The following is a 144,179-nucleotide window of genomic DNA, read 5'->3' on the forward strand; positions in this document are numbered from 1 at the left end:
AATCTGATTATTTCTGGAAATCCTGGAGATCTCTAGGCAGAAAAACCGTCCCACAGCTTCTCTGCAACCCCCTAACTCTCTTTTCCTACAGAGGAAGAGAAACGCTAGAAACTGAATTGCATTGGGCTTTTTTTTTTTTTTCCCTGAAGACTTACTTTCTCCTGTGTAGATTTCTACAGAAGCATACAAAGTGGCCAAGACAGTACTTTGCAAAGCCATCTATACCATTTTCCAATACAGATGTCAACCCACGTGGGCCTTCACTGCTTTTCCACACATTGACACAGAGCCCATAGTGCACGGATACTGACACAGTTGTTTGGGTGCTTACAGCAAAAGGAATAAAGAATAAATAAAGCATCTGAGCTTTCAAAAATCTTTCATCCTAGCTGATGTAGGACTCCTCTCACCTTCTGAGGATTTCTGTCCTTGGTATGCTTGTTAGAGCTTTGAAGCTTCTTTTAACTCAATCAGCCAGGATTTAGTGACCTAAATGAACTGAGATCTTTTTCTGTGATCTTATCCTGTGATAAAATATAGAGCCTGTTCCAAGGTATTTCGAAAAAAAAAAAAAAAAAAAAAAAACACAAAGCTTTATTTCCTCAGTTTTTCGAAGAAAAGTCTACTATCTGTTTTGGAAATGATTTAGCTTCTCCCACAAAACGTATGTAATTTCAAAACTGTTTTTGTATCATTAAAATAGAAGTTATTTTCCTTGTGCTACTTTCCTTGCCAAATTTTATTTCTCTTTTCTTGGTACTGATCATCAGCAGAAGTTTACGAGCATGCACAGCACTGCTGTTGATGATATTCGATATTACATCAACTTCTGTCCATAACAAATGGGGCTCAGAATAGTTTCTGTTCATTTTCTTACAAAACAAACTGTTCTCTCCTTTCTGTTTTTCTCCTGATGATTCTTAGAATGTCAGATATCATTTCCACCTGGCTGCAATGTAGTTTTCAGAGATAGAAATAAGACGTATGAAGTGAAGTCCTCCCCCCAGCACGCACAAACACACACAAAGCAGCCTGGGAGAGAAACGCTGTTCTGTTCGCTGTGCGGAGAGACGAAGGACTCGGCAGGTCCCCTTGGCTCTGGGGTGAGGCTCAGTGGGAGTCTGCAGCAGCAGGGATTTTGTGAGACACTTTGTAGCTTGAGTAACTCGCCTGAAATCCCAAATTTCCTGTCCAGCTTTGTGCCCTTCAAGGCTATGGGGATGGGCTGAGATTCTGTGCTGAAGAGATCATTTGATCATATTTTAATGACTTATTCCATCTTCCTCATAGTCCTTTGCACAGACACTGATAAAAGCCTAAGATAGCTGCAACTGTTCTCCTTCTGAAATTTGTGTCAACAGCCTGCATCAACGGGGTTCCCAAAGTCACCATGCTGTTTAGCATTCAAACGCAGCAATAAACTCTGGAACTGAAGTTTGCTTACTTGATTATTTGAATAAGAGAAATTAATTTAGGCTATTTTGTCTGGCCTGGTAGAATTTACAATATAAGCCACTTCTCTAGGGTAATTACAACAGCACTGTATGAAGACATCTGAAAAATACAGATCTTCTGACACCACCTCTCAAAGCTACAGAAATGCCTGATGAAGCCATTGCTGAAGCCTCGCCTCTCACAACTCTGAAGTTGAGAAACTGAAGCGATTCAAAGTCGTGAAAGAACATCCCAGCTGCCAAAGTGCTCAGCCACATCTCATGCTCCAGCAACTCCTGCCCATTGAGCTAACCACTTAGCACTGCCCATGACAAGATCACATCAAATAGTGTCCTTTATCACTTCTCTGCTTCTCTGTTATCAATTAATTTTATTTTCAAAGGGTATGCTCTTCATCCAAAATGATAATTAATCTTCTTGTTTTGCAAATACGACAAACTGTATTTATACTGTTTTCTTTGTAGGATCTTTTCTCTAAGTACTTAGAAATAACACAAAATAGTAACACTATTAATAACAACACTAAGAGTAACACTCAGTAAAGGCTGCAATATTGTAGACACTTGCCCCAGCCTCTGAAAAAGGAACTACCACAGAACTGTCCACACCAATGTATCACAGAGCTCTTCCTTCTGTTCATATAACACTTTTATGGACATTTTGAAATATATGGATTTACTGGATACATTGGATATCCTGGAACAAAAAAGCCTGTGCCAAGGAAGTTACCTGGAGTGTAAAATCTCCACTCTGACCCTACTACAAACATTTCACCCTAAATGGTAGCTTTCTTCTTAAAATAAACTCTTCTAGGCCTCCCGTAAAGCCACGGTTCTCCTTATGCAAGTAGGTGTAGGTGCAACAATCAACACAAGGAAAACTAACCTCTTAAAATAGACTAGTCCATTATCTCACTTATCCAAATGTATTACTCAGATTGCTCTTTGCAGACACCTACACCTCTCTGAAAAAAGATCAGAGATAAATATCCTATTTGCTGTTCCTCCCACTCATGTTGAGCCCATCCCTCCATGGCTGCTCTCTGAGCAACTTCCAGGCTAGGGCAGGCATCGGCTACTTCTCCGGTGTGCTCAGAGGCTGGGGGAGCGGGGAGCTCCTTCTGACTGGCCCTCAGACATTACAATAACAACTCTGATTAATAATTTTCTGATCAGTGGTTCATCCTTTTCCCTGTTGTCTAAAGCAGTAGCGTGGCATGAGATGCTGACATTGCTGCCTGTCACTTCTCTGTCCTGCTCACCAGAGAGAGGCCACCAGGTTCCGTGAGATGAGCAGCTGTGCGCTCTCACGGAAGTGGCCAGCAGCAATTAGTATAATAGTATAAATTACTATAATTTGCAAACAATGCAAACAATGTAATCAGCCCACTTGAGTTAACACACACAGAGTTTTTTTTAAAATGGATTACGATACAGTGCTGTGCTGTGGGAGCCAGTGTCTCCAGCAGTGGGGTGTCACAGATAGATGAACATCTTCACCCAGCCAGCCTCTAGCTGAACCAATTTCTCTGCGCAGCCTCATGCCTCTTCTGCACTTGTTCTGTTTTTTTCTTTCTTGTTTTCCTCCTGTTTCAGTCACCCAACGTCCTGATACTGAGCCTGAGACTGAATGCTCTTACCAGCAGTTCTGCACACAACTGTCTTGTCTCCTGTGCACTGCCCATGCCCATGGTAACAACCCTCACTTTCCCTTTCTGTGAGGAATGAATTTGGTTTGATTCCAGTAAATATATTCCATTGCTGTCAGACCAATTAACATTTTCTTAAAAATGGAGTTTCAAATGCAATAAAGCAGTTTTCTTAACTTCCTCATTCATGGGAAAGGGCTCAACTTAAATGACTGTCAAGTGCTGAAAGAAAAATGAATTTTTGTTCAGATCTGCACAACTCTTGAACAGCATCAAAATGCAGTCATCAAAACAGACCTGACCCAAAAAGTCCAAATATCAGTGCTGGAACATTCACATCCCAATAAAATTGGAAGCACCTCACATTATCTGAGCAAGCTTTAAGAAAGTGTAAACGTATTAAAATAGTAAGTCAACTGTCAGACACGACTGAAGGAGTAAGAAGTTTTCCAACGTTGTATGAACAGGGTGACTGACTTAGTATTCCCTTTTGAAACTGCTTTCAGTATAATTTAGTAACACATTTTTCTATCTCAATGGCTAGATTCAAACCAGATAGCAATTATACTTCTTTCTGTAGCAGAAACTCAGTTTCTAAGAACAGTGTTTAAATGGATAATTCTCAATTATAAAGGGGAAACCTCTTAAATGGCTGATGGAAGAAGAAATTAAAGGAACAGAAATCAAGATAGAAAAAATCACATTCAAGCTCTCTCCCCCTTGAGATATAAGCACCTTGCTTACTTGTGCTGTAGCAGCATCCTGAAATGGTCCCATGGGCCAATACCTGAGCATGCCTGTGTGTCCAGGGCCAGACATAGCAATGGAGTGAGATCTAGCCTGGGAAGCCACCTTCCAGGAAAAGGAGGACATATAACCAGACAAACCTCAGGAAGGTCAGCCCCCCCTTCCTCAGATTTTGTGCCCTGAAAATATCTGGGTTCCCATCTCTAATGCAGGTTCAACGCTGTCAGCTTAGCACAGCCCCAGTAACAATGAGCAGCAGAACAAAGGCAAAGCTGAGCAGCTAATTGAACCAAGAGTTATAGCTTGAAGTAGTCACCATAAGCGCCTGTCCAGGCACACCTTACAACACACAGATATTCTCATGAGCATCCTCTAGGCATCCACTGAGAACTGGAGCCTGCTTGTGCTCTGCCTCCATTTTGGTGCATGACTGGCCCATCTGGATGCTTTCATAAAATCCTGGTGAAGTAATTTAACATTATTGTTGGCTGGCTAACTTGCAAAATACTTCACTTTGAAGGCTAATGTTCTCTCCCACCTTTAGCAAGTCTCAGTGTAATGATCTTTCTGCTTCATTTCCTTACATACAGTCGTGTTTTGCAAAAACTTCAGGATTCGCGTTTGCCTTTGATGCATGAGCTATCTTGCTAGAAATAAAACTCCTGATTTTCTGCTTTTTTATGATAGTGATCCTACAAGATCTATAAACTATTTAGCTGTTGTCCAACAGTTTTATGTAGGCAGAATAGTTTTTCCACTGTTTGCATTGATTTTTTTGCTAGCATATTTGACTATACAAAGTAAAGGCTTAATAACATAAGTTTGAAAAGATATATCAAAAGGTACTGTTACAGTTACTTAGTTCTGTAGATATAGTGACATAAGGATATGCATTCTCTGAATTCAGAAATGTAATTCAGAGGAGAAGAATAAAAAGAAACCAAAATTCTTTGTTTTGGCAAGTCATTAAGCCTGCCAAAGTAGAAAGGTTCCTACTATAAAAAATAAAATAGAGGAAAATGGATCGTAGAAACAATTTTGGAATTCTGATTGTCTTTGGCCCAAAAGGATCTTTTGAATTGAATGAAAATGGTTATTGTTCTATTACTCGGTTACAAACAATTAGACTTTTGCACACTGCACTTAATATCAATATCATAAACCACTGGCAATCCCAGCTACTCACTGTGGTATTCCAGATGAGTTAATAATGGATAAATAGAGCTCAGTCTGGGAGTGACTCATCCCAAAGATTCTCTTTGAAACACGCATTCACTAAGGCCTATTGGAAAATGCAGCAGTTCTGCACACAATTTTGTCATACTAACGGGTCCCTTCTAGCTGTAGGAAATGAGAGACTGTCATCGGCTGACAGCTAAACACTGCTTGCAGTATTATATATCCTCTAAGCTCCTCCGTTCTAATGGACACAGCACACTCAAAACTAAAAGTAATTTAATCGGAATGCAAAATGGTATGTTTTCTATAGGTGCACGAAGGCTGATAAATATCACAAGGAAGGAACCTGTCAGTACAGTAGTACAGCATTAAAATGTGTTGATACAAAGTTGAAACTATGTGAATGGGTTATCTGAATGTATCCCTGGCTGTCTAGGTTAAACAAACAAACAAACAAACAAAACACACTAGGTATATCACCAGATGTCTAAAAAAGGAAAGTCAGGAAAGTAGCAGAAAGTACGTGATTTTGACCTCTTGTGTTACCAGCCAACCTAGAGATAGCCTGGGATTGCTTTTGCAATTTTGGAACTCCTTCCCAAAATAAATGATAATTGTTCAAAATTCTCTGGAGAAAAGTTTTAATTCAGTTATTTACAGAAGAAAATTCCCATCATGGAAAAGGCGAACACATTACAATCTCTGACCTTGGAAAACAGGGTGTTTGTTGCATGTGAGACATTTTGTTAATATTTTTGGTTCTGAGGAAAAGCTTAATGTGCCAAAAAGCTCACCTGTTTTTCTAGCTGTGTATATATAACACAGACACTGTTTCTCCACAAAAGCTTGTTTTGCTTGTACCTTATATGACTCCACAATGCCAACACTATTTCTGAGGAAAGTGACAGCTTTCTTGAATAACTTTAGAGACATAAAGCTTCTGCACTCTGAGAAGGATGCTGCTGAACATGGTAACTTACACAACTTCTTAAATTCTTGCAATTCATTCTTAAAGAATAAATCTGTATGTTCAACATTCATGCACTATAAAACACTGAAATTCAGAACCATAGCAATATAAAACTACACATAAAGAAGCAGTCACGAGCATCAAACTCCAAAGATAACTCCATAAAGATATATAAAACAGTTTTTCATCTCACTCATTTTAATCATTTTTAGCAGTTGGCCATAAATGTATATATTTTATATGGTATTACATATACATAGAGAAAACCTATGCAGCAGGCTAAGAGAGCCCACATAGCAGGTTTTAACAGAATAAAATAAAATAACCAGAATAAATCAGATCGGTCCTAGATCTGCCTTTGTTATTGTGTGCCTGCTTTACATCCTCTGGCTATATAACTCTGAGTAGACATTGCATTTAAAATTCTGAGTGAACATCCCCAAATTCCAATAAATGATTAATAGCAAAAATTTTGTCTATAGAAGAGATTGATTATTCTTTTTGTGGGGAATTTAAAAGCCAGACAAACATCCAGGAACTAAGAAGCAGAAACATCAAGTAAGTGCATGTGTGTGACTAGTTACTCTTTACTTCATCTCAAGAGCTGTTTTCTGTTTACTTCATCTCCTATTACTGCTAAAACAGAGTAGTGTGGATGTCCAGTGCATTGCCTGTTTGCTACAGCTGACCCTCAGGTAAAACAGCCAAAAGGACAACAAACAGGGCAAGTCTCTGTGTGAGTAACAGCTTTAAGGATGAACTAAAATCACATCCCAACCTCCTACAGCAAGAAGATTCCTGACCAGAAATCACTTAAGCTGATATCCAAAATCTTTAATAAATCACAGAAAGGCTTAAAACTATGTGAGTTAAAAGCACTGAGCACCTCATCCTATACTTAATGTGCAAGTCTGCTGCTGGCCTGTGGAAAACTACAACAGAAACAACAGGGGGACAAGTCACATTGAAAATTTTAGTCCGAGGTAGTCTGGAAAGATTTGCCTCTGCTGCTCCAAGGCATTGTCCCTCCATCAACAGAAAGCTGTCCTAGTAAAATCCACAACTTTTATCATTCCACCTCGCAGCTCCCCCCAGCCCCAACCCACCAGAATTCCCCATTTCCACTTAAATGGTCACCTCAGCACAGCAAAGAACAAGCACACCCGAGAGCATCCGTGTGCCGGGCACTGGGGTAGCAATGAGGAGTGCGTGACTGATGGTAGCTGCTGCCCTAGCACCAGCGGTGCCCCTGTGTGCCGTTTCCTCCTGCTGCTTACGGCTGGGGTGCAGCCTTGATGACATCCTTGTTTTGATTGTACAGGCAGTCACACCACTATCTCATATTGCCTTTTTTGGAGGAGTGAAGGAAAAGGCTCTCCCCACACTTTCAGTTTTTCAGGATAACAAGTCAGAATGAAGCAAACTTTCTTCTAAGGGAATACTTTTTAATGACTTTGAGACAGATTAACAAATAAAATATCATTGTTTCCACCATGAGGAAACTATGTCACATTACCTGAGCCATCGCTTCTCCAGCATGTTACAACCTTTTAAAAGAACCTGGATCAGTAGTTTACAGAAAAGGATTAAGAATTGACTTGAGTTCAGTTTTAATCTTCTCTGCAGACATCACAGAACTTCACAGAATCATTAAGGCTGGCAAAAACCTCCATGATCATCTGGTCCAACCGTTCCCCTACCACCAATATTACCCACTAAACCATGTCCCTAACATTGCATATCCTGATAAAATTTTGGAGAAATGTTGGTTGAAAAATGGTTTAGCTGCCACTGATTTAACGTTAGAGTCACAGAAAAATGAATGACAGTAAAGAAGAGAATACAAATAAAGCCTTTCTCACCTCCTATGATGCTCATTGTGTTCTCAGTGAGGAGAACATTTGTGCCTGCAATGCGAGACTGTTAAAAAGCACCATATGCATTGAGGGGACAGATCACACAGTACCTCTCTCTACCAAGAACTGAATGCAAACTGGAAAGGAGGCTGCTCCATTAGGTAGGTGACAAAAGTGTCACGGCCTGTGTAGTCAGCTAAGATTGTAAGCTATAAATACGACCTTTCAATAACAGGTGCAAATCCCCTCTGACTCAGAAGCAGCAGGAAAACAAGTCAAGGGAGAGTGACAAAAATAACTTTTCTCTCAAACCTCACAGGAGACACAAATCCCAGTCTTCTAACATTCTACTTCTCATCTTATTTCTCTCATTTTCATTACTCTAGGTAACATGAAGTAATGCTTATATTTTAGAGGATTTGCTTTTAGGGTACTTTTGAATTTCAGATACTTAATACTTAAGTAAACCTCAACTCCTGTACAAGGGATAACTCTAACCTTGGGGAAAAAATAGAGAAGAAGTTAAACAATTTGGACTACATTATTTTCCTCACGTCAAATGGAAGAAAATGCATTGAAGACTTAGTCTTTCTTATACCTATGTATTATATCCTCATTTTTCCATTACAGCAGAATATTTGATACTAAGAAAATAACATTGAATCAACCCCAAATCAAACAAACAAACAAACAAAAAAATAAAAATAAAATAAAATTAAAAAAAAAAAAACAACCAAACAACTAGTACTGCAGAACAAAGAAGAAGGAACTGATGGTAAACAGACAATTTACTCCAGGAAAACACCATGTAATAACACTAGTGAAGATTAGAGTTCTGCTATTTCTCAGCTTATATCAATACAGTGAAGTAAGGATATGAGGACATTAAGTATGTCTATATACCTTGTGAGGATATTAAGTATGTCTGTATACCTTGAAATGAATCTACTCTGAATTTTTCCATATATACCACCTTTAAAATAAATAAATAAATAAAAAGCTTCTGGTTCTGTATTTTAAGAGAGCTGCTACTCTGAAAAAATGCATACAGGACTTCCATGGAGATTACACCTCCTTAGTCACTGACGTTGTTGTATGCTAAAGTAAAACAAAGACTTTCAAACTGAAATTATCTCCATTTATAGAAGAAAAAGATTGCCAAGGAGCAAACCAGCCACCTACACAGAATTGCCACATGGAGACACAGCTACAGCATGTGTTTTGTCATAGGATTATTTCATTAGCAAAGTAAGAAAAGTAAAACAGTCAGATGTTCTGCACTGGTCTGCAAATGCAATGCTCCTATCATCTGTAAAGCTTTCTGAATTGTCTGCAGTAGGATCTGGTCAGCTGTTTCGTGGCTTTTGGCAAATCTCTCCAACCCTGGCGCCAGCCCAGTGGAGTGCTTGTTTCAGCACCAGGATGGATGAGCACCAGTGGATCATAATGGACGCCCAGTCATTTGCCTTTTGCAGGCCCTCCTTGATTTGACATTCCTGCAATATCCTTGATCATACATAGTCTGGAAGACTACATATTAAACATCATGTTGCTAGCTTGCTTCTGCGCAAAGAAAATGACAAAGGAAGCTTCTCATAGTGCAGTAGCCTTTTCCATGAGAATTTTTTCAAACATCGATGCAATCTGGAGACATGCAATAGTTTCTTTTGACCCAAGGACTCTACTATCCAAAACTAATGAAGTATTACAGCAATTGTGAAAACTATTTAATTGAATGAATAGAGAGCTGGATTTCACATCTGAGATATATTCCCATTTAAAAACTACTGACTCACAATCCGAGTGGGTGCTTAGCAGGAACATCATAGAAGTCAGGCAAATGCCCTGAAACATTAAACAGTGCAGTGTGTTTTGAAAGTCAAGGACTTTCTTCAAACAGATCATGTACTGCAAAAAAAAACAGCACCCAGGAAAACTTCACACACTGATATTACAAATGCACAAAAAAAAGTTTGATTTTTTTGTTCCAACAGCTTTCTAAGTCAGCATTGAATAAATCCATGAGATTCTGAAATATACACCCACAACCTGAACGCTAGCAGACAGAGTTCACACCCAGAGCTTTACAATCAACATAAAATATTAGAAAAACATCTTATGATTTGTTTCTCTCATTCCTTAGGTAATTTGAAACTACTAAGATACACATTTCAGCCTACAGGCAAGCCACAAATGATGATGGGAAATTTTGAAGTTGTTAGGCCTGTATTATTTCACTGGTTAAATATGCACAAAAGGTCAGTAACACTACATATGATAAATAATAATAAATATGTGTTTATAACTATCAGCATTAAAACAACAACAAAACTGGACTGTCCTCCCTTTAAAAAAATCATGATTCGGCATCATTTCTATAAAAAGTTGTTGCAATTTAGAAAGCACAGGAGAGTTCCTCTAATAGACACTGCAATAGACTAAACAAAAGCATTTGTAAGCACAAGATTCGCTGAAGTCATTTCCATTTGCTCTAAGCACTGAGTAAATGATATGCCTAATCTGGGCAAATAGCAAGTTGGAGGGCAAGCAAGAGTCTAGGTGCAGCTGGTTCAGATTTGAACTATTATTAGCAGAATCCTTTCACTGCACAATTGTTTCTCTGCCCTACATTGGGTCATAGAAGTAGTTTGATTGCTGACCTTTTATAAATCAGACCATAAAAAAATAAAAACACGTATCACATAGCACCCGTGTTCTTTGGACTTCTCAAGGCTGGACTGAGCTCTTTATTAACATGTGGTGATTTTTTTAATATCTGTTAATTTTTACCTGAGTATGTCAAACTAACTTGTTATAGAAAACTAAATCAAGCTTAATTTAATCAGTTGCATTGTAAAATGGGGTATTAGGAACACTGGTTTACTTGGAATCAGAGAAGCATAGCATAATAAAGGATGGAAGTCTCCTGGCCCAGCACACTGCTCAAAGTGGGACTAATTTAGAGCAGGTTACAGCAATTTACAGCGTATTTGAGCTAATTCTTTTAATTCAGTTAATAGAAATAATTAAAAAAAAAAAAAGGAGGGGAAAAAAAAGTAAGTTTGAAAGTAAAGAGAGCTCTTTGAAGCACTCATCAGATTACTCACAATGGCTACCTACATTATAGGAAATAATTGGCAACAGAAGAGATTTTTCAGTGCAGCTGGACTTGATCTTTGTAGGTCCGTTCCAACTGAACTATTTTAGTGTACTCTATCATTCTTAGACACTATTATACAGAGTTGACAAATAAAAGATTTAGGCAAAGTTCTAAGCAAAACAATAAATGCCATTATTAGTTCTCAGATGTAGCTGGTGATATTGCGATATCAACCCCTTTCATTTCAACCAATTGTACTTCACTATGAAGTACATATATTCAGACAGATGCTCATGGAACAAGCCCAGAAAAGACTAAATTATTTCTGAGCACAGGCATATTTGTACCATTCACAGAGGGTCCTCATTCAGAAATCTGAAGAAAGAATTCAACCATCAACCTTTTAAAACAGTTTTCATTAACTTATTTATATTCATTCTCAGAATCTGGGAGAAGTTTCCTCTCATTCATAATCTACATTTTATAAAAACCCTAGGGGAAGTTATCTTCTGTAAATGATTTTTAATTAAAGGGGTAGCACAACGCTGCAAGAACGAAATGCAAGAAAATAAGAATTTTTCAAAATTTCAAGAAGGAATTGTTTTTCTCTGCTATTACCCCTTTTTTTGGGGGTGTGGGGGGGCTTTATTCTTAGATATATATCCTTGGCACATGGCTTTCAAGAAGGCCACAAAGCTCCTTGCAAACTTGGTTTTGGTTACTGTATGCCTGCCACAGGCGGTGTAGATGAATAATGGAGAAACATACTTTTTAAGGCCATAAAAAGATACAGACATTAATAATAATGGTAAATGCTTGAAAAAATGTCAGAAAACTCAGAGATTCAGTTTCAATAAGAACACAGCATGGAAGTAATGATGCAAAAAATACCCAGCGACCACAACTATTATGTTTTGGAAGCTTTTTTTCATTATTCTTCATTTAAATGTCTAATGCAATAATCAAGACCTCATTCCTATAATATGCAGAAATAACAAATTACTTTAAAAAGAGATGTTTCTTGCTAATTGTCTGCACAGTAATCTTCAAGCCAAATAAATCATTATTATGTAAGATGTTGTTAAAACAACACTACTAGAAAATACTTGCTTTGCATGGAACTTAAGGCAGTATGAAAAAGTGCATTCTCTGAAAGCAACATTTTTACTATTGTTTTTTTAAAGTAAATGCATAAATCTAGTTTCTACCCTTGGTATAGCTAGTATCCAAAACGAAATCCTTCCGTGTAAAGAATTTGCCACACTCATGGTGATTGGTCCAAGTAAGATTACTGAGGGCAGAACTTATCGCTGACCATTAAGAGCATTAAGCGTTTTGGCAAACTCAACTACAGTACGAATAAGTCTGAAAATAATTTGGCATAAAGCCAGCTCACCAATTTTACATGCCTTTTCTTCTAGAAGTTAAAATTAGTCTAATTTTCAGGAACAACTTCTAAACTCTACATTAGCTGAAGTACAGAAAACCACAGGAAAGAGATGGTCGACAACCGGGTTATGCAGGATGCTTCTTCTTTCTCAGGCTTTCCTGCCACATGCTGTTGCACAAATAATCAAAGTTCATGCCAGTGGATCTGTTCTTATTGTAACAGGAACTCTCTGGCTCACAGAATACCCTAACAGCCATCCCCTATTTAGCCTGGGTAAACTGAAGCCTGTCTGTGACCTAAATATCATTATTTACTTACAGCAAACATCCAAAGCTTTGGTCTATTCAATCTTTAAAATCCATAAGAAAAAAGCAACAGCAACAACAACAAACAAACAAACAAAAAACAAATAAAGTTCTGATAAAGTCAGGAAATAACCTGCTTCAAAAAATATTTATTTATACATATATATGTACACACAAACACTGTGCCTCTGATTTCTACTCAGAAGTTAAAGCAGTCCCCCTCAAGAGATTCCTACGTTATTAGAGATTACATCAATCCATGATAGTTTTAAACAGAAATTAAATATAAAGTTACTTCCAACTCAACAACAAATACTTTAGACTGTCTTATAATCCACTCCGATAAATAAGACCTCTTCCAATAAAGGGGGAGGAATTTTAGAATAGGGTACAATGAATACCCTCTTCCAGGTAGGTATTCAAGGTGGTTATAAAGAGGTTTCAATGATTTAAGTTCCCATATTCTTTTCTGAGGGATATATTTACAGGAACAAATGCATGGCAATCTTACCCTTATAAAAACAGGCAACATGATCATTTTAAAAGCTCTTTTTTTTGCCCATATCAACCATCTTTCTAATTTCTTTTCCCTAGCTTCTGGAGAAGTAACGTGGAGAAGTTATAATGCCATTGGCATTCTGCTCTCATCTGCTGTAAGGTGGAGCCCCAATAACGTGGTCCCAAATTGCTTAATGATCTGAGTCCACTTCTGCCAGATCAGCAGATCTGAAGGCATTTGTGGCCATCAAGCAGAGGAAGCAAAACTGTCCCTGGGTGGATTTGAGAAAATTAGTATATATTAACATAATTCCAGAAATGTCACATCTGAGTTGGGAGACAACTAGATTAGACAGAATGACAAATACAGAGGAATCAAACAGGGACCTAAAATTAGCAGTGACTTCTGGAATAAAAATCATATTTGTTGTGAGAAAACAATTAGAAGTGCTTGTCATAATTCTCATAACAACTGAACAAACCAGCTGGGTGAAAGGTAAGAAGAAATATGTAAATGACAATTGAAAAGTAGAAACTAAGTTTGTACACTTTCCCTACCCACCCAGCCACCCATCTCCAATAAACAGTAGCTTAAAAAACTCCTTTTGGAAAATTGTCCTCAAATTTTTCCCTGTTTATCTTCCTAAGTAAGAATAGTGCAAAGGAAATACAAAGAAAATCTATCAGGAATCTCTACCATGGTAATATTTGAAAAAAGTAATAGACCGGGAATAGAAAAGAGGTTAATGGGATTCCACTTAAAATCTATGCCTATGTCTTGATAATTGGAATATGATTTTCTAAGGGGCAGATAAAAGGATGCCAGCAGTGAATAAACAGCCTACCAAATTTCATCCTGCCATGAGAATTGGTTTTATTCAGAATGGGTTTAGAATCACAGATTAAGGCAGTAGCTAAGCATAGAATATAGGTTTATGCCATAGATTTTCTATTTATTCTATACATACGGGCACATTCTTTTTTAGAAGAGTCATAAATATCTACTGTATTATACATTATTTGCATGAGTGACGTTCTTTCAGACAGGAGAGGGTACATACAGCCCTATGTACCCTACTTCCATTCTCCCTCTGGAACTCAAAATCTTCTTCTGCCTCCAAATCAGCTACTCATTCCCATGAAACTTGGATTTATCCAAAGAAAATTGCAATTCACTTCAGTTCTTCACATGCAAACAAGAAAAATAAAACCTTCGTGGTTATCTCACGCAGTGGTAAAGCATGCAAACTCAATACAAAAGTCATCAGTATTTTATCAAAAGACACTTCCTTGGGGAAAAGATGGTAAATGTATTTTTTTACGAAAGAATCGGATACTGTTTACAAGTTTTGGGCAAAACAAACCAAAGAATCAGAAGAACAAACAAAACAAAAATCAACGTTAGCAAAATGAAGACTAAGAGGAACATGGAAAGGTCAAAGAAGCAGTGGATTGGGGTAAGGTGATGAGAATTACCATTAGCTGCTGGGTGACAGATTTCTAGATAGGATGAATGAATTGAGCTGATTCATAAGACTGATTTTTTGCTATGTTTACATAGCTGCCACTGCAACCATAGATCTGTTACTAGTACACAATTCCTTTGAAGAATGCCTACGACATTTTTTTTCCCGGTTATATTGAGTCCTACAGAACTTGGGAGAAGGAAAGGAATATTAGGGACAAGCACAAGTCAAGCAGCAGAGCAGCATGCTCTCTCAAAGAGCAGTCAGTACCAGCTGACACACACTCAATTATTTTTCCTCCTAATGCCTAAATGCTTTGTTGTTCCTACAGGAAGCCCACTGGGACAACCTGCTGATAAGCAGGCTCTGGTCCCAGCTCTGAGGATTTTGCCCAGGAGCTGTCTCTATGCCTTAAGACACCAAAACGTGCAGTGGTGGTGCTTTTCTTAAGCATTTGCAATGCTCTCTGCATTGAGACACTTCCTGCACTGACATTTAACTATCTTTAAATGTAATAAGGTTGTTATTTTTAGTTACAATTTGTAGAATCCTGTGACATGTTTCTGCAGTAATTTAATCTTTCATTAGTCATGGAGATGAAAGCATTCAATTAGCTGTTTTGACACTTATGACTGCACTAAATAAAATCTTCAAGTATTTCCCAAAGATAACGCCTCCTAGCTAATGGATTTCCCTCACGTAATACACATAGTGAAGAGCAATGGAACCATAATCAGATATATGGACAGTCCACCATATGAAAGGAGAAAGCCAGCAAGAACCTCTATAGAAAATGAACAGTTGCTTGTTAATTCATGTCAGAGTGCTCCAGATTCTCAGTTCTGCAAAGATACTTTCTACAAAGAAAAACACATGCAATAACCAGTGTGGACAGAGTCCTAAGAAATACACTTGGGCATCTACAGCACATTATAAAACACATTTTGATCACAAAAAAGAAAAAGAAAAAGAAAAAAAGACAACTTCCTCTCCTAGGGGAAATTATTATATGACACAAAACAGCCTCTTTCCATCCTGGCCAGACTGATTCAGATAAAGATAGTATCCTTCTTTCACTGGTAGCACCCATGAACCGGACCAAAGAAAATACAGAAACCCCTATAGAAGGTCCCAACAGGACTAACTTGGAAGCTGCTTCTTGACTACATGCACCAGAGGCATCAAATATCATGAAGCCAGTGGAGCTATGACTGTCCATGAGGAATATATGAAACCGTATGTTCGTGGAAGGTCTCCAAATCCATGTGGCTGTGGCTTTAAAGACAGAGAAGAGACCTATTCAACCAAAGCGCTTCATACAGCTCTGCTGCTATTCCAGGATCGGAAGAGCTTCTCCAGAGCTTGATTTAATCAATTTTAGTATAATTAAAATACTGAGACTACCCAGTAATATTTCATATCAAAAGAAGGGCAAGAGTCACCAAGATTAGCGTGGATTGCTGATATGGGGAAGCTGTGTTTGACTCTGCTCCCATCCTCGCACCATCACGCTGGAACGCCTCACAGGCTTTGCAGAGACAGGCTCCACTGCACACAAAACAAGAAAGTTTTTACCTGGTAGATGCAGAAACACAAGGGATAACACTTTCACTGCATGATGAACTGCAGGGGTCTTTAACTGGAAATTCTCCAAGAGAGGAATTGTCATTTTTGTTTTGTGTAGAGATTTTAGCTCAGAGATACCAATCTCTGGTTTGATACTTGCCTTAAAATAATCCATCTGCTTCTGAGCAGGAGTTTGGCTCCTCTGATAAAGGCTTGGTTTTGATGTGGATCTTTTGTGTTGTTTGTTTCTACAGTTGACTTTCTCTTTCTTTACGTTCAAGGAACCTTTGGGTCCTACTGACATCTGGTAGGCAGGTAAGGGCAACTATAGGTCAGAAAAGTTCTTTAGAAAGTCTTACGTTGCCTTTCTTTGAGATTTTTAACAATAGCAAAAATGCGGAATATTTGAAAACAGAAAAAAATAATTAACATATTTTTATTTTAGATTTTGTTTTGCTTTTCTTTTTGATGTCCACATTTACTAAGCTTCCTTAGGTTCAAAATCTAAGCCAGCACAGCTTAAGCTGAAGAGATTTCTGGCTGAAAAAATAATATTTCAATGCAAAAGATGAAATAAGTTGATTCTTCAAGGATCTAACCCCGCTGCCCAGGCTGATGCACTGAAATCAACAGGTCACAAGGTAGGAATGGATATTCACTTGCAGGATAATTGTCTAGCTGGTGCTAGCTTAATTTGTGGAAAGTTTTTTTTTTTTTTTTTTTTTTTGCCAAAAGAGGCAGAGGATTCCTCTGCGTCATTTTTTATTCTTTTTCTTTTTTTTTTTTTTGAAAGGAACATAGTGAAAGTGGAAGTCAGTAATATCTCTAATAACAATGAATATTTAAATGTCAAAAATGTATCCTATCAAGACATCAGTAGTGCACTGAATGGAAAAAACGTCAATATCAAGATTATCCAACCATCATCTAAGCCAGAGCCATCCCTGCTGAGCCCTGTGTGTGTCTACAGGTGGAAGATTTTCAATATTCAGTATATGAACACATAATTATTTTAACATTAGGAAAACAAAATCCCATAAATCTGAAAATTATTAATAAATCTTAAGGTAACTTCACCTTTTGAGGTCAAATCATTTTTGGCTTGACTTCCTCGATCCCTTGTTACACTACTCTCAAAACATACTTGTCTAAATTTCAATTGCTTTGTTCACATGAAAGCTCTTCTCTTTCTCCACACTCATGAAAGTTTAGGCCACTTTTACCTCGCTAGGGACTTGTTTGGTTTTGCTTATCAACACAGCTACCTTTCTACCTTATATGCCTTCCCATACCTTCTGTACATTCAGCTAGCATCCCTATGACCCCCATTATCTATATTAGACTTTGGAGACAAAAAAAAAATCATTTTGCCCTTGGAACTGCATAACCAGCTAGAGAAGCTAATCACACTAATTTTCGAAGATAATTTAAATAAAATAAAATAACATAAAATAAAGAAATCAGGAAGTGTTCTTTCTGTATCAAAATTACAGCGATCTAGGTGATGATCGCTTTTTAAATCTAACAGTAGGCGTAGGAAGATAACCAGTGACTTTTTTTTTTTATTGCAAATATCATATATAACTAGCAATGATTTAGTCTTGTATTTTTTTCTTAAGCTAACCTTTTCTTCTCCCAAAGAGTACACATGCTCTAACTTTCCATGAGAGACAGATATCACAGGCTAAAATAGTCTTGACTGTCAGATACACATAAAAATGTTCACATAAAAGTCTGAGTCAAAGACTGTCTAAGTCCTTGGGCATTTTCTACTCAACAGGTTTTGGTTAAAGACCACATTGACTGTAATCACACACTATATTAAAACAGACTTTCTTGATCAGTAATGTTAGCTGTAGTTGAATGTACTCATGAAATATTAATTCTGCCCTTTGAGAATATTTTATAATACCGATGCAAAAAAAGTATTTGATGAGAAAATGAAATGCAAACACAAGGGCCACAAATTTAGCAACTGTGTTGAATTTTGCATAAGGAACCACAAACAAGGTCTAGAGACTGAATAATACAGATAAATCAAAGACATGAGTAAGCATGTTTTTGAAAGTGGCAGAGTTATGTCAGATCTAAAATGAGACTAGAAAATAATTCTGTGTTCTAAGTCACGTTTCTTTCCCAAGTCTCTCACACTGCATAGCCTGTAATAGTAATATACATCCTTCACCATAGTGGGTTGATTTCAGAGAGTCTGCATCTGTGTGCGGGCATTCATTTTCTTGAATGCAATTGCAGGATTGCACCTACAGAGGAAAACTCCCCTATCTCTTGAAATAGGATACCAATGCACAGAGATTGTTCAAGGGATGAAGATACATATAGTTCTTGGTTTGTCTCTTATCTGGTGAGTGAGCACAATAGGGCACAGTTTCCTTTACAATAACTTCAGGTTCTTTGTTATGAAACAAAGAATGAGATTCAAAGTACCAAGGGCTCAACTTCACCTGCTAGAGTCACTCTTTTAACCTGCTTCTTCTTTCCCAATGGAAGACCAACACTCACATAATTTCCCCAGGTTGCCAAAGTGATAACAAGTAGAGAGGAGATAACTGGGATAAGCATGCCAAATGCTAGTGCTATCATCTTCGGTCTGTGAAACCTGTGTGGCTGATAAGATGAAGGTACAGTGAGAACTCCTTAAGATATTTGATTTTATAAAAACTTCTGACAACGTAGAGCTCTAAGTCACCAAGAAAGAGGAAGCATCCTCTTGGGTACATTTGCATTTTCTAACAACTTTATCAATCAAATGAATGAGATGAATGGGTGAGAGGAGAGTGATCATGACAGACGTACTGATCTCTTTTCCCAAAATTGCACTTCTGTTAAATATGTGATCAGGAAGGAAGACTTGTAAGGAATGTAAGAGTTGGGAGGGGCATCCCGCCTTCAATGCCAGGAACAAAGAAGGGAGCAAGCATATGGTGAGAAAGATATCGCATCTTTAAGAGATGGTATGTGCCAAGGAATCTTTTTTTTTCATCCAGTATACGTCTAACAATACAATAACGTTTTACTGTTTAAATAAGGTTTATTATTATGTATTTTTTTTCAAAATGATAAAAGGAAGAAAGATTGTACTGAATGAAAGGTGTAAGTCACACTAGCTGACAATGCAAGGGTTCATATGAGCTACAGGAAGGTAGGCTGGATAGAGTCTGTGCCTGAAGGAGCTCTTTCACATATTGATGTCACTGTTTACCAGTTAGATGTAGCAAAATCTACAGAACACTGTTTGCCAGTGGAAGAATGAGTAGTATGTTGTCCCAGATACAGAGCACTGATGATAAGGAAAGGTTGGTTGTTATTAAAAATAAGCACACTCCCTGAGCGGTATGTAGCAATTTCATACCTGAGCGAGCACGGAAACACAGAGGAACAGGACGTACAAGGTAGCTGTTTGCACAAATTCAAAGCCAAATTATATCATCAGTGGGAACGCATATTCAATCAGGTGCACACTTGTGCAAGGCTCACCATAGGGTATTTGCAGTCTGAGACAGACACTTCAATACAAAGGATCTGGCTGCATTCCTGGATGGAAAGCAGAGCATTTTTGAGAAGCACTGTCTGAACATATGGAGGTAGGGACCTGGGCCAGGACACCCCACCACATAACTGACCTCTGGTTATACAAGCAATTGTTACAGATTTGTAAGAAATTGTTCTAACACATAAGAATCTATTATTAAAAACTGCAAAATTATGTTTATATACTTACATATTTTATACATTTTTATGTGTATATATATGTATATAAATTCAGGCTAATGGAGCAGCCAGTTTGAGGCTAGTTTGAGTTAGTCTACAGAGACTGCAAATTGACAAGTTAAAAAGCATAGACATTGAGGTGTGTTTCCATCATACTATGCCATATGCCATAGTTGCATAAGGGAAATAATTCCATTGTCTAGGGATAAGTTAAGTTCTAGTCTCCTTATGTTCCCTAGATAATCAATGAACAGACAAGCATATTCAGGCAACTGCTTGGATCAATAGCCTATGCAGCCCCAGTGGAGGAGCCATGAATGATAGATAGCTAGAGAGCCCAGGATATCAGCCTTGTCAGTGATTTAGGTGCCTAGCACTCAGCATCTCAGCCAAACCTTTGACACTGAGGATGCAATACCTGCCTCACCCTCGTGTTTCCAAGACTCAGCGCAGGTGAAGAGACATGCTGGGATGAAATAATCATCAGCACAGATTTACAGTAGGTCAAACAACAGGAATGTGTTCTCTATTCTTCCATGTGGTCATGGTGGGTTTAGGCAAGAAACAACTGATCAAAAGCATAAAATATGATTCAGGGATTTAGAAATAACTGGATGCCTAAGAATCGCAGATGCGGTGCAGGAATGGCTTTCAGCTTCCTGGAGACAGGAGAAATGCTCTTTGCACAACTTAGTGAGTACACAGCCAAAGTTTGATAATCTCTGTGAAAAAAAAAAAAAAAAAAAGCTGGCCCGAGAGCCCTTCTTTTCCTAACAAAATTCAAGGTAGCAACAGAAATGACAGCATATTTTTAAAATTGTAAAAATGTTGAGTAACTCTGTATAGGCACAGCTCCTCTGCATAGTTGCAGAGTTGACCCTCTCAGTGAAAGCATTTGCTCACCAGCTGTCTGGAACACAGAGGAAGAAACTTGGGTAAGGTGAATAATTCCAAATGCTTTAATTTTTGTGTATTTACAAAAATGACACAGCTTTTCAAAGTCTTTAATAGCTGTCTAATTTCTTTTAACCAGGACCACAGTTTCTTGCCACTATTTTGTGGATTTATGTCAGTATATTAATTTATCTTTTTGATTTATCATATTCAACTTCAACTTTTAGATACATCCAGAAAGCCATGACTGACAATACCAATATGTAGGCAACATCTAGGACAATCTTCAGTATTAAGACAAACAGCACACAACACAAAGACTCATATCCAAGAGCTCCTAGTTCCTATCTAGGGATATTAGAATGAAAACTTTTGATTGACTCCCTAGATACACTTATGGAATAATTTAAGAAACATGTAGTCTTGATGCCATTTGGGTATTTTATGTCCTCATTCAGAATTAAGATAGATCCTTGTTAATGCCATGCCAGTTTTAGGAAGTTTGCTGGTATTTTTGGCACGGATTTTTATGTGCTCTGCTGATAAATGTACATAATGCTTCACTGAGGTGCTTTGAGGCATAACATTTATTCTTTCAATGGTCACTGAATGCAAACCAGCTTTAATATCAATTAGACTCTTCCCATAATTTTTCAGTTTGTGCATTCATTCGATACTCTTCCATGTTAGGAAGCATGAGATTCATTCAAGGGGTTGCCAAGGATTTTACAGAGTCTTTGGAGAAGAGAAACAGATGGTCCCAGAAAGGCGAGCACTTTGAACATCGCAGTAGATTTGGGAAACAGAACTACAGCTGCCTGGGGATATACTTCAGAATTTTAAAAGGTTATTAACTGAACTACCACAAGCTGAGAAAATAACTCAAAAACAGATGCAATCACTAATTGCTCACTTGAACTTTGCCTATGAAGTTTTTTCAGCAGGAAGAATGTTTTTATGCTGACTGACTCTAAACAAAAGTTAGAAAAGGACATCATTCTGTAAGATTAACAAGGCAATTAGAGCTGGTGCTGCTTGAAATTCTCTGTGAATGCTTTACATTTGAATTCATTAGGTGACAGTAACTGCACAGATCCATCATAAATGGAACACCTTTGTCCTGGAGTCAACTGTGACAAACTAAACTGTTTATTTTTATTTTTTCACACACAGTTAGGAGAAACAAAACAAATCCATAAATACCAAAACAGATTTCAAATATTCCAAAGAAGTTCTCACAATGGGCAAAAAGATTCTGCATGCACACTGAACCTATACACATAGCATACAAACTATAAGCTACCTCCGTTAAGACTGCATCTTAACAAGGTAAAGACGTCTCGTCTGTATCTTCAAATTAAAACAGATAAATAAAGCAAAACAGTGTCATCGCTGAGTTCTCACAGATGAACAAACCAAACCTTTAGTTTTTAAAAGATTTTAAGTATTTGAAGTGGAAAAGTAACCAAACAGAACAGGGTGGAAGGTCACTGATGCCAGCTGAGAGTACACAAGAGTGGCAAAAAAAATAGTGTGTTCAGCTGCAATGTAAAATTCAACCAAATAGACTTCAAATTTATTCTGCTGTAAGATTCAAAGAAAAAAAAATGAATAAGAAAAGAGCAGAGAACTTTGTATTTGGTACTACTGCAAGAACTATGGGACTAGAAGAAATCTGTTACTGTGAGACAACATCAGCACTTATAAAGTATTACTTATCCCTCCAAGATGATGCACAAGAACATACAGAGTAAACATTTTGTAGACTGCCAGTGGTGTCAAAATACAAAGTAGATAAGTGTCAGACTGCTTAAGCAAAACCGTGTTTTGGCTGTAAAGAGGAGTATACATACACATGCTTCTTTGCAGCCAACACACAGCTGCTCAGAAACACCAACAAAAGAAGAATGGGTTTGTTGCCAGTTGGTTCTGAAGTAAACCATAACTGGAGATGTGAAGAGGTAGCTTAACGGGATAAAAAGAGAACCACGATTTTTTTTTCTCCTGACTGAAGCCCTCGTGTTGTGCAACTGTTATACGGAGGTAGGATTTCTTCATGAGAAATATTTAAGGAAAAAAAAAATGCCCACAGGTTCACAGGAATGCCACCTTATCATTCAGGCTAGAAATGAAATGCTCGCTATCACATTTCGTTACTCTACTGCCTAGAAGTTTCAAGGATTCAAGCCTCCCAATAAGAGGCTATCAAACAATGTAAGTGACAATTCCTAGTATCCAGATGTAAACTGACAAATGTGTTCAAAACTGATTTTGTAAATGAGTAAGAATAGCAGCAAATATTCCCATAGAAAACCAGGACATCCCCTACAAGAGAGCTGAAAATAGAGACAAGTTGGTATTTGTTATTAAAATTGAATAATCCAGCTGTCTGTCTCAGTCATTGTACTGAGGCTCCAGGGTGGGATTTCAGGGTGGAGATCAGAGCATTCCCAACACGAGGGAATCTGCTACATTCCTGTTAGCATATGCAAGAATGCATGCATGTAGAAGCTCCAGGAGCACACTGTCCTTACTCAGGTCTCTAAATACACTCTAAAATCTGCACGTTAATGCTACTAATTTAAATATGTGGAGCTTTCACCACTGTGATCGTTAAAATGTTTACTGTTTCCATCAACCTCCTTCTCAGCTAGAGCATAAGCGATCGCAGTCACTGTTGCAACAGCACTTTCCTGGGCTCCCAGGCCTTACTGAGGAATGATTTCAAAAGTTCCAGTGTTTCTCTAATTTTCTATTCAGAAGGTCCATTTGTGTCTATGTGGAATTGCAGCTGTGTATTCATGCTGTCCAATTACAATGATAATTTTACTATGCCACCCAACATTCTAGTCAACCCCAAAAGTTTTTTCCCCCCTACCCCCTCCATTTTTACATGCTAGACCGATTTATCTGAATTTCAAGCAGTTATGTTTTCCATTAAGTCACCCCAGCCAGATTATTCCCGTGTTTACAGTGGGTAATACATATAAACAGTTGTACTTTGGTTTGTACTAAGGCTTTACAAAACAATATTTTTCGTTCTATTAAGCCCTGTGTTTCTGATGTCATTCCAACTGGTTTTCTGCTCTCTACCTGGATTACACACTCCCTTCCTGCAGTACATATATCGAACTCTGTGCATGTGCATCTCATAAGCCGTTTACATGTCCCAGAAGTAAAAGCATTTTCCTTTTCTGTAGCGGCTTTGTTCCTTCTTTCAATGTGATCCAAGGATCTTTAACACCTTTAACAGGAAAATCTACCAAAAGAAAAAGAAACCCTCCAGTATCTCTGCTTTTGATAAGGCAGCCAAGACTCCGGGCTGGTGCTGGCACAGATGTAATCCCTGACTGAGCATTAAAAATACACTAAGCTTCTGAGCAATTTTTCCTCCAGGGTCACATGAGTCAACTGCTGCTTGGCCTGATAGGAGCTCAGCATTGGCAGATTCATAAAGAACTGCATGAACACACTCTTCAGCACAATTTATATTCCAGACGGAAATGTAAATACACCAGCAAACCCCAATAGACTTTTTGTCCTTCATAAAATCATTTTATCTTTGGTGATGAGATTCTGCATTAAATCTGAGTGCCATATCTTGCAGACTCTTGCTCACCAAGGGAGGTTTTTTGAGATGCATATTGCCATTGCTCAGAGGTGATGTGCCACTGGGGGTTCACCAAAGCACAGTACCATATTATAAAACACTGTATGGTAATATGTATTTATTATTGCCCCTTGATAACGATAATTTACATTTTTAGAAGAAAAGACATATATGGTATGCAATGACTCCCTCTGTTATTCAACTTCACTTACTTTTGAAAAAAGAAAGAGGAAAAAAATAGAAGAGAAAAACAGATGAAATCCTAGGTGCTGCTGTGATACTAACTAGATATGCTGCATTTATGAAAATGTTTATTTTCTGGAGTTTTGGAGCCACTAGGACTCCCCTGTTATATATCTTCCAAAAGAGCTCTCCAGAGTGTCAGACTGGGGTCTGCCCAGTGTGATCAGCAGCTATTTTTTGCTTTCTGCACCATCAGATCACAATGAAAAAAGAATCAAACTTCCCATATCAAAATTTAAACAAACACATGAAGTTTAGTTTTTTTCTAACTCTACCCAGCACTTCCTTCTTTATAACACGTACTTTTCCTTCTTTATAACACATACTTAATACTGTGGTTTAAAACTTGAGCACACCAGAATCCGTAATAAGCACACCAAAGATATATACTACAAAAAAGTCCACTCACGCTTAAGAAATTGATGATTTGTATTCAGAACTGCATACCTCATGCGAACTAAATTCTGCTTACTAGATTTTGTTTTAAAGCACTCTTCAAAGCAAAACCATTTTTCACAGTCAAATCCAGTTAACTAAACAGATAAGAGGACAGGAAACTTGTGTATTATTGAATCTGTTCAAGGCAGGGTTAGCTCACTGGGCTTCCTTTAAAATATATGTTTTAAAATGTCACATTACTAGTAATGCAAAGATTTATGTACTATTTATGCTACATCTTTTATCAGACTGAAGATCTGTTACCAATATTTTGCTTAACCAACCTACTGCCAATTTATTTTCGATCTGTGCGTTTTCTTTTTTTTACTGAAATGGCAAGGAGGATGTAACAAGTGTATCCACCACCTGACTATAATTCCTTCCCACACCACTGCCAGTATCATATCTCTCCAAATCTCTCTTTACACATGCAGCTGGAGCACAGGTCAAGATGAGCACAACAATTAAAAAGAAAAAAGAAAAAAACATAACCCTTGCTGAAATTGTTGACAATTCCTGTCCCTCAGTTTTCCAGCCATCACTAATGAGATGACAGCAATAGCTTTAATTATTATAATATTAAAAGTCAGCATTGCCAACTATACTACACGCCAATATTTTGTTTCACATTTTAATATCTAGATAATCAACCACCATGAACCTACCATAATAAAATAAGGTTCCGTGCAGTATGCTTTGACGGAAACTGCAAAACATAATAAAACTTACTTCCAGAAATACCCACACACCTGCAATATCCCAGGAGCTGGTGGCAACAGGGAGGACAAGAAAAGCTTATAGTTGTCTTTCTCCGAAAGGAGACTTGGGACAGAAACGGCAGCTGGTCACAGTCTGGCCTCAAATTCTACTTTTCTCTGGAAATAAGTTGCCAACACTAGGCCTACGATAGGTGTAGACTGCTCCAGCTTCATCTTCTCTGCCTTCTGACAGTGGCCATTTCCTTAGGTCTCTCAGACTCTGAACATCTCCTTCCTCAAAACACCCTTCACAACAGTAGGCCAGCACTGGCCACTCTGCTTCTCAGCCAGGACTTTACTGATCAAAATGAAGTTGGCATTTAAAGGTAATTCCATTTAAGAGGTATTTTGTTTTGAGAAGAAAACTCTAGATGATTAAACAGATTTTGACAATACATGTTTAATTTCTGGGAGCTGAATTATTTTCCAAGACAACTTAAGGTTGTTTGGTTTGCTGTGCTAGCCAAGTAAAAGAGGCCAAGTATTAGATTCTGCATCTTCAAATGAACACGAATGATGGACAACAGGCTGTAGTACCAATTTAGTGATAATGTCAGAAGCAAGTTACCAACAGATAAATAACGATGCTTGTGTAACAGCCAGGCAGCTGAAATATGTCCTGCTCGATGCACCACAAAGACAGATTTTCTGTACTGTCCCATTCAATTATTCTCTTCTTGCTTCTTGTTTCCCAGCAGATAATTGGATTTTAAGAGAAGGCGTCTACAATTTCCAGGGCTTCATTTCTCTTCTGTTTTTCTTCTGATTTCATAAACACACTCATCCCTGAGTCCTACACAGAATCAGCCAAAGCCTTTCTAAACTCTCTTGAAGCCAAATAAAAAAACTCTTCAAAAGTTAAGAGTTTGTTCCTGCTCAGTGCTGAGATATGTCCCTAATGTGCTGAGGGCATCACTGCAGGAACTCAGGCTCCACAGAATCAGTCTCTTAATGAGAATCTAATATAATTTAACTGACAAAAACCAACTTCAGATAATGACTTAAATACATGTTCAAAATGAGAGTAATAACTAGTGAATGTTTCTATCCTAATATTAAGACTAATATTAATCCTAATATTCAGAACCTTCCTTCCAGAACAAAAGGAGATATTATCACACACAGTGGGACAGTATAGACATTTTATTAAAAAGTGCTGAAGAAATTTCTCTGCTCAAGATTAATAATATACATATAGTTTGCCTGTTTTCAGTGACTTTCTGATGCTGTTTGTTCAGGCTTTTTTCTTCTCAGCAGAAAGTGCTTGTAGCAGCTTGCAGAAAGATCCGAGTTGACTGAGATGTTCTAGGTTACCATCCCTTGCATGGACAAGAGATATTCATTTAACTACGTGCTGTGAAAATCTGAATTACCAATTATTTCTCATCTGAGGACAGAGCCTTGCTTTCAGTGCAGGAATACAATGGTCTCATAAAACTGTGCACGCAATTTCTTCCCCAGTAACTGCCTCCTCCCATCACCAACAACAAGCACATGCTGGTTATATATGGATTTGTGTCTTCCCCTTCCACATCAAGCAAGGTCACAATATTGTCTACGTTTTGCTGATTCTGAGAGTGGCATGCCTAAAAATGCCCAGGAATTCATGCTGGGAATGGAGCCATAAACTGAAGAGCACCTACCCAATACTAGCAGCGCAGCAGCATCTGTGATAAGCTGCACATCAGCAAGTGCTCTGGTACAGCATTACAGCACTGTAAGTCCATTCGAATGACCTTTGAAAAGCAGTGTCTACAGTCTGGCCAAGCTGTAAAGTTGTAGACTCTGTTGTAGAGTCTGTGAGAATGACTTCAGAAAAAGCACTGGATGATACTCTACACACAAGGCTTGCTACCTCTAGAACTGAATAGGACCAGACTGCCTATGGACGGATCGGAATGGTTTTCACCTCATTCTTCCCCTGAAGAGCTCATCAGATCTCTCTGTTCAGAAGCAGCCAGGGAGCCTCAGGCTGCTGAAGTAATTCCCAGGAGCTTCTCTGGACCTGCTCAAGTGTGAAGCAAGAAACCATAAACATCAGCCTGTCTCTTCAGTTTATGTCTGCAGATCGTTTGCCTTTCTGTAACACTGGCAAAGGAGCTCCAGTGCCTATTTCTACTGAAGGCTTATGTGGCGTGTCCAGGCACAACACAACTTGTGTCTTGTTTTCATCTCTTTATTCTATGTTCTGTTAGAACAGTGCACAAGTGCATACTACATAAAATCCTAAATCTGGTCAGTAGCTGCTACATTACATTACAGCCTTGCCATAAAGCTTAAATAACTAGATAGTCCAGAAGAAAACCGCATGGCGAGTATCTCATCTGATCTAGTTTTTCACATGAAATCACCCTTATATATTTTGACAGGTTCAAAGCCAACCCAGGACATGTAGCCATCTGGCAACAGGACAGCAACAAATGTGGCTTCTGTTCCTGAAGACGACGCCACCTTCAAGCCGGGAGTAAACGCATGTAAGCCAAGGCACCCCAGGAGAATTCAGATATTTTGAAATCACCCTCATTCTTCAACCATCTCTCTTTGTAGCTTTGGGAAGCGTCTTTCTCAACAAAGATATTCTTGTTGTCTTTGCACTGTCTCTTATTTCCTACAAAACTGCTCAACTCCCTTTCTTAATGGCACTGTAGTGACCAAAAAGGAAAAAAAGACCACATTTTCTACAAGTGACTAAAGTCACATTTTCCCCTGAAGAGCAATTTTTACAAAGGTTATTGCACTGCTTTTCTTACTGTCTAAAGGTATCTGTAATTCTGGTTATGTCCTTTGCTAGCGTTATGCAGTTGCCAAAATGTAGCCTGAAAGAATTAAAAATAGAAATATATCATCATGTGCTCACATGGTCATGATTGATCTTTAATCCTTTATCAAGCTTTCATGGCTGTGTAGAAAAAGTACTGCTAACAATAAGGATTACTTAATAACTTAGGGGATGCACCTTAATTCGGCGATTTATTACAACAGTTATTAGTTATTAAGTATCAGAAACCTACATTTTTTCCAATTTAAAATCTAAGGTTGTTTTATTAACTATATAATCTGATTAATGGCTATTCAGAGAAGTAAAAGGGTTAATACTGGAATAGGTCTGCACCCAAAATGGAGACCATGGACGCTAAAATCACATTTCCATCTTAGATTGGCAGAAATGACCAATTAAAAAAATTAAAAATGACCAGTTAAAAAAAAAAATCCCCATGGCAGGAAAAAATCTACAATCCTCTTCCACAACAGCAGAGACTCTCAGGTAAAAGTTGTTGTTTGTCCCCACTGACAAGGAGCATAATTGGAAGCGTTAATATGATTGACACAGACAATGAATAACATTCTTTCAAACCACCAAAATTACTTCAAAGAGCTCCTGATGCATTGACTTTTCTTTTTCTGACATTAAGATGAAAGCAGAAAGAATCCTACTGTAGTCTTTGTATGAATACACCAGACTGCTAAAACTAAAAATGAGCCTCCAGGAGACAGATCAGTAGGGAAGCCTGCATTCATCTGGCCACAAATGAGATTATTTCAGACTGCCATTGTAAAACTTCTGTTTAAAAATCAGTCAGGACACGATGCTGTTCAATTCCAGATTCTGATGTAGCAAAATGCACAGAGCAATTCCACTCACCCACGATGTGGATGCCATTTCAACCAACAAAGAATTTGGTTATCTACATAAACACTTTAGGTTGTTTTTTATGATTATTATTATTTTTATTTATATCTTAGGACATTCTTTAAGTATCCCATAGCATTGCTGACATCAATGCAGTCTGAATATATTAGAAAAAATAGCTGGTGTTTTGGGTGCACTGAATTTATCTCTTCATGCTTTTTTGGGGGGAATTTTCAAACATCTTTCCTCAATCTTTAGTCTGCTGAATGATGGGCAAATTGTACCATTATTTTCATGCATACCAAATGAGGTTGTTATCACATGCTAATGCAGATAAGAAGAAATGACATTGCTATATCCCAGAGGTACTCACTGAGAATGAGCTAAATATAAAAGGTCTAATTGTCTACTTACGTAAGCTAAAAAACTTAAGCTTTTGCCAATGCTTTGAATGGAAGTCAAGAACTCTCATCACAAGAAAACTTTGCTGCAGTCATTGGCACACAACCACCTAGGCTTTCTCTACCTTGCCCACATCTATTGCAGAGGAGTTCTACAACATCGGTTCCTAGCATGAACAAGGAGGTTTTCTGAGTTTTGATCAATACCTGATTTTCTAGTTTTACATCAGTTCTGCTTTGTTCTGCAGCTAATATGTTGTATCCAAGTGGATCTGCTTTGCAGTCATTTTTTCTGTGTTTGCTCACACATCATGTGTGTTCAACCCATCTGTAAGATTCCTAAAGGAACCAATTAGCCAGTATCGCTGTCACTCTAACGTAGCATGGCTGTGGACCCTTCCTGCAGTTCTCACCTTTACCTTAGAACTAATGATACATAAATATCCCCACGTCAACTTTCACAGCTCAAGAAAACCAAAGCATCCTGAAGGCAAATATAGGTATAAAGGAAAGCCATTTATGCCTGCAGTCTGATGAACTCATATAATAGGACTATGCCTCAGGCATTTTATCTGTCATTTCAATCTGTCAAGCAAATGGGTTATTGGCTTATTTCATAGAGCAAACTGTCTCATTGTGTGGGGACATCTTGACTTTTATATGACCTGACTTTCCTCCTGGATAGCCAGACTTTGACTTATTTGAACGCAAATATCTTCAGGGCAGCTTTCAACATCATCAGTGTGTAAAAACCATCAATAAAAGGAAAAAAAATGACTAAAAATAATAAATGCCAAGCATGTGAGACGTCCATTAGTTGCTTCCTGACCTACTTCCACAAAACAGAAAGCAAACAGCAGCAGGTGTCTGGTAAATTGATCTTCAGGAGTGCTTAGAAAGCTTAACCTTCTTGCACTTAGCCATTTAAGTTTCTCCACTGCATGTTTAACCCACTGAATAGTTCCAGCTCTGTGGACGTTTCACCTTACTTTTCATTTGTGAAAAAAGAGTATATCATTGATCTAACACTGCTCTATGATTCCCATTACTCCAGCTCTGTTTGTCAGGAGAAGGATGTAGGAAAACAGGAAACTAGGCAGGACATTTATTTAATCTTCTGCAACTCTTCTGGTTGAAGAAAAAAAAATTCAGGCAAGTCCCTACTATAAAATCTTGAAAAGGTGTCTGTGGTGTGAGAATTCCAGGTGGGAGCTGAAATCCTTGGCCTGAACCTTGCATAGAGCATCTCAGATTTTCTAGGGACGCTGTGCATCCACAGTCTCTTTCCCTTAAGGATTTCAAAGTTATAAATAATTCTCAGGGTGGACTGTACATAAAGAGAGGCTGCACTGACCAGCACGCAGCCTCCACTTCCCTTCCTGTTTTAGGGAAAAGATTAAAGCTCTACTAGCTTCTAATCCCTATGCAAAAACATAGTAAATCAGTACAATATTTTTGCTGAAGATGATATAGGAAGACTACATAAAATCCATTCTTTTTGAAGGATGTTAAAAAGATGGATAAGAAGAAAAAAAAAGTCAAAGACATAATCCAAGGATTATAGCAAATACCTCACAAGTGCTAAGCAGAAAATGTTAATCAGAAGAATATAATCAAGTAACACAACAATGAAGAGTGCACACTCACGAAGAGAATATTAGGCGTGAAAGGGGGCTTCTACTCTGGCAGGCTTCGTCATAGTGACAAGCAGTGTCTGGAAGTTAAAGTCAAACCATAGATCAGATGCAAATTTTAAGCAACTGAGACAAATAAGAAAAAGATTCCTCTCATCTGTTGATAGAGGCACAAAAACTCTAAGTCCTTGAAGATAAAAGGTACATCTACCTTGTCATAACAACTCTCTTCATTTCATTCCATGCCCTGATCTTCTTTGATCATGTACATTTTATGTATATTAGTTTGTGTTTAGACTCTATTTTTGGGCTGGTTGAACCAGTTTCCTTTCAGTGCTGTAGTTCACCTAAGGATAGCTCGTTCAAGGACCATTGTGCATAGACAGTATACATAAGTTGCTCTGTCAGACTGAACACCACCTTCTCTACACAGTAGTTCATCACCATCCCAGCAATTCCTGCACCCTCAAACACTCCTTGCACTCCCTCAGGCCATGTCCTGGTCCATTGGACTCCCAAACCCTTCTGTACCAGTTCCAAGGCTGAGAAGAACCAAAAGTTATGACGACTCATCTCTCTCCTGACACATGACCAGGCAGGCTCCTGTGATGATAGATATAATATCAGAGTACATAGAGCATAAGCACATCCTGCATATTGACTGGTATATATAGCGTTAACAACAAATCATAGAATCATAAAGGTTGGAAAAGACCTCCAAGACCATCTGGTCCAACCCTCACCCTACCACCAATGTCACTCACTAGACCATGTCCCTAAGCACCACATCCAACCTTTCCTTAAACACCCCAGGGATGGTGACTCCATCACTTCCCTGGGTAACACGTTCCAATGCCTAAATAATAAAAGATACTATGAACATATGGCAGGAAGACAGAGAAAATGAGAACAGAAAACACCCAGCCCCGCAGCCTACCAGTGACATTACAAGACAGCATGTTCTAATGGCTAAAACTGCAGCCTCCATACTCCACTCCACTGGCTTCTGTCATAAACCCTACAAGAATATCAAGCAGCATTGTTTGTTAACAAAATAAGGGCTGTTAATAAACTCTTTAAACACGGTCCTTTGGGGAGACAAAGGAAAACAGACACCGAAGTTCAGCCTAGAGAGTATGCCAGAAGTACAGGCATCCAGTGTAAACAAACAGTACAACATGTCTTAAGATAGTTGCACTGAGATCTCTCACTAAAGGTCTTCTGTAAAGGTTAAGAAGAGAGGGATGCAGATACATTGTTCTAACATTGGCAGCAAGTGTATTTCTCCTTAAGTATTTTTGTTTCCTACGTTACACTCAGGGATTTTCACACATGATCAGCATTCAGCTACATCTGCCACCACTTACGTTCAAGACATGACGTGTGGTTTAGGTGCACAGTAGATGTGCCTAAAAGTAAGTAGTTCTTATAGTTCATTTATCTGTAGGAAAAAAAAAAATATTGGCGTATGCTCACAATTCCAGTTTTGCTTTGCTGCAGATAGGACTTGCTAACCTTTGAGTAATTATGAAATAGATAAAATATTAACTTTGCAAGGTGTACCTATAAGGAATGGATTGCAGATGCACAGAATTCTCAATGAAATATCCAATTATAAAGCAATGAATGAAAAATGCACATTAATGCATATTGCCAAGGGCATTGCAAAGCTAAATGTGAAGATTAAGATCAAAGTTTATTTCCTCAGGAGAATATTTATTCAAGCAATCAAGATTTTTTGCATAAATCCATTAACGTTCCATAGCAAAAACAAAACACCCAAATATAACTTCATAACCAAATTATCATCTTGGCTCTTGAACAGAGAAATGAGCATTATCACTGAAAAGGAGTGACAGGTTTATGGGTGCAAAATATTGTTCAGAAAGTTGTGTGAAGCAGCATCATTTTTTAAGGCAGTCATCCTTCTTGATCTGAACCAAATTAATATTTTAAGCCACCTTTCATACCATACGTTGATCAAACTTGCCCTCTGAACACAGCAGTGAGAAAAGTCTAAAAGGCAATATTCATCTGGCAGCATATCCCAAGGGCACATCCTCCAACATCACAGCCTGTCCTGGAATTGAAAAAGTGTGAATGACCTATGGTTAATGAGAACCGCTGTGTTTGGAATAATACTATTAAAATTTTATTTATTTTTTATTATTATTTTTAAATGGTAGAATTGTAGAATAGTAGAATATAGCATTTCTATAATAATGAATACTACATTCCAAAGTTGATTTCGTAATGGTAAAGCAGAGGATTTATGCACATGCCTGAACTGGTGGGTTACAGTTCAGGATGGTGAGAGTTAGCATCAGTTCTTTGATATTCAGTTAATTAAAGGCTGGACAACAGGGAAGTGCAGCTGATGGGGTATATGGGAAACCTTACAGTTTGCTTGCACTTGTGTCAATACAATACAGATGACGTTAATCAAGAAGTGATGTTAATCAAGAAGTGCTTATCTAAAAACATCTATATCATTTTGAAATGACAACAAAAAATTCCAGCTTTTAAGGAAACTCCCTTTTTGACTTGAAAAACTGTCAAATGAAGAAAATACGTTCGCTTTTACTGAATAAGGTGGTGAGTACTTTTGACCAGGTACTTGCATTGACATTAATTCCTCTGAATAGCATTTCTATAGACTACTTACAGCCTTGAGGATACCTCATAATCTTTGTACAACTCATTTCCCACAATGACGTACCTACCGGCATATGTGACCCAGTTACACAGTCACGCACAAAGGTCTTAGACTGAACTAAATCATTTGAAGTGAACGAACCATCTCTCAGGATGGGATAGCATCAGAACTGGCTCCGTGCTGCCTCCTAGCACTCAACAAGCCTTTCCTTAGCGACTCTGCCAGAAGCCTACAGTCTGGGAGCAGAAGCTGGCTTCTGTACCGTAACAGGTTAATTACCAATGCAAAGTTTGTCAGTGACTAGCTCCCAATCCTGCCCATTCTGCAAACTGCTTTCAGATTAAATGGTGTAGTTATTATTCAGACCATAATAAGCAAAGTAAGATTTCCTTTAATAATACTTAATTCTGGCTGTCACCAGAGGAGGAAAAAAAATTTAAAAAAATGAAAAAGAAAACAACCTTCTTAATGTATAAGTTTTGATATTTTGTCCCTATTGGAGGGAGGAGGCTCATATACAAGAGCCTGGGGAGTTTCCAGGAGAGAAGATCATTAGGCACCATTTACCTCCAAGTTTTTGAATGATTTTAAGGAGATACCGAAAACGTGTTTTCATTTCCATCTGAACTTCAAAGTACACGAGAAGTTAGCCTTTAAGCAATATTAAATAAAAATACATAAATAAATACGAAAAGAAGAAATAGCTTGCTGGAAAAATATCCACTAATGGAAATGTCTCAGCCCCTGCAAAAGGTCATTTTCATGGGGAAGAAGTGAATATATCAGTTGCTTCAGTCCTATCTTCAAAGGCTATTTGAAGGACTTTCATGTATGTCTGATCAGCAAAGGTGGAATACAACACTGGAGGCACTAATAGGAATTTCTACCTTCCTATTTCTTTACAGGTTCTTTTAAATCAAAGTAGAAATTCAAGCTGCTGCTTCACTTCTAATAATTCAGGGAACAACTGAAAAAGTTCCAGACCAACAAACTGAAATTAATTTGAGTATTATTATTGTAACAGATTCTTATCAGTTTGGGATATTCACTTTCCAAAAACATCCTAGTCACAAACAGGAAAATAGAACTAGTTCCTTGTACATACAGGAATTAAAAAACTACAGAGAGTGGGAGCTAGCAGCGGGAGATGCAGAAAGCAAGGAATATGCAAAGGTTGGCATTCTTTGAACTGCTTCACTGCACTCTGCTGAACTTTCCCATAGCACCTGCAGCTCTTAAGGTGATCAGGCATAACTACAAGATATAAGGACAAGGAAGATGAGAAAGAAAAACAGAATCAGAGACTCTTTCTGTCTCCCTGTTAAATTCTTCTTTTTGCAGGCAGCTCAGTGAGTAACTTTCTCAGAGCAGATTCAGACTGAATCAAGTCCTTCCATCAGTTTCAGTTAGATTTGATGAAGATCAATAATGATAATTTTTAATGGCACTGAAAGAAAATACCCTGGAGTAGGATATAGCCGGATTTCTTTATGAACAGATGGGAGCAAATGTGTTGTATTTCCTTTCTTGACACTAGATTTATGCTCTAATTATATTATCTTATCTGATATGAAGTTCACTAAGGTTTTTACCTGTCTGGTATGGATGGACCAGCTGTTTAGACTGGAACCCAGCAAGATTATGATTTTCACATAGCTCAAATGAAAATCCAATATGTATTAAAATCAAACAAACAACAAACACCTTTTCTATCTAATAATAGCTGTAGTACTAGTTCTTAGAGTAGATGAATTCTGAGCTATACAGGTGTAGTCAAGAACACTGAAACAGGAGTGAAATTTTATTTTTGTAAAATACGAGCTGTAGACAGTAATTATGTTTTGGGCCCCAAGCACACGTAACACTCCAATAAATTTGAGTGAATTCAGTGGGGGGCCAACCAAGATGTTCAAGACTGGAGCATTTGCCCTACAAGGAGAGGCTGAAGAAACTTGGCTTACTTGAGCTGGAGAAGAGAACACTTTGGCAGGACCTAACAGCATCCTTCCAGGTAACATTATCGGGACAGAGCCAGGCTTTTCACAGTGGTGCATGGTGAGAGACAAACTAAAACAGACCTTTTATGAAAGGAGAAGCTTCTTCACTTCAAGGACACTCAAGCAGTGGAACAGCTGGCCCAGGGAAGCTGTGTGGTCTCCATATTGGTTTACAAGACCAGGCTGAATAAAGCCCTCAGTAACCTGGTCTGGTCTCATAGCTGACTGAGGAGGAGAAAATAGAGAACACCTGAGTCCCCTTTCAATTTGAATTATCCTGTGATGGCAGGTTATAATCTTAAAAATGATAGTATAGAAAGAAAGAAAGAAAGATAGCATAGAAGGAAAGATAGTGTAGAAGGAAAAATAGTATAGACAGATCCATAGGTTCATCAGCCACTTTAGCTGAAGTACCTATAACAAATGAAATTATATATAACGGGGTAGCGTTAAAAAGCAAATGACACCTCCTAGAAAAGTTAGAAAAAAGGTTTCATTTAGATGCTAATTCACTAACTAGCATGTTTATTTTCAAGAGAAGGGCTGTTATCTTAGCTTATTAGTAGTATATTTGCATGAAAATGTGATCTATGCTTCTTTACTGCTCATCTGCTCTTCCTGCTTATGCCTCATTTGACAACACAGTTGGTTTCTGCAAATGACTGTTATGTTACAGAGAGGATGTTGAGTTCAAGTGGGGAAGAGTTACAGGAGCAGAGAGAACACTTAGAAAGAAATATTCTGTTTTATGAACATCTGTTGATCCATAAAAACCTGAAAGGAAAAAGTAAAGTAGAATACTACAGAGAATAAACAAATCCTGCACAGTCAATTAAAAACCTTTCTATGAGAAATAAGCAGCTCAACCAAGCTACTTCCAACCAAGAAGCTATGAGAGAACAGTCACATCCAAAGAGAACTTTAAAAAAAAAAAAAACTTAGCTCAAAAATGCATCTCTAAATTATACTTGGGATTAGAATTAATCCTTTCTCCCCAAAAAGAAATCTCTTTGCAAACAAATTTGCATTGTGCCCATTGGCATGGGTTTGTCTAAAGCAAAATATTTGTTTGGATGAAAGAAAATTCTAACCTCAAGGAAAAGGATGTTCTTTATTGAGACAACACCCAATCTTACCTGATTTGAATAAATACAACTATTACTGAAGTAGTTTTGGTTCCTTTAAATCAGTTGGTAGAATTTGGTTTACTGAACAATGCAGCTCCTCCTGATCTGCAAAGCTTTTGGAGCACTCAGCAAGTCTTACAGCAACTTTGGCTAATGCTTTGACAAAATAGGTTTTTCCTTTTTCTTACTGTTCCTTTTATTGTAGGTCATATATGGTAGGAGTAAGGAAAAGTGAAAGATGATAATTCCGTGAATATTGTGATATGTAAAGTCTTTTCTCTCTTCCACAGATTGTTTGCATTTACAGCCATAAATTCCTTGAGAGTCTGGTCTTTCCAATTGTCCTCTTCACTGGCTCAATTCTTTCATAGAAGTAAATTCCTCTGGAAACATTATTTTCAATATTTTATGATATAAAAATAAAATTCTAAAAGCTTTCAGAAGTTTCTAATCCAGAAATAAAACTGGTATCACCAGACTGAAAAAGGCAATGTCTTTATCATCTGTAAGACTGACACCTTCTAGTCTTACAGCATATCCTTCTTATCAGTTTGCCAAGCAAGCTGACCTAGATTTTGAAACAAACAGGATCTAAAAATAGAATGCTAAAATAAGTATTGCACAGAGACCTCTGCAGTCAGCAATACTATAAATCTGGTAAGGAGGACATTCTGCTATAAAAACACAGCATTTTATTTATGTGCCAAATTTCAGCTCAATGCCTTCAAAGTAAGAATAAGTATTATCTATTTCAGCATGGTAAAGTGAATAAGGTCCCAACATACACCAATATCAACGTGACATTTATATTAAAGATTTACCAGAAAATCTGGGGTGAAAATTTAGCTCTGCTGAAAGTCATAGAAATATTGCTGTTGACATCAACAGGGCAAAGTTTTCAAGTTTTCAAATCCTTAATTCATACAGATTCTGGAAGCTGGCCCTAAAAGCCAGAACTGACCCCTGGCTTCTGTCTTTTTTGAACTGGGCTCTAATTCCTTCAGTCCCCTTTTTTCTAACCTCTCTTTTAAAAACCTTTGGACCTGGTGACTTCATTTTTCCTTCACTTCATCTTCAGAAATGGTTAACATTGAAGTCAACAAAAGCTTTACCAACTGGCCTGATGCCATGGTATATTCTTGCCTCCAATCATACACACAGCCACATCTTGCACTGGTGGTATCCTTGAAAGAATCAATGCTGTACTTATGTACAACTCAATGAGCATAGCCACTATGAGAGAAAAGACTAATACTTATTTTTTCAGATGCTTGGAATTCTTTTTAAAAATCTTACTAAATGAATGAGAACCACAGTTTGCACAAATTAATGTGGCTCCACTGAACTTACTGGAGGATCACCAGCCTGATCCAGCAGAAAATTTGTTCTGACTGTTTTACTTGTTTGCCTCCCATTTGCATTTAGCTGAGTATTAACCTGACTATGGCTGATACTTGCTGCTTCTGTCCATCAGACCCGGTTTCCCTGCTGTGAGAAATATTAGATGCACACCGGTGGCTTTAAATGAAAGTGTCCTCTGTAACCGTAGGTGTAATGGAGCCAACATTGGAGGCTGTCTGCTGATACAACTAGAGCACACCTGAGCCCTTCTGCCAATTTGCTTTGACGCCCCCAACTACCATGTCTGCTGCACTCAGAGTCACCAAAAAAAGGTCATGACATAACAATGTTTGCATCTTACCTGTGTAAGGTTTCTATTTGTTCCCACATTAACATAAGGCTGTCCAAATGTTTAACTGCATTAGGTCTGGAGACCCCCCAGGCAATTCAGCTGAGTCTGGAGACCCTGAGGGAAGTGAGCTGAGCCTCCTGCATGGCCACTTACATCTAGGGATAGAAGGCAGGGTTTGACCCAGTGTTCCTTTCTGTCAGACGGAAATGCAGTGCGCTGAGCTAAAGCATGCAAGCAATTTAACTATGTCAGTTCCTTGACCACCAATGCAATTTCACGGGAATTTCTAATAGCTAAATGATGTCTCATTAATCTAGCAGGAATTTAAAATGGGTACTTTTTTCTACCAACTAATACTGCCATTCAAGAAACAGAAGAGCCCAGACCTATAGCCCAGGCAGACTGATACAAAACCCAAATTATTCCATACTAGCTGGATGCCTGAGCCAAACTGCATTTTCAGACATTTCAGATTAGAACATTGCACAAAATGCTACACAGCCTCCAAACAGTGTGGTGAAAGACATGCACAAAAGATATACGCATGTACTCTTTACTCACACATACATAAATACATACGCATGGACTCTCTAAGCACAGATGACTGTAAGTGAAGGGACACAGCACTGAACAGTCCACAGACCGTGAACAAATAATGAAGGATTCAGCTGGGGCCCAAGTGAATCTACTCTTTGCATTTCTCCCCTAGATAGCAGTAAGTTTTCCCTACTGGGCCGGAAGAGCACAGGAAAAAATAAGCACTGTCACAACAAGATTTAAAAAAATGAACTACTCTGAGTTTCAGTCAGTCCCCTAATGTGAACCTACAGCCCTACCTCACTAGCAGTACAGACACCCAGTTCTTTGCAACTCTTCATGATTTTCCCAGGTGCAAGTACAGACTCTGTGGGGAACAGCAATGCTGATAAGAATCTTGTCATCCACAGCCCAGCTGCCAGGGAACTTTGTGGGCATTGCAGAGAGGATATGCAAGGGCCCAGCACTAGCCAAAAGCTAAGATGACCCGATAAATTGCACCCAGAGAAGAGCCATAGCATCTTTAACCATTTGTCAGCTGTGATGATGAAAAGGTTGAGCCTTGACTTCTGGTTTCTGAGATCCTATTCAATGACTTGAGGGATTAATTTTACTTGAATATTAATCCTAAGCATTGGTTTGTGCTTTTTGAGATTTTCCACAATTTCAGTTCTTGGCTAGACCTATTTTGAGCAGACCAGTAGATGGTAGCCAGATATAACAAATTGTTGAAGCCGATTCTGTAAAAGTAGGGGTCCAGAAGATCTGACAAAGGACAGCAGTATCATGGGGGGATGAGCAGATTCATAAGTCCAGAATTCCAACAAATGTGAATAATCAGGGCAAAAAAGGGAGTAGAGATTCACCTATGGAGGTGAGGAGCCTCTTGACTACCATTTGTGACCCAGACCATACAATGACATTTGCTAAGAGAGCAAGGGTCTGAGCCTATTAAATCAATAGAAAGACTTTATCGATGATCTGGATGAGGGCGTCCAGTGCACCCTCAGTAAGTTTGCAGATGACACCAAGCTAAGTGCGTGTGTCGATCTGCTCGAGGGCAGGAAGGCTCTGCAGGAGGATCTGGATAGGCTGGAGCGATGGGCTGAGGTCAACTGTATGAAGTTCAACAAGGCCAAGTGCCGGGTCCTGCACCTGGGGCACAACAACCCCAAGCAGAGCTACAGGCTGGGAGATGAGTGGCTGGAAAGCTGCCTGGCCGAGAAGGACCTGGGAGTATTGGTTGATAGTTGGCTGAATATGAGCCAGCAGTGTGCCCAGGTGGCCAAGAAGGCCAACAGCATCCTGGCCTGTATAAGAAGCAGTGTGGCCAGCAGGTCTAGGGAAGTGATTGTGCCCCTGTACTCGGCTCTGGTGAGGCCGCACCTCCAGTACTGTGTTCAGTTTTGGGCCCCTCGCTACAGGAAGGACATGGACGTGCTCGAGCGAGTCCAGAGAAGGGCGACCAAGCTGGTGAGGGGTCTGGAGAACAAGTCTTACGAGGAGCGGCTGAGGGAGCTGGGCTTGTTCAGCCTGGAGAAGAGGAGGCTCAGGGGCGACCTTATCGCTCTCTACAGTTACCTTAAAGGAGGCTGTAAAGAGGTGGGGTTGGTCTATTCTCCCACGTGCCTGGTGACAGGACGAGGGGGAATGGGCGAAAGTTGCGACAGGGGAGGTTTAGGTTGGATGTTAGGAAGTACTTCTTTACCGAAAGGGTTATTAAGCATTGGAACGGGCTGCCCAGGGAGGTGGTGGAGTCACCATCCCTGGAGGTCTTTAAAAGACGTTTAGATGTAGAGCTTAGCGATATGGTTTAGTGGAGTACTTAGTGTTAGGTCGGAGGTTGGACTCGATGATCTTGAGGTCTCTTCCAACCTAGAAATCTGTGATACTGTGATACTGTGATACTTCAAAGAGTATCAGATTGGATGTTAACAGCAGGTAGGGAAAAAAAAAAAAAAAGAAAAAAAAAAAAGATCTCACCAGTTTTACATTTAAACCAATTTTTAAATGATGTGTTCCCTGGGAGACAGTAATCCCATATTCTGTTTAGGGACATAACTGCCTTAGCCGGTACAGTTTCAGAAAGCAAAATCTTTTCTTTTTGCGTCTTCCTTGACAATCTATCACTTTAATGAACACAATTAGGATGAGAGAAGATGGAGTAGTTTCTAGATTTAGTTTCAAAACAAGCTCTAAGTAGGCCATCTGAATCAGAGTGCCTGCCAAAAGGTCAAGTTAGTATGATTTAATCAAATGTGTCCAGTGGGGACAGTTTGCAGAAGTCACACACAAGCACTTCACAGACTCAGCACATAAATAGGCAGCAAAAAGCTTACTCAAAAAATATGCAACCTCTATTTGACAAGTTTAAAAAAAATCAAGAAAACAATATGAATTTTAAAAGATTTAAACACTACTTGCTACATGGTCCTACTGGCCATTTAATAAAATATATAAATCCACCCCATACATCTACATTAGCAAGTTGATACTGACAAAAGAGCAGAACCAACAATAAAGGAAGCAGCACTATAAAAGCACATTATCTGAGATATCACATAATCATTTATTTTAAGGTATTTTAAATAACCTGTTTTCTTTTAGAATAATATACACAGTATAGGTTTTTTCATTAGGTATTTAAAAAATCTAAAAGACAAAACAAATGAAGATTCAATATATACAGCTAAATATTGTATTTTTGCATACTTTTCCCTCATGGATAGTAAAATTAATGCTTTGCAAACATGCTAATTTAGACGAAATAATTATCTGAAAGTGTTTCACAAATTATACCTTAAATTAATTTACAGTATGATATGCCAGCTGCAGTGCTCATTTAGTTTCTATAGGGAAAATGCTCTAAGCAGCATCAATATGCAGTATGCTTTATAGTCATATGCAAGTTTTTCCTACCATAATTAATCTGGCATTAGAATTATATTCAACATATGTAGCTGTACTTGCCAGTTCCTTGCCTGCTATCAAATTAGCTGTGTACCTAAAACAAGCAAAGCAGCTGATATAAGAAACCAAAAAAATCTTAAATTCACCCTCTTGATGGCAATAGCCATCACAATGACACATTCATCTACTTCAGTAAAAAATAAAAATCAAGTTTCAAGTAGCTGATAAAGCCATATCTTTAAACTCATGTTTGAAGTCTTTTTTTTTCTTTTCTTTTTTTTCTCCAAATCAGTTCAGAGGTGGAAGGTGGAGAAGGCTGCCATACAATCATAATCTCCAACTAAGGTCAAAGGATTTATTCTGCTTCACCATGTGGGTTTGTTGTAGAAATACTAAATGTCTACCAATAGACATTCCAAAAATCAATAGTTAAAATAACCTTAAAATGGAAGACCTTGTTGTCCTGTGGAATCTAAGAAGAAATCTAATAAATAAACCCCAGATGAGAGCCCCAACATGTATTCTTAAATGGGAGATGTAGTAAATGAGTGGATTGTGATCCAGGACCTCAACAAGACAGACTGACAGACTGATTCTGAGATGCCCCAATAATATTCTCCTGCAGAAAGACTGGTTTCTATGAAGTGAGATCAAGCAAAAACTTCTTTTTCGTGGAACTGAATATACTTCTATTCTAGGAATTTGAGGCTGAACCACGTGAAACACATCTTGTGTTTGCAATGTTCCAGCTCTCCTGAAACTCACTGCATTATTTTGAGGTCATTACAATCACAACATTACCAGTTTGAAAATATATACGATTAAATCCTCCGGGCTTGCTTTAGAGGCTGGATCCAGTAATACATTCTTTGCATCAGTTAAAAAAAGCTCAATTTAGGGAACACTAATTTAAGAACTCACAGTACAGACAGCACTTTTTTTAATAATTAAGAAGCCCGGCATCCAATTCAGTGCTTGTGGGAAGGTAACTATTTTGAAGACAATTGACATAAATTCTGCATTCACTTCCATATATTTCTTCATCGTACACTCAAATTCAAGCTGCACTGTAAGTACCTAGAGGACATGTTATGCACAAACAATTGGAACTGTAATTCAAATCAGGATCTGGAGGGGAAAATATATGAAGATTTTCTGACCTTGATATTATCGTGAGTTAGTAGCCAAGAAGAGAGATATTTATCTTTAGTTTTATATATTCACTAAAGCAGTTTTGATTCAGATAAAAGACAGATCTCCCAAATGATGTCGCATTTAAACAATAAATATAATGCACATATAATGAAGACATCTGTTTTATTCGACAGAGAAAAACAGAATTGAAAATGCATTAAAAACCAGTAGCAACAAATGCGTCCCACATACAAGTCTCAGCACAGTGTGCAAACCTGTAACCGCCTCATATATATGAATTTTTTCTATTAGTTCCATTTCAACTTTATATATAGGCAATAGCTTACCAAAGTTTAAAAATCTGTCAGTAAACACAAGGAAACCTTTCTATTCAGCGTCACTGCCAAGAGAGCATCAGTACCAGGGTTTTATATGATCCTTATCACAACATGGGATAAAAGAGTAGGCTGACTATCTTTGTAGTAAACAAAAACAAATCTTTTGCATGGTTTATATCCTACTGTCAGAAGAGGTATTTCAAGGTATTGCAATAAAATGCTCCAAGGATCAATGAAGGTCCCCCCAAAACCTGCACAATCAGATCCTAAACGTAGTATTTTTGCAGCATGACATCCGGATTGCCACTTAACTGGTAGATGAGTTGACAAAGCCCATTGGAGAGATACACAGGAGACTGACTGCACTGGTATGCACTAGAATCCTGGTAGCAATGGTTGGGGACAAACATTGCCCAGTACAAAAAAAAAAAAAAAAAAAAAAGTGACACAGCATCTGCCCTTCTAAATCTGCATCCCGTTAAGCTTTCCAGTTAACAGTGTGGTTAGAGTTTGCATCAATTTTGCCCCCTCACTTCTGTACACACAACCATACCCATGCTCTATAGCAGATACCAGTTTTCTGCCCTGGAGAATTTTGTAGCATTGATTAAGCATGGAATTTGAAGCATGTACATTTGTTTTGCTTCATTTTTGTATGGGATGGATGATATCAATAATTTAGTTATGCAATAAACCTATTTCTGGTGAAAAATGGAGTTTGGTATTGTTAACTTCAGTGGCTACACACTGTAGAGTGCACAGACTTCAAGATAACTGAGAACTTCCAGGCCACATACAGTAGCTCTAGCTCAGCATTACTTTGCTGCTAACATACAGGCTAACATTACGGGCTTGCATCCTGCCCAAAATCAATCTTAACAGCTGTGCAGAGAGGTTTCAAGAAAAATTCAAAACAATGTTATGTACGTAAGAGTGAACAGTGCTTACAGGTGTTATCAAGAGGCTAATGCTAAAGTCTATAAAGTACTCTCTGTGTGACAGTTTCCATTTGTCAAAACCCCACTTTGAACAATTTTAGCAATAAAATGAAATCTAAAGAGGCATTTTTAACCTCCCCCCCAAGATACGCAACACGATTTACATATGAAGTAAACAGCATCTTTGACTGTTTGTAAAATTGCTCCCAGAGTATCTGATCAGCTTTGAAGCAATTCAGATTACCAGGGAAATCTCAGGTTGTATTTATATATGTGTGTGTGTATATATATAATTATTTTTAAAAGTGTATTGCTATAAAGCCTTGATCTTATAATTACTCTGGCTTGGACTTCATCTTAAACACAAATATTTGCACTGAAGCTAATGACATTTGTCATATGTTTATCACTAAATACAGCTGGCAATGGCTGCAGGACTGGAAATTAAAATGGAACAGTATTTTCATCAATGTTGGGCAACAATCCATTTATAACCCTGAGATGCTTTCTCAAAGCTCTCTGCAATGGAGGAACTGCTGAGCGTCCCAGCTTTTGACCAGTCTAGGCAGACATTACAGATTATCCAGGTGTGTAGCAGGTGTGTAGACCTGACCTTTGTGTCTTCACGACTCCAGATTTCACTGTACTTACTAAAGAAGCTGTAGAAATAGTGAGAAGAAAAATTAAAAATATAAGTGCCAGGACTCTCTGCCTCTTCTCTTAATTTACATGACTTGAGATTGCTCATCTAGCCTCATAAGACCTAGCTGGTTGGTAGACAAGCTACATAATACTTTTGTTCTCAGGCTAGAGGACATAAAACTATTTCTAAATTCTAAGACTAAGTTTAAAAAAAATATTAATATTCCATTTCACCACACTGAACCTTTCTGAAACTCTTCTGAATTACTCACTTGACACTGTACATTATTTTTTTCATTAGAAGCTTTAAAATCTAACAGATAGGACTACAAGAGAACAGCTATCAAAAGAAGCAATACAGAGCATTCTGCAGAACCGGGTGAAGTCAGACTGCAACTCACGATGCTTGTAGCAGCAATAATCAAACACAAATGCAGTTTCTGTAGACTTGCGTACATGTATATTGGACTCAATTTTCAACAGTTCTGCTGTTTTATTGTTCTAAGCCAAGATTATTGTTAGTTATTTTTTTTCAGAACAACCTTTTTTGCTTTGCAGAGCCTATAGATAATTAATTCCATTTTGTTTAGGAAGAAAACCATTACAGTCTCAGACATTACTTTCCAGAGCAACTTGATACAGAACACTATAATTATTAGGGCCTGAGGTGATGCCTTCTTTCTAAAAATAATATTGTTTTTGCATACCTGAGTAATTATTTCATTTGTTTAGTGACATTTGCATGTCACTATGCCTTGCAGTATTATAGCATAATTTAGAACATTATGAACTTTGTAGTTAATTGTTTCCAGCTCAGTTGATGATGTATTCTGGACCATTGACTGTTGCACTGATACAAAAAATTATTTCCCCTTCACGGCTACCAGTGGTAGTCATTGTCAGTTTGGGATTTTTGTTTGCCTTTTATATTTTTAATGCCAAAGATCATCAGAGAAGTTTACAAGATAACCATTTCTTAAGTAAGCATGTTTAGAAATGCTTATTCTTTAAAGCATTTAAAGCATCTTTCAATTTTCACCATACTGTGCTTGGATTATTTTTTTTTTTGTAAAAAATGCCCTCATCATAAGTTGATAAGCATATAAATCCTTATATATGCAGCTATTAATTAATGTTATTCACAGAAAAATGTCAAGTGACTGATGTAGGATGTCCTTACAGAATTTCTGGAGTGAAATACTGGTTCTCTTGACCAATCTGATTCATGACTAGAAAGAATGATGTGATATTAAATCAGTGATAATCTTTACTTACAGCTTATTTTTAGAACACAAGAGTGGCTAAGTATTTACTGTGAACAGACATGAAAAACTACTGTGAAGTCAGGTAGATGGCAAAAGCTCAGGAATGTCTGTTTAGGCGACACAGATTTTATCTCCTTTCAAATACATTTTATTCTAATTTTTCCACTATATTAAGGTTTACCACATAGTTTTGTTTTACTAAGCAGATTTAGAGACAGTTGACAGGATTCTGTTTTGTCATCAATTAAAAGCATAAAAAAAAAGCCATTATCACATGTACATTCAAATTTCATATAAAAACTAACATAAACAACCCTACTTTTCCAGTGACATCATTCATCAAACATAAGCAGGGAGGATATCAGTATATACACTGTACTTTTTATAAAGAAGAAAAGCGCATCCTACCATGAAAAACTGAAAATAAGAATGCCTTCAAAGTACAGTAGACCCTTTGTCAGCACATCAGTAAACATGAACAGCAACAGCTCTGCGCTAGATCTGGCAAGAAAGTGGAAACATTTGCTGTGTTGAAAAAGTTGCAGCGGTCTCTGTTTGAGGCGTATTATTACAAAGCCTTAACTCTCAATAAGGCCAAAAAAGAACACTGCAGCGCAGCTAGCAGGTGTTATGCTTCTGAAATATTCCTACAATCAAAATGCTTGCAAAGCTACTGAGGAATGACAGCACAACATTTTGATCTATTTTCCCTTGTAGTCACTCTGTGAGGTAGCAAAAGACAATTATTTCTATTGCCAGGCAACAAGAAATAGAATGGGCAACCAAGTGAGCAAGGGCCTGACTTGCAGAGATGCAGAGGTGTATAAATGCTGTGTAACCAGCTAAGCAGTTCAGGTATCTTGCAACCATCAAAATTATAGGTGTATGGTAATCCTTAGTAGTTTTATACTTAAGGGTTTTGTTTGGTTGTTGTTGTCATTTTCTTTTTAATGTAAATAGTTCTGCATCTGCAACTGAAGGCAACTGCGTACATGGGAGGAAGTGCCTTGTCCCAAACCATATTTATTTTATATGACTGGTAGGAAAGAATTCCTAAGCCCCTGGTGCTGAGGTTTGTCTGCCTGGATGATCCAATGTATTCCTTCATTACCAAGGAAATAACATTCTGTGACAGTCCTGAACCCTTCCTGATGCCTGCCAGGCTGCAGACTGCAGTCTTGCTGTTAAAATGGATGGGACATTCTGAGTGACATTCTCCGTGAACACAGGAGCTCTTTGCATATGGTTGCAAGGTTTATCTGCATAGTAAGCCATGTCTTTCTCACTCAGATTCCTAGGTTTTGTAATGGATGCAGCAACATGACTTCCAGTGGACCTGTCCCATGAATGTACGGTAACCATACCTTCATGTCTTCTCAGCCCCCCTCACATATGTAGCGCACAGAATAGACTCTGGGTATCAACATCAATAAAATGTGACTTCTAAATATCAAAAAGACAGACCTTTCTAAAAGGAAAGAAAAAGGAAAAGGCTATTTTACAGAAGCATGTCATTATTCTCCTGGCTAAACCTGCACTAGTCAGATAAGGGAGTTATACTTCACTGTGCATAAACAGAGTTGAGGATTTCCACAGCATAAGGCAGGTCAGTGCCAATAACTTGACACAACTGAGCATCTGTTATCAGAAAAAAACAGCCCATTTATTTACCCATAAGGTTCTGGTTACAAATTACCTGCAAGACAATACTACACCAAAACTGTACAAAAATGTCAGTATATACAGAGGAGGGGTATTAATGACATTAACACATATAGTACCACAGAAGTTAAGGTAACATATACCCATATCACTTAGGGATCCAAACCATTTCCATGGGAAGTCATAATCTCCTTTTCTTTTTCCATATCCATTCAAGAAATTTAGTACTAAAAGGCTGTCAAAGAAGATTTGTTTCTACAACCTCTTCCCAACAATCTTTCGTAATGGATTTTAATCAAAAAGAGAATTCTTTGGTTGCAAGTTGCTATCCAGAGATTAACACCTGACTTACCAATCAGAATAATGCCCCAAACCCACAAAAAGTTTAAACACAGCCAACCTGAGTCAGAATTTCTAAATTCTATCCCTGGTTCTGTCACTCTCTTAATGTTCAGTCATTATTAAGCCACTAAATTTCCCCGCTCTACTGTATCTATATTTGTTCAGCGCTCTCATCAAAGTCTGCAAATACCTTCCAGAAACACAATAAATGTTTGATTGCCAACTGCAACACACACTTCCTCTCCTTGCTCTAATTTCAGCCTACAGTAATAAAACAGGAATACTAATCCCTTGTTAACAGTTTCGGGGTTATGGAGTTTAATTGATTAATGCCCATGAGGTTGCCTGAGATAGTCAAATAGAGAGAATGGAGAAACGCAAATATATTAGATCAGCAGGGTTACTTAAATAAACTACAGTCCCAATACCTAACTGAATAAATCTAATCAAAAAACTACTTAGCAGGAAAATGGTACAGCAGCCAAAGAACATTTACAAAAGCTTTTATTTTCACGTCATTTTAGAAAAAGAATTGCATTGGCACTTACCTGTGCATATACAATGACAGTTATTTTCTTAATAATACTGCATACCCATGTTGCTGAATTCCTTTGTGTATTTTTAAACTTACTTTCACCTATCTAAATCAATCTGAAATACCTGAGATGATGAACTTTATTTTTTCAGTACTCAGCACAAATTTTATTGCATTTTAAAAAGTCGTTAAGAGATGTTGCTAACTTAGATCAGCCAACTCTGATTTTGAGGGTATTGGCAGGGCTGCTCATAAATACAGAAAGGTTGTTGTAACATCTGTCTGTATTTACCTATAAGAAAAGGATGGAGAAGATTGCAGCATCCCACAGTCATTGAAATTAATGATTGCTAGGTAGCTAGTTATATCACAAATACCTCAAAAACATGGCAGAAGAAAAGTTATAAAATAATAATAGAGTGCTTTCTAAACTGATGCTTCTTCATTAAAAAACACACACAACACAGAAACAGTGGGAAGACAGTTACAGGTACAGAAACTATACAGTGAGATACCCACATTCTTAAAAAAAAAAAAAATCTTGAGAAGCATATGTGATAGAAAATATGAATCCTTTGTTAGTTCAAATGCTGTATACAAAATCAGCTGTGTGGTGGACAATGAATTCCCACCCTTCTCTCCACATGTTGTAATTGTAGTGACGTTTGACTTGTTTAAGTAGCAACAGTAATTAAGGCTCAGCCTACCCTTCCACACACACAGCTGAGTTTTGGGTACACCACCAGATACACTGGGATGTACTTTAACTGACGAACACCTCCAGGAACAACAGGGGACTCTCTCGTGGCCAGGCCCTGACCCCGGCCTCGGCCGCCTCCTCCAGCCCCCAGCCGCTGCTGGTGCTCCGGGCTGCAGGCCCACACTGGGGCCGGTGAGGCCGGCAGGGGGGCTCCACTCCAGGTTAGGGACGTTCTTCCTCACTCTTCTTTGTGTTTGGAAAATATCCCATCAGTCATCTCTTTAAAAAGCATTTACAGAACTAGTTAAGTGGAAGCCACTACCAACCTTTGAATCCTAATTATTTGTGACAGCGTTCTAGAAACTTTTAACCAGAAAGACTGGAGAAGGGGGCTATTAACAGAAACAGCCACAGTGCACTCCAGCGTTGCTTGCACCATGGGTGTCTCTCATGCCCACAACAGACCCAGGAATCTCTGTGCGGTGAAGATTCACCATGGTGCTTTCTCCTCCTGCCACCTCCTCATTGCTCAGCCCAGGAAACAAGTTCAGGGGCCCTCTGCCCTGCTGACAGCCCTGCTGCAAGTAACGCTCCAACTGGGTTGTGCATCACACCAAGGACAGGCTGATCTTGCAACAGGAGCACCAAACAGCTAGATTTCCTCTCTGCTTTGGAGAACAAGTTATTCCAGCAGCATCCCCATCCTACCAACCACAGCATCCAGCCTGCTGTACGGCTGCATCAGGGAAATGAGTTCTAGAGCTGAGCAATCCAACAAAGCAGTGAAACCTCATTTTTGTAATTATGTACAGCGATTACACAGGAACCAAAATTTCTTTATGTCAGTGGACTGAGTAAAAGGCAGAAGGCTCCCTTATTCGTTACTGCTTTCCAGTCATTTCATACTTTGTCAAACAACTTGAAAGCTTTGAAAGAACAAACAACTGCAATTTCACTTTGAAAGGCTAAGCCCAAAGGGAACTGATGGCTGAGGCAAGAACTTTATTGTCTGAAAAATATACATTCTGTGAACTGTAATTAGAGCTGTGGGAATAATTGATTTGTCGGCCCACTAGCCAAAAGAAAAGAAGGGAAAAGAAATCATTTTTGGTCATCGTTTCCTTTCTGTAACAGCATGTCAGCGCAGAAATGACCAGAGTCAGGGACAACAGCTCCATTTGCACGGGGGGGCATTGCGAGACCTGCAGCACCAGCTCACAGAAATGTTCTACATGTGCCAAGCAAGGTGCAGAGAGGTGGCTTGGTTCTCATTGTTGACAGGCATTTGCAACTGAATTGAAGCCTAATCCGCCTCATGCTCAGTTACTAACAGTTTCTCAAGCAGTGTTAATGCACAGAGATCTGCATGTCCCAAGTCTTCACCTGCCCTTATTCCCCATGCTTCCCCCTGCACTGCCTGACTGGGGCTAGGATATTGCGTGCTGCAGTCGATCAGAAGACAGTGGGCACCTCTACAGATCAAACTGCACCTCCCTCAGAAGAGAGGCAAAAAAAGCTTATGAAATGAAAATACCAGATATCATAGAAAAAGAAGAAATGCAAGTGGCCATGACTTCTGTACATGTCGGTATCATCCCCAAATGTTCTCACTCTGCTCTCAATGCAACCAATTTCTTTCCAATGTTTAAATGTCACACACAGCCACAAGACGTGACAGAATACTTTCCTCAGTATGAAGGAGGAGACTTTCAGGATAGTAACTAAATAAATACAAAGATCTCGGTCCTTCTCTCATTGCTTTTGTTATCAATATAACTTGTAAACAGCAGACTATATAATCTTATAGATACTCTATACTAAACAATATTGATAATATAGACTACTAAAGCATATACTACAAATTGCAGTTAAATATCATAATAACAAAACACTCTATGCTGAATGACATCAGAAGCAGGAGTTCTGGCTCCCCTTCAGCCTTCCATAAAATTCTCTGCTCATCTTTTGACGCCACCAGACACAGAAAGTCTTCCGGCTTAGCTTACATATAGTTTTAACTGTGCTTTACAGAAGTGCAGAGGGAAAGAATCTGCAAATAAGTTCATGTACTGTACAAGAAATAAAAGCGTCTTTCTTAAATGCATTAGTACAATCCCTACAGTTATGTGCTTGTAAATGGCAATGGTATCAGTACCCACACCAACACGTTTTCAGGCAGGAAAATCGGTTATTCTTGCAAGTCAGTGGACAGGTTGGGATGCAATAAAAGCAAAACACACATCTACACAAAAAAAAAAAAAAAGAAAAGAAAAAAAACTGTCACCAGCAAGCTCTGCAGAGGGCCAAACAAAAAGATTGTACAAAATGTTTTAGCACAACATTCAGTTATATGCTCTTTATCTTCCACATGGATTAAAAGTTGATAATGGATTTTTTGAGGTTGGGATGATTATTGCCAGGGTCACTTAAAGCAAGGTAGGTAATTTATCCTCATCTTGCAGAAGCCTGATGCTCAAAGTAGTCTGAATTAGACATGGAAAATTTAAGTTTACCACCTAAATGTATTTTTCTAGTAGTTCTAGTCATTAAAGCATAAATATTATTGAAGCTTATGAAGTTTTGTGGTCATATTAAAGGAAAGGATATCCAGGTATTTTGCAGAAATAATACAAAATTCTATTGTTTTTTGTTTGCTTGCTTTCTAATAAGAAGCTGGGGATTCACCCAGACCTGTAACAGGAATACAGGTAATAAGTTATGAAATGGCAAAACACTAGAAATAACACAAAGTGGGAAATTCCTGAGACAAATGTAAGGGTTTGCCCAAAATATATGAATTTTATCATAGCCTTTTCTGATCTCATTATATGCTTCACTGATTTTTCTTTATCTTGTGGAGGGAAGAGACTTTACAGGCAGCATCAAATCTAGAAAATATTTGGTAAAGATTTCTAGCATACAGTCATTGGCAAAAAGGCAGCTTGTCCTAATCATGACAGATATGAAGGCACTTATTCATTAACCATGAGGTAAAAACACAGTAAAAAAAAAAAAAAAATCCCTTAATTGAGTTCTTTATGCAAACACATTCATTTTTAAGTCATTTTATATTTTTAATTACATATAGCCCATGAATATAAAGAAATTCAATACTATTGTGAGTCTCTTACACCCAAAAATAACTCACCAAATTGCCCAAATAAGTTTTTACTAAGTAAAATGTTACTAGGGTATACTAACATATGCAACTGCACTGATACACATACTGCATCTGAACACAACCTGTGTCTATTTAATCCTACAGTTCACACACAGAATCTGTTGAGATTAAAAAATGAATGGCATCTAAAATTTCGCGTGAACTCTTCTTGCAGTATGAAGGTAATATTTCCCCTGATCGGTCTGGAAGGACCCCATTAATCTCACACAACCATTTAATGGCACAGGAGGCTGCAGGGAGTTTGGCCCAAACAATGATGAATTGCTCTGATCCAGGGGGTCTAAGCTCCCTGCCCACAACACAGTAAAACAGTTCTCACTACTACATTGGCCCTTGGGTTTTAATAGTAGTTGTGCTGATCCCCCCGTACTTCATGGGAAGGAGCATGCCTCCTCATCCAAGGACTATTTACTCTATTTTTGAGCACAGGGACTCTGGAGACTGCCCACAGAGCTACAGACTGGGTAACTCTTACATGGAACAGGAAATAATGTCAGTCTTCAGTCAGGCGCTGTGTTAAACCATCGCGTGCACTAGATTCCCACCTAGCAGTATTAAAAAAAAAAAAAAAAAAAAAAAAGTGACTGAATCTATCTGCAGACCCTAATAATAGTAGGTGGCTAGGAAATACTATAAATATAGGAAAGATCTCCTAAATTGTGAATTAAAGACATTGTTTTTAGGTGTGACAAGTCAGGACAGGAAAGTATCGAGAAGTGTCCTAGAAAAAATAGCCTGTATTTGATGCCATTCAAAGGAGGGAAAGTGAAGGGGGAAAGAGTTACAGAAGGGGTGACTTGTTGAAGAAGATGCCTCTTACTGCTTTGTCTGTCATGGGTCGCTACTGGCTGAGGATGGAGAGGAAAGAGAAGACTGTGGGAGGGTTAAACAATGAAGATTTGCACTACCCTGGTAGAGTTTAGTGTTTCCCAAGCTTTTCTCATGCTAATGTATGTTGCAGACAAAAGTCTAAGTAGTATTCTAACATGTTCCGACTGTCTCCCTAGAGCTCAAGCTCTCACCAAGCCTCACCCCAAGGAGAAGAGGTTGCACAGTGGGAAAGACAGGTGCAATATCGCCTTTGCTCTTGGCGTTCAAACAGCGCCATGCTGACCTTCATACTACAATTACTTTGACAATACTCACTGTGCATACATACACTGGGTCTCCCTCCTCTTATGACACGAAGCGTAAGTTGCTTGTTTTACCCTTATACTGCAATACCACTGCAAGACTACCCTGCATCCAACTCCATTTACGTTTGAAGGACTGACTCCTCTTCTGTGATGCCATCTCCATTCCCACTTTGTTTTCAAGGAAGGATAAAAACAAAGCTTGTAAATATGCAGATTTGTTCACAGAAATGTATGCTCTCCTGCACAGTGAACCTGTCCTATATGGCACCATAACTTCAGATGAGTGGCTGAACGTATTGCCATACCTGTGAATGACATTGATTCATGCAAGTCCATAATCACGTGGTGACTGAGAGTAAAAATGCAATGTGTTTTGAACTACAAAGATCTTTTACTACTTCTACCTTACAATATCCATCTATTAGCATGGAAGTGTACAGGGAATTCAAGATGTTTTAAGAAGTCTCTGACACTAGTATAAAAATAAATAAAATCAATCAGACCTGTCTCAGATAACTTTTCATTTCTAACTTCAGTGACTTGTGTATTTAAATGCAGCTGGGTTGGTTTTTAGCCCAAGCTCATGGTGACCAAAAGATTGAACACAGTGGGTGTCTTTTGATTTTGTTTCACAGAAAGGCAACAATATTTAAAGATTGGGATGCAGACTGGCTAAAAAATAATTAAGCTGTTTCTTAGGGGAAACAATGGCAATGGTATGGAAAATTCAATAGAGTTGAAAATGGCCTAGTAAAATACTACATTTTATAATTCAGCACAGGAGACTTTCTGAGATCTAGTTTTTGTCAGTTGATCCATCATTTTCTTGCTGTTCAGAAAACACACAGGTTCTTGAGAACCGTGACTAAAAATACTAAAAAAATTCATACATTTTTTTCCACTTCACTATTCATTTGCTGTCTTCTGATTTCTCCAAGCTTTCTTCTTAAAACAGCAGCTGCTCGCCAGTCAACTGATTGGGTTTCATGCAGCTTACCTTCTATTGCAGCTTGAAAGATGGTCTGAGATGCACACTCTTCAGTGTGCTGAACATACGCAAAGAGACATTGATAGAAAAAGCACTTGGGCCAATAACTTCCACAGTGTTTAAAAATATAAAATGGCCATTATGATTAATTGATTTTATTTCACTTCAAGGTTTCTGCTTTTGCTTCTGTCTTGCTGCTGATCCAGCACGTTTATCTCATTTTATTATTTTTAACAGAAGATCAGTCTCAAAACTTTCCTGAGTGTCAATATCTGTACCATTAAACAGAACATCTGTTTTTTCCCCAAGCATTCAGTTCTACTGCTTAAATGACAGTATAATCCAAAGCCTGCAACAGGGTGGAAAGAGTGCACAAGAAAATTTCCAAGAACTGGGTTTATACATGGGCACTGTCCAAAACTGTGGACTCTTTTTCACTTACCTGTTTCTTCACTTAATCCAAACAGTTGTTACTGGAAAAGTCCCTGAAACCCTGTCTTTAAATATTGCACTAGGTCTTCTAAAATATTTGAAGTTTTGTCTTGCTTGTGACATACATTTTCTGTTTCCCTCCCTCCACTAGGCCACAATACAGGTGCCATTCATTCTGTACACTTGCTTTTCTATTGTGAGGAAATGTTCTACTGAAAAGATTTAGCCTGATCAGTATTTGAGCAGAATGAGAGAGATAAACATTGAAGAGTCATGTAATTCATGGTGGGAACACCGTCCCTAAGTTAAGAACCAGGTTTGCTTATCTACAGAAAAAACAGTAGAAATTTGATCAGTGGAGTACTACAGGTATGAAACAATTTCATACAGACATCTGAAATTTGAAACTCATTACATTTTGGTTCCCTTTCAAGTTCTGACCTGTTTTAATGCTGTTTTTTCTTCCTTTTTTTTTTTTTTTACCCAAAGTCTGTAGAGCCAAGTGTCATTTCTATACGCTGCAATATCCTCTCAGACACCATTAGTTCTTTAGCCTCCAGCACTCTGAAGGGTGGATGACCTCCTCCGTAATATAAAGATAGCTTCTGCAAGCCATTACTTATTAGTAGAGAATAAAGTTACTTGGTGGTTGAGAAAGAATTACTGTCTGCCATGGAGATGGCTGCTGAGCGGCTGAAGTTCTTTGACACTAAAGAACATACGTTTTAAATAGACTTCACTATGCAGTAAGTAATTTGTGGATATTTGATCAGGCTTTTAGAGAAAATACTTTATAAAATACTCTTCTGTTCTTGTGATATAGACTGACTGTTGTACACCTTTCAATCAATTTTGCATAATGCTAATCTTAAGGGTAGCTCAGTATGAACCAAGCATGGCAATTTTACTCCAAACCCCTGATCTCTATGATTCTAAGAAGCTGAAAAATCAAAAGTGCCAAGAAGTATTTGTCTTGTTGTGAAGTATTCCATTTATGCACTGACACCATTTGCTTACTGAGATAAGAAAACATTGCTGATCTCCAACAGCTTTCCATTTGCTCACAGGTTAAAGATTAAACAGTAAATGTGTTTGAACAAATGTGTTATATGGTTTCCTTAAACACATGTATCCATGAGTAGAAAGCTCTTGCACCGTTTACTTCAATTATAGCAAACTCTTGAATGTACTTCTAGAGCAAAATCAAGGGGGATACAGGGACAACAATCAAACATTCAGTTGTTGCAACATACAGATCAGTAATCTTTAGAGGTTTATTTATATATGTTTATAAATTTATGTTTATGTATATGTATATATATGAGTGATTGCTTCAGGAATTTTAGCAGGCCTTACTTTCTTTGCAACTGATATATTTTCATGACATATTTTGTTATAAATAAAGTTTCAGTACGAGATACGCTAACTTGTTTGTATTTTAAATTTCCCCTCCAAAGTAGCTCAAATTATCTTGGATAGCAAGATGGATACCCCTGGCAGCAGGCTCCTGTAGCTTGGACAAATTGCAGAAAACTGCAATCAAGTCCTGGAATTATTTACACCAATATTCCTGAGTACAGTGACTTGTCTATCCAAGTTAAGCCCTTAATCCTGGTAGGCATTCTGAGGAACAAACACAATTGCCACACCTCATCTGATCTGAGGGGTCGTATTCTCATCAGAAAAAATGCCACAAATCAGTGCTATGTGTAAATCGGAACACTGTGCAGGATTACCTCACAACAAGAGGCAGCAATTCCCCGTGGGGGAAGTCTTTAAAAGTTCTAAATTTATCTAAGCAGCAAAAGATGACAAAAAAAGATAATAGGTGTGAGATGGAAATGACATGATCAAAACTCAAACACAGCAATAAAGTTTATCTATGGTATGGAGACATATTAAAGCAGCATGTGATGAATCCTGTATGGTCTCTTGCTGTGATTCAGTAATGACTGCATAAACTACTAATAATGGATTATTTTAATTTAAAAGATAATTAAGCAAGCAAACAGTTTCAAAAGAAAAAAAATAATTATGTTTTGAAGAGAAAAGTACTTTGATGTTACGTGTTCTCCTAGCACATCTCACAAAACCTCTAAAACCTTAAACTAAATAAGAAAAATATACTTATTTCAACAAGGAAGTAAAATGTCTTTTCTCCAGCCTCATCCAAAAAAATCCCCTGCATTTCAATCAGACAACTTTTTCACCTCTATGACAAAGACAAAAACCACTATAGCTTCCACTGTCCTTTAATATAGCTGAAATAGAAACAAAATTTTGTCCCTGATGAAATTTTATCAAATTTAGGAACTGTGATTTTGGTTCAAACCTAGACTATAATACATGATTACAAGCAATTACCCTGATATGAAGAGGAAAACAGCAAGTATCCCAAAGTGATGGGATTTCCTTCTTTAATCTTTGAGAGTAGTGATGCAAGAAAAATTCCATCCTGCAGTGCCTCCAGGTATAACAATCCCCCTGCTAAATCTTCTAAACCTGTCACAGCCAGAACTAATCTCACATTTTCCTGCTGATAATTTACTATGATTTCAATCTAGTAGACATTTTAACACTTTCAGTTAAAGGAATGAAAAGTTAGGAGAGTTAAAAAAAATGTAAAAGGTGATGAAAACAAATTAAACACTAAAAATTCATAAAAACTTTGGTTATTTATCATTAGCCTGAATTAAGTTTTTAGTTTTTGTTTTTTGTTGTGTTTTTTTTTTTCAAAATTATTTTACTTGATTAACTTACTTCAACTTTGACACAAACAGAACACTTCTTGCTGCCTGAAAATACATTAGGAATAGCTGGCTGAAAGATTTTGAGCCCTGTCAGCCCAGACAGTCATTCTGCTACTGAGAAAAGTACTGCAGGCCGTCACAGGTATGGAACAAAATCTTCTGAGATGTCATGTATCTTATGAACAGTTTTAATTCACTTTAACGCGACAATAAACACAGTTGAAATACATGCATATGTAAATATTCTTACTAACAAGGCCTTGACTTTGCATTTTTACCTCAGGTTCTGCCTGATAAACTCTGAAAGCTGATTTGCATAAACTCACTGTTGGAATGCTTGAACATCCTTTTTTCTTTTTTTATTCTTATTTGCTGACAACCCATCTTATTTTATGGACAAAAAATTTATGCAAAACATAACCTCAAAAGAGGTAAGCATAATTAATGAAGCACTTGGTTATTTGGGAGTTGGTTTGTAAGCATAAGGTTCAACATTAAAGTAGATCTGCAACGTTGCATGTGATCGAAACAGCAATGGCTTACCTTGTTTGGGCTTGAGTTTCACGTCTGCTCTGCCTTGGCTGAAGCACAGTGCACGTAGCCTCGTGGGCACCTGCAATATCCATTTAACAGATTCAGTTAGCGGAACAGAGAATGAACATGGCCCTAGATTTTTTAAATATTTTGCTGAAATGTGAATTTATTATCACATTTGCAGAAGTTCAAAGTCACATACATAAGTTATGGAGTAAAATTCTGCGTTTAACCATATGTGCCCAACTGAACAGCCCTTCTTATTCTCAGATGTGAGGACAGGCAATAGTGTGCTAGCAGCTTACATAAATACCAAAATCACATGCAGAGTTTCCTAGGCAGTGGAGGTTAGTCACTTCCCAGGAAGAATAGATGAGCTGGTACTCATTGCTGTCTCAGGCACTGAAGAGCAAGCACAGAGACAAGAGGAGGCAAACTCCCATTTCTTTGCTCGGAGGAAAAGCGTCAGGAGCAGGCAGCAAACAGCTCTCTCTGGGCATAAACTGAGACCTGTGATGAGTTGGGGCAGCAGCAGGTTGCTCAGCATTTCGTTACTTGGCAGCACAACTGGCCTCTCCTGCCTCAAGGATGCTCTGCAGAACAGGCTCTGATGGGGAGCAGTGGGAGGCCTGGAAAGACCAGCAGCACCTCAGAACAAATAACACTACTGGGAAACACGGAAGGGCAGCAGAGCACTCCAGGGGTAGAAGGGGTGTCTTGCTTTCTTTCTTTCCCTTTCCCTTCCCAGGGCTGACCTCTCTACTGCTGTCATTTTTGTTCCCCTTTAAAAGAACCAGGGCATCCACTGTCACATCGAGCTCCTGCAAAAAAACTCATCCTCATTCCTTCCCTCTTATCTTCTGTCCCTCTTTACACCTACCATTTCTCCTATGCCTGTGTCTTTCTGATCATATAAACTAGAGATAGATCAGGGTCTTGGGACCCTGCAGTGAAATTCATGGCGTGCACCTTTCCTCTGCTATTATTGCCCTTCTGAGGTAGATTTAAGCTGAAGGCTATTTAGTACTGTCATTTCCTTTTTCATGCATTTACAGATGAACAGTATAGTGGTAAACACTAGGAAGCTTAAATTTCATATGTACCTCCCTCTAGCTGCTATTTAAAAAAATACTTCCTGAATCTAGCAGGAGCTTAATTTTTAAAGTAGTATGATGAGAAAACTCTTTGCTTGTCTTCAACGTTTTTAATGGCAAAATTCTTCAATAGACAAATATTGCATGCCCTGGGTGTCATAGACAGTATGTTACAAGAGATGAATGTAACAATGCTTCCCGCTTCTAGATATATTAGTAATATTTTTTAACCAAAATCAAAACATTTACAAGCCAGACTCTCCATCAACATAGCTGAGTACAGAAATATTTCTAAAAGTTGTACAAGTTTGTCTTTGAGATGCCACAGCTTGGCCTTCAGAGAGAACACCAGGCCATGTACCTTCTCTGTAGCTACTGTTGTTTGAAGACTATCTCAAGTCCTAATTATTCCCTCCCATACTGCCTGTTTTTGGTCTTTTTTGATTCATTTTTTTTCTTTTGTTGTTTGTTTGGGTATTTATTTGTTTGTTTTGTCATCTGCCTTTCTCCTATCCTACTGTAACTGGTTGGAGTTTTTTATTTATTTGTTTGGTTTAAAAAAAAAAGAAAGAAGTGAACCCAAGTTGCATACCATATCCCTCCCTTCAGCTCTGGGACAGCTTTGGATGTTGATGATAGGAGGGGCTTTTCTTGTATGCTCATACAAGAGCATACTGCAGCTGCAGGTGTTGTCATTCAGCTACTTAAGTTTAGGTTGCCCTGGATCCTGCAAATGCCCTGCAAATTGGAGGTTTAAACAGCTGAGTTACCAAATTGACCCTGCAATTAACAAATGAGAAAGTGGAGGTCTAATTAACGCTAGGATAATCAGTTGGTCTTATGCATGTTCATTAGCAAACTCTGTTCAGGACCTCACGTAGCATGTTGTAAAACCTGCAACACTGTACTCCATCAGGAAAGAAAGCAAAACAAAACAAAACACAAGAAAATCCACCCATGCAGGCATTTTTATTTTTCCCATAGAGCTACACAGTGGTAGCTAAAAGCACTAATGTATGTGCACGACTAACATTGCAGAGAAGCAAAATGGTGATTGGAAGAACTGGCACCAGTTAATGCCACTTGGTTAGCCTCTCACAGCAGGTGTGATACTGCACAAACATCAGACCTGCTTGCTGCAGCTTCGGAGGAAGAGTAACGCCAGAAGGGGCTGCTGTTCAGTTCACGCACACAAACAGGATCCCTGTGACCTGCCTTAATTTTACAAATACAGTTTAACTTTTCACTACCATTTTATGTGCTATAAAAGCTAACAAAAATGTAGATATGCTGGCTTCAGACACCCAAAACCACTTTTCCTAGAAAAGATCACTTGAACTACTGCCCGTTGCAGTGCTACCACCAGTATGCCAAACACACCCTGGATCTTCTTAAAGAAGCCCCGGCCCAGCAGGCAGCATCTCAGTTGTTCTGAGCTGATTTATCTGATCGGGTGACAAAAAGGTGAATATCAGACCTAGGCTTCTTCCCCAGCTAACTGGGATGACAGCATTGCTCGTTCCTCTAGCCAAAACACTGAGGCATCACTGGGCAAACAAGCATTCAGAGCATGCTAGTCCCAGAGCATGGAAAGGATGTTTTCATAGCTGGAAATGACCAAGTCCTAATGAGGAGCAGAACAATTCCCAGGGAATACATATATTGGCAGGATCAGAAAGCCAAATTCACGTTGCAGGGTGTAAGGATAGCTGTAGCGACCCATTACTTTCTCCCTTAGTCCCTGGGTGATTTATCAGTCAGAATATGACAAAGCCCTGTGCTAGGATTCTGCCACAGTCCTGTGGAATCACAGGCCTTGTTTCAATGAAGGGGTGAAAATAAAACAAGTGAATTAATGGCATATATTCCTTGAGTATCTTAATTGTCTGTTATTTTTTGATTACACAAAACTAAAAGGGAAAACGGCAGTGCCCTAGTGTGCCTCTGTTCTGGAGTTGCATCAGCCCCTTCCTCCTCGGCAATTACCACACTTTCGGGAATTGCCTGGTTTACAGGGATAGAGAGCACTCCTTTAGTACTGGAAGTGTAATGAGTTGGGAGGTAATTGTAATACCTAGTCATCTATTGCTTCTGCTTTGAATGTTCTTTAATGCAACAATCAGGAGAAACTAGACAAACACTTGGTGGTTTTGTTTGTTTGTTTTTAATACACATCTCTCTGAAACTAAAGGAATCTTTTAGTGACAGTGGACGAGAGAAGAAGGTGAACATCTTCCTGAGCACTGCCAATCATCTGAGGTAAAGAAACAGGGAGAGAAATCAAGCAATCAAGAGGTGTCACAAGTAAAGGCAGAGTAAGAGCCAAGCTCTCCACCAGCACAGCCCCTTTGAGTGACTGCTGCTCCTAGATCAGCAGCCAGCAATGGGAGTATTGAATATCAAGGGGGGTAGGAGAAATGAAGTATCAGTGTCTGAAGCAAGGAAGGACCTTTGATAAAACAGGCATATTCTACATAAAGTCTGAAAATATTTTAAATGATCAAGACTGCCAAAAATCAGTGGCCTTAACCAGGGTTATAAAAATCCCAGGAAAGCTAAGTGAGTATAGAAAGGCTTTGTCCTCTCGTTCACCTGCACAATACAGCTAAATTGTAATGAATAGTTAAAAAGGATTAAAAGGGCATCTATTTTCTCCAAAGACTAAGATAGCTGAAAGGTGATGTTGAAGTTTCCCTTTCTACATGTCAGCTTTCCACACAACATATGCAAACCATCCCTGTAGCAACAGGACTCATGAAAGCTGAATGCCAGCCTCCCAGCTAAAAACAAACCTTGCTGGGAAATTAGCTATGAGGGACACCACAGTTGCTACCGCTGTCTTTATCATGTGCCACTCTATTAATTTGTTAGAGGAGAGCTGCCATACTGAAGCAGAGCAATGTTAGAAGTATGTGTTTGTATATATCTGCAATGAAAACAAACACATATGTTAAAACCTTTTGTTTTAATAGACACAGACAACTGATAGCTTGGAAGATGCCATCCGACAGCACTTTTTCTTTAGAGCGGACCCTTTCAAATCCTAGTGAAATATCATCTTGCATGTACAGGGCAGGGACAGCACAGACAGCAATACTTCAGCCTTCCAAATACCAGCCGATATTAAGATATAAAGAAATTACCTAAAATGTTTCTCAGAAATCTCTCTCCTTAACCTCCCCAACAGAAAAAGACAGAACATCTCCTTAGCTGAAATGCCTGCTATGCAAGTTAAGCCATTGAAGCTGGACATATTTACATCCTATTTGACAGCAAAGCTGGGACCCTTGTGGAGATGCTGTGGCCTGCACCGTCACAGCACCAGTCTCCAGGCCTTATGGTGAGAGCTTAGTGACAGCACAAATCAGAGTGAAACAATAACCCATCCTTCTGATCTTCGGAAAAGTATTGTACAGTTTTCATTTTTGCATTCCTATTTAGAATTGCAAAGAAAATAATAGCAAGCTATTCAGACATGCTGTGCTGAATTTTAGCTTTCCACGTGAGGAACAAACCAAACATTCTCCTGCACCCCTTTATTTCTGTAAGCTTATAAACCATCCAATTCTCAGCTGGGAGATTCCCAGTAAACACGCAAATTGTTCCATAAGGACTCCTCTATTTTCCTTGATGGCAACTAAAAATCTATCAGGAGTATATGATGCATTACAAACATGTTAACTGCAAGCAGCTTTCTTGATTCTTAACAGAGTTTACTAAAAAAAAGTAAAAAACAAACACAAACAAACAAAAAATAACAACAAAAAGAAACTTTTGCAGCTAACAGAACTCCTCTCAGATCTGTAAGCCAGCCAAGAGTGACTGTGCAGCATGCTGCTAACAGAACGATAATGTCACTTGACGCCAGGCATTCTCGTCTATTCTAATGCTACTCCATTTCATGCCTTTTGAGCTTGGTACACAATGTCCCTTTTGGTAAAATTCATTGCACTGTTCCTCTAAACGTTAAAAATACAGTGAAAGCTGCTGTGCAATTTATTGGAAAATACAATAAAATAAAATCGTCTACTATTTTTATATTTAAATGACATGTAACATTGAATTTAACCATTCACTTGTTAAACAATTTTTAGAATTGCGTTTATGATATAAGTTTGGGCCTTTAATTTTGTTCTAAATTTAGCTATTGCTAGGTATAAGAATATGCAGGAAATCTGGACTTTTTCCTTTGTTAAGTTAGATCAGATGACAGAAAAATTTGTTTTGTTTTCTTTTATGAAATTGAAGGACTATTTTCACTTTCTCGCGTGAGAGGAAGATCCTCTGGGTTTATTTAATCACACACCAATTTCATGTTTGTTAAAGCCAAATAAAGCCTACAAATTTGAATTAAAATATCACCAGGCTTCAGGCTTCACCAACTTTTTCTTCTTATAAGAATAATATTCATTCTTAACAGCTAGACTTAACCCAATTTATTCCTTTGCTTACACTTGTGGGTTAGCTTATGCAGTTTGTATATAATGAGAAAGATTTAAGCATACATGGAACAAACTTAAAATACTATATACTCCTAAGATACAGCATTACAACTAAGAACACAAATACGCATAATCATTTAGTACATCTGCATTTACTATCTAAGCTAAAGACACATGACTTGCAGTGTTGCTGCAGTGTTGTTATCATGTTCAGACACATACCTACACATCGCAAATGACCCTTTCTTTCTGCCAATGTTTTTTTTTTCCCGTTCTCAGGAACTCGGCCAGTTGGTCTGGATAAGTTGCTTTCTAGTCCATCTTAAAACACGGATATCCAATTAAACAATAGAGAATTGAAGCAAGTCAGCTTTCCTAAAAGTGAACCTGATGTCCTTGCAAAAGATGTAAAAAATGCAAGGAGGCAGAAGGGGAAAGAAATGGCTGCCTATTAGCCAATGAACAGTAGAAATAAATGTAATTGCAACTTTGCTGTTACAGATGGTGGAAGGATTTTCTCAGTGTTACATCCTCCACTGTGTAAAAGTCAGAAGTAAATATTTCAAGGACCCTACACAGCATTCACATTTCTTGTTTAGCCCACTCACTTTTCATCCTGGCCTCTGTGTTAGGGAAAAATGATGCATGCACAGAACTGCAATCAACTGTAGGGTCTATGTAGCCATCATTTCATCAATCAAACAAACAAACAAAAATCACACTTATCAGAGCTGTGTAAAATATTTATCTCCAACCTAATGACTTATAAACTGACCCTTTTAAAAGTTACTGTTGACCTTTTTTTTTTTTTCCCTCTCCCCAGAAAATAAATAAATAAAAAAAAAAAGATGTGCGAAGCATTCTGTAACTAGCATCAGATCAGCAGATTTCCACCCTGTTCATGGGGTTTGGGATGGGGGTGGTCTGGGGGCTGGGATGGTTTTTGCTTGGTGGTTTTTGCAGGAGCCAAGGTACCAGGCTGAGGAAAGGCAATGAAAGCTGCGGAATGCTCTTTCCATAGGGTACCTCTGCATGACAGAGAAACTCTTTCCTAATTTCCATATTGTTTCCGTTCCTGCCTTTTACTTGTATAAGTGACAGCATACACAGGACCAGTCTGTGTTGCACTTTTCATAAATATTCAAGATATATCCAAGATATTGAAGAAGCTTTTCTTTCAATGTACTATATCATGGCACATGAGACCATAATCACAGTTGTCAGAGAAAGATGTGAGCTTTCTCCAGAGCTGCATCCAGCAAGGCGCTCTTTGAGAAAAGGAACGCTTGCACTGCCATGTAAGCCCTCTCCCAGTGTAACCCACCACTCACATTTCAGTTTAAGATAAAAAAGTAAACAATCCTGCCTCTTCTAGCAAATATAAATGTCTGTTTAGAGGAAGTGGCTTCCATGCATAATGTCAGGAAGCATCAAAAGGAATAAAGGGACCAGAGCAGACCAAACATCCAGCTCTGTCTTGCTGAGAGTTATATATACTTCAGAGAGGGGTATGACTTAACAGGGCCAGTCAGGGGAGCAACAGAAGGCAACACAGGGTAGGTCAGGACACAGGTTAGGCTTTTCAGCATGTGGCCTAAAGACTTCTCTGAGCAACTGAGCCAGAGTACATCTCTGGCAGCCTCTAGAAAGCAGTTCCTACTAACCTGTTCAATAGGCAAAATAATAAAACTGAGTAAATAAAACGATTATGGGAGTTTTAATTCTTTATCCTGACCTTGTGCAAGGTGTAACTTGGGAGTTACAGCTTCCACCTTGCACAGTGCTCTCTATTCCCTCCCCACACCATTTTTAAAGCACAGATGCTCTCCCAGCAGTGTGTTGTTCTGCTGCCAGCCCGTTTCTCTTTCTTGTGTTGTCACCAACTGTAATCTTTTGGGGGTAGCTTTTCCTGCTGCTAACAAGATGTGTTTCACAAATCCACAATAAAAGCACTGTAACAAGTCAGCTGGCATGCATTGGAAAAATTTTTGCTAGACTATAAGCAGAAAGGTGGAAGATGGACTTAATTTAGGTTAGCTTCACTTTGGAAACACACTATTCCAATTTCAGGAAGAAACTGTCATTTTCACAATTTGTTTTACAGGAAACACTAAAAGCGTCTTGAAAAGATTTTGGTCTTGTCTTCATTTCTGGATTTTTCTAGTGAAATATTTTGAAAATATCTGCCTTTTGACACTCATTAAAAAATACCTTTAGCCACTGACGAACTCCAAGAAAAGGCTCATGCATTCTTCTCTCTATTTTGTCTGAGCCCTTTGGCACCCCTTTTCTTTCTTTGGCAGCAGTGGGCAGTAAAGGCCAGGCTAGCCAAGTGTTCAGCTTTGCAGACACTGAGGGTCTGCAGCGGGCAGGGAATAAATGCTGCTTCATGTCACTGTGCAACCAGATGGATCTCTAAGCTGGCTCTGGCCAGCTTTATCACAATAATTTGGAACGCTTAGAAGTCACATACAAAGCCCCAGATCAGCGTAGGAAATAGGTGACATTGCAAAATGTTCGTATTTTCAGATAATTTTATCTTTCAGAAAATTTAACATCTGCTCCTACTAAGAGAGATGGCCTCATTTCACTTATTTTGCCCTCTTCTACAAATAAGTGGTCACAAGTTTAAAACACCCCAGATTCCTGTTAAATGGGAATTACTTTTCCAAGCATTCAAGCTACTCTTGAAAATGAGATTGACATATTCCCACCTAAGGTGTTAACACCAAATTAACCTCCAGATAGAGTATTTTTAAATGACTCAGTTTATTGAATGTAAATCTAAAAGAACCATGGTGTTCATATTTATTCAAGGCAAATAATATTTTGAAACATGCATGTTGGGATTATGTTAACTCTTCAAACCATATTGTGACAGTTATCCTGGATTCCTTATTAGCATATTTAAGTGAAGCATTATTACCTTTCATCAGAAGATCCTTTTCCATGACACTGTTTCCAATATGATATAAAGTTTGCCATTCATAAATATTCATATACCTAGAAAAACACTGCAAGACCAAAGCCAAAAGAAAACAAAACTGAAAAAATTAAATTCATTAAAATTCCTCTTAGGAAGAGAACAAGAGGATAAACAGAGCTAGTTCTACAACAATATTAGTTTAAGCACGTGATAATTAACAATACAATGTCTCTGATTTCATGTTGTACAATCATTTATTGTTGTTAGAGAAGTAATTGAAGAAGCTTTGTTAATATAATTGCACACAGACATGCAGTGCTATAGATGAACATTTGTTAACTGCCTGAGATAAGTCAACCTATGAGGGCACACTCAGGGTTGCTGAGAACTGTCTGGGGCCCATCGGTGAAGCAAAAACAACTTACACATATATATATGCAACAATTTTTTTAGCACCGCTACCATTACCAGATCCCCTAATTGGCTCAGTTACTCTTGATGGCACTTAATGTCCTTGAATATAACTTTCTGCAGATAATAGCAGTTCCTTTCAGATTCCCTAATACAGACTTCTCTCAATATTAAGAACTTGAGCTAATAGACACACTCCTTGCACTTTCTAATGCTATGTTCTGACTATCATCAGTAGTGATTAAGCACCCAGAAATATCTGTATACGGCTATTTTATCTAAAACGTGGGACACAGGCATTCTGTGGGACCCAGCCATGTCTTCCCAGTCTTTTGGAAACACCATCTTTCTGAACAAATTCTGACAGCCCCTGATACTGATAGTCCCCATTTCAGTCTTGGGGAGAAGCAGAGGTGTTGTTCCCGGTTTTGAGTATGAGTTAGATTGTTCTGTTCTGTTGCTGATACTCTCGTGACAGTTGTGACAAGATAGGACATTTCCTCTCATTTTTAATCCTCAGCTTGTTGCATGCAACACACTGGCACTATTGTTTTAATACAGGCAGGATGGCCTTTATAGGTGAGGTTCCATAAATTACATTATTCAAATAATTTCATATTTACAATATACACTGATAAATTTAACTAGTTTTAAGATTTACCAGTACTGTCTGTCTCCCAATTTGCTTTTCTATCTCTTTCTACTTCATTTCTACATGTGCATGTGACACTGTATTTTAATTGTTTTATAATATAAATATCAGGAGGGAAGAGGTCTGTTCCATATCTCAGCTAAATGAGATCCATTTCTTCATAGATTTTCTTTCTTTAATACTATTTAAGACAAGTCCAGTGAAAGCACGTTTAATTAAACACAGACCTTCTTCATAAGACTTGGATTTCTCAGTTTCATCCCTCTTGGAAAAATTCACTTACTGTCTCCATATCTGATGTGTGCATTTTTTCCAGCTATATTTTGAGTTTTCTTGATGACAGTGCAACAGACACCAGTGGTACTACACAGATTTATTTAAAGCCTAACTGAATGATAGAAGCAAAGAGTATTCCCTAAAATTAGTGTGGCTGTTTCCATGGAAACATGAGAGTGCAAACAGAATTGTAATATCTTTACTTCATAAAAAGTCAGAAGAAAGGACATTTTTGTATATTTTGTTGACCAAGGGACAGGGTCTAGCAGTTTTCTATTTATGGAATTTCACCTTTGGGCTTGTCTCTGAACCTTATTTTGTTCAGACAGAAATAAGATGCTGGTTTGAAGACAGAGGGAAGGCTCACGTTAATATAAAAAGTAGAGGGTACCACTATTGATGCATAGGTTGTTTTTCCAAATAATACAAATCAGAGTTTGAGTATAGAAACATGGTTTGAAGACAGTTAGGCTAATGTTCAAACAGAATTTAATTTTCAACTACAGGAAAAACACCCACCCACCCACTGGTCCTGAGTTCAAGACTGCTAGTGGTGGAAGATCAACCTCAACCCACACATTGTTCCAGTTATACATTATCTTCTCTATTAAAGGACACAAAACAAACAAACAAACAAACAAAAAAACTGTTAGGAAAAAGTTTACAAGTGATTTGCTAAACTAAATACTCAATTTCCTGAAACCACTCTTAAGACCTATTTTCTAATCCTCTGTCCCCATTAAATGAACGTTCCCTATTAAGATTCTCCTGGAATTATTGCCCCAGGATTTGACACAGTGCCTCAGGAACAAGGAGACCACTGCTAACCATGAGGGCCAACCTCTGCTGGAAGGGCCCTCAGTTTCTACAGCTAATGATCTTATTAGTCCTTCTCATCACTGCAGCCTACTAAGAACTTTTCAGTCCTTAAAATATGACTTCACGTTGTCTGATTGCTCACTTGCCTGTTGCATGCAAGTTTTAACAGTTATTTTCTATTAACTGCTTCGAAATAACACCTATGACAAAAGTCACTGACTGCAAGAACCGACAAGGTACCTCCCTGAAAGTCATTGTTACTTGACAGTGACAGTTTAAAATCACTTCATTACATACCAGGTGGATTTTATATCATTCTAATATCATAATTAAAATTCTGACTAGTATCAGCTCAGATTTTCTATAAAAATATCAACAGCATTGTTTTCATTGGCCAAACTTGTAACTTTACTAGAAAAGACAGATCCTTTCAACTAACTAGTTTCTGGTTGTTTAGCAATATAAATTATTTCTTCTTTTACTGTGATCTTTTTTTAATACTTTATTATTGAATCTTGTACCAGCTATTCAAAAACTGTGTCAGGAAATGACGACTGATTGCTCCTCTCTACCTTTAACTACCACACAAACAGCATAGCTTTAGCTTTCCTCACTTTTAGGCAATTCTGTCAGTGTTCTAAAATGAGCTAAACTAATCAAGACTCAGTAGGCTTCATAGTTCCTCAGGCAGCCTTCAAAAACTTTTTGATGCAAGTTTGTTATTGAACTCTAACTCATTATACAATGTGAATTCTTGTACTTTTAGGATCTATATTGATGAAATACTTTTTATGTTTGTTTGTTTGTTTAGCCCCAGACAAGGAAAAAAAAAAATCAACACACCTTCCTTTAGAACAAGCTGAAAGCACAGCTAGAATTCTTTTTGTTCCCATATACTTACATTCCCTATCATCTTCTACTCTTTGGCCATATGTTTATTCTTATGACTTTTGGCATATATAACCACTTGTCTACTTTTCTGAGATTCTAATTTTAGTTTTGATTGCCTGCTTTCTTCTTTCCATTTATCTTATATTCTTATATATTTTTATAGCTGCCTTTACTCTTTCCTTAAGTGAAATTGCACAGTTGCAAGCTAGTGGCTTATGGAGCATCTAATAAAATATTCTGATTTCTCAATTTGATTTCACATCTGGTTAATTTCTTTTCCAGAAAATTCACTTCTATCTCTCTGAAAATATTATTGTTGTGTGTCCTTCTGTGATGTGTATATATGCACTGTAACTCATGTGAACTGCTGATTTGGATTTCTGTGCACAAAAAGAATAAATTCATAATTATCTGTCCTTTTCAAAGATGAGGCATAAATATAATTTTTCCTACATTTGAGGCAATCCATGGCATATATTGCAAGGATACTATAATTTCAGCACATAAGAATTCTTTCACCCTTCTCTCATTTGACTTACCCCGGATGACAGCTTTTTATTCTTCAGCCCATATTACAAAGGCACTTGATAAGCCTGTTATTCAAACTTCACGTGTGATTTGATAACCTGTAACAATATCAAAGTACACGTTGATCTATTTGGATATCAAGTCACAGGCATCCAAAATTTGATGACTTGGATAAAGTAGATTTAACATTTATTCAAGTGCCATTCCTTCCACCCCATTCCCCAGCACCCGTCTCCTCTAAGGCTATAACCACTTAATAGTTCAGTCATACTATCTCCATCAGGTATCAGTAATGTAAAAAATAAAACTTTTGCTGATACATAAAGTTAGTTTTTCTCAGCATCACCATACAGGCAAAAGAAAGCTTTTCTCTTGGGGGAGTTTCTCAACCTTAATTTGGAGAAAGAAAAAAAAAAGAAAAAAAGAAAAAAGCACTTCTTTTGAACACTTAAAAATGAGATCATATGCAGGTCTTGGAAGGGTAAATTTGACCTATTGATAGTATACAGGCTGCAATTCTCAGCCCGGAAAGAATAGCCGCTATTACCTTCACTCGTTAAAGAAAAGAGATGTGGCCTGGGACAACAGCAATTTTCTTACTTCAAGTAAGGCTGTCCCAAGTAAAGGGGCTCTGAATAATGCCTGTTTGGACTCATCTCCCTTATCTCTAGGACCCAACACCAGCACAGAAACAGGCTAAATGGAAGCACCAACATCAAGAATTCCTGATAGCTTTGCTTTCGCTGTATCTGGATTTTCCACAGGAAAAGGGAAAAACACTCCTGATTGGGCAGCTACTAAATATTTTACTTTCAAATTCTAGAGAAGTCTGAAATGAAAGACACTAGCTTTAACACAGAAAAGTGGCATTAACTTGATTGTAGCATTGGAAGGATACTAACACAAGATAAAACATAAAAAGAATAAAGCAAAATCCCTGAAAATTCTCTCAGCTCATTTCCCATAGAGTATAACTGTAAACTTATGCATGATTTCTTAACAACTCATAAACCACATAATGGAAAAATATTTCCTGTATAACATTTTTATTTTATCAGTATTCACATTACTTAGTTCATTCTCTGCTACAGCTACTCATCAGTCAACACTACACAAGACTGGCTGGACTGGGGGGAGTCCATCTATCTTTTGTTTGTTTTAGAAGTTCAACTTATTACACCAGAGTATATCCAGAGAAGAAGTATAGAAAGCTGAGCAACAAATTGGTTCTTATAGAATCTCAAAAGCACTTCAGCTCAAATTGCCTAAGAATACTGTTTGTCACGCTTTGAAAATTGTCTACAATGACAAAGCACTGAAGTAACGAAGACCAAGAGTTTAGGTTAAAAAAAAAAAAAAAACACAGATGGAAAGACAAAGACCAACTAAATAACCAGAGTAAGATACCATATATCTGTAATACTCAATAGTCTATTGTGCTTCACATCTTCACTAAAGGTTACCAACATAAATTTCCACAGTACTCCTGCCTGATAGTAATGCAGTTGTGGTAATTTATAGAAAGAACTAGGAAGCAGAGGAATCGCGTGATTTTTGAAGATCATACAAAAATAGAGCAGCAGAGCCAGTATTAGGACAGGCATATACTTACCACACCAGTATAATAGCAGTGATTTTCAGTTCTCCTACTTGGAAGAGGATGGAATAAATCCAGCTGTTAGCTAACATTTGCTAGCTAACTACAGGGGACAGGGAGGTTGGAAACCAGCACCTTGGAATCTTGAGTAGACAGCAACATTAGAAACAAGTTACTCTAAAATCCCCTTGTGCCTTCTTTCAAGATCTATTCTCATTTCACATTTGGCAAAGTGCAACTGCCCCATGGCCCACATTTTTGTCTGTTTTCAGCAGGTTTGATAATGCTGCTAACACAAGCTCCAGCCTGTCACTGTCATGGCTGCTTCTGTGCTGGGCCATGCTCTGGACCTGGGCTCCCCTCCCTTGCATGTCAGAGAGGTTTTCAGAGGCATCTTGTGGTCTGTGGTACAAACACAGTCCAGAATTAGCAGTACAAAACATGTTCTGTGCATAAAGCACAGCATATATATAAGAAGAGATGAAGTAGCCACAGGTCACCAGCAAAGAGTGATAAACTGGAATAGAGCAACCAATACAGGGTAGTGGTTTCGCTGGACACAAACACTTCCAGCAATCCCCAGCTAATTTCAGCCTTCCTTTTTCAGAACAACTCTGAAAGCTACTATACGAATTTTGAGGGAAGACATCTGAACTCAGAAAACCAGCAATATTCAGGAACAGAATGCATTATTGAAATAATTGTTCTGAATGTTTAAGTTACTAACAAGCTGCCAAACACCTGTTATTTTGGATGTACATGCATGCATAGACACATACACAAGTTCTACTCCCACCTTTTTCTCTCTCACAGAACTTATAAATTCTTCCTCTGAACTGAAAGGGAAGCACACCGTCTTGTCACTGGCTTCCCACTGCATTCTGTTCATGCCTTTTCCACCTCAACTGAAACCTGCTTCCAACAATGCATTTCCATGTTACATGGAACATATTTATTCCAGGGTGCATTTGGAATCAAGATGGTTTTATAACAAAAGGCATATACTGTGAGATAAAAAGCAGCCAGGTTTTTAAGAGTCCTTACATTGCGTTAACTAGGTTTTGTATTTTTCAGAGCATAAATATTCAATGTTCCATCACTCTAAGAGTGGCCTGATCGATTCAATGGACTTTCTCACAGAAGAATTCTTCAAATATATAATGCTTGAATATAGAGTGCTGACAGAAAGCACAGCATGGGGAAAAGCAATGTCAGAGAGACCATATGAATAAGGGGGGTTGTACTGGTGAACAGATGTAACAATTCAAAATGAAATACTTTTATCCATGCAAAGAAAATATTGGGGTTGCAAGGCTTCTACTGGGATTTCCGTGTGTATGAGCTTGTGGTACTTTATATGCCTTCCAGATAAATCAGCTTGTTCCTCCAGACGTCAGTATCCTTCATGCAGAGAGGTCAATTGCATTGAATCCTGGGCTGATAGACTGGCATAAATTTGTTGAAGTCATCTGAAACACTGCAGCTATTTAAGGTTGCCATAGAGTTGTTTCAACCTGATTAAGTTATATAGCAGTTTTATTTACTTTGAAAAGCCAGATTCTTAGTCTGCTTTATTATTTGTTTGTTCTTAACTGGGGAGGTAAATTCTTCTGTAAATTAATCCATAAATATATTGGCAGCTAGTGGTACTGATACAAGAATTTGTACAGTAGCTTCTCCCTATAAAATCCCATCTGCCATGACATTTCCATTTTAAGTTTGTCATTAAACTTTACAGCTGTATAAACAAAACCCGTACATTTAATTCCTTTCCATACTTTCCTGTAGACTATCCAAATAGACCAATAAATTAACACCTTTCGAATGAGCACTTTAAGGCCTACTTTCTGTTAGGATTGATTTTTCTCTTTCCCATTATAACTGTCTTAGTACTTCATGGGTTTTCAATGCTATTTTCACTGGCAAAGATTATACTCTGTGACATGGATCAGGAAAGGAACCAAAAAGAAAAAATAACTGTGAAACTAAAGCTGTGAAAAGGAAGAATTTAACATAGATCTACTAATATCAGAGTGAGAATATTGAAATGCAAAGCAGGTGCCTGCTGCTCTTCCATGCAATGTGCAACAGCAAGGAACATAAGAGTTGGAGACGTTTAACTGAGGCAGTCTTCAGAGAAAGCCACAGTTCAGGACACAAGATTACAAGACACAAGATTAGAGATCTTTCACAAGACACAGGATGGGGCCTTGGGCATAGTTTCCTTGTGGGTATCTAAGAATCTAATGTCACAGCAAAATTGCAATACTACCTATTACAGGGCTTTAAATACCTTCCTCTCAATATCTGGTGTTTTTAACTTTGCTTAGCAATACACAGCATTTTCATATGTGGTCAAACATACTTCTGCGACAATCCTGCACGCTCCTAGAAGACTAAAAATATCATAAAATGTTTTTTAGTCTCACATAGCACAAGTAGTATAAGAAATGTGACCTGAGCAAATATACAATACCTGAATTTAGAGAGAGAGAGAGAGATTTCTAATGATTCCATAAAGGTTTGCACGTCTGTTAATACATAAATACAACTAAAAGATGAAGATTACTGTTATCTGTAACAAATGATTAATAGACTTCGAATTATGGATTTAGGCCATGAAGTCTTATAATTCCCTAGCTTTTGTCACCGTGTCCTAGTAAGCCTGCTGGCACAGGCTGTTAAGTCAAGAAGCATGGTACAGAGCCTGCAAACATCCCTCCTACTTCAGGGCTCCCAGATAATGGGATCAGGCAGCACTGGAATTAGAGATGACGCAGGGATGCTCTTTTACAAATGTAGATGTGAATTTGCCATTCCGTTTTGTGGTCTGCAGGGAACCAGGGGAACCGAATGTGACAGAGCACTGCAGAAGGGTAATTTTACTTCACAGTATTTTAAAGGAAGAGAAGCGGATAATGCTGAGGCTTTACAAATGTAGACACATTTTTCCACAAATAAGCTCTATATAATAAGTAGTCAAATGTACTTAGACTTCATTTCAGGATGGGAGAAGCAGAATGAAGCACGTAGTACAGAAATACACTCCTACCTGTTCTTCTTCAACAGAAAGAAATACCTTTGCACGTCTTAGTCTTCAACATTGACCTTACCATTAATATACCTAATTATATACCTAATACGGCAGATTTCTCCTAGCAGTTCAGGTTTGCCACATCTTGCAGAACACCAGCCCTTCCACCTACACATTCTGACATTTTGAGAAAATGAAATGACTGTGTCTTACATTAGTAGGAAGGTTTTTCTTGCAACTGTCCATATCAAAATTTGCTGTAAAACCAGACCTCCACTTCGCACATTTTTGACATTTGTATTTCATTTGCATCAAAACAAAACTACTCTTCCACATTTCTTTCCCCCAAAGATCAAAGGATTCCAGCACTTTTCAGGGATATGGAAAATGGTTTTGAATTCAAAATGCAAAGTGAAAACTGCAAATTCTAGAGCAATATAGAGAGTATTCAGGGATCAGGAAGAGGGAGAAATGGGTAGGAATTCCACATTAAAAGATATTTTTGATAAAAGCTTAGCCAAAACAGACCAATTGCCACACAAAGATTTGTTTGAATTTGTCTGTATTTGATTGGAGGGGAAACATGCTGAAAACTCACAAAGCCACTGCCCACCTTACAACAATAATACAGAAAGGCTCATGGATTCTCTTTCACTAGCACTGTATACTGTGGGAAAAGAGAGTTAAAGGTAAAGCATAAACTCAAATGCCAATAGTTTTGAATTTATTACAACTTGGCTATTAAATGCAAGATCCTGTGATTTTTTGTACAGGGACAGTTTCTGTCCTGGGGATAGGCCACTTCAAAAAGAAAAGCATATTTTGTGTTCTCCCTGGGAGAGCTTCCTTGGGTTTGGGTTGGTTTTTTGTTGTTTTTTAATATAGAAGTAATAGCAACTGGAAGCCTAATCTTCCTTGTGTACTAAAACCAAGCATTTGAGAGGCTATTATCAGACAGAGATATTATCAGACAAAGATATTATCAGTCTAACTTGAAAGTTACAGTGATAAGAGGGAATAAACTAGAAAACAAAAACTTTTCTCTCAGGATGTTTTGCAGGCATAAATGCCTGTCACCTATAACGGTTTCCAAGGTGTATTTAGCATAACCTCATTAGCAATGAGATTTAAGTTTGCTGCCTTATGTCTGTGGTTTCCAGGAGGCAAAAGTAAGGAGTTAAACTAATTTCAGGAAGGTGGAAAGTAGAAACTGCTATATTCCATAACATAAATACTCACAAATAGCCAGGAATATGCCACCCAATGTTAGAATAATTATGCTCCAATATTTCTGACCAGCAGAAACCCTTTAACAACATCTGTGTACACTGAAGCAGCAGCAACTAAATCAAGCCAGGAAGATGGCTCTCTACCGTCCTTATGTGCAAGAGAAAAACTGCATAATTCACCAGCTAGTTGTTGTTCTGTTTACAATTCAAGCAATGCAATATGACAAGCAAATTAATTATGCTAGCACTATATGCTCATTCCCAGTGTTCATTTGCTGTGCACATTTCCCTTTACACTTCGTGAGGTGCATGTCAGCATTGCCCAGACAAAGTGAAAAATGGATTGGCAGGAAAATCCCATCCCACAGCCTTGCTGCAGGTAAGAAAGCAAATCAATCACCCAGAACCAATTTTCTTCCCTCCACCTCCTTGCTTGCTTTTCTCCCACACCTGTAAGCCTCAGCTATCATTCCCTGGAAAAATGCCTCAATGTCCTCAAATCTGACTACATACTGTCAGGATAAAGCAGTCACGATATCACAGCCAGGAGCCCTCAGGCTCTCATTCTGCTATACTGTCCTCCATCCCAAAACACTTTTTGTGTCTGGGCCCGCTTGCAGCACTGTTGTGACCTGCCAGGCATCACACAGAAAAGCCCCTAGGTCCCTAGCATAGCTTGTGACAAAAAGCTGTTAACCGGAGTCTCTGCAATTCAATTAATCCCATCCCTGGCCTAAGAAGCCCCAGTGAGCTTGGGAATGCAGAATAGTAAAGATGTCAGCACAGCATTTCTCCATGTTTAGTTTTAAGCCGCCCGACGGGCCTCAGGAAAACTATTCACATGTTGAAAGTGAAAAGGAGATTTAAATGTTTTCTTCAGCTAGAGCACAGCTCCCCAGTACATTACAACCAGCATTAAGAACCAGGCAGATTAGCATAGTCCAAATCCTCTAGAGATGCGAACTGCTGAAAGCATTGTGCATTTTGTTGTTTTATCATTTTTAAAGCAAGGACAGAAGCCCTTAAGTGCCAGTTTACTCATCCCAGAGCTGGAATTGCTTCATTTCCTCTTTTACTGAATTATTTTGGAGCACTTTGTGACATTGATATTGTGATGCACAGGCTCACATCACCGAGCCTGGGTACCACTGTTAATCAGCAGGACTCAAATACTTCAAAGCAATCAAAATGATGCCAACAGAAGACCAAGCCAGAATTTCTGTACTGACCTCCTTGCCCCAGAAGGGGCTGGGTTGGTATGTACAAAGGGGGCAGGGCACTCTGGGATTCATGGATTTGTTTGTGTGTGATGTTTACAAACAATACTAATTTCAGAACTTGTTGGAGGCACAAGCTAAAATTAAATTCTTAAATTAGTGTTATAAATTAACACCACGCTGGCTGTCTCTCATTTTGGGCAGTGTTGCCACACATTTTGGTTGATAGCCCAATATGACACTTGATCCACAAGACAGCTGAACAAGTTGTGGGAGATGCAGGGAGAGGAGCACCGAATGTTGGCAGACACTCCCTTCTTTCTCCCTCAAAGCCCCTCCTCCCATAGCAGACTTCTCTTTACTACCAGAGGACTCTCTCTGTAGCAGAATTACAAATGAGAAAAGTCGGATGATGGAAAAAACAAGCTGCATCTTACAAACCATTTTTGCATTATTTTCCTCATGCATTTCCATCCCTCATACTCACCTGTTAACAAACAGTCTTAGTTCTGCCTTCACTCATACCCGTGTCGTACAGCATCTTGCCTCATGGAGATCTGTGTGGAATTCGTTACTGCTTTATAAAAATAAGAGGAGTTTAGTGAGCTCTCCTAATACATACATTTTGAAATACTTGCAAGTTTTATCCAGTTGTTACTACATAAACCTTAATTTTAAACTGTCATAAGAAATGTTTTGTTTTGGGGGTATTTTTTATTACAGTTATTTTATATAAGTTTGACAAGTCAAATGTGTCTTTTTTCCACTTGTCATATATATTATTTTTTTCACAAGCCAATGCTTTCACTGTTGGTTCTCTATCAAAAATATTTTTAATGAGATAATTTGCAGTCTAATAGTTTCACATCTAACACCTTACCAAAAAGCGGAAGAAAACGGCAGTTAAACAATAACCCATGTACACAAAAGACATATGATATTTTATTTTCTGATACTTTGCAATCAGCCACAGATAAAGCATATGCCCAGCTTGCTCACAGATTGTTCACCAACATGAAAATCATCCTGCAACCTCAGCTTCCATCAGAAATCTAAGGAAGAAAAGAGTCGAAATTTTCCAAATGGAAAAGCATCACATCACCAGAGGGGCAAGAAGTTATAATTTCAAGCTTCTGAAAGGATACAGCAGAGAAGCAATTTTCTAGAATTCGCAGCTTGCAAAAGCTTCAATTACTTGTTGAGTCAATAGCATTTGTTTTAATTTTCCCCCTTTGAGGTCCTGTTCCTAGTCCTACTGCGGTCAGTAACAGCACCGCTAATGACCTCGGCGAGTACGGGTTCAGAGCTGAACTGCAGTTATAGTCAGAAAATAGTGCTTAATGCAGAACCACGTTAAATTACATTATCAAGTTTATTTTTATTGCCTCTTGATGAATTTCATATCGCACTTGCTGTATTTACAACTCAAGTATTCTTCTCACAGCTAGCTACAGGAGAAATAAAAGGCAGGAGTTCAAGAATGATGCCGCTCTTGAAAACAGAAGCATCCAAATTTAATAAGGAGATTTCAGTCAGCCCTTGCAGACAGTCATGGCTGTCAAAGCACCCCAGCAGCACAGCAGCGTGTGCTCAGGAGGATTCCCAGCAAGGAACGCAGCGGCATCTGCCTGCACAGGCTTCACCCACAGGACCAAGGGAACCCAGCGCTCAATGGTAGAGCAGGCACAAAAGGAGGTCGCTTTGCATAGTTCCCACTCTGCTTTAATCAAAATCTAACACCACTGAAGTTAGTGTCGTGTTTAAAGCACAACTTCCCCACTGTTGCGTTTAATTTTTGTTTAAAAGCTGGACTATCCACAAGTAGCACACTGTGATGCACCGAGGCAAATCTTTGCCAGAAGGTGCTCGCAGCCGTAACATATAGCTCCTTCCCGCCCCGTCCGGGAGCAAGCATGTGCTGTGGAAATGGTTTGCTAGAAAAACAATTAACTGCTTTGCATTAATAGCAGTATTCTTTTAAGATTTAGATAGACCAATAGATAACTAAATTGATGTTACAAATTCTTTCCCCCTTCACCTGCAAGGTAACAGCATATTTAGGAATTGAAAAACCACGAGGGCTTTAAGCTAGCGTAGAAAGTCTCTCTCTGTTATATCTCCTCTATTCAACGAGTAGATACCAGCGTGCTGCATCCATTGAAAGGTAATATAAAGCTTTTCTGCTGAAATCTACGTTCCCTATACGGGTAAGCCCACAGTTTGGTGGGGAGCAAAGTGCCTACCCAGAAAACCACAGTCAAGACATTTGACATTTTTAATGAGAGAAAGTTAGTGGCAGCACTCCATTCTCAGGTCACAAAATCATTTTAGAAATGTCTTATCTGGCTTGTGGCAAAAAAAAAAAAAAATCAAATTAAAATATGCCAAAGTTGTATGATCAATATGCACTATTTTCTCAGTCTTTGCCATTAGCGTTGAGCCCAAATTCTCCAGAACTTGGTTATATTTAGTGTCAAAGCTGTTTTAGTGAATACTTGAGTCTGTGTTTGGACTACTTATTTTTACTTCATTATTCACATCATAGGATTGTTTCTTTGAAAGCAATATTTATGATTTGCTCCCCCTTTGCCAAAAAAAATAAGGCAGTATTTCTATATTTCTATAGAGTATTGGATTTTTTTTGTTTTAATATATAACAGCCATAAGACCCCTTATTTTTCTTGGCCATTGTAGCAAATTGTTTTGTGTTTTTTTTTTCTTTTTTAATAAAAAATTAAGGGATAAAAGGACACTGAGTACCAAATACAGACAATGAGAGATATCCAAGTGTCTGGGGAATATTGGCAACAGTCCTGTGAGGTGATGAGCATATTCAAATCCTTTCCATTGAGAGCTCTAAATGACTTAAAAGTGAATAGATTTACATAAATTACATTTTTTTTTCCTCCTTTCCAGGCTTAAATTAATACAAACACACAATATACTCAACAGTATCATCTTTGAGCAGCTACTAGAATACTGTGTCAGCATCCAAGCAATAAAGTTAGGCAACAGAAATCATGACTCTTAATTCTATTGTCAGGGAAGAAGAAAAACAATTTTGTTTAATGTAAAAAGGACAATATTTTCCATTTTTAAAAGAGGTGAGCTTACCAGAAAAATATGCTAGCTTTTTGGTATTGCAAAACCACAAACCCAATACAAAATAATGCTGTTACAAATATAATAATAATAATAAAAAGAAATAAAGAAAAATGCAAACTTCATAAAAAGACTTTAAAGGCTTAAATACAAATACTTTTTGGGTTGTGCTCTTCAGCATTTCATTTCCTAGCACTTTAGGCTGTAGTAAGTGTTTCTAATGTTTCACCTCTTTTCTCATTTTGCAGCGAAACAATTCCCAGTCTAATGTTTATGTATGATAGCAGTAAGCACGGTAAATTAGAATTCACTCAACGTTATGTCTGAAAAAATCTGTTTCCCTCATAAAAGCAAGCATACATTTCTGTGCTGGCCTTCCTCTCGGGGCAGGTGTTCTGGAGAGCTGAGCAGTAAACTTTTCTTTAACGTTTCAAAGGAATCGATAGAAGGCCCCAGGCTGCTGCTCACAGTCAGGAGGCTGGTCCTTCTGTCCCCGTCCTCCACCTGTGCTGTGCGAGGAAGGGAGACCCCAGGCAGGGCCAGCTGGGGGTGAGGGCAGGAGCGCGGTGACACAGGCAGCTGCAGAGCAAACTGCATGAAGAGGAGTCAAGCGAGGACACAGCACAGGTTCAGCGTGTTGGTGTTACTTGAACAGCTTCTGTTTAACTTTCTGAGTCCTCTTTGACAGAGCGAGGGCTAAAAATCTGTCTCCCCGTGCTGCGTTCCTGCCCAGTCCAGATGGGCTGTGGAGCTCTGAGGGGGAGCTGGACGGAATAAAATCCTGTCACAGCTATCCTGGTACAATGCAGGGAGGCAAACTTAACAGGAAAATAGTAACAAAGAGTTTTTCTTCTCCTCATACTGGGGAAAACTGAACTGTTCCCTCTAAGTCCTTAGTGAACCCAAGCCAACCAAATCAAAAAGTTGTGCTCTTTCAGACCAGCTGTCTGACACTGCTGTGGGCTGACCAGCTTCACTTCTGCCATGCAGCCCTCCTACCGCATGAGCAGGAGAGGGCAATGAAAGGATGTGCAGCCCACTTCTGCTCCCCTCTCTGGCTGTGCAGCAGCACCAGGGTCTGGCTGCTTCTGCCTGGAACCACACTTAGCAAACGAAGCCCATCTGCAGACTCACTGAAGTCAAAACCAAATGTATAGAATGTCAAGACATGCATATACCAGACAGAAAAAGGCAGAATTTCCTACGACAATTTTTTTAGGGCACGAAGTACAAAAGTGCATTTTTAACATCATGTTTAGAACTACTTTGCAGAAGACTGTAACTTTTTTTCCTCCCAGACTTCTGATGTGGATTAACCTGTCTCATGAACTCCTCTTCATTAGCACAATAAATAACAATAGAGAATCTTAAGAAAATGTGAGAAATACAAAAAATTGAAGGCTTTTTTTTTCTCTGTTGTTAAACATATACATGGGTTTGCTGTGATTTCAGGCATTTTACATCTAGCCACTGTGATAAAACAAGAAAAAGTAACAAAGTGCATTTTCAGGTTCCACCAGGAAGACTCGCCCCGAGTACTTATTTGCACAAGTGCCCACAAGTGCTTCATCCAATTAGGAACCAAATCCAAACAATCCGACCTGACCTGTCTGGCAATCAGGTATTTGTAATCAATCTCTCAATAGCGCAGATGGGTGGGCCCACACACACAGGCACTTCAGAAGTGCTTAGCCTGGCAATCAAACACTGTAGTTACACACTAGCATGGACTAATGGGCACAGGGGACTTGCTGGTTTTGCTGCTGCTGCTACTGCTAGCCAAATCTTATTAGCAAAGGAAATCTAAAGGCTGCTTTTCTTCCATTTCAGTAACTTGTGATAATGGTGGCATTAGGACCCCAGTTCTGAGCACATTATTTTTAAGCTGTGTGTGCATACACTTTCATGAGCACAATCAGGCTTGTCCAATCTACTATTCTAAGCATTCTGTCTCTGCTGAATTACTTATGCAGCCAATATTAAGTAAATTATGCTTTACACATAAATGTTTCATATCAACTTAATAAAAAGTTCTCAGTCTCTCGCTACCAGCCTAAGTAACTTATCTAATTTCTGTCTTCAGAGGTTTCTGTTCTGATTAATCTAACTACACCAAACCTGATCTAAATGAGCAGTTTATTGAAGTGATACATGATTTCTTCCCCCCACCAACTGCATTTTGGCGACTGAATTATGAATCTTCATTGTAGGCTGGATGAAATAAGCCTCTTGTTGAGCAAGACAGAGTAACTTCACCTGAAAGGTGAGTTAATGGAGTGTGGAAATAAGACCTGTGCCAAAGCCTCCACATGAAATGGGAGCTCTTCCACACTATTAGGTGATGTGAGGTCCCAGCCCACGTGGAGCAGTGGTGTATGTTGTCAAGGAACGGACTAGGATGAGTTAAGGTTTGTCAATAAAGCGCGGATGGGTGGATGACTTTTTTAATATGTTCCAAACCTGGGAAGGTGGGTGTCTTTTATTCCAGCAGTGAAGAAACGAACTTGCATGGTGAAAACACATTGCATTTACCAGTTTAAGATGGCATTTTAGATAAATTCAACACTATTACTCTGTTCAGATGATACATTACCTGGTTACTACTGTTAAACCTGTTTTGGGGGTAATTGTTCAAGGGCACAATAATACTAGTGTCCCAAACTTCTATTTGGAAGAATAAAATGACAGCGGAATTAATTGTCAAATGCTATAAAAAGGACTCCAGTTATATGCCTGTGCCCATGTGAGGTGCTTGGTAGTGATGAAAGTTAGTGCTGAACCAAGAAATAGTTAGCTATTCCTATATGCGATATTTACTGATATGTTAGAGAAAGTTTCAAATTTAGTAATAGAATAGAGCTAAGTGTGTGCCACCTCTGGTCCTTTTTTTTTTTTTTTTTTTTCTCTCGGTAAACTGAGTCTGGAATCCGTAGCAGTAATTTTAAGACAAGTAACTATTTATTAATAAGTAATAGCTAAAACACTATTTAGCTTTTTTTTTCCAAAAACCTATTAATTATGCTCTCAAAAAAATTATGTTCTCAAAAAAAATATGCTCTTGTCTGACTCAAAGAAATGCATAAATAAGTTAATAGCCACTGCGCATCTACTTCGAAGCATTACCACTGGTCTCTTTACATATTCTGCCTGATATTTGTAAGTAAAATTTGTGCTTCATCTTGAAGTTACTATCTGACTTATTTAGGAGAAAACTAACCCCTATCCTTACTTTAAGTACTGATTGCAGAGAGACTATATAGTGTTTTAAGTCCTTTTAGAGTAGCTCATTTATATTGTCTATATTGCCAAAGCCTCAAGATCCATTATTCACGGATTTGCTTTGAAAATTATAACTACAAGTTTAAAGCTACTTGGGAAAATCTTTCATAGTAATTAGGAAAAATAGGATATTTCTTACTATGTATTAGTGCTTTTAAAATATATTTCCTCTACATACAATACAATATAAAGTCCGAATTTCTTTAAAACAACAAACAAACAAACACATACCTCATCCTCCTCACTGGAAGTAATTTGTATTATTACAGAAGGCAAATAACAGACAAATTCTGAATGAAGGATAAGAACGAACTGATGTCAGTCAATGGGCATTTCTAAGGTAGAAAGAATAAACTTACTAGAAGCATTTTAAAATAAATAAATAAATACACCTTGTGCTAAGCTTAAGTGGGACCACAAGCCAAAAACAGTCAAGAAAAATGGATACCTCCTTGCTTTCCACTCTGTGGAGAAGATGGAACCATTTGTTCTCCTTCCAGTGTGAGAAGTAGGGTACATCAAAGCCAGTTGGTATTTCCACATTGGTATTTCCTCTCTACCCACGTGCACACCAATTTTCACGTAACTTCTCTTTCACAAAAGCCAGTGCGAAACCTTTCTAGCAGAAGACTCATGAAGCCACTGGCTCCAAAGGACTCACTCACGTTGCCAAGACATTTACCATGGCAGAGGCAGCATGACGGGCCAGCACACTGCCTTCCCTCTCGGGCGCCTTGGTGGGCGCACCCTGCCAGGCACCTACCGATGGGCTCACAGACAAACTGAACATATGCGTCTAATTTCATCACATAATGACTTTGTGTCTCAGCACAAATTCCTCCCTGTTCCCACTTCCCCAAGATACACAGTGGCAGTTCTCCTGAAAAGTAATAACAAGTTTCTGTTTTCCTTCAGATTTAATTAGGAGCCTAATTTTTGTAAGGATATATTGGGCTTTATGGGGAAGAAATGCAACTAAACTGTTTCCAGAAGTCCAGACACTTGCTTTAGTTGTATATGTTTTAGTGAACCTGAGTACAGCTTTGAAACTTCTCTTAAATTCTTCCTCTTGGTACACATACCGCTTCCAACTTTAATTCCTGTGAGAGCACTCTAAGGAAGGACATAGTCCCACATCAGTCTCTCACTACATTCACTGCCCTTTGGAGTGCAGTAGAAAAAAATAGTAGTGTCATATCTAGAAACTGAGCTGTTTGATTTATTCATCATTTCTATTTTCTCAGAGTTTTTGGATTTATGTCCTCATCATCTTACACTTGTTCCTACTAATGATGCGCTCTCAAGCTATTTTCCATTACATACTTACTCCCTTTATTGTTTTCAGTATTGAACTATAGTGACTTAATTCCACACCCACTACGCAATATCTCCAAGGCCCCATCTTTGTTATGACCAGTATATACTAGCTCCTAGCTCTAGGAAGTTAGTATTTTACAAGCTTAAAAACAAATTAAAGAAGATTTTATAACATTATGCAGGTTCTTTGGAGAAAAGAAAAATAATTCAGGGGCTTGCAACCTACTTAATCTTCCAAGGTATCTCTCTGAAGATAGTGACAGTTCTTGGAAACCAGCCATCTGTATCAAAACATCACAAAGAGATGGTAACGTCCTGAGTCCAAATTATGAAAGCACTTTGTAACAGACATTGCCATGGTCACAAACATATGACCAAACATGACATGGCAAGGACAAGCTGCTAGGAATCATACTGAGCAACCAGTTTCCTGGGGCACTACCACAACCTTTCCCAGCCTGTCAGGCAGGAAGGCTCTGTCTTGGTATTGAAAAAGCTTCCCAGTGGCAGAGCTGTGCAGGACATGTCCGATCTCCTCCTGCACCCTTTCCAGCTGAGCAGCAGTGATGCCACATGTACCACCGTGATGTCGGACTGAGTAGTCCTGCTATATAGAGAGCATAGAGGAGAAGCAGAAAAAGGCAATGAGATCAAGTGAGTTCTCCTAAGCTTGCTTGGACTGCTCAGAATCCAAGTACCAAGGGGTGAATCCTCATCTCTGTGGTATCAGCCTGTCTTATTTCCATTTCCTTGCCCACAACTGTTTGCCAGATTCTTCACAAATCCTTTCAATATTTCTCTCCACTGACATATTCTGGATGTATTCCAATGCAAATGAAAATCATATTTTCACATTACTCCTGTATTATTTTTTTTCTAATTATTGAAGATCTAGGGAACCGTGAGAGTCACCTTGCAGCAATTGCAAAGCCCTGTAGAGACCAGAGAAAAGCCTGCTGAAAATAAATATGATAGAAAAGCTATTACACCTGAAACAGCAACACACTGCTTTAAATGACATATGGCTACCGTACAGAATGTAATGTAGAACTTTAAAAGGCTAGAAGCTGGGAAATTGATTCTGTGCATTTAACATACAGATTGCTGCAGTTGCTGCATTTATGTAGGTGCTTTTTAAAAAGAGGAACAAACCAAGATTGATGCCACAGTTATACAGAGTTTTATAACTAACACAGGTAAGCCATTTACAAGGAGTGCAGACAGACACTGCATTTTAACTTCAGAAGAAGGCGTGTTTATAAAACCAGAAACATCCATGTGGGGTCAAGACACTATAGTTTACAGCAAGTGCACAGTCACATAAAATGAATATCAGAACACTTAACAGCAGTTTTTCTTCTGGATTTAATGCAAACTAATAACTTGACTGTGGCTCTGTTTTCTCCATTCGCTTTGGCTTTTATATAAATGACAAGACTTGTCCACGTGCCATGGTTAAGTATAGCATGGTGTCAGGGAAATGACAGAAGCATTCTACATTCTGCCAGACAGATCTCAGTAGATGGGACATTATTTTTTCTTTTGGTTATTTGACAGTGCCATCTGTAACTCCTGCCAATTTTCATGAGTTTCTAAGGGCAACTGGTTTCCATTTGTTGAAAGAAAAGAAGGGTGTGAAAGAGCTAACCATCAGGTTAACCATCAAAAGGGGAGAACAGAGGGAATCTTCTGTAGCAATAACATTGCCTATATATAGAAGATTGTCTTCTCTACTAATACTACAATTACCAAAAGGTGGGCTTGCTCTCAGAATTGCAAAACACATTAATAAGGTTTATTTTGTATGTGCAAGGTCATTGTAGAAGGTTCTGAAGCATTAAACCATTCCAGACATAAGTAGTCACACGCAGCATTTCTACCTGACTTTTCCTGTGATGCTGATTAAATCAGAGCAGCCTTTGTTCACAGGTCTCTCCCACAGTTTAGCTTAGATTTCTGCATGCCAATGTCTTCCGCAACTTCTCTACCTCTCCCCACTCAAATAGGGTATTGGACATGAAAATAAGTTTGCAAATGGTTCAGAACAGCAATACACTGTTTGTCTCAATGGTGGTGGGACATGGCACACAGAATCCATAAGTGTCTCTGTGAGACTGGCTCTACAACTAGCTTTCTGCATGAATTTGAGTACATTTTTTCAAACTGGATTTTCAAATCAGTTGGGCATGTATCTAGAGCTAGTATTACTTGCAAATGTTTAACATCTCTAAGAGAAACAGTGGACTTATGTACCTAAAAACTGTTTAGTACCAGCTTACAAGGACATCCACAGAAGGCTGAATAGCTTCTAAAAATAAAACTGAAGAACTGCAGTCTAAATTTGAGGTTGTGATTAGGTTTAAACATGCATGTTGGAACAGCTTAGCCTTATTCCCCCTTTTTTTTTTTTCTCTGCAAAAAGGGATAAAAAACAGCATAAGTCTTTGTCTCTTTGTCATGCAAGGTCTGGTAGATGGTATCACTTTGGATTATCTCTTTCTCCCCTGCAGAAAGATTCAGCATTTAGGTTTATGTGGCAGGGCTTCAGTAGCTGGCAGGGATTGCAGTGGTATCACTCTGCTGCAGAATATTCATCACAAGAAGTTAGATATCTTCATGGAAGTGGGAGAGGTGGGCTTTCTTAAGAATCTTGTGTATTAAAAACTGCACTTAAAGGAAAAGAGTTTCTAAGAATTCCACTCAAAATGCCAGAATATGTTTCTAGATGACAGTACAGAGCATGTCATATTCCTCTTTGAGCTGGGAATAATATATAAAATACTGCAGGAAATCTAACCTGTTGCTTTCTGTCCTAATGCCAAAGATGGAATCACCCCTGTCAGAAATGTAATTGTGTCATACAAGAAAATTTGATAATATTAAAATACCAGAGCAGCAATTTGATATTAAAGACATTCTTCATGATATTACTTCCTTCATATTGACAAAATCTGGAAGCCCTGTGGGCTTGTTCCTTTAAAATGATACAACCAATTCTGACACAAAGAAATTTAAAGAAATTATAACAGACTAATTTCCAGGTAACAGCAGAAACACAAGTCATGCTCAAAAACAAAAATCCAAGTACTGCAATACTCATAGTCTGTGAGGATTATATTGAACATGCTGATAAATGAAGTGTGAGTAGGTGAAATTCCCTGTATGAAGAAATAAATGCAGTGATTACAGAAGTCACAGCAAATTTTGCCCAGGCAACTCTCTGGTGCATTAATATTTTCATTTAAATCAACTTGTAACATCTTGTTTCTTTGAAGCTGTAACAAGAACTGTATAAATTCTCCTGAACCATTATGCACAGAGAGATACTAAGATGCACCTGTAAGTGCAGCTGAACCAGAAGTTAACATGTAAATTACATCAATCAAATTAGGAAAAAAAAGAACTTAACATGGAGAAGCAAGTGATTCTTAATGATGACTAAACAGCAGCCATGAGCTAAACATATCGCTTTCTTTCTGATGCAGTTCTTCAAAAACTGGGATAGCATAGCAAGCTGGGAGAAGCTTAGCAGGTCACCTCCCTCTGCACTGCATTCTTAGAGTGAAAAATTGGAATAGAAATAGAAAGATTGAGAGAAGTATCATAAAACATAGGTTGTCCTCCTCCTCAAGTCACAAGCCAGCTTCCATATCAGGAACCTGTATCTGCTTCTACAGAAGTACTAAGCATTTTCTCTTGGTCTCCTCTCATCACACTACTGCTTTGAAGAGGAGAGGTACATGTTTGAATTAATCCTCTCTAAGTCTGCTTGTCAGATTCTTTAAACCAGTCTCCATTTCACGTCAGAGGTCTCTCTGTGTGCTTAGCAACCTTCCTGACAAACGACCAAATTCATCACATCTGGTCAAAGAAAGAAAAATATGGGATGCCTGACTGCCATGAAGAGTTCTGAATCCATATTCCTTCCCATCTTGCCAGTATGGCCCAAGACCATGGCTTCAGCCTGTTGGTAAGAGATTTTTCCCCAGTCTTCTTTTTCTACTCTTCTATTAGTACTTCTTGAATATATGAAAATAGTTTTATACCACTAAAGCATGAAAAGTTGGGCTACTGTTTTTGACTTAAGTTTCTTTTTGGTATAGCTAATCCCATTTCTCTAGTGCATGTATAATCTGACTCTCATTTGATGAAGCAACAAGATATGTATTAATCTTACCACCACGCACTGCATAAAGCAAATGAGTATTCTATTAGGTTTATTCCTTCCATTATGTTAGAAATCACTCATCCCCATCGCTGTCCCCATTTCCCAGATCAATAGCTTTCCAACCTCTGATAAAAAATGTTTTTTTTTTTCTGCAAGAACCTTGCATTAGTAACATATTGCTGTATTTTAATCCATGGTTATGGACTCTGATAAAGCACTACCTTGCTAAAGAACATGAGAAATCTTCAGTCTATCTGATGTCCCCTTCATTTCCTTATTGAAGATCATCCTGTGTACCTAGCAGAACTGTGATGAGAACTGAATACAAAAGTGACAAACATTGTTGGAGATACTGTCCCAAAATAAGTACTAAATCTGGAAGAAATACATTTAGATTATTGTGGAATATAATTAGATTTTTCCATGAAAAGTGTGAGCCACATCAAAAATAAAGAACTAGGGTTTTTATGTAGATGATTTTAAAGGGCAAATATTCTTAGAGCAGCTGACTGGGAACATTTCAGCTAGTACGTATGAACACAGAGACAGGTCTATCATTTACAGTAATGAAAAGTCATAAATGTCTTTATTAAAGAGTAATTTCCTGCATAAAGAGGAATAGGGTACTGAGGGGTTTCATAGCTGAATGCAGACGTAGTAGGCAAGCTACTTTTTTCATAAAATAATTCCAGACCAATTTGAACAAGATGTCAGGTATGAAATCCCTAACCATTGGTCATACTTTCCACCCCTCCCCAATCACTATTAAAAGGACTATGGTGGAAAAACATGGCACCTAAGTTAAGAATGACAATTTAATCCTTCACTTTTATTTCAGAAGAAACCTTTTTTTCCTGGTTTGTTTTTTTGTTTGTTTGTTTTGTTTTTTTCTTCATTAATATGACAACATTGATCCAGATGCCAGCTTGAGGCCATGCATTGGGTAAGCGTAGTATCGCACTTTGTATTGAACACAACAGATTCAACTACCACAGCAACAGCAACAAAATTGAATTTAATAAAAAATTAAAGGCAGCCTGCTGAGCTCTTCTGAGGCTGTAAAATCATGCAACTTTGTGCCAATACCTCCCATTTAAAAAAAAAAAAAAAAGCCAAACTATTTTGTCTTTAAGATTATTTCCTCTGATAAGACTCCAGTGCACTTAACAACAGCATCCTCAGGGAAGACAATATTTTATAGATCTAAAAGATCATCATTCCACAGAAGCACTGCTGTAAGCACCAAGGCCAATGGCTTAAGGGCCTGAGGGCTATTTTAGAGTATGACCCATAAAGTAATTTCTGCCTCCACATGTAAAACTTCCAGTAAACATATTCACTGATGAGGGGGCTTGTATGAGATATAAATTCGCAGAAGCATAAAATCTCCCTTAACCTTTAAGGGAGGGGAGTGCACCATGTTTTTTGGATCATGCTCAGACTTCTCAGAGTTAGCATTAAAGTCATAAACTCATTATTGCCACCTCCTAGGTGGGTTTCTGGGATCTTCTGTAGTGGAAAAGCAGAACTTTTACCTCATAGCAAAACATCCAATCTGCATTCCAGGCCCTAGAAATTATCTGAGAGAAGTTTTGCACAAGCTTCAGTCTTTGATGGCTGTTCTTTACTCTGGGACGTAGTTTGTGAATAGAAGTCATTCAGCTGCGTGCCATGTCACCTGCTCATTGACTGCAGTCGCATCGACTGCTGAGTAACTCGTCACGGCTGCTGCCTTGCCAGTACGTAACTGCCCACTGTTTGTGAGTTGTATACAACAACAGAGAGAAGCAAAATTTAATATTTCCTTAATGAAAGGCATTTTAGTGCCCTTTCTGTCATTATGTTTAGGCATATGCCTTTAAATAATTAGTTGCATTAAAATCTCACAGATTTTAAGCCTTTTCCAATAATGTTACGTTACACATTTGTGCTTTTGGTTGTTTACAAAAGAAACACACATGGCTTTTCCCCTCATAACTAACAGAGGGAATCATTTATTTACCTAAATAATGCCATTCACCCACATGCCAAACTTGCTTGTGACTCAGGGAAAGCACATTTCCTTCCAAGTTTCCAGCGGAACTGGAACAGCAACTTTAGTTTGTGGTGTGTTTTTTTTTGTTTGTTTGGTTGGTTGTTTTTGTTTTTGTTTTTTTTTTTAAGATTTTTGAAAGAAAACAACAGCAACAAAAAAAGCAAGGACTCGCTCCTAGGTAAGATAAAGCCATTGCTAGAATATCCAAGTTTTTGTAAGTACAATTTATGAGGCACAGCCACACCAGTACAAACAGGCAGTGGGGGGGGCTGGTGGACTGAGAGGTTCTGTCTCCCTTCCAGAAGGCTCCATTCCCTGCCGCTGTTTCTCCCCTCTCTCAAGGTAAGGGCACAACCAGGTGGATTTGAGGCTCTGATGCTCGATTACCACATGGTGCTCTACTCATAGACATCACATCACCTGCCTATGAATCCAACCCAGCAACAGCTCACCTGGATTAGGGGGAATCCACATTGGCTGCTGTGCTCTCTGCTCCTGCCCTGAGGGATGGGTACCTCAGCCACACCATCTCTGAGCCATCCCGCATGGCCAGCCACCACAGGGGGATGTGCCCAGGGCTCCCTCAGCAGGGGACACCCTCCCATCTGAAGACTAGGAAGGCCCAAGGCTCCCTCAGGAGGCGACACCCTCACATCTGAGGCCCAGGAAGGCTCCTGTGAGGAGCTGAGGGGCACAGCCAGAGCGGGTGCATCACCCGGGCCCAGACACCCCAGAGGTCACTATAGCTGTGCCCCTGAGCTCAGCAGGGTTCAAGTCACCACCGAGGTGGCTGTCAGCACTGTGAAGCACGGGGCTAGATTGGTCAACCGGCAGGCTGAGGGTGGGCAGGGGCCAGCGCTGCGGGGAGGTGGGAGCAGGAGTGGGCCCAGGTGGTCACTGAGGAGGCCGAAGACAGGCAGGGGCCAGTAGTGCTGTGAAGCCCCTGGACCACTGTGGTCACTGCTGTTGTATCATTTGCCCAATACAGACTCCTCACAACCCATTTTCTGCTGCCACAGGTCAACAGACACAGAATGGGAATTCTGTAGCAGCCATTTTTGCCCATCGCATTTTGATTATCAGGCAGGTGTGAATATCAGGTCTCAAAACACCGGGAATATAGGACCCTTTTTCAGGTCCCTGAAGCAAAGCCATGGGACACACAGGGAATATGCAAGTTGTAGCCTCACCACTGAGAAGGAGACAAGGACTTTGTAAATTAGTAAGTTGCCATCCGCTAACTACACATACAAACATACATTACTGCATTTCTGAGCCTTTATTAATGGGAGTAGGAACTTTTGGGAAGAGGGTTTGTGGACAGGGAAGGAAGGGGCATGCAAATATTTTTAAACTCTGTTTTATGACCCTGCTCTCATGAAAATGTGTTAAGTCTTCTGTTCACTTAGATAAGAACTGGATCAGATGTATTTTATGTAGTCATTCCTGTTAGGAATTGCTGAGAAACTGAGATATACAGCGTGGGTTTTTTGTTTGTTTTTAATGCTAACTAGGGCCATTTGTGTTTCTCCTGTTAGAGAGCACACTGTATTTTATAACAACTTATTTTAGAACGTATTTAACATAACATAGGTTAGACCTATCACTGACTGCAGGCCAGGGGTTTCCTCTACTGGATGTGAAAGCTCTTACAGTAGTTAGTCCATCTTTAGCACTATAGAGCTCTGACAAGCCTGACAAGCAGCAGGCTCTAAAAAAAATCATATTAATTAAATCTCTTTTTAAAACACCTTTTATAGCTCGTCCATGCCAGGAAAATGCTTCACAGTAGGGTGGCCATCAGACTATTGTGCAAGCAAGATGAATACCCCAAGCATGTTTCAGACATCTTAATGTTGGGATTGGGGGGAAGTAGTATTTTTGTTTACCAAAGTAAGCCTTGATTTCTGCAATAAGACCATTTTTGAGCATCTTCCACACCCTAGAACTCAGAACAAGGTCACAGAAAAAAGTATCTAAATATCTAAAAGTACCAAGTTAATTTATGACCAGGCACTGAGACCAGCCTGACAGGATTTATATCTTTGTAAAACCAAACTGAATAGCAAAATAAATATGGACTGTGAGAGCCATATGAGGAGGCTAGATCTTTAGAGATAAAGCTTTGAATTCTGCACCTACACAAGCAAGCCGTGACTGGGGAGAACAGAAAAAAAGGAACCTTTATTTGCTAAAGAGATCTTTGCTTCCTTCACATCTCATCTGGCAATCCTGAATTCATAATTCAGAAATTTAATGCAAGATTGTTCTGTTTCAGTAACAGGTAAATAACATGTACAGCTGAACTGCTAAGAAACTACAATCTGAAACATTAGAATTCAGGAGTGTAGAGCAAGGCTGGAAGCATTATATTGATGGAGTTGTTTAATAAACACTCCTGTGCAATGTCATGGCAGTATTCCTCAGTCTCTGTTCTGCTTCAAGTTTTGTGCTATTTGGTTTGTTTCTGAAAGGCTTAGCTTCTGACATGAAGCATTAACCGAGAACCTTAGTTTTCATTAGAAACAAAGAACACTATAATTTTCATGAAAGAGAAAAAGCAAATACCAAAGACTAAGAAAAACCCAGAGGTGAATATAGGAAGAAAAACACTTTTTTTAAGCTCTTGGTTGTTGAAACAGTCTGGTGGATTTGTTTGTTTTCCCAAGTCCTTAGAGTAGCTAATACTGAAATTTATACTTGGCAATTTTATTACAGATGTTTTCCAACAGAACTGGTATGAATATAATTCAATTCACTTGTTAGTGTGGATGACCATATCACAAAAATTAGTCTTGAAGAGTTTTGTTATTTTGCACTGCTCTTCGCATTGCAAATACAGTAGACTCCAACAGCTATCCAAAGAAAGGTTCATAGAGTAGTTTAACTCACCAAAAACAACAGCTTGCCTGTAAAAGCAAACAAAACATTCTACATGCAGTCATATATTGGTTATTTTTATATTTTTGGTCATGAGAATGTTAGCAAACAAACCCTACTTTCCTTCAGCAAGTTTGATATACAGTTGCAGTTACATAGAAATCTCTGTCCTTAAATCCCCCCCACCCAAAAGATGAAAGATGACTGTTCACTTTATGATGCCAAAATTCATTATTACAAGCAAATCAGTAAACAGCAGTAAGCAAACAGTTCATAATAAGCATATATTTAATTTATTCTAAGGTCCTGTTTGTGGTACTGTACTACACAATGTTTTTAAGCAATGCACAAGCAAACTGCAAAATATAAAGATTCCCATGAGTAAAAATTTCATGAGGAAAAAACAGGGCAGTGTAGGAATACGTGAAACCAGAGGTATTCATGCAGCTGAAAAAAAATCTTTGGGAAAGCCCATGAGCTAAATCATACAGAGGAACGCAAATGAAAATAATGATCAGAGCAAGCAACGCTGCCTAAAGTAACATTATATGTAGCACTATAATGTACAACTATTATAATGAAAGTATCAGTCAATTTTATAACTTTTTTCAGAAAACAGAGATAAAGTTCCCACATTATCTTCTAATCTCAACCATTCTGTGATCTGCATCACAATGGCAAATTTTATTTATTTATAAATATATAATCTATATTTTAAACACTAAATCAGAAGTAATTCAGTCATTTATAAATATTGACATTAGTAAAAACTTCTCTTTTGCCCTATTAACAAAATTCACTGCACAACTATTTTGTTAAGTAGCTCACTTTGTATAGGTGTTTCTTTGTCATTAGCCACTTATGTTTCAACCAGTTCTGAAAAAAATACTCCCTAGCAGTTACCCTCCAGCTCATGAACATGCAGTCTCCTGGCACCAAGCAGCTACAGCCTAGGCAGTGGAGGCAACAGGCACAGAATTGCAAGCAGAAATGTGCAGCAGCCTCCTGGTTTTCAGTGCTTCTGCTCCTATCACCCAGGCAATATGGCAAGGAAAACAAGCTAGCAGGTGGGATGTGAGCCAGGATGAGAGGGTGGAAGGAAGCACAGAATGAAACCAGGAAGCTGCAGGTAGAAGTTTAAAAGCACAGTGCAACTTTTTTTTCCTACCTTCTTTGCTGAAATGTATAACCTTGCTATCCTCCTACGTAGCTTTTATGTTATGAAGTCAAATGCTTTACCAGGTTTCTGTTCTTGGTCTATATTAATCTGTGCATTGTCTAACCTAAAGGCCAAGACAGCCATTTAAATAATCATGCCTTCATCTGCCAACGTGAACATGCAAAAAACTCCACATAAGTAGGAATCCACATCTGCAGTGTTCTAGTAAAAGATCAGGTCCAAGTCCATACTCAATTTCTCAATACAAAGTAATATATTAAGCCATTCTATTTTCAAGAGGAGAACTAGATACCTCTATAAGCGCTTCCCTTTAGTTGTAAATATCTTTTATGTGAGAGCTGTGCTATTAACAGATGTGCAATGGCTTCTCATTGAAATGGTACTTCTGCATGAAAATCCTTTTTAGACCTTGGCATCATTAACCCATTGGAAATGCACATGAACCCTAGATACCTGTCTGACTAACATGACTGACATTCATGATGTTGAAGCAGGAGATTGTTAACCCCTGTTATAACTAGATTTAGCCTGTAATAGAAACCAATTTTTCCTTTTGAACACAGGACTAGATTTAAAGTGGTGCATACCAACATGGATAACTATGAGCACATCATGTAAAATTGGTTTTGGCATAGCTCAGCTCATTTCTCTGAATGCTGCAGAGCCACTCTTCACTACCCTTCACTCACCGTAACTTTGTTTTGGGTCCAACAGTCATCCTAACAATGGGTCTCAGATTGATCTTTTATATCATCTTCATGCATTTGGGAGGAAAATGCAGTTATATAAATGACTAACAGTACTATGTCATCGTCCCATACTCTCACCCCCTAAAATATGAAAATCCAAAACCATTCCCTGCAATGTTTTTCTTGGTCAGGATTAGCTATCCTTCTCTTCATTTATCCTTCCCTTTGTGTTCGTTTTTAATAATGGCCTAGACAAAAGCATATTAGCCTGAATATGAAAATCTAGTAACTTCTTGCTGTTAGACAAATGATATTCCAACACATTTTCTATATACTCAAATTTTGTTTCCAACATCTCTATGCTAGCAGCAGTAGCTCTTGCTTTCTGAGCCACATCATCATCCCAGGCCCCAGGCCATCTTTAAGCACCTGGGATCTGCTACTAAGGACTCACCTGGTACTGCTGCAGCTCACCCAGAGCTTCTAGGAAGCAGCTCTCTTTCGTGAGCCCTTAGCACTCACATTTTGAAAGTCCTGGTTCATTTACAAGTTTTTACTTCTGTTTCTGCAGCTTGTAGAGCCATGATGACCTACTAAGTGACTGTTCAAATTCACAATCTGTAGTCTGGGGATTCAATGGAGTAAAGTCAGGGGAGAAACCTGTAGTTACTTTATCACTTTGGTCCCAGTTCTGCACAAACACGTGCAGTCCAAACAGCAGTTGTACCAGGTTCAGTGAGGTTGGCATTTTGACACAGCTACTTAGTACCAAAACATGCCCAGTCAGGGCCTCTGCTACATCACCAGTGAAGTTCTTATTGACAGAACAATTAAAATGTTCGTAGTCAACTTATGCTATAACTAGTCATGTGAACACAATAGCCACTGCATGCTTTGCATGGTGATTATGTTACAATTAGGACAGATCTGTAGCTGCTGTCAAGAATTTGACGTTTTTCACATAGACCCTCTGCAGAAAGATCACCAGATAAAATCCTTTGGGAGATGCCTGTTCATTTTAATCACAGAATCAAACAAGATCTGAGTCACTGCGTTCACCATGAAGTCACTGTGCTCACCTCGTGCCCATCATGCAGAGAAGTGAACAGTCCTTTGCCTGCCCGAAGCAACGCCATGCTGCTGCAAGAGCAGCCTCCGCAGCCTTGTCCTGGCAGCCCTGTGGGCACTGCAGGCAGCTGATCATTCCAGCACACCTTTCCTGAATGAAACATTACTACATTTAAAAAGCTAATTCAACTGACCCATCTTTTTGTCAGCTCTTCAGTCTGGCTTCAAAGAGTCCCATAATGGGATTTACTCTTCTGCAGCAGTTTGCATATGAGCCCTGTAAATTCAGCCCAGAGGGCTTTTGCTATGAGAAAGTAAGCTGCTATGTCATTTCTCTGCAGTACATTTCAAATACTGCAAAAGCACAGAAGTATCCAGGTTCAGCACTGATTTGCATGAGGTCATATGAACATTATTATTATTGCTATAAAAAGCACTTTGTTTCAGCAAATTCAAACTGCATTGCAGGAACACGCTAGAAGAGGAAGAGCACAGGAACCCTCTCAATGGCTACTTCACCCACTGAACAAAAAAGACAGCAACCAAGCAGTTAGACAAAGTAAGCAGGAGGCCTATATTTGGCAGCTCATCTCTACATGCAGCTCCTTTTCAGCACAGCAAATAAAGTGCCTCTGGTAGCGCATTTCAATCTACAACCTTCATCCAGCTTTGTTCACACACATATTTGCCGGATTTAGCACATGGCTGAAATTTTCCATTTTCTATTTCAACCACTCTTGACAATTTTCCTAAGATGAAGCACATGTAATAACTATTAAAAAACAAAAAAAAAAATCCACCACCACCGTATGCACGCACACACACCCAAGACGATGCCGACAACCTTTCCTTTGTCACTCTTCAGTGCTTCCAGGCTCTAGACCAGGAACCTGAGATTTGGAAGAATAGCATGCTTGTGAATATGCTTTTTGCTGTTCCAAGTTTGCACAAATGTTAAACCTTTGAAAAATGTCATGTAAATAAAGCCTGAAACCTGCCAGAAAAGGTAAAGAGAGGAAGGGGATAAAGAAAAGGTATTGCATGCAATTCTGGTCGCCTCCTCTCAAAATGCAGGGCTAATCAAAATTTACACAGGGAAAACAAGATCACTTAAAAGATTGGGAATACCATTTGTAAGTGACTAAGACTTTGAAATCTTTAAAAGCAAATAACAGACATATGAGATAGGTCTGCAAAATTATGAATAACAAGGAGAACAAAATGGCCCATTCACCTTCTTTTAGTACAAGAACCACAAAGCTAGCAATAGCCAGACTCAAAACAAGCAAAAGTTTATTGTAGGTTTTGTTTGTTTTTTTCATAGAAAAGTGGTACAGCTGTGGATCTCCTTGCCATATTATGATGAAAGTGTATATGGATTAAAGAGAAATGGAACAAAATTATGGAAGAGTTACCCACTGGCAATTCCTATCAATGCAGACACCATATCACCTCAGGATATCTGTCTGAAAAATAGAGAGGATGAGAGGATGCAAGTCGTATATGTTTGTCTTGTTCTCTTGCTCTATTCTAGAGATCTGTTTTTGAATTCTGTTGGAGGCAAGATCTTGGTCTACAATGTTTTATTTTAAAAAAAATAATTAAAAAACCCCACCTCTTTTCAAATATTTCTATGCTGCTACCTTAAGTGATTGTAAGGTGTAAAGAACAGGCAATGGGTATGTTGCTGAAGTTCTACAGATTGAGAGGTGGCCTGAAGTAGATAGGTCCCAGAGGATTTTGAATGGAGCCCTAGTCTATAGTACCTTCTATCTTTATTTTTCCCCAAAGGCTTGTCTGTCCAGACTTTACTCCTTGATTGGATACCTTAGTCCCAGGGACAATAAGGAGGAAAAGAGAAAAGTGACCTGAAGTTTGTCAGCATCCAGAGGGACCCCATTATACCAGAGGGGAAAGTCACACAGCCTCGTCTTCAAGCGTTACATAAAGGAAGCAACTTGCCTAACAAGACAAGGGAAAAAAAAGGCTTCAGCAGGCCCTCCCAGACAGTGATTCAGAGCACCAAAGTTCAACACCTACTCAAAAGTCTCTTGAAGGTGTTTCCATCTCTCCTAGGCAGTCTAAGAGACAAGCTGGTAAACACAGAAATCCAAGTAAATTTGAAAAAAATCAGCAGATAAATACCCCTTCTTGTGAAGGTTGGAAATAAAGACTGAGCTTAAAAAAAACCCTACCAAATAAATTGTTAGTGATTGCTCTTAGACGGCCCAGGATTTAAAGTATTTCATCATATCATCGCATCTAATAAACAGAAAACACAATGGAGTTACTCAGTGGGCAGTTTGACTTTTCATTTCTCTTTGATGCTTATAACCCTGTCTGATGTTAACGGCAGAGAGGGTTGGGCTGTGACAGCGCAATAAATGATCTTGTAGTGCGTATTTTTGCCCACAATGTCATGAAAGTACACAAACAAGAACTAAAGATGAGACTTTCACATGGAGGTTTTCATAGCATTACTGGCATCATTAGACTTCCAGTCTGTAGAAATCAGATGGCGTTTTTCAGAGTAATGGAGCAAACCTTTCTTCAGCAAAATGCTGGCAGTAGCTAGGACTACCTTGGGGCTCTGGAAAGCTTAGAAGGTTTAATTTACACAGGGGTTAGTGGGCTGAATTCTGCACTGCTATTGCTGAAATCTAAGCCCCCATGCAGAATTCTTCCATTTTAACATCATGCATCAGCCTTTGCCTTCAGTCCTTCTCAACAAATACGAATTGCATGAATTACTGGATTAGCTGTTTTCACAGCCATATGAACTACTTCAGCTAACAGTTACCTAACTTTCACAAGCATAACAGTACTGGCACCACAGTCCAGGCGAATACCTTGCACAATTCCACTCAATTCCTCTGCTGGAAGTCCTTGGATTAATGTATGTTTGTAAGTGTTTGTAAGTGTATGTTTTCTAATCACTCTTTGTCATCATTTTTTCCACTATATCTTGGTAAGGCTCAGTTAAAAAGTTTCCAGCTGAAACATCCTAAAAGATAAATACTCTACTATGACAACAAACAGTTCAAAGCACAGTATAAATATAGCAGAATTTACCTGTTTGGGAGCACAGAAGTAAGAATACCTTGAACTTGGTAGTTAGATAAATGAAGCTATATGCCTATTTGTCCCCTGCTGTTTTAATTCCATGAGTACTCTGTGCTTCTGAATTGTGGTACAAAGGCATCTTAACCACTACGATGCTGAAGTACTTTGCCTATCCAATGCTCTAAAGCACAGAAATAGATTACTTGTGGCAGTTATGGAAATATCTGGCAATGAGAATTTAAGAATATGTTGGAGAAACTACTTAAGCAACTCTCAGAAGCAGAGCTGACGTTACCTTCAGACAAGGGGATTATCTTTCATGGTTTTTCCCAGACCTATTTTGTAGAATTTCACAGCATAGCAACATTTAAACTACATTATACATTTATAAAACTGCAGCTGTTTAGATACTTTGGGATTTTGTGTGCCTATAGGAACTTCTGAAGTCCCTTCCAGCCTGAATTATCCTTTGATTCTCTGTATAGCTATATAGATTGCTATATATCAAACTGCTCCCATCTGTACATCGCTGCGATTTTAAAGGGCAAAGCAAATTTGGAGAGCTACAGAAGACACTGGTAACAGGCATGCCTACATATAAACATGGCTCTTCTCCTGAACTTTCATACCCTTGATCTCAGTGTGTATAGCCCCGATCTGTTTCTCTCTCTAGCACTGTCTGCTTGTACTTCCCGTTTCTCTCAACTGTTCTCTTTTCCTCTGGAAAACAACAACAGAACTTCAGTGGCTTCCCCAATGCGTTTAGAATTTGTGCACAAACATGTTATCATTCTGAAAGATCTCCACATCTCACCAAACCATATTTACAGATGAACATTCAGAACGATGAACAAAATACTTGTCTGAGTTTTAATTTGCAGTAAGAGTAACAACTTGGCTGCTATAACAATAAAGCTTTTAACAAATAAGTAGCTTTTTGAGGCAGTAAATATTTTTCCCTATTTATGATGGATTATGTGGATATGATATATTGAGTTGGCTCTGAGATCTCAACACAGAAAATAAGAAAACCCAAAAAAATGGTCAGTTTAGAAAAAAAGCCACATTCTCGAGTTCAGCCCTCAGCATAACTAGCTTTATAATCTGCCTAGTATAAATGAGCTTTTGATAAATGCTGTAATTTACATGTACTTACGGCATGTTATAAACCCACACAATTTTTATTTTTTTCTCTAGAATGTGCTTCTTAGCAAGTGTTTTCTGACAAGAAAAACAGACTTCATGACTCCATAAAAAATAGAACATTTACAGATTGTTTCTGGTGATAGACATGATTTAGCCATGCCCAAAGCACCATTAAAGCTGTAATGATAGCCCATTTTTTTCCTAAAACTTAAAGGACTTCACAGCTGATATCCCAAGACAAAAAGTGTGTTTGTTTGTTTTTGTTGTGGTTTTTTGTTGGGGGGGGGGGGTGCTGAGAACTGAATTGTGGTGTGAAAACCACGCAAAACACCATACTGCATACAAAACAGAACTCAGACAAGTTTAAGAAGTGATTCATGTGAACCTGTCTGTGTTTGCAACAGGGCAGGGAGCAGAGCTGGAGCTCCCTCTGAACCATGTGGCAGCAGCAGCCTTTGTATTCCAGCCACAAGTCAACCACATCTGAACATCAACCAGAAATTAAGAATGAAGTCACATCTTGCCTCTATATTTGTAAAAACTTACAAGCCAAAACTCCAGTATGGCACCCAGAGCAGGGCCCTCTCCTGACCCCCGTGCCAGGAATGATGTGTATGTACATTGAGTCCACTTGGTCACTCGGGGAAAGCAGGCTCTAGGTACCTGTGCAATTGTGTGAAATTACATGTATCTAAGTTATTCAGAACTGAAAACAGAGTTATTGAATGAAAGAATTTTAATGCTAAAGCTCTACTATTGCCATTTTTCTGTATAATGTGGTTTTAAAGAAATATGCCTAAACAATTATTTTCTGAGTTGTCCCACAAGATTGAATAAGGACCAATTGATAAAGAATAACTATTTTCAATGCAGGTGTCTTGACAATAAATAATAAATTAAATACCTTTAATGGGAGTGTCTTGACAAGCTTTAAATGGTTTTATTAAGGCTGAATAGCACAGCTTGTCAGAGTTCATAAAAAGAAATTATTTCTGTTTAAACTCACGACCATATTTGAAAGGAAAAATAACTGAATTTTTAGGTGAAAGCAGCGAAAAGAATTGTTAAGAACCAATTGAATCAGAAGCACAAACCATGAAACAGCCATTTTCACTGCTTCAATAACTGACTTAGAGGTTTACATCCATTCCTGGATAATTCCACCCAGCAAGCTATTCTAATCCTTCAGAAAACCTTTACTGACATCAGATAACCATATTGACCAGGCTTGAAGAACATTCCCAACTGCAAGTCAATCCAACCCAACAGGACCCAATTATGACCATATCACTTGAGTCTTTAACATTTGTATAGCATGTTGCAAAAATAAAAGTTAGGGTTGTGCCTAGAGAAACTAAAATTAAGAATAGATGTTCATTTTGTGCCACGAGGAGCATAATTTAAAAACTGTATTATAATAAGATGATTCCTGATGAAACTCCAATTAAAGGCAGATTTAGTGCCTGGTGAGAAGTTTGCCCTGCTCTGTGGACATGCAGGTTGCCTGGATTGCACCCAGAAGTACACTGAGCTGCTAACAGTACAGATGTTAGAGCTGTACAAGTGCAATCTTGGGTGCATTTGGCTGGAAAATTTAAGTTTAAAATTAGCTCTAAGTTTTAGGAATCTGAAAGCAGGTGGTATACTGATTTGAACAGAAACTCATGAAACTGACATTGACTTTAGTGAGGGGAGAAGGCCTTCAGTCAGAGATCAGACACCAGTATAGGTCCAGCCTTCCAGCCTGCGTTCAGATCAGTACTCGTTCTGCATTTATCAGACTGCTGCCCAGGCTTCTTGCCTTTCTCTCCCTTACCAGTAATCAATAGTGAATTGAGAACTGCATCCTTGGAAAGGTGCAGTGAAGTAGCCCCCTTATTTCTGAGGTATAAAAGCTTTGGCAAGCCAAAAGTGAAACAGAAGCTCTGTCCTATTTTATATGCAGCTCTCTAGCAGGAGCTGTGAACAGCACTAAAAATTCAAAGAAAGAAGCAATCATTGTAGAGGTGCTCTGTCCTGACAGCCACCCCCAGCAAGAGATGCATTTGGAAAGGCAGTACAGAAGCCTCTGAGAACTGCAGGTTGAGATGTTAGTGCAAAATTTCAGACAATCCCATCACAATTTAAAGCTCATTAAAGTTATGCATTATATTACTGTCAGGTACTATACACGTGACTGACTATTATTTGCCAAAAAATACCAAGCAGGTGACATGGGCACTGAGCACCAAAGGTCCAAAATTAGTGTTAGCATGCATATGCACACACACCCAAACCCAGAACATAGATGCCATGCCATATGGTTGGGTTTAAAGTGCAATGAGAAATCAATGCAAAAAGAGTCTCATTGCCATTTATTTATTTATTTATTTATTTGGGGGGGGGTAACATCTCAAGAGCACTTAGGGAGAAAGATGCAGACTGTTGGTATTATTACGTTGGTAACATCTGCATACTCCCCAACAGCCTCTTTCCTAGTGCAAATCCAGAGTGCAAAAGGATTTACTGGCATGAAAGTGTGGCAGAACGCTCAGGGAACAAATTCATAATTTGCAAAGAATTAACATTTCTCATGCATGCACTGTACTCTTGTGCAGATACAGAGCAAGCATATGTACAAACAGCAGTTGTGTGCTGCAATAAATGCACTTAAGAGGGAGAAGATTTGTGCTTTATGAGTAAGAAAAATTTTTCGTTTCAGTCCCCTGCAAGAATATCAGCCTGCTCTGCCTTTGAAACCACTTACATGGAACAAAGCATTTGCAGATTCCAGAGCAATTGGTAAGTCCAACTCCAAAGGTTACAATGTAAGTCCAACCTCACTCTGCAAAAGAGAGTGGAACTGGCACAGTATTTTTCATGCTTTAGATAATAAAGAGTGCAAATATGACAGAATGACAAAGAGAAGAAAATCCATTGAGAAAGTGAAAGATGAGACACTTTAAGATTACTGAATTATCAATTACCAGCTGACAGCTGAAGGCAACTTTTTGGAAACTTCAATAAGCAGCAACACTGCAACACTGAGTTTAAACTAATTCTTAAAGACTAAGAAAACTTTTGCTGATTTTAATAGAGTTAAAATTAGATATGCATAACAGATATTTTTGCAAATTTACTCTATTAACATTTGCAGTTTTGATTTCTATCAATTTTGAAAAAGTGTTGTCTTCTTATTCTGATATAAAACAAGTAACTTTCCATTATTTATCTACTTGAAAATAAATACAGTTCAGCTTTGGAAAATTGAAAGCTTAGTGGCAGGTGCCATGAAATATAGTCCTCAGATGAAATCTCTCTCTGTATAATAAACCATTTCGTTTTGTCAGGCCCTTTGCCATATCAAGTACTCTCACCATTTGAATATCAACATGCAAGGATAAGCTTCTTAATAATAATCTTCATATTATCTGCACTTTCTCAAACAAAGCCAGTCTCCATTTTTCCAGACTGAAAACTTCTTACCTTAACACACATCTTTGTTGTCACTGAATTTCTGTGGTCTGATTAAAGATTAACAACACGACTACTCTGGTGATGAGTCTCTAGAGCCTGTCAGATCTGCTAACAGAGATGAAAACCCACCATGCTTCTCACATTTGTGAGAGAGAGGATAACAGTTTTATTAGCATTACTGTAGCCTTAAAACACTAGAAGAGAAATTGAATTCCTGAATATGCATGTAAATTAAAGTCATCAAAACAAATAGCTTATAAACACAAGTTAAGCCTCTGAAATTCATTTTCTATTGGAGGTCTTTGATATTAAAAATGTTAGTCTACAAAGAATTATTCTTTTTTGTAGTAAAGATGAAAACTTACTCTGGACAGCACCCAAAAAGCATTAGCTCTTGAAAAACAAAGTTTCATACAAAGCATATTTTCTCATTGCAGAACAACAGTCCTTTTGCCAGCTCTATAATATTTTCTTCATGGTTAGGGCCAGAGACACTATTTCTTGGCCACAGCACTTTAGAAATGCATTGGTCCAACAGTGAACACAATCCAATCAAAAATATTAATACAGATTTAAAGCCGCTTCCTAGATGCGATAATTACTTTGCACAGATAACCAATACATAGCTAATAGTAGTCAGCGATTAATTGGTAACAATACCTTCAGCAATTAGAAAGACGCTGCCCATAAGCCAAAGGATATATTCTGCTGTTTTTAACATTGCCACTCCACTTCAAAAACAAAAACAATGCTAAATATAAGCTTTAAGATCCTGCAATTGCCATTCCTCAAGCAGGAGGGCCTGCATTAGTATGTGCTCAGAGCACGCAATTCTCTCTTGGTAGCCTGCTGGAACCGAGAGCCAGCTGGATGAGGCGTGCCCTGATTTGAACTCAAATTTCTTGGTGCAGGCAGGGTAAACGCAAGGCTTCCCGTGGGAACCTTACACACTGTGCACGTGCCGTGCGTGTTGTCCAGGCACACACACTAAATCCAACATTTTCACACATTAAACATGCTCTGCATGTGGAGATCAACTATGCAGCACATTTTTGATAAACTGTTTCCACACACTGTGCAGTTTCTCAGCATGTGCACCACAGGAATACGTGGGATTTCCAGCAGACAGCAGCCCAGGGGAAGCTCAGCACAGCAGTTCCCGTCAGACTGCCAGGCATGCAGTAATACTAGACAAACAGTGAATCCACCTAGACAAACAGCAGCCCGAGGAGAGTACAAGGGAGGATCAATGTGCATACAGTTGGAAAGCACTGACAATTCTCTGAAGGAACTACCTATTAGACTAGTTTCGTGTTCACCTCATTTATGCACTTTTCATGCTTCTCTGACAAAGGACTCGGGAGCAGCTGCTTGCTTGGTTACTTACCTAGCGGATGAAGTTCCTCAAAAGACAGCATGTTCCTTAAATATATTACAGCCTACTAATTAGGCACTGTAATCTAAAAATGAAAGCTCTGGATCTAATTTCCAGAGCATCAAAAGGTTCATAGCCATATAAGCAGCTTGTCAGGGGGATGCTCTAATCACCCCCAGACAGCCTGAGGTAGCACAAACCAACTTTCCTGAAATTACGTCATTATATGGAAAAGATTTTGAGATTCAGTGGGGTAAACAAATACCAGGAAGGGAGCAGAATTCACTGGGAAGGTGGATTCCATTCCATGCTTCCAAGCTAATTATGCATTTTGTTCAAAGAACATATTCCTTAATATGTTGTCTTTTTGAGCCTACAGTCACAAGCCCGAGGCCAAGTAATGAAGCAATACTTTCTAATTTTGAAGATAAAAATAGTTGAGTGCTACAAAAAAATTACATACAAAAACACCCTAAAGCCAAAACAACCTGTAAATGTTTTAGAGCTTTGCAGAATAGTTCTCTCTCAAAAGAGATCTACTTTCTAGATTACATTTTACTACATCACAAAAGGCAAGATGTAGTATACAGTAGAAAATGCTACCTTTATCCATGTTTCTTCATTTTCACATCAGAATATCATAATCTTGCATTTTAAAAGTCTCTGCATTATAATTGCATAATTTAATAGTTTAGTTCCACAGATCCTTTTGCCAGAATGAAAATTAAAGGCACTACTCAGCTGGACCAATTTTTAATACAACACCTACATGTTAAGGGTCTGATCCTTCCCACATGCCAGCGTGCTGTACATTAACTCACTGTATGTCAGATCCATAATTCAGTATTCATAGCAGCATGAGAGGAAAATCACACAGGAAAGGTTATTCAAATGAATTCATGATTCCTTCTCTTGTTATGTTTATACGGACTTTTAAAAATTATTTTACAATCTATTACACATTTTCCAAAGAAAATGGGACTGCAAAGAAACTAAAGCCATCCACTATGGAGTGGAAATAGGTGTAACATCAGTGTAACACCTATCCTATTCCTTACTGATGGCTTCCCCCCACTTCAAAGAACATCCTGTAACGCTAAAGTCACAGATCCTACAATAATTTACTCCACTGATTGACCATGCTTAGGCTCTTAGGCTGAGAACCCCCAGATACTGTCATCTGCCAGGACAGCAGATCTTGACAATGCCTCAATGTAACATCTGTAAACTCTGGGGAAAACCAAAGAAAACGAAAGAAGAAAAAAAAGGAAAAAAAAAAAAAAAAGGCCTTTAAAAGTTTTATTTCAGGAACTTCTATATAAAATTTTGTTGTTTTTTTTTTTTGTTGTTAAAAATAAATAAATAAATAAAAGAAAAAGTATTCCACTCATTCCTCTCCCAGTCATTAACAGTTCATCCAATTCAAGTGAAGTTGCACTGAGCTTCCGCATGAATCACTCTCTGAAATATACCATTCCCTAGGTAGGTCTTCAATTATATTTTTAATGAGATACCTCTGGTTCCAGCTATTTCCATATTTAGCAATTAGAAGTCAGACACATATTAAAAGCACACGTGCATCACTTCATTTTTATTATTGCTTCCTATGTCAAAATGTAAGCAACCAAAACACTGAAAATATAAGCTTACCAACAGAATTCAAAAATCATGTCCAAAAGCAGAGATTTGTGAAGTGAAACGCCCACCTGCACATATAGTTATGAGATCCTAACTCAAATTTTTCCTCATAAAACAGAAAATTATTTCAGGATCGCAGGCCCAAAACACTCCCCTCTCCCCTAAACCTAAATAAACTCTGTGTTTCTTCAGAGCTATAAATGTACTCCTCTTTACCTTCTTAAAACCTTCCCCAAATGTGACTTATTAAATTTATGCACCTGTCTTACATTGCCCTACAAACAAGTAGAAATGCATGATATTACATGATATTAAACATTCAGAAATGTTTAGGCTCTTGTAAGTTTAGGCAACTTTTTCAGCCCTGATGCAGTCCATGTCTACAAGCTTCCTGAGAAGACATGGAGGATTGCTAGTGCAGGACTGCATTCCTTAAATTTCCTTAGAAATCAGAGTAGGGCTGAAGTACATTAAAGATGCTGGGCAGAGAGGCTTTTATACCAGTGGTGGAGCTGTACCTGTTACAGTGGAAATGCACATTTCAGTTTAACAACTGGTTATTATCACTGAAAATGCCATTAGCTACTATGGTGATGCAAATTGATTTCATAGTCATTCAAACAAATCTTTAACTCCATAGGATTTTGTACATGACTGTAGGCATCTATTTACAATCTCCCCTCCTGCAGCTATTTAAACAACTGTACATGGTAATTTAACAGCAGAAAGTACCAAAACCAGGAAAGGTCAGTGTTTTTATGTTTATTTAAGTCCTTCTGGCTTGCAATTAAGGTTGTTAGCTTTTTGTTGTTCTTGAGAGTTCAGCCAGAGATGTCCAAAATGAGATTGAAGGGCAATCAATGATTTTTTTTTTTTAGTTGTAATGCTTCTCTGCTCTTTCCATACACCTGCATTTTATTGTCAGCATGTGTCATTTATCCAACTAGATTGCATGAGCAGTTTTTTACATTGCACCTCATGGGTATATAATGCACCCAGGAAATAAACTCTCGGCAGTTGACATATGCTTACATGAAAAATCTACCCCATAAAAAGAAGTAAACCATTTCCCTCACGTTTTAATTGTATGGTCTTATAACCTATGCGATTTTAATGCCTCAATGGCCATCTTTAAAAGCACGGAACACAATAGCTACTGAGAAACCTTTCAAACCAGACTTCCTGCATCATCATTTACATTAGTTTTTGAATTTCCTTTTTCTGATTTTTTTTTCCTTCTTGCCTGTTGACATAAGGAAAAGTGGATACTACTTCATATCTGCCACGAGGTCTTTTTAGTTTGTCTTTTGACTTGACCTCCCCTTCTGGGTAAATACAAATTAATTCCTATTTAAAAACTAACTGCTTCTAGCATTCAAAAATTTCACCCAAGAGAATGGCCAAAAATATGAAGCCTGAGAAAAGCAGTATTTTGGAGGATTGTAGCTAGACTTAGATAGTCTACAGATGAAAAATTCCAGTGATTTTCATAAAGACTCAGAATTCCAGACCCATTTTCAATAATTACTCAGAAGAATTTAAAAATTCTATATGACGTCTCAAAATTAAGCTGGGTCAAGTAGTCACAGTCTTTTGAGTAAGTAGCAGCACTTTAACACTGGAGTCATAGAAAGGAACAATAGTGAGCACACAGCAGTTGTGCAGTATATTCTCACAGCTCATACAACTAGGTTTGGAGGCAGAGAGAACAAGGTGAAACCAAAAATGTTTTTTGAAAACCCAGGACAGCGCAGATGGAGCCAAAGAGTATATTTGTGAATGTCCTGCCTACTCTATATGCATTACCACCTTTATATGCCTAAATACTTCCCTGAATGCTACAGATGATGGCTCATTGCCTACCAGCTGATTGCTGTTGTCAGCTTCTAGTCTGATTCTGAGTGCATTATGTTTGACCTAAGAGGAACTAAGTAGCCCAATTTGAGTTTATTACAAACATCAGCTTCTTTACCTGTGGAATAAAACAGCTCAGATCAGCTGAAATACTCAATACAGGAGCCCTCTAGTTTACTGAAATGAACCTGACAAACAAACCATTTTCAGCAACATATCTTCAAAAATCAGGGAACAACTTTATTCTGTAAGATAAATTAAGAATATTTAGATTAATTTTTATCTTCCCTTCTTTTACTCCCATCTTTTCTGGGAATGCGTGTAGGCTGAAAATACCATGTAGATCTGGAAATATGAGAGACTGAATGAGTAGATTTAATATTTATATTTGTAGATTAACTCAAAGATTGAGGTTATTTTAGCCAAAAAAAATTTCTTTGTAGTTACAGATACGTATACAGATGAAAAATCAATACAGGCACCACTCACTTTCTATGGTAATGATCTGCACTTATTAAATGAGGAGGCATGTCATCCAGTGTGGAGCTAAGTGGCCAACCATACTGATTATTCTCTTTTCACAACGTCAACCAGCTACTTTTGTTAGACCATCTTCCTATCTAAAGTTTCTGGCCATTGCCAGTGAGAAGCCTATGAGCTAGATCTAATACAAATTAATGTCATTCATGGTACTTATTTGTTGCAACATATGACACCTCTTCAATGCTGGCTTGTTAACAAGAGTGTTTTAACCATGGCCCAAATACCCATCTTGACAAAGGTATAAAGGACTTTGATCTAACAAGATTGTAGAGTTAAATGACCAAAATTGTAAAATAAAATAAAATAGTTATTGTACAAAAAGGTCTTCATCCAAAACATTACCATATAAAAGCTAACTACCCAACCTTCAATGCTAACAGTTTAACTTATAGGAATAACTACACATCCACCAAGATAGTAATCTGTGTACACACCACCTGCACAGCAAACATGGACAAAGAGGGATGCAGAGGTGCACCAAAAATATTATTTGATTAACATAGAGCCAAAAGGCCACAATTAGGATCTTGTTGTCACTGGATGAAATTTATTTTTTTCTTTGTTGTGCAAGAAAGATGGCCCCTCTGTTGGGGATCAGACAGTGTCAAATTTATTCTGGAATGATTACTTCTCTGTCCAGAAAATGCGAAGATGTTGCAAGCTTATTTGATCCTGATTTTCTAAACACGTACCACATGCTAAACTTCCCACATCCCTACTTTTAATTAGGACAGTTCAGTAAAAAGCAGCTCATAGGACAAGCAAAGAGAAGTGGAAAACAAATCTAATTTCCCCAGTTCCCTACAAAACTGATGTATTCCTGAAAATATCATTGAGTTACAGCATCAGTTTAGACTGGATAGGTTTCCTGGGAAAAACCAAGTCATGCATAAGCACAGTTTTCAAGGACGACTTTTTACTGAAAGTGAAAAGAACTTCAAACCCACCTCAGTGCCTTAGTGTAAGGTTGGCTCCCTCTGCCTTTTCAGGAATGATTGACGTATTTTCTCATGTGACAGTCAGCTCTGTTTGGTACCATTGTTTCAGTTTCTGTTAGTGCAAACTGACAACTCTGCAGCAGTTAATTCTGCCTGTCTTCCCAACAGAAAGGATGATTAATTATTTTTAAATAGCTGCTTGGAATTTTTATAAAAGTCTAAACCAACAAAAACTGAAGGCAAACAACTGGCACGGTCTGTATCCTGTGAAGGCACTTCTATTCTCTGGCCGTGACTTTCTGTTACCCAGTGTGGGAACGCTGTCCTGGGCTGACACAGAAAGACAGACAGAGCTAACTGAACTGCCACAGTAGTCTCTTCCTGTTTCCAACTCGTATCTAAAAGCTGAGGAGAAGATACACTTCCACTGACAGCTCTGAAATAAGTCAATGTGTGACAGTAATCAGTTCTGTTCTGTCAAGGCAGGTTGCAGGCAAGAGAACAGGTTTTTTTAGGCAATGTACCCACGCTGCCAAGCAATAAGAGCAACTGCACAAAGCCACACAGGGCCAGTTCCTCAGAAACAAAGGCTATGGGCTTTCACAGGAGGGGAGAGCAAGTACCTGAAATGAGGGCGTTTCTGGTGGATTGTGAGGAAATTCAGAAGATAATCACCAGTGACAGGATCCATGGGAATGGTGTTAAGCTGAGGCAGGGGAAGTTGAGGCTGGACATCAGGAAGAGGTTCTTCACTGAGAGGGTGGTCGCACGCTGGAACAGGCTCCCCAGTGAAGTAGTCACTGCACCAAGCCTGTCTGAATTTAAGAAGTGATTGGACTGTGCACTTAGCCACATGGTCTAAACTTTTGGGTAGACCTGCGTGGTGCCAGGAGTTGGACTTGATGATCCTTATGGGTCCTGTCCAACTCGGGATATTCTATGATTCTATGATAACTACTGGTTCCAAGAGGGGCTATAAAGTGGGTAGAAGAAAGAATAGCAGAGCCCATGTCCTCTGTACAAGACAGGTTTGTGGGTTTTGCAGGGTGATCAAGCCAGACAACAAAGAGCAACCAAGGGAAAAAAAATAAAAATAAATAAATAAAGACAGATAAGGGATCGATCTTTCTTACCAAACTAAGAACCAGTATGTGTGTTAACTCAGTGCTATCTGCAGGAGTAAAAGACAGATAAGCAGCAGTGTTTATGATGAAAAATAATAGTTCAGAGCCATATCACATCAGGGAACAAAGACAAAACATACGGGAAAGCATGAGCAACAAATATCCATGCTTCTAATCAGGGACAAACTTCTCTCTGTCACAGAGCTCTTCCCCTGACAATGCACAAGGGCAAGCAATCAGAAAGAAGTAGAGACTGGAAGAGCTTTTAAGAACTTCTGGAGTGCAAACATCACTGACAGAAAATTGGTATTTCCTTTCTCGAAACTGTCCCTTGCTGAAGATCTGTCTGTCCTTTTCCTTCACAGCAGGAGCGCAGCATCCAGCGGTACTGAAGAAGCTGTTCTGAAACCCAGACGCAGGAATGCAAAAACTGTAGCCTAGAAAGTTAAAGGACTTACAGCAGAATTGTTGGGAATGAAAAAGCAAAGAGAGTAAAAGAAGAAGCAAGAGAGAGAACAGCAAAGATACAGAGAGAAAAGAATTGCATGCTGCTAGGGAAAAGGAGAGTAACTGAAGAGCTAAAGATGGGAGATGGTGTAAGACAGTCAAATAGAACATCTGTAGGTAAGTAATGTCTGAGCTTCATCTCCAGAATTCATGATGAATTCAGAGAAGTAAATACAAGATCAAGGGGATGAACTAACATTAAAGGCCTTACCCTTGGCAGTGACAAGAAGGTTCAAATAACTACTGTACATAAAACTAAGAAATGAGGCTACCAGAACAGAGAGGCTGCAACGCTCAGGATGTGTCCAAGACCTCAGAGAGGTTAGACAATAAGAAACTGAGCACATTGATGAATGAAATAGATGACCACATTCCACAACTGGTAACATCAGCTATGTCTATGTGTGTCAACAGAGCAGGCACAGCCCCACAATCAGTTATACTCTTTAATTGTTAGTGTTTTTCAAATAGAGGAAAAAAAAAGAAAACAACACACACACACACCACCACCACCTGTCTGTAAGAGGTCAAACTGTCAAACTGCTTTGCAAACAAAGGGAGTTTGGACACAAACCATGCTCTGCTCTGTGTCCATGGGCCAGAGAACAGGCCTTTCTCTAAAGCCCAGCTTTAATTACTAGTCTAAACACAGCCTAAAGAGACACCTAGGTAGAGTCATGTCTGGTCTGGACTCAATCTGAAGTAATAATAGACATCTGTGACAGAAGAAATGCTTGAACACAGATAGATAAAGGATAAGATAATGACAGTGAAGAAGGAGCAGACAAGCTACTGAATGAAGTGTGGGAGATTAGAAGGCAGGTGGTAACAGGATTGAATTTATCCGAACGGGAGTGCTGTGACAAGGAAGAGAAAATAGGACACTTAAATCCAAAACCGGAGATTTGATGCAGAGTCATGTACAAATTGTTTAGAGAGGACTGGTGAAATGAAAGTAACCGATCAAGTGAAAGCTGACAGAAAATGTTAGGCACTGCATGGGTTGGGCAATGATGTCTATTAGAGAAGAGCTGAAGGGAGACAGAGCCAACAGGGTCGAGGGACACAACAGACCTGGGAATCTGAATGACCCCAAAAAGATGAGGTGTGCATGGTGAGAACTGAGGAGGAAAGGGCATTTAAGCCTGTTTCCAGGAAGGAGGGATGCAAGAGCAATTGGAGAGTGAGAAAGGTAGGGCACAGTGCTAAGGGGGCCACGTCAGAGGAGTATGTAAGTGCAAGTACATTGGTATATTCACGGGTAACGTTTCATTCAGTTTCAGGAGTGAGCAGGGCTTGCATTTCCACTCACTCAGGGTCAGTCAGAGCCTGGAAAGATTCCTTAGGTCTCTGTGCTGTCAGATGGGCTGGCATTAAGCCAGCGTGTTTCAAGTGCTCCCCTAAGAGGCTGTGTTGTCTCTTAGATTTCTCAGCTTCTCCACTTTCCATTTGAAACCCAGCACTTTCAGTTGCTTTGATTCCCATTTACCCACAGCCACCACAATGTAGCTATCAGTCCTGCCACCCCTCGTTTGTCGCTTCACAAGTTGACAGATCGACTGCTACAACAGCAAGGATAATCCATATCCTGAGTGCAAAGTCTTAAGAGGTGTTTTAAGATTAACTTGAAACTTTTCCTCTGGTTTAAGCAAAGTCACCAAGAGCAAACCCTTCAGGTAGCCTTTCTTACGGTTCCAGAGCAGTCAAATGATACCATGGATGCAAAGTTGGTTTACAAAATGTCTGCACTGTAAATTGGAACAGAGAACAAAACCTGAAGTCATATATAAAATTATTCCCTCGACACGTCTCAGACCCTTCCAGACCTCACTAAGCTTCATGACTTCATAATAGCAAGGTGTAGACAGGACACAGGAACAAAGCATTTAAACGACAGAAACACCAAGTCTCTGTTGCACAAAGAAAAGATTGCTGTCAAAGCAGGGCTTTAGCTGCCCTGGCCACCTGTCCTCCCTCTAAGTATTTGAATTCGTTCAGCAAATCTCTGAACACAGCGATGACTAAAGGAGCAGGGCTCACTGTACATCAGTTGCATTTCCAGCAGTATTCGTGGATATTTACAAGTCCTTGCCACAGCCTTACTGCTGAACTCCTCTGCTGAACACTGTGTTTTCCATGTAACTAACAGAAGCAAAGTTCCTGTGTCACCTCACTGGACAGAGCAGAGCAGGGGCTGCGACCTAGAGCATAAATGTACTGAAAACAAATCTTGGTAAAAGGTGGATCATGACAGTGGCTGACAGCAAGGCCAGTAACCTCCAGCCCTGCGAGCTTCACACCTGAGCCAAAGGTCTCCTCCCGAACACAGGCGGCTCAGCACAGCGCTCACCAGCACGCTGTCTGCACCACACCTCGCCTGTGACAAGGATGCCTTCAATCTCACCTCTTTGTAAATTTATGGTGAGAAACCAATTCTGATAGTTTGTACAGTGCAGGTTCAGCCCAGACACAAGATGTTTAGTACTCTCTTGGGGGGTAGGGAGGGTAAGACGGCTGCAAGTAGCAAGCAGCTAAATAAAATAGCCTGAAAGCAGTCAAAACAAGACTGAGGTGTTTCACCAGAGCACCCGCCCTTTTCTAAATTCTTCAGGCTCGCATCTGAGGCAGACGGACTGACAGACACACGGACAGACACAACCCCCGGGGCGCTTAAACCGCCCGGGTGCTGGGGCCGGGTCCCGCTCTCCACAGCGCGCCCAGGGCACAGGGCGAGCCCTGCGGCCCCCCGGCACGGCTCCGCGGGCCCCGCTTCACCGCCCCTACCGTCACCGCCGCCATTCGGCGCCTGGCAGGTGGGGAAAGCCCCGGGGCCGGCCCCGACCCGCGCCGTGAGGGCGGGCGGGGAGGCGGGCCGGGGAGGAGTGAGGCGGGGCGGGCAGGGCTGCCAGGCGCCGCAGCAGCACCGGCAGCAGCGCCGGGGCCGCGCTCTCGCTGCCCCGCCACCGTCGGAGCGGAGGTGCCGGTGCCGGGGTCCCGTCACGGCCATGGCCGGCCGCCCCCCGCCCAGGTAGGGCCCGCGTCGCGCCTCTCCCCGGGGGAGGAACGGCCCCGCCGGGCGCCCCCTTACCCCGACACGGGGGGCGGCAGCGGGTCCCCCCGCCGTACCGTGAGGCTCGGAGGGAGAGCGGCGCCCGGCCTGGGCTGCCGGGGGGTCCCGCTGCCTGCCCCGCTGCCGCACCGAGAGCGGGAACCCGAGGGCGTTTGTGAGGGGAGCGGCGATGTAGTCCTTTGGTTTTCCGCTAACTGCTGTTTTTTCCCCCTGCTCTAGCGTCCTAAGAGAGTCGGTGAGTTAATTGGCGCTTAGTAAAATACCGTTAGGATGTCGCGCTTAAGCCGGTTGTGAGCGCGGCCAGCAGCTAGCGGGTCAGGTCTCTGGCAGGGGCCGGGCAGCTGGCGCTGGGCTCCTGTCATCGAGCAGCCACGCGCGGGTTCCGTGCGCTTACAAGGAGCGGATTAGAGCAAAACTTCCTGCGAGAAGGAAATTGAAGCACAGATAGGAGCAGCCTGCTGGAGATGCGAGATACAGTTAAGCGTAATCTTCAACGATCACAAGTAAATCACATTTTGATGATAGCAAGCAGGCAGAAGTATTATAGAAATTGTACCCGTTAAGTGTATTACAGACCATCGGAGATACAAAGCATATGCTGCAGATAATTACAATTGGTTTTGTTTTGGTCATGCAGCGTCCCAAAGAGAATGCTGAAATATTAGAAATAAGTTTAAGGCTGTGTTCTCTCAAAAGGAAGGCAGTGAAACGATACAGAGCTACCTGAATATTCAGCAGGGGTGGGAGGGGGGGGCACGCGTTTACACGAGCGATAATCACTTGCATGAAAAATTGCTTTTATTTGTTTAAAAGAAAAAACTCCAAAACACCCTCTAGAAGAGAATTGACTGAATAAGTTCTCAAATCAATAGTTATTTCCTGACAAAGTCTTAATAATGCTTTTGCACTTTGATCTGAATTGCCTAACCTAGGAGGAATAGCCCTCTCCCTTGGCATTTAAGGGTGAAGTTAGGAGGATTTAGCATTTTTTTTAAATAAAAAAAAAAGAAAATCACCATTAGTATTTCTTGTATAAAGCTTCCCTACACACACACCAAGGTGATTTTATAAACTAGTGTTTTATGGGAAGCTGCAGTCTGGGGGTAGAAGGGACTCAAAATTTAAGGACAAAGACTTCAAGCTTGTCTGATCTGACATCCTGTATTTCACTCACTGGAAAGAAAAAATGGGTAAAACACAATCTTGACCCCAGTAGCCCAGGTCAGGATAAAACAGACATTCCACAGAGACAGACTTAAAGCTACCAAGCTGGCATGCTGTTTTCCTTGCTTACGGTCTTGCTTTCACTGTTAAATGCTTGCCTCCTCATAGGGATACAACTATCTTCCAGCTCTACACAATTGTTGCTAAGCTTTTCATCATCATAGAGAACATCTCTTGAGAAACCAGTCCCACTCTAGAGCTCTGCTAGCTGGTGAGCTCTTCACCCTAGCTAGGCCTATATTACCTGGAAATACTGTCTATTTCTGTAGCAAGGCCAAGACTTAGCTCACTCTCATGAGCAACATACCTTTTTCTTCGTACTGAAGGATGATTTTCTTTCTACAACCTAAGCAAGTCAGCCTTCCTTGCTCCTGGAATTGTAGTCCTCTTTTTCATCCCTTTTATCTCCTGCAGCTAGCATGTTGACAGCTGCTTGTTATTTTTTAATCAAGGTAACCCTCTCTTTGCTGAGCTACGTAAACTTCATATTTTCTGTCTGCAAATAAGGGTCAGAGGATCCCAGAAAAGCTGATAACTAGAACAGTGATAATTCAGCCTAGTCCTGTCTTTACCAGCAAACTCTGGGGAAAAAAGCACATTGGGACAAATAACTACTCTTCATACACCTGCAGCTCATCGTACCCACCCACCAACCCCTAGAATATTTGGGGGATTTTAACTGGAAGTTACTTACAGCAGCTGCCCAGAAGCACAAACAATTAACGTTAGTGTTTGGGAGTTCGCTTTACAGACCTTACCAAAGAAGGAAGTCTTACTGCCAAAATGTTAAAGAACAAATGGGTTTTTGCATCTTCCCTGCAGAATCGGTTTAGACATGGGCTCGTTTCTGTGGCTGATCTTAGTCACATACACACAGTTTCCTAAACCAGGGCCCAAGCTCTGCCTTCCCCGTTGACTCTGCCATCACATGCTGTGATCGCTATGTAAATTTGGGCTGCATGTTAATTCCTGCTCAGTACCTTCCCTTGCTTTGGCTTCCATAGCTGAACGCAGAAACAAAAGGCGGTATCTGGATGCCTTCAGCCACCACGGAGCACAGCAGAGCAGGGCCTTTGGGCATCCACTGATAAATTAATTCTCCAGCAGTAGCTCTGGGAGTGAATGCTTACCCTGGGGATCACACGAGCAGTTGCAGAGAACTGCACAGAACTGATAGCTGTCACTTTTTCTTCAAGCAGCTAAAAGACATTTTTGGTAGACGTCGCAGTTAGGAACCTGCAACTGTAGTCTATAATGATTTGTAATTTATGGTGAATGAACAAAACTGCATTGAGTCCTTAAACCTACAAGCTTGCACTTTGCTTTTTCAGGAGAAAGGCAGGAAGAAACACATGTGCATTATTTATAATAGAAGCCAGGAACTGCTTTGCTTCTGTCCCCTGTACAAGCCATTGACTACCTGGAATGCTGTTGCACAGTTACCCCTTTTGGTAAAACTGCAGCTTCTCTGCTCAAGCTTATGAAACAAAACCTATAGACATACACAATTTTTTGGCCAAGCCTGTATATCTGAAAGTCATCTTAGCTGACATAGAAATACGAGTCTTCAGACACTCGTCTTTTGGACTGGCACATGTTTTCAACTCACTTTTTGTGTGAAAACTGGAAAGCAAAGGAGGAATAATGTGTTCTTCAGCTGAGAATTAGAAGCAGCATTGAGGCTTAGAAGCAACATTAGACTGAATTCAAAAGAATTAAAATGCATTTCCATGAAACCCAGATGAGAAGTACCGGCTTTTATATTTTCAACAGTGAAAAGAGAAGCCCAAAGGATGTCTGCTATCTTTTATAAACTCACTCCTCATGTACTACAAAAAGTTTTGTATCACCTACATGAAATAAAATATCTTTGCTACATCCCAGTAATACTTGGTATTGCAGAAGACTTAAGCTCACAGAGCATAGATAAAAGCTAAGAAAAGCCTTTCTGATTTTATAGGTCCCTGTTGGAAACCAAGCACTTTTCATATTTGATCAATATGCTAGGCCTGATCAAAGATGCAGAGAGGTAAGTTAAGATATTCAAAGCTAAGAACAGATCCAAAAGCTGTGTTTTTATCAGACATTTATTACAGACAGTAGGCATGTGGCCCTCGCTCATTTCAGTCGGTACCTTAGACAGTAGCACTAATGTCCCAGACTTCAGCTGGCAGCTGCTCCTGTAGTCCCGCAAAGCAGCCCAAATTTTTTATAGGAGAGAGAACAGATCTGGTGGCTTTGTGCTAAAATGGGAAAAGATGCTTTTAGGAATGAGTGAAATAAAACTTTGATCCTGTAAGGAGACAAAATTGCAGGCAATGACCCAAATTATGAAGTACTACAATCAAGGAACTAAGCTAGATCTAACAGTTTCTTTGAAGGAATTGTTAAAGAATTGAAAGCAACAACAAAAACAGAACAACAGGAAGCAGTACTCTGAATTAATTTGGAGCCATTGTCAGTGATGAGTGGAATGAAGTAGGCAAAGACTGAGCTACTTGGGGTGACGGGTAGTGTTTGGTGAGACTGCCTAGGTTGCAGATCCATTCTCTGTATTTGTCCACCTTGGCAAATAAGAGAGAAACAAATAAACAAATATATTACAAATCTTACTGAAATGAAAGAGGACAAACGAAGAAATCTCCTGAACAAGTGTGTATTGCCAGAACTTTAATTATCAAGATAACTGCATGCATTAGAGCAGTGGATGGTGTCACAAGTTTAATAATCTATGGATATGCTTTTCATTTGCAAATTGGCATGTGAATTAACCAAATGTTTTGATTGGAGTGGCCAGAAAATGTATCTAATGTGATCATTTGTGAGATTCACCACCTTCTTAAAATGTCAGCTTGTATTGTCAATTTGATTGTCAGTGGTGGGAATTCTTGAAATGACACACTCTGTTCTATTTTCATCGGGAAATACTTTGAACAGTTCATTAACCTGGCTAACCTATGTTGTCAAACAGGCGATAATTCTCGGAGGGATATTTTTCTTCAGTGAGGTCAAGGGAGAAAAATTCCTCTAAAAGCAGAAGCAACTTAGTATCAACGTTTGTAAGTCTGTGGATGAGAAATCTGCTGCCTCGAGCAGTGGGGTTGTGGGTGACAGGAGGAGGGAGACTTGCAGAAGTAGTAAAGAACTGAACAGCATAAATTCCATGTTTTGTTTCACTAACCCAATATGCACTCTAGTGACAAAACCCTAGTGCTTAGTTTCCAGACTTGCATCTACACTTACTGCTTTATTTTACCAATCTTACCTATTTTGAATTCTTTAATCCAGGCTAGCCTAGCCTCCCACATGAACTTCATACTTGCATCCATTACTCTCCTCTTTCAGTTCCCTCTCTGCTGCTATGCATCACCTCACCCCTTCTGACTGCACTGCCTGTAATGGTATCAGTCATAGCATTTGCAGTACTGCCTATGCTTACCAGTCTTTCTTCTGTATCATCCAGTCCTCTCCTCCTTCAAAACATCTCTCCCCCAGGATAGGCTCGAGAAACCTTTAGATGTATCTGTGGTAATTTGATTGGTGTCATACTTTGTTCCTGAGCTGTGCATTTTGTATATGTTTTAGGCAATGAGCTCTTTCCAATAATGATTGCAAGCACACTTATTAGGTTAGCAGGGTTTTTCCATTTCCTTCCTCAGCCTTCGGTTAATTACTTTATTCTTTCTGGTCAAATGTAATTTGTTAAGCTATAGTCTGAGTAGGAGTGAGGCAGAGTTAGGCTGGTGGGAGCCTTCATCCACACATGCATAAGGAACCCCAGCACTAAAACCACCTTCAAGTCACTCCCCGATGCAGCTGTCATTCCTCAGCCACTTGGGGCTACAAACATCATAAACTGGAGCACGCACGGAAGCTGTATTTTAAGGCATGATTGGCACCTGCACAGCCAGAAGTCAGGACAGCAAGTCCCATGTTCAGACAGCAGAGTGCTCTGTGTGCCTGAGGTGCTGCAGGGCCAGGGGCAGGCTGCCAGGAGAGGCTGAGAGAGCTCAGCCAGGTGAGGATAGCGGTCCAGGATCGCAGGCATGCCAGCAATGGTCACTCTGGTTGCAGTGTTCTGTATTAAATATTAGTTCCAGCTCAGGCTGGAGTGCCACACTGCCTCAGACCAGTGTGTAGTTATCTAACACCAGGGAGGCGGCTTCCACAGGAAGGATCAGGAACCCAAGCAAGGTAAGGTACTTCTGAACACGCACCCACAAGTGGCAGAGTAGGTTTAGCTTTCTCTCAGAAGAAGGAAAATTAATTACTGTCTTATACAGAAAACACTGGTTTTAGTTAGCAACTCACTGGGTAAAATACAGCATTAGCTCCCCTTTTTTCCCATGCTTTGGGCAGGCTCTGGGCTGCATGCCAGAGGAGCAGGAGCCTGTGGGCTGCCCAGCACTGGTGCAGTATGTATACAGGGAGCTTGGCATCAGAAACTTGTCAGGGTTTGTCTTTCTAACCTCCTCTTTGCTCATCAGTAGTGCTTCAAACTGCACGTACAGTATACCTTCCCTTCTTCACTGAAAACAGATGGGAAAAATTCATATGGAGTATTGCTGTTTTTCTCTTAAAAACTAGTACAAATTTAGTATATGCTGATTAGTATTATGATTGCTGGCACTTATTTGGTGGCCAGTATAAATTTTAAACCTTCTTTTTTAGGATTTTGCTTAGTCCTGTCAACCTTGGATTATTTTCATTAATCTCTTTAGTTTCCCTCATTAATTTTCTTCACTTCAACACTTGACTGATTATTATTAAATATCTGGCTGCTGCCAATGCCCATGACACATAGTGGATAGTCAGCATTTTTTATCAAAGCTGTTTTCTGTTGGTTCTGGCATCACAATTTATTGTATACCTAATAAATTCTGCTTGACTGTTACCTAAGAAAAATTCTGTTCCAGATCTCAGTTAAGTTTAATCTACAGCTGAAGTAAAAGACTTAAAAAGAAATCTAACACAGAACCTGATGCAGTGCACATTTCCCAGTTAGTGAAATGTGGTCATCAAGTCCTGTATAACCCTAGCAGGTCCATTTTAAGACCGGGTCCTACCCTCTGCACTCTGTTTCTGAGCTAGCTCCATGCACTAGCTGTAACCAGCTTCCAAGTATTACGGGAGTCGTTTGTTTTCTGGAAGAGTTTTGGTTTATTACATGAATTGCTGAAAAACTGGAATTCATTGAACTAAGGCGTTTTGTGTTACATTTAAAACCTGCTTTCCCAAAAATACGCTGCGCACCCATGTGGTGGAATGTTATATAGAATTAGTGACTTCGTAGCATTAACTAATCAGTTAGATGTGTAGGCTGCTTTTTTTTTTTTCTGCACAGAGGCTAATTTTCTTACTGGAGTGGCAGCACAGTATGTATGGGCTAGGTAAATTCAGGAAGCTCGAGTGTAACTGTTCAGCCAAATGCCAGAGGAGTTGTACAAGGAAATGCATTCAGCAGCCCAAAGGGGGCAGCAGTGCTGCCTTGTGTGCTGACCTTAAGTTACCTGGACCTGTAGTTCCCACTTCAGGGAAGGCAAAGATTACTTAGAGTGTCCCATAGGACAGGGCTTGTATCTTCCTTCAGCAAGGAAAAACTTAAGGGGTCTTCTTGTAGCATCCAGGAGATTCCATACTTATAAATATGCTTCAGAATTTCGTATACCAGCTACAGTGCATCTCTGCCAGCAGTGGAGCTGTTCATTACATGCAGTGGCTTTTAAAGGGATTTAAAAAAAAAAAAAAAAAGGCGTATCGTAGTTTGCAGAACTGTATTTAAATTAGGTCCTTATCCTGTTCCCCCAAGATTCATTTATAGCTGTCTATGCTATTTCAGTTTGAAAAGGGAAGAGTTCAAATCAGCAGGATAACAGTCCAACAACATGCTTATAGATCGCTATTCTATGTTGTCAAGGCAATTTCTTCCCTCTCAGAGAAAGATGTGTATTACCATTGTAGACATCCAATAAAAATGAACAGTTCATTTATTTTTAAAAAGAAGAAAATTGCATGCTGTGATAGTGAAATGAAAAAACCATTGTCCTCCCACAAGTCTGAAATGAAGCCCTCCCCTCAACTAGAAAAAAAATACTTTTTTCTGGAATATGTAAAAATATAGAAGTAATAGAATGGCTATTGAGGGGTGTAGTTAAATGGTCATGTAATCTTGGCTTCATGTTGTACCTGCCAATAAATTCAATCCCGTGTACAATATATGCCATAAATTCAGTGAAATCCAATGGCCACATGATTGGAATGTCTCAGTGGTTTGCATGATATAATTTAAATGTTATTGTAGTTTCCTAATGCAAAGCCTTGATGCTGCTTAAAGTGCAGCCATATTTCTAAGTTTATGGAAATCAATACTGTACATTGTGCAGTGGGCATCTGAGCATAACACGGATATGTCTTTGGGTACTGCTATCAGTAGCAGATTTTTATTTCATATAAGTAGAAACAAATCATAACTGAGCACATATTTGCTGAGTGCAACAGTTGATTTTCTTATTCAGGCCTTTAGGGTGTCGTGTATAGAAAAATGATTGAATAACTACTGAAAAAACAAAGATGGACCATAAACAAATAATACAAGTACAAATAACAATCCAAATCCATTAAAAAAAAAAAAAGAGCAAGAGATCATAGGACCATGGTTATTTTGGAATGGATTTCTTTTGGGTGCACAGAACATGACCTGTATATTATACCGTATCTTTCTCTGGCTGAACTTGCTACAGTGATCCCCCACTAGTAAAACAACAGTAATTTTGCAAAACCTGGATTAATGTGTGTACCATTTTCTTTGTTCCTTTGAATTAGAGGATTAGGACTTTGCAGCAGTGAGCAGAGTAAAATCTAAATGCTCCCAAAGACCCAAGTCAAGAATCCACCTCTGCACCCAGTGAAGCTCAGAGGAAGAGCACGGCTGCTGCTGGGCTCTGCTCAAGTAGGCTCGTGCCTGTGCCCCAGAAACAATGAACACCTTCGGTTTACTTTGTACTGTTTGTTATGGTCATTTGACACTTCAGGGTTCATTACAGAATACAAAATTGTCACACTACCATGTTATTTTTATTTTTTTAAAAAGCCTGGACAAGCTAACAGTTGCGATATAGAAGGCAGGTTTAGTTCATCATGTATGACCCAACTACTTGGTCAGCTTCACTGAATTTACTGTAGGATCATTCCTAGACTATGGTGTAAGTGAACTTGTCTGCATCTGAACTAAAATTGTTCTAATAGAAACACTTATCCTCCTGTCTTCAAGGACCAAACATAAAAAAAGAGCAAGTGGCATCAAAGAGCAATTTCTTCTCTTTCACATTCTCTGCAACCAAATCTTCTCTTGGTTTCTGAGTTGATAACTGAAAATCCATGTCTACACATAGTCTGGTTTATATTCTTGTATTAGGTGTAAATACAAGAATACTCAATTAGCAAATACACACTTAATCACACTGCACATAATGAAAAGGTTATCTATGAGCTTATCCTGAGCTCAGTCAACAGTGTATAGTCCTGCTGGATCCTGGGCATCCCAGTAAAAAGTCAGCAAGTATTTCAGGCCCAGTTATCACAACAATTTCATAGTTATTCTGAAGTTGATTGCAAAGCAGTGGCTGAAGAAGCTCTGGAATTTATTACCATCATGCCACCAAGGAAAAAAAATCAATTAATTAAAATTAATAGCTCAGCGATCTGTTTCATCTCTAGACTCTCAGAGGTAGGTTCCTTATACAGTTAGAAAGGCAGAAGATTTTAGGGGATAGAAAGAAGGAGGATTGATCTTGCCAAAAAAAGAAAAAAGAAAAAAATCATTGTTTGGACTGAAATCTCATGCTTTCCTCACACTGCTTAAGCTGCAAAAAAATCAAGAATGTTGCCTTTATACCTGCCATTCAATCCTGTTAAACATACTATAGTCCACGGGGGGGGGAAAAAAAAAAAGAAAAAAGAAAAAAAAAGGCAAGGTAAACAAAAAACAATATTTGTAATATCTTGATATAATTATATACAAGCATGTTTTATATTATTAGACACCAAGACAACCAGGGAGGCAGCTTCATTTTTGTCACTTCTCTGGTAATGTTATTGTGTTCTTAAATAAAAACTCACGCTTTTCAAACAGTGGTATTGAGCCCTTGTTGTCCCTACGTTAACACAAATTGCTGTTTATTGACATATTAATTTAGCATCAAAATTTATAAGATTTGTGTTTCATTGGGATATTAGTAGAAAATCAGAACAGAATTGTTCAGGAATGTTTCAGACATGTAAATTATGTAAAAATAAGTGTTTCGAATAAGCAATGACAGAATGCATTCTTTGGCATTAAAATAACTTCAGAATGTACCCTGACATTTTAACTAGATAGTTTATGAATGTAACTGCAGGTGGTCATAGAAACAATACTGGGTTGAAGAGAATAGGACATTTCTGAGATTAATTTAGATGAAGACACTTATTTTTAGACTATTGTATTATATTTCTGGAGTCATTAGTTAAGGTAAAAACATTGGTTTGTGAACACTACTATAATCCTAAACAACGTTATGAAAGATTCAGCTCAAATCTGCACAGTTTGGCTTTATTTCAAATAAAAAGGGCTGGAAACAAGAATGTTTTCAGTAGAAAATTCCCAAGCTTCTCCTTTAAATATTGGGAGACAAATCAGCCCCTTGCTACTGTCAGATTTCCAAAGCCAGATTTACTATGCCTGAGTAGAAGTGAGTAGGTACAAAGAATTTCCAAAAGTCTTCCTACCATTAGAAACAACCCATTCAGAACATGAAGCACTGTTCCCCTTCCTATCACGCACATAATCCTGAGTACCTACCACATTGCACTCATGCTTTTACAGTATATTTGATTCGTAATCAATCTAAAAAGGAAAACACTGAAACATCTAGCAAGTTTTGATTAGCTACCTGCATTTTCTATTCAAATAAAATCATGACATACTCATTAGCTTTTAAGTTACGAGCATTGTTGTCACCTCTCTCTTCCTTTCAAAAATATTTAGTATGTCTTGAATTTAATTAATGAAAAGCTTTTATAGAGTACACCTGAGATCTTTAAAAGGTAAATTTCAAGAAAGATGTCAAGTAGTGAAATACTTGATAGCACATTTTGCACGCCGACACCCGTTTTGTCAATATTTGACTCATGCTGCTCTAATGCTCCTGATCAGAAACACACTGCATGGCTCTGTGGCAAAAGCTAGTTTAGAATCTTGACTGTGAAATTCGGCTATATGATATAAACAAGATGCCAAAAATATTTAACAAGCTACTTAAGCAAAGATTAACATCCTGCACATGAAATCACCAGGTTCTTCCTGTCTTATGCTCCTCTGGTTCTCCTGAAATGCCCACCTGACAGTTTGTGCATAACAAGATGAGCAGACAGAGAAATCAATTTGTTTTTTAAATGCAAGAAACATTTAAACCAGGCTTCTAAAAATTGCCCAGTGGTTTTTGGCTTGAAAGCCTAATTTGCAACATCTTGGACTTCATCTTGAAAAATGCTAAGAATTTCCAATTCTATTTGAAGTCTGCGGGAGCTGCACACACATTTGCTGTGTGTTTAATTTGGACTAAGTTTCACCAGATTCCAGCTGTGTCACCATGTTTTTTCCATTATTTTAAAAGAAGTAAGGTCAGATAACGTCACACCCTTGGAATATTACACTGTGCTACACTAACAACGTAATCTGTATTCATTTCTCAAAGAATAGGTATTGCCTTCAAAAGTGCAGTAGTAAGGTAAGTTGCTTAATAAATACAGAGTTGTTAATATTCTTGAGAGGAAACCCAAGTGTTTTCTCTTTGTCCTTCTTTCTACAGCACAAGAACAAGTGCTATTGTACAGTGTACCTACAAATGCTAAGTAAATAAGGAATTTTGGGGGGGAATATTTCTGATTTTATATTGCTGCTCACTGGCTTAAGTAGTAGCAAACCTATTGCTTTGCTGTAGAGGAAATGAAACTGCTTTATTCTGTTCTGTTTGTAGTATCTGGATATAGTGGGTTCAGTCTGTATCTCTCTAAAATCATCTTCTTGGTCAGCGCTGCCCACTTAAGTTAGGTACATATAAACAATTCAGTTTTTAGAATCCTTCCTTTAACAAGATTTATCTTTCCTGCAGTCAAACTCTCAGCTGTGCCTTAAGTTTCCCACTTAGCTGGCACACCAGTGCTCTGTATGATCTCCTCACTTGTAGGGTAGTAAAGGAGTCTCAGCTGATCTGTCAGTCCATGTGAATTTAAGCCTCGGTTCCTTAATCTTTCCCTACGTCAGTCAGTCATTTTCCTCATCAGACCTTGTCTGGTCCTTACTTGTTGATCCAGGACTTCTTTTTATACCTTCTTGCTATTTTTCCTTAAAGGATTCAGTCACTAAATAAAGGAAGGGAGGAATATTTCGCAGTAGATCACACGAAATTTTGTTAATTCACTTTTTCATTTATTCTTCTATTAAACTTGTCTCTTCTTTTGTAATATTTTTAAAATGTGTTTTGAAAGGAGTCTGAGCATTGCTAATGCTTGCAGAGGCTTCTAGATTTTTATTTTTCTTTTTTGAATTGGAACAGAATAAAGGGCACCCAGGGCTCTGGAAACATGGAGGGTAAAGGCTTTTACATTGTACAACTATGGGTTGTATAACCCATACAATACTATGGGTTGTCTTTTCTCTGTTCTTGTTTTTCATTACTACACAGCAAAAGACCTGGCATTTTTGCAGCTATATCACCAATAAAAATGAAATGTAAATCAAGAGTACCCAATAAGCATGGTGAAATGAGCAATCTCAATATAAAGGCTTAAACTTCTACTCTTTTTAGTGCGCTAGTTTTACTAGCAACCTGATCCTGTACCTGTTAGACTGCATAGACACTCAGGTCTGATAACAAGGAGAACTATTCAGTATTTTGCGTTCCCAGTGAAGTCAGTAGCAGCCAAGGGAGACTGGAACAAGTCTATGAATACCTTAGAAGATCAGCTCCTGGTATTGCCACTGATTATATTCTGCACATGGGTTCCAAATCCATAACAAAATCAGAAAGACATTTGTTTGAGGTATTTATAGAGCATCTGTTTGACTAACCATCTGTGCTCTGATTGAAGTATACACATGGTCCAGACTGAATCAAAACCAATTTTGTGGATTAAAATAGTAACTTTGACAGTGTTACATCTAAAGATTTTACTGCTAGTGACTTTATTGACCTGTTTACATAAAAAGGTAAATTTTAAAACTGCAAAATATGAAAGGTAGCATGAGGAGCAGTGTGACTAGTATGTCCACTTCAAAAAGGCATTGGACTTTGAAGTTAAGGGATTCTGCTTGAACACTGCATGCCTTTCAAAAAACCTGTTTGGTTAGGGTCTGGATTAAGCTAGCTGCCTTCCTCAATTTCTGAGTAGCTTTTGGGTTTGTTTCTGAGTACAAAGTTAAGAATATGCTGAAGAATTCTGCCATGCTTTCACTTGTCTCATATTTCTATTTCAAAATAAGATTCATACAGTTTTTGGTGGTAGTAACATTCAGTACAGCTGTTACCAGAACATAATAAATGTGGCCGACTGTAGCTTGGAGTTAATTGCACTGAGAAACCTCACTTTGTAAAATTTGGTTCACTTACTTCATCAAGATTATCTTTTTCATGGATCAGTATGTTTTGTATGTTCTGAATGCTGAGATGAGGGATCATAATGAAAAGATGAAAAGCACTAGGCTATAATGGGATTAGTTCAAAAAAAAAAATTGTAGTGGTCACTTATTATTTATTGAACTTGTTCCTTAGGACCAATTACTAAACAGCAAGGTTTTTTGAAGCAGGTTATGATTGTTCAAGATGGTAGGAAATTGAGGTTTCTGATATTGTTTCACAAGATTAATTTTCTTTAGTGATAACCTGGGGAATTCTTTAAATTACCTCTTCGTAGTTGATGTAGCACCATCTGCCACATCTGCAAAGAAGGTAATTATTTTTAGGAGCAGCTGTGCTTTTTTGATTAAGTCTTGAGTCATCAAGGTCAGTATTTCTGAATTATTCAATGTAGGAAAATAGAAGCAATTGCTTTGCATTTTGTTCAATAGCAAAGGATGGGTTTCTATTACAGTTAATACCATAAACCTCATAGCTCTTTGCTGCAGTCCTCCCATTTCCAAGAAATTTGTTTGCGTTCTTAGTGAGACAATTTAGCTTTGTGGGAAAGAAGTATCAATCATAATTCACGTATCAGTAGAACAGCATCTGGTGGCAAATAAATGACTCTGGTAACTCTTCTATTAATGGATGTATTAAACTGAAAATGGCATGCTTCTTAGCACCAGGCCATTGGTTCAGGTTCCCAGCTTCAGTTTCAAAAGGCGAATTGTAAATTAGGATCTCTGACACCAAAGGAAAAGTCATTCTCTCGCAAGATCCAGAACATTTTTGGTAGATATTACAGAAGATGTGCACCCTCTACTGAGCACTGTACTGACTGAAGCCCCGCAATAAGCCTTCCTCCTACAAAGATTCCTCATTAAGCCTTCCATGATAGCTCTAAATCCGATGAGCAAGTCCAAGTCAGATCAGCATTCTCCATCACATGCTAAACAAGGGGAGCCTAGGAAAGGTGAGAATTAGGACCTGAAGCCTTCAGCAGCTTGCTTTATCTTGCAGTGAAAAGGCGTCGATCTGTGCCTGATGCCTTGAAGGACTAGTGCTTTGTGTAGACTCGTAATGTGCTGCAGTAATGAGTGTAGGACATGAATGCAGAGTTACAATTTGATTATGACATGACCACATCTCTGCAGCAGTTTCTTTCAGCTTTTTGCTGTTGAGAAACTAATGAGAGCAGGCAACTTCTCAGAAAAACAGAATAGTTTTTCTCTGGGAAGTTGATGAAAAGTGGGCCAATCTGACCGGCTTTGCTACAGAGCAGAAGGTGGCAGAGCTAAATGGCCTGAGGAGGCTCTCTTAAGAAATCACACACATGTTGAAAATTAAAGCTTAGAGAGGAGTCTATTAAGAGAGGAAACTGATCTAATGGAACGAAAAGGTAATTGTAAAAGAAGTGTTGAAAAGCCAAACCTGTGTTCTGTGTTGAATAAAAGACCCATGAAAATAGCTAGACAGAACGTGGTACAGTGCATCTGCTTGTGTTGTGAAAGACTTCATTTTGTGACATTAAATGGCCAACCTGAAGAAACTCAGCTGGGTGCCATTTTCCCATCAATTAGTATGTGCTGCTGCGTATCTGCTTTGCATGATACCTACGGTGTTCACATAACTGACTAGCAGTGGTGGCAAGTACGTGCGTGTATGTGTTTCTCTGTACTTCGTTTAGAAAGTGTACATCCATAAACTCGCTGAAGAACAGCTGAGGAGTCTAAGACTGTTCCCAAGTGTAACTCTTATAATTTTGCATTTATGCATGAAAATTTTTCCCCTTTTCAGCATCTGTGAACCCTGACAGGGTGAACTGCTTTGCAAACAGTGAGAAGCTAGAGTTTGTTCTACTAGCACAGCTCCAGATCTGAACTGCAATGCAGCACAAGGATAAAGGTTTAGCTCTACAGCTACAGCACAGGAAATGTTGAACCTTTAGACAAAAAAGAAGAGTTCCAAAGTGTTGCAGATCCACCTGAACGTGTTGCCCCTTGTTCTGGGAAACAGAGTTGCTGGTTTTACCTATGCACAGAGTAATCAGCTGGACGTGAAATACATCTCTGACTACTGGGATAGCTGGCATGAGAATTTAGGTTTATGAGATTTCAGTAATTTCAAAGGCAGTTGCTCTTGCCTGTCTGAACTTCAGTCTGAAACGAAGCTGTTTCTCGTTCAAAGCATATAATAGCGTTCTACATTTATTTCACTCATCAGATAACTTTAACAAAGTTTTCTATATTTACAAATGAAAAGTGGTTTTATTTTGGAAAGTAAGCAGATTTTAAAGAATCAAGAAGATGCTACAGATCTTTTTGCTTTCCACATGACTGGGAAGACTGCTTTACTACTGTATGGAAGACGCAATGCGCTACCCCTAACTGGAGTACCATCCAGAAATAGCACAGATTTGTCGGTACTCCAGAACATGACTCCTTAACTTTATTTTCTAGCTATACTTTAATATACTACTCTATTTGTACTGTTTAATTGAGGTCCAGAAAGGCCAGCAGTTAGTAGCCACACGATCATCTTTGTTCTTTTAGACTCGTTGACACTCTGCCTTGTGAGTTCAGTTACCTGCACCCAGTACAACTGAGAGCAACACTCATTGTCAACATACCAGCTCCCTGCAGGGCAAAGCAGTGGCAAAGCCACGCAGTCTTTCTGTAAGAGAAGAGCATGAGAAAACAGTGGCCCTTGTTCTTCAAGCTGCAGGTCAGGCTTGATTATAACTTACTATTAGACTGCACAAGTGATGTATCTTATAAAAAGAGGCCATGCACAGCCTGTGCTGGGAAGTACTGAGCTGTACAGAGTACAGAGGCAGCCGCTAGCCTAAATGCAGATTTGTCAAGGAGGGCACTTCACTTATACGGTATTTGACCTTTGAATATGACGTTCTTATTTTTAATGAAGATATAAACCTGAGTGACTTCATATGTTTAATGTCCTCCATTCTGCTAAAGAACAGCATATAAGGCTTATAAAGTGCTATTTTGCTCTTTCAAATGCCAGAGAAATTATTTTTATCTATACAATCTCAGCAACAGAGTGGTATTTTGTAAACAACCAGAACACTTCCTTCTAAATACAAACACTACTGGTATCTTAGAGAGTACTGGGGGTATTGCACCTTTCAAGTAAAGTCAGGTAACGTACTGGTCTCCTTTATGTGTGTGTGTTCAGTCCTCCCTTCATGAATCTTCCCCTTAATTAGCAATTAATAAGTGCTTAATTAGTTTTATATTTTTCATTCACTGTTCTAATTCCAGCATATATAATTTTATGTCCTGTGTTTGTTTGTTCCAAAATTTATGGAATAGTACCTCACATATCAACAGTTACCTATCCGTGGAAGTGGGAATATCTGGTTCTAAGCAGATTATCAAGGATTATTAAGTAAAATATCTGTACATGAACCTTTGAGAGAAGGGTAGCCTTCTGATGTTTGACTCTGGATTTTGGCAAAAAGCTGAAAGTAGCTTCCTTTTAACACATTGACTTAAGCTCCAGTGAAGGTGACTTAATGAAAATTCATTTTAGTTTTCAATTGAGCAAACTAGGAGATTTCATATGGTCTGTTATCCTGTCAGAACTGATGACAGATTATTAAGCCATGGTAACCCGATTGCTTATTATGGTCTATCACCATGTGTTCCATGTCTTCTCATAGGTGACTTGCAGAGAATTAAAAGCACCCTACAGACCCAATTTAGAAAGCAGAACATGCTGCTGTTGGATACTCAGTAAATTTGTGTTGGATACTCTGGGAAATTTCTGGAGAAAGAGGCCTTTAGCTCTGTGTGGCTTTTAATAGCTGTCACATTACGTCCAGAGAGAGAAGCTTCACTAAGCTTGCGATAAATCAGTTATGATGTAGAGGGAGATCTTACCAGGCTGGCCTGAATGACTCCAAAAGTACTGTTCGAGGGGTGATACCAGCTCTGCATGCAAATAATTTGTTGAGCTTATCTTTATGTCTGTGTCTTTCACATCTACATCATCCCAAAGTGAGTGTGGCTTTGCAGTATACAACTGGCTCACAAAACAGACTGTGCATGGCTTACCTTTGCTCTAAACCTACAGTATAGCAAGCTGTTCTGCCTGGGTTACAGAATTCAACCACTCTTGTTGTGTGTGGTTTTTTTTGTTTTGTTTGTTTGTTTACATTTTAGTCACTACACCTTAACTTTTTCAGCAAATGTTTCTTTTTATAATGTCCACCTGGGTGAATTAATCCAGCAAGTATTTCATTTGCTGTTCCAAGCTGCTTGCTTATGAAAATGAGCTAGTTCCATGTGTTACAGTATCATTCAGGAGAGATGGATGTGATTACAGGCAGGTATGTGTTATCCTCTAGTCTTCAAAAAGCAATGGTCTGCTATTTCATATTCATGTAACATTGCTCCAGAGAGCTGTCCAAGAAAGGAAAATTAAGGTAATAAATAGGATAATAATGCCAACAAGGAGACTATAGACAGCTTCTTGTAATCTAGGTTTAAGTTACATCTCTTTAATCCATTGTATTTTTGGCATCATTTGAGTTATCTACATAGCTGAGTCACTGGAAAGGTTTTTGGGGGTTTCTTTTGTGTTTTTTTTTTTCTTTTGTTCTTCAGCAACTTTGAATCTCAACTGATGCAAGAAGTCCCAGAGCACCAAGGCAACAGCACAGACAGTTCGGGAAGCAGTTTGGGAAGCTCTGTCACAGCATGTAAAAAGGTAACTTCTAAGTTTATGTTATTTTCAAAGGCATATATATCCTGGCTTATAGCTTTGCTTTTTAGCTTTTACTTTTATTGAGGAATACAAAATTTAACTGATGCCTAAAGAAGAAAAGGACTGATACAGAAAAATAAATTCTGGATGCTGTTATGGTATCTTGCAATTTTGCATGCATGGTCTATACTTGTCTTGCTGCAGAATATATACATGTGGGAGGTAAGTTTCCTGAGTACTTCTTGTTTTCCTTGATATCTGGCAATGTGAAGTAAAAGTCATAAAGAGCATGGATAATTTCAGAACTGCTCTGTAATAGGTTGCAAGTTTCTGGGTTCCACCCTGAGGGTCCAGAGCTTTGCTTCTCTCAGGTCAAAATGATGCAGGGTCTTTCATGGAAGGGAGCTTTTCTGCCTTCCCTAGTATCTTACTAGAAGAGTTTCAGCAACTGAGGAAGCAGTATAGATTTGACCATTGCTGTTTTTGTTGCCTCAAAATGGCTTTATATGTATTTATGTAATTTAGAGGATAGGGAGGAAAGAAAGCAGTGCCTTTATGTATGTCATTAGGAAGAGTCATGTATGACTGGCAGTGGTTCATGCATGTAGGTAATTTCAGTACAACTCAGAGTACACGGATGCAGACCTTGGATGCTTCCATCCACTCCTGTTCCCCAGAGTCAGGCTGTGGCTGTGCAGCCCAAGGGAAGACCACTACCAAAGACCTGTTGTGGATGGCAGGCCCTCTTTCATCTCTCACTTTGCAATAACCCTCTGAGCTCTATTATTTCCCACAAGCATACTTCTAGAGCTAATAAGGAAGCATCTGTTTTACCAAAAAATATTATAAAACTTCACAGTTCGATCCATTTCCCCATATTTCTTAATAAGTTTTTCTTTCCTTCACACAGTAATAATTATGCCTTTATTTTAATTTTTTTTTAAATAAATGACAATTTATATGCGTAAACAGAGATAGAAAGATAAAACATGTAGAAGATAAAGATTTATTTCCCTCATCCTTCTGAAAACTCCACTGTGTTTTGTGGACGTGAGGCTTGTGACTCTCACACAAACTGTGGGTGTAAGGGTTGAGTATTGGCTGTCTACTAAAATTTCAATAAATGTAAAATCACTGAAATAAAAAAGAAACTCACTAGTCTAATAATCTGTACTATGGGATTGGGCATCTCCAGTTCATCACAGCCTGGCTAAAAGACGAAGTGTCACTATTTCATTTGTTCAAAGAGCTTGCTTATTTGCAAAAGAATACCCAGGTTATTTTTTTTATATGCTGCTGACTATAGCTAGAATCTGTAGAAATAGGCAGAAAATCCTTAATATGGCTGAACATCTTAGATTTTTGTCTAATCTCAGAGTTGGTCATTTTAAGTAAGGCTGAAGGACAGTGGCACAGCACAGAAAAGTACTTATAAATGTGTTTATAAATGCTCCCAGCATGGTCACCTCCAGAAGCATGACTCTTACAGACTTGCCTTTACCTCCCGATTTAGAGCTGCTTCACCTGTCTGATCCCTTACATTTGAACTTTTCACTGTAATTCGAGTCAATTTTATGATTGTAGGCACAGTAAAAGAAGTGATTCACTTCTGCCAGCACTTCTGACAAACAGCAGGATTTTTTTGGCTTCTTTAGAGCATTGTCACAGAATGTGTTAGCGTTCCTTTTTTGGGGAAAAAGGATACAGAATTATCAAAGTAGGCCATTACTTTCTCTTTTATCCTAGGTTAGTTATGGTGATTTTTTTTTATTTTTTTTTTTAAGTTAGATGTGTAATTGGTTCTGGAGTGAAACCCTGGGGGTTCCTGCTGCAAGGGAAGAGTTTAAACAGTTCACTTGTGGGTTCAAGCATTTAGCATGAATGGCTCCTGTTAGGAACCATATGAGATGTGGCCTTTTACCACACAGACCAATCTGAATAAATGCAGAAGATGTGCCCCTTGAAAACTCATTCTGTATGTTCCACTTTCATATCTTTTTTGATGAGTAGTAATTAACCAAAGCAATTAAGATGATCTGCCATGAAGACGCAGATGTTTCATTTGTGGAGCAGGGCCATTTTAACGTTGTCTCAGTTATAGATATTTACTGTATTTTAATGCCTTGCGATCTAAATCAGGGAGCAGGAAGCTGTTACACTAAACTGGTATGCAGTATTTTCCTCTGGGAAAGAGTGACTTTTCTAATCCCCACTCTGCCAGAGGCTGATTTAGTTCATTGATTCACAGCACACTGAGTAATGCTGACGGCTGAGTCTCCAGATGAGAGTGGAAAACTTTTTTTTAGAACCATGAATTACTGCTGATTTTACATTTTGTGCATGATGCAAATTCATCCTGAATTATTTTCTGAGTGTGATGATCCTTCTCTGAACCAGATATACAGCAGTATAGTGTGTGCAGCTGTTACACATTAAGTATGGTCAATGAATAAAGTTCTGCTTTCAGTTGTACCATTGCAGATCAGAAGCAACCTCACTGAATTTAGCAAAACCGCTAACAATGTATGCCAGTGGGATTGGCCCAGAACTTGTCTCAATTAGATGAGAATATAGAAAACTATAAGATGGAAGGAGGAAATTTTCTCAATTTCTACGTTAAAATTGTAGGCTATGAAAAAGAAGGAGGCTGACGGACAGCTGAAGTAGTACGAGTTGAGCTTTCTTACCTTTGGTACAGAGCAGCTCAATATATTTTTGAAAAGATCACTAAATGCAAAAATGGCAATCAGAACGTAGAGTTACATCTCTGAGGAATAATTCTGCTGGCTTTGCTTTTCATTAGTTAGCCCTGATAGTTTAGGCCAGCTCCTTCATGCTTACATACTTCTGACCATTGCAGTCATACATTACTGTAGTAGAAGGACTTCAGTATATTCCTTAAAAGCACAACTGTCCTGGCATGTTTGAATACATATGCAAACTCCCACTTACATAAACACAGATAACAAGTAGAATTGTCCTACAATAGTTAGATCCTAGGAGTATTAAATTCACTCCTCCTATACACGTATGTCTTTGACCATGATAACATTGCTGTCTGCTACCACAGAAATATGCCCAAAAGTTCACATGGATTCTATATTTGATTTTTTTCATAGCAGGACTATGTAAACCAACAGTGATCAAGATTGTGGAGTGGTCCAAATTATCCGTCCTGCATACAAGTATTAGTGGGAAGGTTCTTAACAATAATGTCTGTAACAGTCATAACGCAGAAACCTACATTTCAGAAGGTAGAATTTAAACATCCAAAGTTTACTTCTCCTTCTTGCCACTGCTTATTCAAATGTCACGTTCTGTCTCCTGAACACTATTCAGATGTTAAAACCGGAGGAAGAAGGCTTCTCCCACACATTCCTGCATGCCTCCCTTTCCCACAGTGCTGTCTTTTTTGAGTAATTTCCAGAGGCTTTCCAGATAACTTCAGGCCTACTTGTATTCCTTAAATTTCTGACCTCCACCAGCTTCTGCTGCATGGACTCAAGTATATCCTATTTTGCTTTTCTCACCTATCTTCTTCAAATCTTAATTGCTGGAAAATACTTCCTCAGACCTCCAATGGTAAAAAATGGCATGCCTGTTGCACCATTCTTCACATTTCTGACTGAATTCTCAAGTGCATGTGCAGCATTCCATGTGCACACGTTGAGAGCAGAATCTGGGCCAGGGAGAACACCACCCTACTAATGCAGTTCATCTCCTCAAGGTTACTAAAAATCACATACTGTCCAAATCTTCAATGTAATAATCTCTACCCTTGACTTCAAAGTCTATAATGAAAAGCTGCATACAAAAATGAAATCCATTGTAAAGCCCTGAAACATATAAATCATCCTGGAGTGACCCCCCAGGCTTGACAACCGTGACCTGACCTGGCTAAAATAATTGTTCAGGAGAGTTATTTCTTCTGCTAATATGTTACCTGTATTTGCTTCCTGATGAGAACATCCCCTGAAAGCAAGATAGAGACACCAAGGATGATTTAATATCTCATAGGAAGAAAACTAGCTGAAGTGTGGAATGCCCATCTCATTTCGTGGGTTAATCATCTACAGCGTACATCTTCTGTGATCTAGCTGTTCTGAAGAGAAGTGTTGTGTGCACACCAAGTCCTTAGGAGAAAAAGAAGAGTACCACCAAGGTTTTCTGAAGCTTGTTTCTGCATGACAATTTCTGCCTATTCTGATTTCTCTGAAACTGTCAGATTCGGGAAAGAAAGATCTGAAGCCATTAAAGCTGAAGACAATTTCACTATGATTTTTAAGGAAATGAAACAAGACCTCCTGCTACTGAAAAAGCTATTTGAACTAAAGAGGATTGTTCCCTACCTGTGGAAATCATGTCTAACAAGTAATTAGAACTTCAGTGCTTGAGCATGAGAATATCTTGAACCTGATGAAATCTGAAATCATATATATATGTAGATATGTGTGTGTGTGTCCGTGTATGTATATGTTGAATTCTTTATCTTCATAAAAGCCACAGAAGATAGGTTTTTGTTTTGTTGGTTTTTTTTTGAAAATATGCTAGATTCTAGATTTTACCAACCAGTTTATAATGTTTCAGTATTTCACCATTTGAAAACATTTCTTAAAAATAAGAATAAAAAAGGCTAAGTTTATGACACTAACAGGAAATTGTTTCTTTGGGATATGAAATATATTATTTTTCCCATCTAGTCCCAGAGTTAGTTATGGTGGCAGGAATCCATTCACACTGGGACAGGAAGCTATAAAATCTATTGAGTGCAGAGTCATTGAGCTGGTACATGAGATTAGCTAGCAGTCCCCAAGAAGAAACTGGTGTTGATGTGAAGCATTCACAAGCCTTTGTCATTCTCAAAAGAGTCTTTGGGCACACTGTTTATTTTCTGAGTATTTTGAGAACCCCACATTTGTATTCAGAAGAAATCCCATAGCAGGGCTAGAGTACTGAGAGTCTTTGCATAAAAACTTATCTTCTTTTGGCATGATGAAGAAAGAAGCACAAAGGTGCAAAACCTTTTAGAGGGCACTGAAGGAGGGCACCGAAGCAAGCCCCAGTTTATGGGCTGTGGTGTTCCCTATTGCCTCCTCATCCATCCTCCGCTGACTTTTATTCAGGGATCAATAGAGAATATTACAGTGAGAACAGTATTAACTATCTGACTTTCTGCCAGAAAGGTAAAAATTAGAGTGGCTGTTAGTCTGTGTGTGTTAATAAGCTTACTTCTGGATCACCGATGAGTATTAGAAAATTGTGTCAGCTGGCCATATTAGCTTTCCACAGTCATTCATCTTCCCTGCGAAGTGAAGAGGCCTCACTAGTTCTCACTTCTTAAGGAATGGGACTAGGCTCAGAAGCAAGTGTTCCTGAAGCAGGACAAACGTGTCAATGCAAAATATGCAGTAAGATAACAGAGGATACTGTGGATAGATTTTTTTCCAGGACAGGAGGACAAATGTGTATTTTAAAATATCATTATTAAAGTAAAAGGCTAAAAGCTAGAGTACAGCCTATTCTCATGTAATTGCCCAAAGTGCGAATAAAATATACATCTATTTCCCAAACATGCTTCCTAATATTACTGCCTGGGGATGATAGGTCATATAAAATATTCTATAAGTATCATCCCTGTTGCTACTATTCTTTTCCTGCTGTTACTTAGTTGTTTCAAAAATACTTTGGGTCCCTCTTTTTCTTGGAAGAACATTGCAGGGTGGGAAAAACATGACAAATTCTTTACCTGTAGATCATTTTCTCCAGACAGAGTTTTTATCTTTTGCTTCCCTACTTGTAGACTATCACAGTACCTGGAATACATGCCTTAAACTGAATTAAGAGCTGAGTCAGCTAGGCTGACAGGCTTTTTGTACAGCCAGAGAGCACACTTCCTCTAAGAAGGAGGTCAGCGTACCTCTTTGTTGGCTAGTAAAATTCCTCAAGTTGTGCATATGAATACCTCCTCTTCCATGCTTCCCCATTCTCAATTATTTGTCCTTTGTAGCATATTAGAGAATAAACACAGCTAGAAACAACCTTTTCGGTTTTAACACAGTCTTGACAGCACAGGAATTCAACCCCTGGTACCTCTCAGCTCCACTTTCATCCCTACTGGAATTTAGGATAAATTGATCCAGGCTTCATGCTCTCAATAAAAAGGCAAACATGAACTAGTGATTCCTAATGTCGTCAGCTGTCTCCCCAGCTTGTTATGGATGTTGCAGTGGCCCTGTAAATTTAATAAAGCACAAGCCTGCCTGTTTTCAGATATGACTCTTTAGCCCCCCCAGATTGTGCAGAGACTGACTGCGTAGTCACTGCACTACAGTTCTGGTTGCGGCTGGGCACCACCAGCCCAGGGCCATGAGTCATTTCCAGACTTGATGGCATTTCAAAGAAATCTCATGCCGTGCTCAGAAAGACAGTCCTTTCTGAACGTAATTTTCTGCAGATATGTTGCAGGAACATATTGGAGGTATATTTATTAAAAGGGCAATTTGACCCCCCTGAACATTGCGCATATTAGTACAGGGGTAGCAAATAAGGAATTCACTTTAATCTAAAGCATCAGACTTGCAAAACTAGCTTTGGTTCTTTATAGTCTACAGATTAGCTGTAGTCCCACTTTGTTTTTGTTAGATCAAAGCTTGAGGCATCTGTTGTAGGACTGAGCCAACACAGATTAAACTCAAAGTTTTGGTCTTAGTGTACTGACTAAGCTCAGTATTCATTACGACAGGTCTTAAGTACTTTAGCTTCTCAGAAAGCAGAAAAATATGTTTAAGAAGAAAGGATTTGTAGCTTAGGCAGTCCCTGAAATGAGGCTGCTGGCAGAATGAATAGTACAGATCTGTTTTGGAGAGAGAGATAGTAAATCATAAAAGCTGCAAGTTTATACACTCTGGTAGAATTAAATAATTAGTTTTTCTAACATCTCTCTTGCCACTTTAACATAGAACAAAACTCCTTAGCAATGTTTTCACATACATATATATATAATATATATTAGTGTATATATATATATCTTAAGGCATTTCCTTCAAGGACTTTCAGTTCATAGAGAAAATTGGCTAATACTTTAGAGAATATATGTTACTTGAATCCCAGGTACACTAACTGGACAGGTCCAGACAAAACAGGGGTCCCAGTCTTACCTTCCAAAAATATTTGTAGGCAATATTTTCTTTGAGCTCAAACAATAGAGTTCAAACCCCAAAGCACAGTAGGACTAAGGTTTTTTTTTTTTAATATTTTAACTATTTTTAACTATTTTAACAGATTCTCTGCAGTAACAGTCTGCTAGAATCAACAGACTACTGGCTGCAGAATCAGAGGACACCATGCCAAATTGGCTTTCTGGAAGACAAGTCAGAAAGCAACTGTGCCTCAGTAAGTACTCACTATGATCTCCTCTGGGGAAAAGTCCATTGAGAGCTATTTGGGTAAGGTGCGGGGGCAATCACAGTACATGTTAGATTAAAAAAAGACAGTGACTAACTGACTCCAAAATTATAGCAATCTATCTATAGTTTCTGTAGTTTCCAGCTTTCTGTTAAAAGCAAACATCCAAAGCAAAAATTTGCATACAGATTTCTATACAGAATACATTAATAAAGATTGCTTCAGAAGTTTCCCCACATTTGGCTTCAGACTTTGGTCCTCCTCTTTTAAGTATGCTTGTAGCCTGCAACTAACAACAGAGAAAAATAAACCAAAGAGAAAATTATTCTAAACTGTAACTTGTTAAGGGGCAGGTAGGAAGGAGCAGATGTTTAAAAGCTGCTCAATGTTCTTGAGGGCACAGAGATACAATTAGAGAGAAAACTCCATATGAGATGAGGAGAAGCTACTAAAGAACTCAAATGGAATTTTTCTACATTTGCAATTAAATTTAAATTTCCCCAAGTATTGTGGGTTACAGTGCAATTAAATTAAGAACAGCTTTTGGTTGAGCTTGTATTTGAAAGAATAGGAACTTTTAACATTTCTTTATGTACCATCTACATAAATCTGGATGGCAGTACATCACTATAGTTGTACCTGTTTTTCATTTGAGATAGGACTTGTAAGAGCAGATCCTTACCAAGGAATCCTGTTTGCTTGCTCCTCCCTGACCCCAGGGGTAGTTACTGACTACTAGTACTACTATTAGTCAAAACTACTAGTAGTGGTTTTATCTCAGATGAAAGGTTTCCAGCACTGCTCTTGCTGCACAATCCAATGACCAGATGAGGACTCTTGTGGAGTTTGCTGGGATTGCCTCAAGGACATGCATGTGTCAGCTCTGGCTGATAAAAACCAGATGCCTTCTGTCTAGGAACTGAATTTCCATCCCATGGTGGCGATGACTGGAGGCATTGTGTCTTGCCAGGGGGTGAAGCAGGAGGCTAAGAACAGGAGTGATACTATACCGTAACTGCAGCCCTCACCTCCCCCCTGACACTGGCAGAACAGGGAGCAGAGAAGTCATGTCTCCTACTGAAAAGAAAAAAAAAATCTCAACAAACCAAGGACCAGAAACAAACAAGGAACCAGAATTACTTAGAAAATGTGCTTTTAGAGCATGTAAAAGTTGTGAACGGGGTCAAAGGTTTTAGGGCTCAATGTCATGCTGTCCATTGGACTATCAGCTCCAAAAACACAGGGTAATCAAAACGCATAACCTAATTAGTGTGTGCTAGTAAGCAACTACATAGGTATAAGGTGAGAAACAGACTTCTGCATCGCTACTTTGGATGATTCTGGGTGAAACAAGGAAGGGGATATTAAAGAGGAATGGTTAGTTGGATGCAATGGTACTAATTTCCAAGACTCCCAAAACTAGATAGAGCTCAGTTTCTTCTTCTTTATCATTCTTCCTAGCAGAGAATTTGCAGTATTAGAAAGTACACAACATTGTTCAACTACAGCTGAAATGAGCAGTATCTTGATTGAGCAGTATCCTTGAATATATTCTTAACCAGAACAGGGTAATCAGGCAGGTAATCAGTGGTATCTTTGTTGCTTGATACAGATAAGGATTGCTTTTAACGCAAAAGACATTTACCACAGTCACTTGGTTTTACTATTCAGTATTTCATACCCTTAAAAAAAAAAAAAAAAAGGCTTATTTTAGGCTTATTTTCTCAGAGGAAATGAATACACCTAATAATATAAAAATGAAATGTGCCTTGCTTTTTTGGTATGTTAATCTTTGACTTCATTCTTCATGTTTCTTTTAATAGTATAAGAAGTTACAGCTATTTCTAACAGGATGGAGCTACTGAGAAATATAGATTGTTAAAGCAAGACTATTCTCAGATGTAGTTGAAAAATAACCAGTACAGCTTCTCGATACACATGACCCACCACAATACTGCCACTAAATCACTTTTCCTCTCAAAAGCACAAATCAGGTTTTATCTAGCCTTGGTCAGTCCCCCTGTAGGGAAAATAAGCATTACTCTTACCATTTTACAGATGTGATAGAAGAGGCAGAAGTACTGAAATGACTTTCATTATAATACCAAAAGGAGTTTCATAGATAAGGTGTTTCAGTAAGTCTCAGACCCAAATCTCACGTGTGCTAAAGGTCCACAACTTTCCCTGACAAAGTCATGCAAGGTGATAACTTTCTTTTAATCCCCTTTGTCAAAGAAAAGATGAACAAGACAAAACTCCTTCCTAAGAAAACACCTTTTGTTATGACAGTGTGATGGTATAGTTCTGCGTGCAGGCAGAGAGGTGGACAGAGATGTACTATGAGGCTTCGGCCCCACAGTTTTTAATTCCACCCTAAACTACAAGCTCTTGGCAGAGCCCTTTCTTACATAAGAGGATAACTAGAATCTGATTTGAGACAAGGTCTGCCAAGTCATCTTCCCCCATTGCCTGCTCACTTGCATAGCGTGCTCAGAAGACAGCCAAATTTTCCTGTGCAGCTTTCTGCACACAATGCCAGCTCTATGCACACACATACACACAAACGTTCTGTAATTTTCAAAGAGAAAGTTTAGTACCTAGTT

The 144,179-nt window shown here is 38.8% G+C and overlaps 1 protein-coding gene and 2 long non-coding RNA genes across 15 annotated transcripts in view; 1 reads left to right on the forward strand and 2 right to left on the reverse strand.

Annotated features, from left to right (window-relative positions):
- Positions 1–32,905: 32,905 nt before the first annotated feature.
- Positions 32,906–96,259, reverse strand: LOC310904290. Of its 4 annotated transcripts, none has more exons than XR_014588188.1 (6): positions 95,816–96,259; positions 78,619–78,705; positions 71,066–71,152; positions 67,478–67,565; positions 59,025–59,094; positions 32,906–33,598 (listed from the first exon to the last, which is right to left on the reverse strand). It is a non-coding gene; the product is annotated as an uncharacterized lncRNA (long non-coding RNA). The 4 variants fall into 4 exon arrangements; XR_014588189.1 differs by having other exon boundaries at positions 78,619–78,708; XR_014588190.1 differs by having other exon boundaries at positions 95,741–96,259.
- A 20,098-nt stretch (positions 96,260–116,357) lies between these two features.
- Positions 116,358–144,179, forward strand: part of SPHKAP (SPHK1 interactor, AKAP domain containing) — a 72,157-nt gene continuing 44,335 nt past the window's right edge. For 4 of the 10 annotated variants that reach the window (XM_083848768.1, XM_083848773.1, XM_083848775.1 and 1 more), the window contains exons 1-4: positions 116,363–116,521; positions 119,748–119,816; positions 134,073–134,175; positions 141,454–141,564. In XM_083848768.1, the coding sequence (XP_083704894.1) occupies positions 116,499–116,521; positions 119,748–119,816; positions 134,073–134,175; positions 141,454–141,564 (306 nt within the window). In that variant the 5' untranslated portion in view covers positions 116,363–116,498. Of the gene's footprint in view, positions 116,522–119,118; positions 119,817–120,861; positions 127,555–134,072; positions 134,176–141,453; positions 141,565–144,179 lie in introns of those variants that run through there. The other 6 variants (XM_083848776.1, XM_083848771.1, XM_083848772.1 and 3 more) reach the window with 5 other exon arrangements.
- On the reverse strand, positions 116,548–119,125 carry LOC310904289. Its single transcript, XR_014588187.1, has 2 exons — positions 118,095–119,125; positions 116,548–117,021 (listed from the first exon to the last, which is right to left on the reverse strand). It is a non-coding gene; the product is annotated as an uncharacterized lncRNA (long non-coding RNA).

The sequence above is a fragment of the Anser anser genome (genome assembly GCF_964211835.1).
Source record: "Anser anser genome assembly, chromosome: 9".
Taxonomy (NCBI): Eukaryota; Metazoa; Chordata; class Aves; order Anseriformes; family Anatidae; genus Anser; species Anser anser.